We start from the raw sequence: 144,179 nt of genomic DNA on the forward strand, positions 1-144,179 counted from the left end.
TTCATAATGTGCCTCTTAATCTAGTGGAATGAGCAACTCCTCCCCAGTCCCCCACCAACCTCTCTCCATTCTTCAAAATTGACTTAGTTATTTGTGGACAGGCTTTTAATCCCTGTGTATAAATTTTAGAATAGTTTTCTTAAGTCATTTTAAAAGGCTTGATGGACTTTTGATTGGAATTGTAGTAAATTACATATTAATTTCATGAAAATTACAATCTTTACAGATCTTCACAATTTTTAGCCAATCTCCTATGACGACCATAGCATAACACCATTTATTCAGTCATTCTTTGCATCCTGAAATAAGAGTTCTAAACGTTGTCAGTAAAATTCTTCTGCGTCCTTTGTTAGTTTAATTTCTAGTTTATAGTTGTGTTGCTATGGTAAAATAAGTGATATCTTATTTTCTATTCTATTTTCTCGTTGGTTAGTGCTGGTGTAGAGGAACTCTCGTCATCCGGCACTCGCACCTTTTCTGAGCTCTGTATTAGTTCTCGCAGTTTGTAGATACCCTTCTAAGCCAGCTCTTTCCTGTCTTAGTGCAGTGGCCAGGCCCTCCAGGACTGGTCTGTTGCAGTCGTGCCAGCAGGCTTATTTGCTGGTTTCCCATCTTAAAGAGTGTTCAGTGTGCCCACCACTGATATTTGCTACACACTTTTCTTATATAATTTTGTTGAGTTATTGTGTTTCCCTTCAATTTCTAGTACTCGGTGAGTTTTTACATCATCATTTTAAATATCATAATTAATTAGTGATAGTAATTAAATATAATTAACAATATAATATTGAGAAATTTGTGTGACTTTCTACTTTATAATCTGTGTAGTAAGATATATTGTTGAATTATCCTTTCACTCGTAGATAAACCTTATGTAGTATTTTCTGTTCTCTCTCTATATATATTAAAAATTAAGAGTTCACACCAACACCACCATTTCCAATCCAATACCAGAGCTCAATCTTGTTTCTTCCATTTTCACATTTATAGCTCCCTTTCCAACGATGAGAAATCTGGCTTTCGTTGTCTTTATTTACTTATATTTAATTAACCTCTCTGCATGTAGCCAGTCTCTCGTCTCCACAGCCATCCCCTCCCCCATGTAGATGGCCCCCTCACCATCTATCTCCATCTCTGACACCCCATGCCAGGCCACCCTTCACATCTCAGCCAAACTCTGGTGCAGCCAGTGGACGTTCTTCACCTTCATTCAGTCTGCACTTATTTCCTTATTCATTGGTGTCTTATTTTCATCCTGTTTTTTATTCTTTTGTCTAGCCAATCTGCATTAATGGTTTATTTCATTAAGCTTTTTGAAGAGTAAGTTCAAAACTTTCTTAATTTTCTCTTTTTCTCATCCTCTTTTGTCCTCTATTTCATTGATTTTTAGCCTTACCTTTCTTATTGCCTTACTTCGTTGGGGTTTTGTTTGTTTGTTTTAATTCACTCTTGTGGGAATTCCCTGGTTGTCCAGTGGTTAGGACTCTGAGCTTCCACTGCAGGGGCCTGGGTTTGACCCCTTGTCAGGGAACTCTTAGTTCTGGTGCGGCATGGCCAGAAAAAAAAAAAAAAAAATCACCCTTGTTTCAGTCTTCCTGTTTGTTTTTGGATAAATGACTTAAAGCTATAAATTTTCTTTTAAGTACTACTTTATCTCCCACAATTGTTGAAAATTTTAATGTTTAAATTTTAGTTCTAAGTACTTTAAATTTCCCTTATGTTTCTTTAACTCAAAAGTCATTTAGCAGTTTGCTGTACACCTAAAACTAACACAACATTATAAATCAACTATACTCCAGTAAAAAAATAAATTTTTTTCTTAAAGTCATTTAGGAGTGAGTTATTTAGCTTTCAGCAAATGAGCAGGGGGTGGGGAGTGTTATTCTTTTTTTTTTTTTTTTTTTTTTTTTTTTGCGGTATGCGGGCCTCTCACCGTTGTGGCCTCTCCCGTCGCGGAGCACAGGCTCCGGACTCAGGCTCAGCGGCCACGGCTCACGGGCCCAGCCGCTCCGCAGCATGTGGGATCCTCCTGGACCAGGGCACGAACCCGTGTCCCCTGCATCGGCAGAAGGACCCTCAACCACTGCACCACCAGGGAAGCCTGGGAGTGTTATTCTTTTGTTTTGTATTTCAGTTATTATTACATTATGGTCAAAGAACTATGTCCTTGATGATTTGATTCTTTGAAATGCTGGCATGTTTTTGTGGCTTCATACATGGTTGAGGGACTTCCCTGGTGGCATAGTGGTTAAGAATCCGCCTGCCAATGCAGGGGACACAGGTTCGAGCCCTCGTACGGGAAGATCCCACATGCCGTGGAGCAACTAAGCCCGTACGCCCCAACTACTGAGCCTGTGCTCTAGAGCCCACGAGCCACAACTACTGAGCCTGCGTGCCACAACAACTGAAGCCCGCACACCTAGAGCCTGTGCTCCACAACAAGAGAAGCCACCACAGTGAGAAGCCCGCGCACTGCAATGAAGAGTAGCCCCCGCTCACCACAACTAGAGAAAAGCCCACATGTAGCAACAAAGACCCAACGCAGCCAAAAATAAATAAATAAAATAAATAAATAAATTTATTTTAAAAAAAGATACATGGTTGATTTTTACAAATATATATGAATAAATAAGCTACAGCTTATCAATTGTGTTCACATCTTCCTATCTTTGCTTTTTTTCATGCTTGATCTGTCAGTTTCTGAAAGGGACATATACAATTTCTGATTACAGTTGTTGATTTATTTATTTTTCCCTCTAGCCCTGTTGGTAGCTCCTTTATGTATTTGAGGCAATTTAAATAGATTTATCTTTATGATTATATCTTCTTGATATATTGCTCCTCTTCCCCAAATATAACATTCTAATATTCTGCTTGTCCATTTTGATGTTTTAAAAAGCTTTTTTGTCTGAATTAATGTTAAACATTTCTGTATCCTTTTATGTCTCCTGTAGACAGCACACTGCTAAAATATTCTTTTCACAATTTACTCTGAAAATCTCTGTCTTTGGATTGGTGACTTTAATCCATTTACATTTGTTTTACTATTATGTTGGGTCTTAATTCTGTCATCTTATTTCACGTCTAGTTTTTTTTTCTGTGATCGCATACTCGCCTGGGGATCTTGTCTCCCTTGGCTAGTGATGTGCACCTACGACAGGGGAGCTAAACCCCTGGTGGGTCAGCAGAGAGGGTGGGAGATACTCTGTGCTGCCGTTTGGACTGAACCACTCTCCACTTGCCACACCACAGCAAGTGACTCTGCTCCTCAGGGAAAATCCTCCTATCTCTATCCCCATCACATATTCTAAGTTCCGTCTGTCTGGATTGCCATCAGCTTTCCTTTGAAGCACAGGGGGATAGTTGGGGGCCCGGAGGGTTTGGGGAACGGGGAGGGGGGGGCACGTGTTAACTCCATATGGCTGGCAGATCTCCCTGCACGTATGCTATATGCACCTACCCCGGCATGGATGAATGCAGCCCTAATGTTACCCCACTGACCTGGTGGCACTGGGCTGGCACTGCTATCTTCTGTGTTCTGGTATGTGATGAAGCTGGTGATGATGCCTCCAAAGGTACTATACAGGAGAGAGAAAAGGACATGACCGCCTCCCCGCTCCCCCCCGTTTCCTGTCCCCTGGGTATGTCACCAAGCATCCATCCCTCCTCCTCACACATCTTCTGCAGCCCAAGTGTTCCTTGGGTTTTCTTTTCTTTTCTCACTTCCAGGGTTGATCATGGGGGGAAGTGAGGGGAGCCAGGACTCAGGATAAGTTTGCCATAGTATCTGCCATGAGCACTTTTCAAAAAGCCCTTCTTGGAGCCCTGAGTTGCTGCGGGGGACAGGGCATGGAAAGAGCCCCCAAACCTAGGCTCTGGTGCTTCAGCCCCACCAGCCACTTGACCTCTGCTTCATATACTGGGGATCTGGGCTAGATTTCACCCAAGGGAAAATAATAGTGCTAGTCTGTTAGGTCCTTTTTTATTCTAAAATTCTGGGTAACCTCATCTAGCTCCCTGTCTCCTGGGGACCCAGGGTCTGCCAAGGGCAATGGAGTGCTTGGCAGGAAAGGATCTGCACCCGCGTGGGCCCGTCCTGACGGCCTGCTCCCCCTCCCTCCCCATCCCCTCCCAATTCACAGCAAGGAGGCATCTGTGACTTTTAACCCAGCTGCAAATAAGTAACACTTAGGAGACAAATGAACTGCATTTTGTTCTCAGATAAGGCTTGAAGGCTGCTGACGTTAGGATTTTTTAAGGTCAGTCTGGAGATTTGTGCGAGAAAACGTCTGGGAGTGACCGCGAGGGCGACTGTGCAGAACATCCATCACAGACCTGCGTGGAGACCCTTCGAGGCCCGGGAAGCAGCAGACAAGCTTGCTATGAGCGTGTCCCCCACGAGGGGCGAGTTGGCATCACTTCCACCGTATAACAACTAGCATTGTTTTCCTGCCCCTTAAACAGAAGCTCAGACTGGCTTCGGGGAAATTTGCAAATAACTTTGCTAATGTAAAAATGTACTCCTACAGAGCTTGAAATGTCACTGGCTTTTCTCCATCATTTACCTTCCTTCTCACCGCCCCCGCCTAGTAAATGCAGGGCCAGCCACATTTGATGCCTCCAACTCAGCAGCTGAGGGTACCGGGCAGCTTGGTGACATCCACAGGACACTGACTCAGAGCTCACCGTCTATGGGTTCTCTCAGCAGCAAGGGGCTACTGGCAACCTGGCCCCAGACCACGGAGACAGATTAAGGGGGGGTCTATGGGAAATGATCTAAGACTCTGTCATCTGAGCACCAGTGGATCTATTCTGCAGCCTGTGTGAGGGTACAGGACCCAAGCCTTGCAGGCAACATCTTAGAACGAAATTAGCAATCCTGAGTTAGGAGGTCCGTGTGTGTGAGAACCTCCCTGAAGGCATGCACCATCTGGGAAGGCGTGGGGCGGTTCTGCTGATCCCACAGAGCAGCGCAGCTCTGTCTGAGCAACCTCTAGAGCGCAGAGAATCCTCGGCCCGAACCTCCCCTCTCAGAAGCCTGTGCTCACAGGAAGGGTGAGAGGAAAGAATCTAACCGTTATGGGTAAATTTACTTCATCCCAGAAGGACCAGGAATCAGACTCAGGCAGGGTCTACAAAAGCACAGTCTATTTGAGGAGGTTCAGGTGGGATTTATTTTGTTTAATGCACCTGGTGAAAAATGCAGTGGCCGTCAATCAAGCCCTTGTGTACCACCTGGGTCCCCTCTGTATATATAGATCTCTTACAGGCTCATTGCTATTTATGCAAAGTCTTCAAAAACTGGGCACACCTGGTTGTGGTTTCTAAATGCCCTTTTCCTACTAAAAAGAATCAGGTATCCTCGGAGAAATGTCTGAGTCTAGGTCAGGGACAGGGAATGTGTAAAAGATGAATCTGGAGCAAGCACCTTGTCATATCAGAAAGCAAGGGGGACTCCTGTGGTCATGTCCAAAGGACACAGGATAAAACCCAAATAGGCTCCCACTGGCCTAAGGTGGACAATAGGGGCATCACAGAGAACAAGACTGTGCTGAATTGTTACACATCACCTATGTTAAAATTCATGAGTTTATAATGATACTAAAAAAAAAAACCGGTCTTCCCTGGTGGCGCGGTGGTTGGGAGTCCGCCTACTGGTGCGGGGGACGCAGGTTCGTGCCCTGGTCCGGGAGGATCCCGCATGCCGCGGAGCAGCTGGGCCCGTGGGCCATGGCCGCTGGGCCTGCGCGTCCAGAGCCTGTGCTCCACGGCGGGAGGGACCGCAGCAGTGAGGGGCCCGCGTGCCGCAAAAAAAAAAAAAAAAAAAACCTCACTGACCACCTTTGGAGCATGCTAGAGAACCAAATCATTATTCCGATAATGGCTTTTGAAAAAGTATCTTGTATGCACTGTACCTTGGAGTATAAAGGATGAAGGAAAGTTCTTTAGAGAAGACTTGCACCTAAAAAGTGTAGAAATAATGATAGAATCTAAATGAAATCATGGATGTGTCTAATGATCATTAGCTAAAACCATTAGCTGATGGGGAACTTATGATAGAAGTCAGACCCTCAGCACCCAAACCCACAGACCGATCTTAACCTCACAAGAAAGAGAAAATGTGACACTGGGTACCTCCTGATGTGATGCCGTAGGAGGTGCACAGAAACGCTGTGAGATATTCCTGCAAAAAACTGAACCTGCGTGTGATCAAGCACTGCTGTCTATTAGTTTACAGGAGTGAGAGAGATTGATGGTTTGTTAAATGACACCAACATTTAACAGCACCAGTACTATTGACACTTTGGGGTGGATAATTCATTTAGAAAACTTTTAAAAATGTATCAACAAATATAACATATGGGCCTTGTTTGGACCCTGATTCAGAAAAACCAAATATTAAAAAAAAGAAATTATGAGACTATCAGGGAACTTTGAGCACTGGATATTTGATCATATTAAGGAATTCTTTGTTTCAGGCATGATAATAGAATGACGGCTATGTTTATAAAACGCCCTTGTCTCTTAGAGATACTTTCTGAAGAATTTATGAAGAAGTTGTGCAATATCTCAGATTCCACTGGACGGCAGAGTCAGGGAGTATGAAAGACACAAGACTGGCCGGATGTGGATCATGGTTGAAACGGGGTGATGGGTACACGGGGTTCATTATACTATTCTCTCCACTTTTATATAGGTTTAAACTTTTCCATTGTAAAACTTTATTAGAAAAAAAAAGTAGTTGGACACAACTGCCTGACACAAACTCTAAAAGGCTTCCCGGCTCGGCAGGGAGCAGTGGGCTGGAGCTGTCGCCGTAGGAGTGAGCGGCTCCGCAAGAACAGGAGAGACCAAGGATGGGCCTGAGTCAGAGGCTGTAGGGTCAAGGTTGGTCATTTCCCTTAGTGATGTTATACACGCCGAGGTCAACTACTTTGCTGTTTGCCACGCTGGAGTGAAACTCTGCCAGACGGCGCAGTGATACCCAGAGGAGGCGGCATGGGGGAGAAGCAGCCTCAGGTTCTGTGCCACGAACAATGCTTTCGGGCACAGATAGAAGGCTGACCGTCCTCGGCGCGTCTGTTTAAAAACCCCACGCCCAGCTGAGACTGGGAGGCGCCGGTGAGCTGTCACCCATCAGCCAGGCCTACGGCTGCAGAGGCCTCCACGCCCCAGAGATAGGACGCAAGCGCCCCGGAAGCCTGGCACGCGCCCAGCTGGGTTTGGAGGCTGGGGGTGGGGTTCGTGGTGAGAGAGTGATTTTCACGCGCTGGTTCTCGGCGTTCTCTCCGCATCCCCATGTCAAAGCGGGCAGTGCGGGGCTCTCCGAGGGCCCAAAGCAGGTGCAAGGGCGGGCGGGTGGGTCTGCCCCGACCCCTGCCAGGCTTCCCAGCTGGACAGAAAAGCCCAGCCCCTGTCAGGGCACATCTTATTGATCCATCCCCACCAGGGACAAGGAGGATGTGTCTGGTGGGCCCCGGGGCATAAGAGAGACTTGCCATCCAAAGGACAAAGCTTTGTGAATCGAACGCCCTCTGTGGTCCAAAATGAGTTAACAACATCTAGATAGAGGACCAAAACGGGGGTACTTCTCCTAGAGGAAAACTTAGCAGTTTAAGAAGTAATTGTGAAGCAGAAAATATGCTCCCACAGACACACACATGCGTGCACAGGTGCACATTAAAAACCCCTGTCACACAGAGAAAGACAAATATCATATGATATCACTCATATGTGGAATCTTTAGAAAATGGTACAAATGAACTTATTTACAAAACAGAAATAGAGTCACAGATGTAGAAAATAAACTTATGGTTACCGGGGGGTAAAGGGTGGGGGATGAATTGGGAGATTGGGATTGACATATACACACTGCTATATGTAATATAGATAATTAATAACCTACTGTACAGCACAGGGAACTCTACTCGGTATTCTGTAATGACCTATACGGGAAAAGAATCTAAAAAAGATATACGGCTATATGTATAACTGATTCACTTTGCTGTACACCTGAAACTAACACAACATTGTAAATCAGCTGTACTCCAATAAAAATTTAAAAAAACAAAAAAACCCTGTCTCACACACACACACACACACACACACACACACACACACACACACACCATTAAGAGAATCCTGGGACAAGCCAACTCTTTCCGTTGTCAGTATCAGTGTGTCTCAAGGGGACATCCTCCGAAGACCCCCTCCTCTCCCCCCCCCGCCCCACTCCTGAGTTCAGCACCATTCAGGGAAGAAGTGCCTGGAACACAGTGATCTGAGGAGGAAAAAGAATGAGGCAGCAGCTCTGAGAAGCAAAAGTCGACCATGGAAGACTCAAGAAAGAAGCGGCCGTATGTCCGCCCAGGTCAGGGCATTAGAGAGGAGGGGAGGACACATCTGTCTCCACAACTTCCCGGTAGCTCTTCTGACATAACAGGGGTCACAAGGCCCCAGACGGGGACAATTTCCGTGTGAGTCAATGAATGGGTAGTAAACACGTTCACAGTTCTTGCTCCTCCCCTGTATTCTTGGAACTGAACGGAGCCTCTTCAAACAACAGCCTTCCGGAATCCTGTCCATTTCCTCATTTCCCGCTGAGACAGTATGGGTGAGCGTTGACTTGTTTCCCAGTTATAACCACCCAGAGTCACTCACAGGTCAGCTCCTGCCTCCTGAGACTGTGGATGAGAACACACTGAAAACAACTTGCTGAAGAATCGCACGGCAGCCTGTGATACACCATCACAAGGCTGAGCTCATAACTGTAACTTAGGATGCATGAGCCAAGGATGACAGAAGCACGCCGACTGCCTTCCTTTATTTCATAATTCAGTGTTTCCCAACCTTCATCATGCAGTTTGGGAAAAAGCTGCCACAGACCCATAGTTACTTCTCCCAGCAACCTGGGCGGGGAGGTGGGGGAAGTCCCCCTGGCTGGTCACGTGCTGCTTTAGCAGCCAGAGCCCTTGCCCGGTGATGTAGCAACCCCTTTCCCAGCTGAAGGCTTGAATTATTTATTTAAATGAAAGCCTGAAATCAACCTACAGACACCACATCAAGGACAAGCGAGATCCTGTCTCCTCAGTTCCGAGGATCAACCACAACAAGTCGGTGCGCAGCGTGCATTCGAGGGCAGCTGGGAGGACAGCTCGGCTTCGGCAGCGCGCAGGCCCTGCGCCAGGAGAGCACTCAGAGAAGGGCGGCCAACCAGCGCGAGCCAGAAGATTTTCTCAGCGTTCGGGTCTCGGTGGAGAACCGGGAAGTGATTGCAAACACGTTCCAGAAATCCTCTCCATTTCCCATGAGCCCTGAGCACAGGGGGCCCCTTGACAGTCACGGGCATCTTTGTCAATCTGTGATGGGTTGGCCACATTGGCACCTCCGCCCCTGTTGTTTAAAACCAGAGTTCCCAAGTGCCGCCTTCCTACCTCCTCTTATGGGAGACCAGTTGCTCCTGGTCTCTTACGGGAAACCTGCTGTGTATGGTGCCTTCCTTCTAGAAGTGCACTTAGCACAGCTGTGGTTTTCCACCTTTGTATGATTATTTGATTGAGGCCCACACTGAGCTGTAAGCTCCATCAGGGTCAGGACAAGATTTCCTTTTACTCAGTGTTGCACTTGCCCGTGCCTAGTACACAGCATGGCACTTGGTAAGTGCTGAATAAATGTTTGTTGAAATTAATATTTATTCATGAGATGAATAAAATGTGGCGCTTCCGGTATTCTCAATGCCTTTCCTTGTTTAACCACTCAATTGACCAGAAGTGTTAACTCTAACACCGTCTTCACTTGTAGACTTACGTACACTAAGAACAATGAACAACCTGCCATTTCAAAACCAAAGTCTCACCTTACTTCCCAATTCCCCTAATCAAAATATTTGAAGTAATCATTAGTTTTAAATTCCTACGTATTTTAGACCTACCATATTGGTATGATCTTTCTACGTGCTCTAATATAATTCTCCCATCAACTCTCTAATAAGACTTTCTTTTTCTTTTAGTCTTAATTTACAGACAAGGAAACTGAGAAACAGGAATGTTAGCTTTTTCAGGATCACACCGTTAAGTGCCAGCAACTTAGCGTCACTGATGCCGCTCCTATCAGGGGTTTTCCATTCAGAGTTAGTTCAAAGGCAGAAACAATGCTGTTCTTTCTTCTATTTATAGCCTGTCTGTGGAGAAGGACCATCCATGTGGGAAAGTACAAATTTGGGACATAACCCATGACTACACTTGGCATGTTTTAAATAAAAGTTAATTCTCTATCATTAAAAAAACTTTTTTTTTTTAACCTCCTTTGCAATCAGAGCTGAATCACAGTGCTAGTAATTCCTGTCATTCACAGCCCCTACTGCCCACTAGGATAAATGGGGTGTGCGGTGCACACTCTCTGGGCCACTTTCAACAACTCCCAGATCTGTCACTAACATGTTGCTTCCCTGAGGCCCAGCCTGCTTTCAACTACTCATTAAGCCCTGTACCACCCCTGCTTAGCTTATACCTAACAGTGACCCCACAGGAGACTTTAAACCAGAACAATTAATCAGCTCCCTGATGTCAGGAAAAACACATCTTAAAACATAGCCAGTTCAGGAAAGGGCAGTCCACCCAGGCTGTAACCTGCCGTTTCATCGGAGAGGGTAAATGCAGTGCAGAGTAAGGAAGACAGAATGAGCACAAGCTTGAGCTCTGGAAAAAAAAGCAGAATGGCCCGCCCACTCCTGACTAAGGCACATCAGCTAACCTACATGAAAGCATTTTTTAAACAGCAGCATGCAAGTAATATTTATTTACCTTGACATTCATTTGAAGAACATCAGAAACAACAGAGATTTAACATGGGGATTTGGGAGTCACCTGACAGTTGGAATTGTTCCCATTCATTGCTGACAATGAGTAGTACCACTGTCAATGGTATACTAGCTATGTACATTATTTCCTAACAGCTGCCTGGGACAGTAGAATAGGCAGAGCTGTTGAAGTTGGTAGCCTGGGGAATCCCCTGGCGGTCCAGTGGTTAAGACTCAGCGCTTCCACTGCAGGGGGCTTGGGTTCGATCCCTAATGGGGGAACTAGGATCCCACAAGCCGAGCAGACAAAAAAAAAAAAAAAAGATGATGGTGGCCTGGGCAATCAGACTGAGTTCCCAAGAAAACCACAGGATCTCTCATCTTGGTATCCCGGGTGCTGGCAAGGCAATGCCTGGCAAAACTAAATCCCCCAGTGAACGGTCATTGAAGGAATGAATGAATGAATGACTTAGCCTCTGGGCAAGTTGACCCATCTGCAAAACAAGGATAACACTACTTGCCCAGTGTGGTACTACGAGCTTCAAGTGAGTTAATGTTTGGGGGACAACCCTGAGCAGAGTGCCTGGCTGTGTGAACATTCAACAAACGTCTAATCCTTTCGCTTTCTCCCTCCTTCCTCTTTATGGGTCTTTCCTCCTCCCGTATGAGATTGAAACTATTCCATGTGTAAGCAAGAGACCAACATGTGGTATTCTGTGCCCCCCACACAGTGCGAGAGCAGCATTGCACATCCAGGACCCTGCCCCTGCCCATTCCTCTTGGTTGGGTTCCCAAAGTTCCCCAGGTGCCCGACACGACTAAAGGCCCTGCTTCAGGTTCCTACAGGAGTTTCTGGTATGAGGCACCCTGAGTCATCCCCCCTCTGATGCCCAAACCCTTCCTTCTCCACAAAAGGATCCCGCCCAGATTTGTAAACATAAGCACTGAGTCCTGGTGATCCCATGGCCACACCTCTCAGAGTTCAGTCCAGGCTATTTCTTTCATGACGTAGAATAATGAAAACTAAGCAACAGGCGCTCAGTGAATGTTTTCAGCTCGTTTTTCCGAAGTTCAAACTTCCTAACAATTTTTCTCTTAGCAGGACAAAAACTTAAGAGAAATGGGCACCTGGGAAAATGGTTCAGAGGAAAATTCTGGCCCTAGAAAGAGCTTGGGTTCAGTCCTCTTGACACGGGTTGGAAGGCAGCATAACAAAGGAGTGGGGAGCTGGCAGCGAAGAGGGAGGCTGGGTCACGATCCCAGGCTTCAGAAGAGAATGGACCAGCTGCCAGGGCCTAAGTCAAAAAGCAGTGCTTGTTAAAGGCGGGGGTGGGCTGGGAGGCTCCCTGGCTAGAGAATGGAGAGAGAACGAGAAAGATGAGGGGAACAAGTGACCTGGGACTCAGAGTTTGGAAACCACAACAATGATCTAAGATCATTGTCTCTAAGACCGCTCTTGGCCACTAAGCTAGAAAGCTGGTTTCTGCCAGAGTGAGACCTGCTATCTGGAGACATGTCCCTCTGGTGTGGTCACACAATGGACACTTAGCTAACACTCGCAGCTAACTTACATCATAGGACACAGGATTATACGGAGGGGGTTGTGGAAATACCCAAGCGTATTTAACAGGCCAAACCAGACAGTCTGAAAATAATTATCCACATTGAGTCACAAAGCGCTGAAGAAAAAAAAAGACTAGGGAAGGTACGCGCCCCCAACTATTACAGCTGTATGGGGAGGTCTGCCGTAAGCCAGATGCATGAAGAAAGTCAGAACGCTGGCAGACCAGACGCTAGTGGCAAAGGGCATTAGGGCACACAAGCTGCAGGAAGAAGCCTTAAAAGGCAGGTGAGGATGATGTTTTAAACCACAGAAATAAACACCAATATCAAGAAAATGGTATACAAAATGCAGAGACATCATTAAGCTACACAGACTGGGGCACTCACATAATAAATCCGCATGAATATGTGTTTTATTGTTATAAGTAATCAAGCTACTGAACAAGCTGTCTCCTTAAACTGAGAGGTGCATTTTGTCTCTTGAGAAACATCAGCAGAAGACAGGATTTACTGTGCTGTTAAAGTAAAGGAAGAATACGTATCATGAAAGCGAGGATAGGAGGTAGGGAGTGAGGTGATTCCCGGCTGTCGGGTGCATGTCTCCAGGGCAAACTGGCTCCCAGGGGACTTCTGTGATCCTTGGCCCACACTCTAACCTTCCAAAACAGCAAAGCCGCATCCACTCCCAGTCCTGTCTGCATTAATTCACTGTTCTTCCCATTCAACATGTTAATGTGAAGCTCCCTCTCCAATTTGAACTGTGACCTCTGTGAGCTTTACATGTATTTTGCCTAAATATTTTCCTCGTTCCCATCAACTTTGTTCTGAACGTCCCTTTAGTAAGGTAGACAAATGGCAGAAAAACCGAATCCTAAATACCACCTCTTTCAGTGCCTTTTTTTGGTAGGAAGGGAAGGAGTCAGCCTCAATTTCAGAATTCTGGGTTTTGCCTGGTAAATATTATGGAAATTCCAGAACCTTGCTTCAGGGGCTCAAAAGTTTGAACCCTAAGAGTCATTCTCCTCTGGTGGTACCCCTAAAATTCACACCCATGCCGCTACTTCATGCAGTGGAACTAAAAAGATCTGCATTTTGTTCAGAAGCCAATGATCCAGAAGCGTGGATCAAAGCGTCTCTTCAGGGCTTCCCTGGTGGCGCAGTGGTTGAGAGTCCGCCTGCCGATGCAGGGGACGCGGTTCGTGCCCCGGTCCGGGAAGATCCCACATGCCGCGGAGCGGCTGGGCCCGTGAGCCATGGCCACTGAGCTCCGCAAACGGGAGAGGCCACAACAGTGAGAGGCCCGCGTACCGCAAAAAAAAAAAAAAAAAAAAGATTTGGTAAAAGGGATGATGATGGGTAAGAAACTGAAGCCCAAAGGAACATGATTTAGCATAACTGTATCTCTTAAAACTGCACACATATGAAAATAAATGTGCATTTATTTGTATGTGTGTGTGATGGTGGAATGAACTGGCCAAGATGACCCCTTCCTTCCACTATAAAACTGATAAACTAGAACTTATTTTGGTTTTAATCTAGGACTAAGCCTAAAAAACAAGAAATGGCCAGGTGCCATAAGGAACAAAGAACTCAAAGTCTTAAGGAGAAGCCTCGGGGGCTGGAGATGGGGACAGGAAACATGGCTTTAAGTCCATGCAAGGAAGAGGGCCCGGTGCACAAGGCACAGGACCACGCCGTGCAGCCCACAGCCCAGGCAAGCAGAACACGGACTGCCTGCCGGCCCAGACCAAAACCCAGCTCCTGCTGGGGCCGGGGGACTGCATGTGAAAGTCACCTGCAAGAACCAGCAAACACTCCGCACAACTGTCCTAGTGGACCTTCACCACCACAAGGTGAGAAAACAGCAGCAGAGGTCCAGACCACTATACCACCTCATCACTGGGGAGACAGCACAGGAAACCTCCAAGTTACTCTGTAGCAAAACCCTGGGACAGGGACAACTCACAAAATAAACAGCCCTTACTGAAGATAAGTTCACAATCCTAAAAACCCCACGAGGAAGCAAACCACCAATAATTTTTCTGCGGCTGAGAGAAAAAAAAATGGGCATACTCAAGAACACAGACTAGAGACTATAAAATAAATATGATGAAAATGACCTTTTTAAAAGATGACAACTATAGTTAAAAAAAAGAAAAAAGAAGTTGAAAAGAGGACAGGCAAATTTTGAAAAAGAATCAAGCACAATTTCAGAAATGAAAAGTACAGTTAACGAAACTAGAAACTACAACAAATGGGATAAACAGATTAGACAGGGCTGAGAACATAATTAGCGAGATAAATACTAAGTTACTGAGAATACAGCACAAAGAAACCTAAAACATATGAAAGAGAACAGGTTCAATGTAAGGCTAAAAGAAATCCCAGAAGAGAAGAACAGCGAACAGGGATGAGCTGATATTCAACAAAATACAGACATCCAGAATTCTCTTAGTTAAAAACCCTGAGGTGAGAGCTGAGCAAGAGGAAAATAAATCTGTATCTAAACATAGTGGTGAAACTAGACCACTGCAGATGAAATAAGGGGGGAAAATTTCACGCTTGTTATGAAACAGTTCAATAATGCAGATACACAGCTGTAGCCTCCACTGATGGGGAGAAGCACTTACTACAGAGAGGCAGCCGTTGAGCCTCTGCCTCCCAGATGCTCTGTGGGAACAGGTGTAGGTGCAGCTCACTTTCAGAAAATTTCTATTTAGTGTAAAGTCTGTCAGCTTAAATCGACTCAACAATCTCCTTCCACATATTCAGAGGCACCCAGCTATGTATTAACTGAGTCCTGGGTTCTTACTCTAAATTTCACTAGAGTATATAATATTCCTCTGTATTAAAACTGCCTGAGCTTCCCTGGTGGCACAGTGGTTAAGAGTCTGCCTGCCGATGCAGGGGACACAGGTTCGTGCCCCGGTCTGGGAAGATTCCACATGCCGCGGAGCGGCTGGGCCCGTGAGCCATGGCTGCTGAGCCTGCGCGTCCGGAGCCTGTGCTACGCAACGGGAGAGGCCACAACAGTGAGAGGCCCGCGTACCACAAAAAAAAGAAAAACTGCCAAATTTTCTTAATGCTTAATTAATTAAAGTGATTCCTATAACCCAATTTATCTGGCAATAAAGTACCTAGAATGAATTTTGATGGCAAGAATCCTATCTTGTGGCAACACTTTTCACAAGCAAGTTGGGCCATACCCTGCACTGCCATTCTCATTCTGAAGATAAATCTGTGTGAAGTTATCATTTTATCTGCTTCACCAGACAGAATTTCTAACCCAGCATTTATCTTGTGTCTCCGACGGCACCAGCGAATGCAGTAAATCTGCAGAGCACAGTAATTCTGGGACTTTGTGAGTTATTTTCAAGTGTAAGTTGCTAGTCTGTGCAGCTTACTGCAGGAATATTTTAAGAGAAAAGCAAACACTGACTCTGGATTAGCTTCTGAATTGTTATCAACAGTTCATTCTAGGGATGGTTTGGATATTCTACTTTCTACAAGATGAACTAACTCACTTAGCTAAAGCAATCACAAGATAAACTCTCCAAATGCGTAAAAAATGACACTCTAGTTACCACCATACATAACTACCCCACACAGCACACACATATTTTCTATCACTCATACTGTATTCCTTGTAATCAGTGTCTCTTCTGTGTTTCAAAAGACAGTAAAACTTGGGCTTCCCTGGTGGCGCAGTGGTTGAGAGTCGGCCTGCCGATGCAGGGGACACGGGTTCATGACCCGGTCCGGGAAGATCCCACGTGCCGCGGAGCGGCTGGGCCCGTGAGCCGTGGCTCCTGAGCCTGTGTGTCCAGAGTCTGTGCTCCGCAATGGGAGAGGCCACAAGAGTGACAGGCCCGCGTACCACAAAAAAAAAAAAAGTAAAACTAGATTCCAGAAATACTATCTCCATTTTTTTCCTTTAAAAGGAGTGTCTTCCCCAATTTCTCCTACTGTCCCTAATGTTCCTAAATGGCTTTCTTAAAGAGATTTTCAAAGGTCTTATTGTTAATAAGCTAAAAAATATAAAGCACTGAGCATGGTGTCTGGTTCCAAAAAATTAGCTATTATTATGGCTTTTATTAGTGCTATCATTAATGACAACAGAGTACTGAAAACAGGGGAGACCCCAAAATAGTTTGTGTGTTTATATTCCCCATTGTCAGAGCCTTAAAGAAAAATCTAGTTCAAACAAAAAGCCAAATTATTTTTATCAAAAGTAAAACTGAAACAATGCTTTTCTCCCCCAAAACAGTTCTAAAGTTAAAAGACAGCAGATTAATATTAAAAACAGCTTTTTATTTGTTAATGTCACATAAGAAATTTAAGCAAGTTACACTATCTTAAAAAACACAACTAATGCGTTTTAGGAGAAACCCTTCCCTCCCCCCTCCCCCCTCCCCCCATTCCCCTTGTGAATTAAGAATCTAAGAGAAGAAGTAACCATAAAACAAAGTTTTGTGGAATCCTTCATCCAGAGTGCTTACATGATGATTAGGTTAATATTGCCTTCTTACAAAATTTCTCTTTTCTATTTAAAAAAAATTTTTGTAGCCTTGATTGTTTATTACAAAAAAATTCAGTACAAAAGTTCAATATATTGAAAAATGCTTTTCCCCTCCCTCACAGCACCGTTATATATAGCAGAGAATAATCAAGAGCAGATTGCTAATCTAGATGGAGCAATCTTCAAATTAAAACAAATTAAAACACAGTGGTTTATTTACCCTCCCCTCCTCATAGAACTTAAAAAAAAAACCACACATACAAAAAAAATGTCAAAATTTTGAGGGACCCTTTTCAAACAGTACACAGTTCAGTGTCAATTCACATCTTGCAACAAAGTGTATGGATATGATTTCTTTTACAAAACGTTCAGTGTCAAAAAAGGAAATTAAGGCCATCAGATTCGCAGCTTAAAAATTCACATAAAGGAAATATAAAAATATTCTGTGCTTCTGAGAAGGCTCTGCACTGCATGTAGGTAAGGATTACCATACTTCTTTATTTTGAGGAAGACAGTTGATGTGAGAAGTTTACATAATTGCACAGCTTCTATTGGAACCTCTTGGGGCTCCCTGATGAGGAAAACAGAAAAAAAAATTAGTGCTAAGAAAATGGATCACGGTATTTTAAAATAAGGCAGAGATACTACAAATTCATTATTACCTAACTTCAAATGGACGTTTATTACTTCTCACTTATCCTTTTTAAACTTCTCTTATGGACTTCTCCCCTAGAATACTCCAACAAATTCCAGAACAGTGATTCTCAACTCTAGCTGCACATTGAGATCCTGAGTTCTTAAAACAAAATTCTGATCTAGGTCCCTAGATCAATTAAATGAGAATTTCTCATTTCGGACTTCCCTTGTGCCACAGTGGTGAAGAATCTGCCTGCCAATGCAGGGGACACAGGTTCAAGCCTTGGTCCGGGAAGATCCCACATGCCACGGAGCAGCTAAGTCCGTGTGCCACAACTACTGAGCCTGAGCTCTAAAGCCCATGAGCCACAACTGCTGAGCCCGCATGACACAACTACTGAAGCCCTCGCACCTAGAGCCCATGCTCCACAACGAGAAGCCACTGCAATGAGAGGCCCACACACCACAACAAAGAGCAGCCCCCGCTCGCTTTAACTAGAGAAAGCCCGCACGCAGCAACAAAGACCCAATGCAGCCAAAAATAAATAAATAAATAAATTTTTTTAAAATAAATGAGAATTTCTCATTTAACTGGGGAACAGTATCTATTTATATGTAATTTTAAAGCTCCCTAAGAAATCCTAATAAGCAGCTGAAGTTGAAACTTCCTATTCAATAACATCCTTTGGTAACTTAGGAAACAGGAGCTCAGTGGATGGCATTCTGAACAACCACATCAGGAAATATGGCTTGCTGGATCCTCAGCTTTCATATCCTGAAGCATTTGCATTGGGTTCATCTTCAAATGTGAAGTCAAAACGGCTCCCTCTATCCATTTCTTTATCACTCATTAATTCCTTAAAATCTCACAACATGACTGTGAAACACCACTTGACTACTGAAATTGGTTTCTTGAAGGTCAACCAGAAAGACTTCTAATCAACTCAAAAGGCCACTGGATTCATTCTCTAATATGAAGTCAAAATAGTTGATCCATCCTTCCATCTTCCCTCTTTTGAACTTTTTTTTTTTTGCAGTACGCAGGCCTCTCACTGTTGTGGCCTCTCCCGTTGCGGAGCACAGGCTCCAGACGCGCAGGCCCAGCGGCCATGGCTCACGAGCCTAGCCACTCCGCGGCATGTGGGATCTTCCCGGACCGGGTCACGAACCCGTGTCCCCTGCATCGGCAGGCGGACTCAACCACTGCGCCAACAGGGAAGTCCCCTCTTTAGAACTTTGATATCATTATTTCTTCTGATCACAAAAGCTAAAAACCTCGCACATCTTTGATTTTTTTTCTTCTCCCCCTCAAGTTCGGTCACTATGCCTTAATTAATGAATCTCCATTTGCATAGTCTCTCAGGGTGTCTGCAATCTCCCTTCTACAGTCATCCCTCTGATATTGTCTCAACTTCTCCTTGCTCCAAAGTGTGCAGAAGCTCCTTCCCTAGGCATTCCAGAGTATGCTGATTTAACACCAACCTCCCCACTTCACTTATCTCTCACTCACACCCTACAAACACAACTGGATGGACAGATATACTTGGTGCTCAAGTCTTGACATATACCCTGTGATGAATTAAAGATCATGATAAATTCTTTGCCACTCCTCCCATTATGAGGTGGAGACTATTTACCCTCCCCTGGAATTGAAGCTGGCCTATGACTTACTTTGACTAAAAGAATATGGGCCTTTAAGAAATCTAATGCTTTCCGTTTTCACTCTCTTGGAAGCCAGCTGCCATGCTGTAAAGAAGGTTGGACTAAACAACCAAATGATAAGAAACCACATGGAAACAGACATGGAGAACATTTGAGCCCTAGCCAAGCTTCCAGCTGAAAGCAACTGCATGACTGACTTCACTCTCCATTGGGTGGGAACAAATGAATTGCCCAGTGGAGCCCAGTCAAACCACAGAGTCATAGGAATTAAGAAATCAGTTTTAAGTCACTGAGCTTTAATTTAAGGTGGTCTCCTAATGTAGCAACAGATAATTCAAACAACCACAGAACACTACCATCTGCCTTCTAATACTCAAATAATTGCCCATCTTTCAAAATACTGGACAAGCCTATTTTCCAGAGATCTTCTCAACTGTTCTGGTGGCCTAAACAGCCTTCTCCAGCATCTGACCTGCTACAACTCATGCTCTGAACCACTAGCCTGGCACCCTGAGATATCTCTTATATTGTTATTTTACTTCCAGTCATTATAATATTTCAAATAAGGGCAGAAAATGGATCTTGTACCTGTTTCTTGTTAAAGCCAAGTATAAAACACCTGTTCTTAAATATTCCTCCAAAATGTACGAGGAAGTATCCATGCCAAAAATTCATTCTCCTATAACCCACCTCAAGTGGTTCTCAACTCTGGAGGCTGAACACATAAGAAAATGTTTATTTGGAGCAGGACTGGGGCTAATTAAGCAAAACAAACAGATTTATAAATCTGGAGACATGGTGACGACATCTTATAAGGATAAGGGTAGGAATTTTGATTAATGATAGACATGAACAGCTTGAGAATATAAACTGAAGGCTCATTACTTATTAATAATTCCAATTTAATTAATTAAAATCAAATTTGGAGTTTATTTCAAGGACTCTCAAAAGTCCAAGCATCAGCTAAAATCTATCTTGCAATTAAATAATTAAAAACTTAAGACAGCAAGAATTTTGCTTCACACTGAAGCTGAACATTACTCTTTTTTTTTTAATCAGGTAATGATTTTTTTAAATTTAATTTATTTATTTTTTGGCTGTGTTGGGTCTTTCTTGCTGCACATGGGCTTTCTCTAGTTGAAGCGAGCAGGGGCTACTTTTGGTTGCGGTGCACGGGCTCCTTATTGCGGTGGCTTCTCTTGTTGCAGAGCACGGGCTCTAGGCACGTGGCCTTCAGTAGTTGCAGCGCGCGGGCTCAGTAATTGTGGCTGGCGGGCTCTAGAGCACAGGCTCAGTAGTTGTGGCTCACAGGCTTAGTTGCTCTGCAGCATGTGGGATCTTCCCCAACCAGGGCTCGAACCCGTGTCCCCAGCATTGGCAGGCGGATTCTTAACCACTCCGCCACCAGGGAAGTCCCTACTCTTTGTTTTTCTTGAGTTTATATGCAGATACTTGCTCCAATTTAGTCATCTAAACTCAATCAAAGAACCCTTCAATAAATAATTTTTAGCATGCATTCCAATCCATATATACTTATTTATGTGGCATACATGCCCTACCATAACATATTACATACATTATAAAACAAAAGACAAAACTGAAATTTGATATGAGAAATAATTTTTAAAAAAGAAGTGCAAACATTTTCTTCCAGTACCCAAATGTACTGTATCTTGAAGATCCCCTCAGGAAAAACAAACCCCACTTGGTAGATCACTGACTTAGTTCATCAAGTAATAGGGAAAAAACAAGCTCCACTACTGGTTTTGGTTTTCATGTAATTCTGTTAATAAAATTTAAAAGACATATATTAAAGTAATACCTGCTGGTGGAAAAGTTCTTCCTCGACAGCCACTTCAGCTGTTTCTTCCTCCTCCTCTTCCTCTTCAGGTATGGTTGTTTTGAAGACTGTACTTCTTTGAGCAACCTCCTAAACACAAGAGTTTGATTTAAGTTAAAACACTGTACTTTGGGACTTCCCTGGTGGTGCAGTGGTTAAGAATCCGCCTGCCAATGCGGGCGACACGGGTTCGATCCTTGTCCCGGAAGATCCCACATGCCGTGGAACAACTAAGCCTGTGCACCACAACAAGGGAAGCCACCACAATGAGAAGCCCACGCACTGCAACGAAGAGTAGACCCCGCTCACCACGACTTGAGGAAGCCGGTGCGCAGCAACAAAGACCAACGCAGCCAAAAATAAAAAATTAATTAATTTAAAAAAAAAACCCACTATACTTAAAAATCACAAAGACTGTGGGAGGACGACATCTTTTCGTTGCGTAAATTTAAGAAACAGCATTCCTATGTCAGGGACTTTTCTTTTTTTTTTTTTAAGTGGCTCATCAGTAGCTTCAGCTACTGAACAGAAATTTTTGCATAATTAGTAGCAGTTCTTAGATTTTCAATATTCCCTGCAGGGGAGCTACTGGTATCCAATTTGAAATACCTGCTGAGAAGTTCCCACTGCTTTTTATCCCATTCTGTTACTAAGAATTCTGTAAATGATTTGGCACACTAAATTCTTTATAACACTCAACATGAATTCAGCTTAAAGATTTTGGCTCCTAGCAAAGAGAAGGTGCTAAATAAATGCTGAATAAAATGAAGTCAGAGTCTAACTGCTGTGCTCTCAGGGACCTCGGTGGCAAGAGGACCACCTGATGAGTGAGATGAAAAGGACAAACTTTCATTCCTTCAGCAGCTAGTTCCTCTTGAATGAAACAGAATCAAGACACAGGAACACTATTTACTAACAACATACCAGTGAAGTTCCAATGTACTCTGTACAAAAAAACAGAACTCCTATTATTCACTGGAGGCATAACAGAAAGTAACCATTTCCATTTTCTACTGAAAGGCGCAAATACAAATAACTATCCTGTAGAGAATGCTGACTTGCACAAATGCAGCAGTGTTTCTGTTTAAGCACAAGGCTAACCTGATGATCTAGCAGCAAGTAAATGAGTGTGTCCTAGAGTGCTGCAGAACGTCTAATTTTACTCTGTACCATGCATGTCCTAAGGTTACTCAAGAAAGATAACTCCAGATGAAGACACTAAAATCACGTCAGTAAAAGCTTACCTGAAATTTAACACAGACCAGCTAGTTTAAAATGGCAGAGGAAGAAAACCAGAGAACAGTGACAGAGAAATGAGAGTTCTCTTTACAACATGTCCACATATATATTTTATAAATGAAGTAAGGTAGTACAGTAGTATTTTGTAGGGAATTTTGATTATTGTTGCATGGCCGAGGAAGATAGACCATTTTGAGTCTGAATTAGCCAGAAACTTCAATTCTGTGAGATCAGTCCATGTTTATACACACAAATAGTCTTTTCACAAATAACACTTGCTTTAACCAAATTAGTACTAATAAAAAAGCATGTGAATCCTTAGATCAATTACAACTCTTTGAACTAAGATATCCACTAGGGGATGATGGCATACAAAACAGAAAAAAGATTCCCAAAAAGTTTTCAGAGTACCTAGCTTCCCTCAACTCATCTTAAAATGAGGAAAGAAAAGTCAAATAAAATCTGTTATAGAATTCTCACATTTCAGCTTCTAGCAACTCATGACAGTGTATACATCCCATATGGAAACACCGGCTCTTAGAGCTTGTGATGAAACACCAGACTATGAGCCTCAAATGAGAAGCTTAGAAAAGAGCAACTTGCCCAACTTCATTAATTATGAATTACTTCAGCATAATTGCCTTTAATGTAAGCCTGCTGTTAAGCACTTTTCATTTGACAACATTTAAAAATCAGTTAATTTAATGCAGAAAGCCTGTATGGAATATAAGTGAGCTAAATAAATGCTGACAAAATTAAATAGAAAAATAATAAAACAAATTTAGAACCAAAAGTTGCTGGAAGGTTTAGGCCCAGGAAATTATTAGTCAAGGTGCTAAAAGGCAAATGTCTTTACCAAAAAATTCCTCTCAGCAAGACACCCAACCCTATCAAGTGCCCTGAAAGGCACACAAAAATGGTCTCTATCAACATGCCATGGGTCTGCCTGGGTAAAGCCCTGGGCACATAAAGGTACACCCATCTCCCCAGCAGTGCTGCAGGGCCAGCTAGCGCCAGCTCACATGCTGCCTCTTCAACTCCGTGCTCAGTCACAGCGTGTGGGTATCCTGAAATCACCACAGTTCAGCAAATACTAAAAATCAAGGCAGTTTTTGTTGATGAAGGAGCTGACTGTTAAACTAGAATATCTCTGTATACATAAGTAATCATCTGCATATACAAAAATTTCAGTGATGCCTATATTCTAGAAGGTACAGAGAGACTCCTTTATTTTTTATTTCCCTCATTAAAATAACATTTTATTTCTCTATGGTGACATTTGCTGTTTTTCATCCCTAGGACCACCCCTCCCCAGCCATTTCTCAGTAAGAGCCCCCACTTTTACCTGGGTACCCTCTCTCCCATGGAGATGTGACATGTGTGTCACAAGCTGAATGTGATCTAGCCATGGAGAAGGCTCAAGCTCTAACTCTGTTCTCTTGACTCCAGGAACTGGCTCAGAGGTGGGCACATGACCCAGGCTGGTACTACGAGAGCAAAGCCCAGACGAGGACCTGACTAGGCACAATGCTCTTGCCCACGAGAAGTAAACCTAGAATGATGCACCTGAGGAAGACACCCAGGAAACAGACAACATCTCTGGATGGTTGGTTTTGTGAACTCATATATTCCCATTATTTTAAAGCCAGTTTAATTGGGTTTCCTGATATCTCCAATGTCTCAGCAAGAAAATATACGTAAAAAAATTACACTGACTTAAGCCAATTATCTAAACTCTTACAGAAAAGTGGTCTTTATGGTGGTAATTATGAATTATTATAAATATGGTCTGGGATCTATTAATAAACATGGTCTCACAAAATTAAATGAATAAATGCCAAAAGTACTTGCCTGACAATCACAGAAATAAGAACTGTATTCATAATACTTTCCTCATTTCTGACAGAGGTCACTTCATAGAGCCTAACAAGCAGAATGCAGAAGTTTATTAAAAGAACAGGAAAACAAACCAACCAAATAATCCATTATAGAGTTCAGTGGTTTGAATTATGAAGGGAAACCTGAGCTTCATTCAGCTTAATTGAAACATCACTGGTAATACTACCTCCAGACATATCCCATGTCATGGCATCTACTTTTTCACTTGTCGTATCTATTTTGTGCGCTTTTAAACCCGCTGCATTCCAAATATCCTCCTATAAGATCGTTTCTAACTTGGAACACATTTTCACACAGAAAAAGGTGCTGACTAGATTCCATGGTTCATGAAAACCTATTTCATCTACCATAGCCCCTTAAAACTGTGCTTTTCAATCTGGGCAAATCGGCACTCGTAACACTGTTTTGAAAGAGACATGTATTCTGCCAATTTTAGATGTCGAAGGAACTACCAGCATAGGAGCTGCAGTAATTTCAGCACTTGGGCAGCAGCACCAGTGACAACTGGGAAGAATTCCAAAGTGCCGAAGGCAAAAAGCGAGCAGGGCTCCACACAGAGAACAGGAGGAGATCCAGCTCCTCGAAGTTTGTGAATTCCGGAAGGCATCTGTAAACGCCCACACCCTGAGAACCAGCAAGTATTTGGAGGTGAACTGTACTGAAGTCTGCAGTGGAAATCATCAGATGACCTTTCATTTTTAGCCTCAGTCTGAGATAAAGGGCATTCTTCATTCAGCAGACAGTGAATTTCTTACTAAGAGCAGTCTAAACACCAGCAGATGTTTACAGTGAGGGATGGCTGGAAAGATGGCTGGGCAGAGGACTTCTCGTATGCAAACACCTCAGACCCCCAGAATGAATGTTATTAATTACACTTTATTTCTCTGAACTTAAGTAAAGGTCCATGTTTGATTTTCCTAAAATTTTATCCAGTAATTTCTCACTAAGTGCCTATTATGTGCCAGGAAAAATCAGAACAGGTCCTTGCCCTTGACATGCTTATTACTCTAGTGAGAGAGGACAACGTGACAAGCTAGACAAGGTCTGTGCCTGGGCACTATGGGAGCAGAGAAGAAACCCCTAAGGGGATACTGTACTTTGACCTGAAACCACGCCATCCTTGAAGACATTTTCATCTCTTGGTATGTGTGCGTGGCTGGGGGAATTTGGGAGTGTCTTTATGTGACAGTGGGGGTAGGTAAGGTTCTTTGACAAGAGTTCTAGGACTGACGTGTTGAAAACATACACATCAAGCAAATGTACACTCCACAATCCTTAAACTCAGTTTCACGAGCATGTTGAAAGTCAGTAACAAGGTTAATAACCTAAGCATTTACCAGTGGCCAGATACTATTCTGACCATTTCCCAAGGATTGTCTCATTTATATTATTCTCATTATATTATCTTATTTATATTAGTTATCTTGTTATTACTATCTCCATTTTAAAATGATAAAACTAAGAGAGGTGAAGGAACTTACCCAAAGTCACAAAGTCACTGGGCAGTGAAGACAGAAACTGGACACAAACTGACTCTGGAACCTGTACTAACAATCATATTTCATTCCTAAAACCTGGAGTTAGCATCTCTTTCATTGACTCAGCAGCCTTGGTCTGATTTAAGCAATCAGTTACTTCACATTTAAATTTGATTTTTGAAAAGAAATCACACTTGCATGATGAACTCTCAGGTGAAACTGACACTGTGGTACGAACATAGAGAAGAGTCTGGTGGTTGCCAAGGGGGCAGGGGTTGGGGCAGGGATGGGAGTGGGAGGTTGGGATGAGCAGATGCAAACTATTATATATAAAACGGACAAACAACAAGGTCCTATTGCATAGCACAGGGAACTATATTCAATATCCTATGATAAACCATAATGGAAAAGTATTTTAAAAAAAGAATGTACACAGGAATTCCCTGGCAGGCCAGTGGTTAGGACTCCACATTCTCACTGCCAGTGGCCGGGTTCAATCCCTGGTTAGGGAACTAAGATCCCACAGGCTGCGTGGCGTGGCCAAAAAAAAAAAAAATGTACATATATGTATAACTGAATCACTCTGCCGTACAGCAGTAATTAACACAGCATTGTAAGTCAACTATACTTCAATGAAGAAAAAAAAATTGACACTGTGGTGGTACCGATAAAATGACCATACCTCTCCCTGAGAATTTTTCAATATAACCTTCACATCTTCGCCAGTGCCCCAAGAGTTCTGGTTCTTCCAGATGAGGTCGGTGGGAGGACTGGCTGTGACACCGGCATTTGCAGCCCAGATCTAGAAAGAAAAAAGGAAATCATTCTACACAGAGCCCAGCTTTCCCACGTGCCAATAACAACATAATGATGAGACTTTAACACCTTGTAAGAGGACTGATTCTAAAAGTTCCAGAACTATGGCCTAGCTTTAGACTTGCTATATTAACTAGCTGTATATCCCATAGAGCTTAGCTAGGCCTCAGCTTCCCAGTCTGATAAATAAAAATGTTGACACACGGGACTCTGAAGTGAAGTTGCCTAGATTCACATCCTAGCTCGCCTACATGCCAGCTCACCTTGAGCAAGCTACCTTACTTACCCTCCAATGGTACAGAAATGGTACTGATAATACACGGGACTGTTGTGAAGAAAAATGATTACCCACATGGAGTAGATGGCTGACTCAATGAATATAAGCTCTCACTGTTAGCATTCTATTATTCTACGGGTTTCATGAGCCATCCCTTCCGTGTTAGAGCCTTCTACCCCTTCCAATGGTATCCTCCAGCTGCCTATAGCAGGAATTGAGGAGATGACCAACTTCTCTCAAAAGCTCTGCAGCAGACAGCCTATCTAGAATATTCTAATGGAAGGTGGTATATATCCAACCAGAGACAGTGTCATAATACCCCAGTGTCTGAGTCTGAATTCCAAAAAGAATTCAGGAAACAAATAACCCATTATTCAATGGAAAATATGACTGCTACAGAAATAGGCAAAAGAAACAGAAAGATTTCCCTTTTCATAAGCAGGGAAATTCTGCAACATTTTTTATGTATTTACTGGCAGAAGAGCATTGGTAGAATAGAGAACACTTGAGAGTTAGAAAACCTGGGTTTGTATCATGGACATAACACTACACCTCTACAAACCTCTATGTCCTCACTTGTAGGGACACTACTACCAGTCCTGATCTTTCTAAAAGACCATATGAAAAGAGACAGGAAAGTTTTGTACTCCATAAATTGTCTTGCAATATAAAGGGCCATATGATGGCAGAATGAAGACTGGAGATAGTATAAGCAGGTATTCTTTTAAATGGGGAGAAGACCTTATCAATTACTAATTAGGAGAGACCCCTTCCTCTTAAAGTGCTCACTTGAAGCTTCCAGATCTTCCATCACCATTATAAATGGAAAGGGGCAAGGAGCATTACTAGGATAAAACTGAAAAGAGAACTGGATCTGGGCTGACTTTCAGGTTATGTGGAATGTTAATCTAACCTCAAGCTATACTTTTCACTAGTCCATATGGAATCATACAGTTGGTTTAGTGTTTAATAATAATTGTAACACGTCAGTAACCTTACTGGGTAATTTAACCTAAAACTAGTATGTCCTAGAGCTGTGTCGTTCAATATGGTAGCCATATGTGGCTTGTGAGCACTTGAAACATGGCTAGTCCCAACTGAGGTGTGCTGTAAGGGTATCTCGAAGTGTCAAGATTTAGTTTTTTTTTTTTTTTTAAAAAAAGGGACTTCCCTGGTTGTCCAGTGGTTTAGACTCCACGCTCCCAAAACAGGGGGCCCGGGTTCGATCCCTGGTCAGGGAACTAGATCCCACATGCCGCAACTAAGATCCTGCATGCCACAACTAAAGATCCCACATGCTACAACAAAGATCCTGTGGGCTGCAACTAAGACCCAGTGCAGCCAAATAAATAAATAAATAGATATTTTTTAAAGTGATCTAATAACTTTTATATTCATCAGATGTTGAAATGATAATATTTTAGATATATTGGGTTAAATTTAAAACATAGTTCTAAAGTTAATTTCACATCTTTCTTTTTCACTTGTTTTTAATGCGGCTACAAGAAAATTTAAAATTACATAGTAGTTCCCTTACTTCTGTTCTGGAGGGGGTTTTTTGCTTTTTTTGTTTTTTTTTTTTGCGGTACACGGGCCTCTCACTGTTATGGCCTCTCCCGTTGCGGAGCACAGGCTCCAGACGCGCAGGCTCAGCGGCCATGGCTCATGGGCCCAGCCGCTCCGCGGCATGTGGGATCCTCCCAGACCGGGGCACGAACCCGTGTCCCCTGCATTGGCAGGTGGACTCTCAACCACTGTGCCACCAGGGAAGCCCCTGTTCTGGAGTTTTAAACTGATCTTTGCTATTGCCCTGCCTTGTACAATTTTACAGAAATATCACTTATGATTACCACATTCCAAAGAGCTTCTTAACACATTTATGCCAGCTACCAAAGGAAAAAAAAATGCCTTACATTTTTTTATGTGAAAATTGAGTTCTCCACTAGACCTATAGAATATATATATCTATTTAGTCACTGAGGAACTGTATCCAGTGGAAAAAGCAGATGATTGGCAGAGTGGTTTTATACTTTTAAAGAGATAAAGGGCACGCTCAAATCTGAATCTTCTGAATTAAAAATGTCAGACTCTTTCCATCACATTATGCAGCTTCCGTAAGACACATAACAGGGCTGAGAAATTTCCTCTCATTACAATAATTACTAAAGAAAAGAAAAGATAGCGTGGTTAGGATATCTTTTCCAATTTTTACCCATTATTACAAAATTAGCATCTGATATTTTCACAATGTGGTGGCAAGTTCTATGAATACACTTTTTAAAAGAGAAGTTCTAACCTGTTTGAGCTTTTGATCTTAAACACTCAGTAAGGTCTGTATCAATCATAAAATCTTAAACATGTATTTAATATTTTTACAAAGGAATTGATAAAAGGAGACAGTCACCTCAACTTCTTTAGGGGTGAAAGGGGGGTGTCAGCTGCTAATTTCTACTGGAGTAGAGAAAATAAAAATAATTCAAAGATCAATTCTTTCACTTTTAATAGTCACTTACCACTCTCAATAACAAAGAATTTTAAAAATCTTTAATAGCACTTGTAATTCCCTAATAATGTCAAAAACATTTTAATGCCCATTTCTAAAATGCTTCTCTTTAAGCTAAAATGGTTTTAATTACTTCAACTATTGGTTAAGACAATGAAGTTAAATTAAATGATAACTAAATTAACTTACTGTAACAGTCTGGCCTGCCTTCAGCACATATCTTGAGGTATATTTGTAACTGACTGATGTGTCTCCAATTTTTCTGATCATCTCCCAGCCTCCCATTGGTTGATCCTATTGAAAGAACAAAATAAAACAAGGTCACTTCAAATATACAGAAAGTTATGGAATAATCAAATAAATCAATCCATAGGCAGTTAAACTAAGACAACTTTATGACTGTCTTCCTATGGTTCATATTTTCCTACTATGAAAAGAAAACATGGTTTTGTCATTCAGAAAAACAGAAACTTTGACAATGCTGCAGTTTTAATTATTAAAGTGTTTAATTTTAAAGAGGACAAAACTGCAAGAAAAGGGATGTGTACCAAATTAAATGGTGATATTCAATGCTAGAACAGGTATATAATTTAAATTTACAACACAATCTAGCTTCATAACCACCATTATAAACATCTAATTTTTGATGCTTTAAGCTTTTAAAATATACATACATAAAGCTTGGAAAGAGAAGGAAGAAAATATGTCCTTTTTCTTCTTCATCTGTACCACTTCTGCCCATATTTAACTCTTACCTTAAAGCATAAGGGGCTCAATGACATAATGAGCCAGTCCCAAGCACCGGCTATCAACGCTAGCCCGCAGGCTGCCCAGAGCTGCCTGACTCTCCTGAGGAACGGTGCAGGGTATTAAAGCAATTAGCTGAATTAATTTATTTATATCCATCTCTAACTCAAAGACAGGAGTAAACAAGGCTGAGAGCCAGCTCCAGAATAGCTCCACAAAGCACAGCAATGCCATTTGAAAAACAGCCAAACTACTACAATGGAGTAGCAGTACTCTGTTACAGTACAGAGTAAAGTACTCTGTTCTTTAATTTCTGAAGTCGTGACTAAGAGGGCTTAGAACCTATGCTCTTCCATATCAGGACTGCTAAAGCTCCTTTGCCCATCCAAAGTATTTATTCATCCACATGCAAGATAGTTTCAATAGCTTTGGTGAGAAAAGGAGTGATTTTACAAACATTTTACAAATCCTGAACATGCTTCTGGAAGTGACATCCATCCCATTGCATCCCCACTACACCCCAGACCTGCCTTCCTCTGGCATCACCTGATACCCCTTCACGACCCCAGCTCAATGATGCCTAGCCAGGGTCTTCCCAAGATCTCCACTACTGAGCTCTCAAAAGCCCCAGCGCAAAAGTTCAGAATTCCCTGCTATGAATATTTTATGTTTACTTTTAAACAAATAATTTCAAGATAGGGCTTCATACTAGTCTTGATATAAATTAAATCAGTACTATTCATTCATTTATTTAGAGAGAAAAACACTCCCTACACGTGTCCGAGTCTGGGCTCATATTTCCTTCCTTCCATAAAATTAACAGCTGGGAAAGAATATCTACCATCTATATCCATAATCTAACTTCTTCACAAATCTGGCTAGGTAGGACAGGGAATATTAATAATTCATCCTTAGGAAGGCCACGGTGACAAAATGACCAGATGTGAAAAAGAGCCCTGGCTCTCTAAAGAAGAGCTAAAGAATAAAATCTTTAAACTACTAAGCGCACCATCCCTCTTCCTCCTCCTATTTAAATTTATACTACATTTCATGAATTTAGGTTAAAAAGGAGAAGGAAACTCTTATTCCACAGACTGAATCCAAATAAAGGCTGAGAAGTTATTACAATTGCAAGACACCAATCAGCAAAGCCACGCTGGACAAAAAGGGGTCTGTGTTTCCACCTGTTCGGAAGTGTTCTTCAAGCGGATAAATTTCCCATCAACATCTATCTCTTCAATGCAGACATTCCCAGTGGCTGAGGCAGAATGAGAGATGCTGACACTACTGCTGGCCTCGGATTCTTCCACGTCCACTCTCTTCCGCTTCCCTCTGGTTGTACGCACGCTGCGACTCGAGGATGCGCGTGATACTGTCACACGGGAAGAAGGGCTCGGAGAGAGCTTCAATCTACATGGAGGAATAAAACATTCCAATTATGAAACACATATGCCCTTCCTACCTTAAAAAAAAGGATATTAATATCCTGTACATGCATTACTAAAGCAAAACATTAATGACAATCTGTTAGACAAAGCCAACATACTTTTTTTTTTTTTTTTTTTTTTGCAGTACGCAGGCCTCTCACTGTTGTGGCCTCTCCCGTTGCGGAGCACAGGCTCCAGATGCGCAGGCTCAGCGGCCATGGCTCACGGGCCCAGCCACTGCGGGGCATGTGGGATCTTCCCAGACCAGGGCATGAACCCGTGTCCCCTGCATCGGCAGGTGGACTGTCAACCACTGCACCACCAGGGAAGCCCCAACATATATCTTAACGAAGAGAAACTTATTTGTGCTACAATGCCCACTGTCATACTTTTTTTTCTTTTTAAAAAAGTATTATTTGAATGTTTTAGGTAGGAATAGACTATAACCATAATGCAGGAAGTTTGGAAAACCAGGGGGTGGGGAGATGAGGGGAGGACATTGGGGTGAACATGTCATCTACCACCACCCTACCACAACCCCTGTTACACTTAGTACACTTTCCTTAAGTTTTTCATACCTGCATTTTCTTTTTACAAAATTACAGTCACAGTGTATACAATACTGAAATTAAATGGCTTTTACTCTAAATCAGACACTTTCCCTTTGGAACTTTTTTCTCAGAAAAGGTATAAAAGGATTAATACACTAACCAGATTTGAAAAATAAGTATAAAGTCTCTTTCAGCAAATCTGATACTTTGTAACATATTAAATTATCAAAACATTTTAACTCTCAAAGGAAAGACTCTATCCTGACAGAGTTCAGCATTTAAAATAATAAGACTGCTTGAACAACTTCTAATGTTGAGGTAAAAGTATGATCTATTACTACCTATCTCTACAGCTAGGTATTAAAAGAAACAAGAAAATATTTAAAGTTGCCTTAATTGTTAAAAAAAAAAAAAAACCTATTTACTTTTCTTTAAATAGAAAGGGTGGGGGCAAAAAGCAGACTATGAGGTAGGGTGACAACTAAGTTACTCACCTCTCTTCTTCGCCTTCTAAGAGCTTCCTGTACGCACTGATTTCCATGTCCAGGGCTAACTTTACATCAAGAAGTTGTTCATAATCGTTCAGCTGTTGCTGCATCTGATCCCATATTTCCGCCATCTCTCTCTCTTTGTCAGACAGCATGCGGCGAGAGTTGTCTCTTTCTTTAGCAAGCAAGTCCTCCAACTCTTGAATCCTCTCCAAACATGCTCTAGACTTAAGATTCAAGGGAACACATTTACTTTCTAGGAACATTCCAACAGTAGCACAAGGCAGCTATTCTAAACTATTTCCTAGACTGGAACAAATCCAATCTCTGACACCAGAATCCAAGAAAATTTTTATTTTAAGAAATTAAAACCCAAAAATTTCTCCAATACAAAATACAGCCCTCAGGACAGTTTTATCTTATAAAAAGGCTAGAAAAAGATATATTCCTCAAATGTGTCATAAATGTACATATAATTTTTCTTTACTTGACCAAATAAAACAAAATTGTAAGCTGTGGTTTTAGTAAAAGTCAAGTCTGGCTCCCCTACAAACCAGTGAGCTCAAAAGAATAAAGTAACAAAAGTAAAGAATTAAAAGACAGAAAACTCATTGACAAAAGAAACCTAGTATCTTTTGGAGAAATGCTGGAACTGTTCAGAAACTGAAGAAAAGCGATTCCAGTTACCACTTTAGAACTGTTGTTCTTTCCCACGCTCAATCAGCATGCAAAGACTATATGATATATGGTAGTCTGGAAATATTATTGTAAACATAGAAACTTCATATTTGGTATTAAAAAAATGAAAAATCACACATCCTATACCAGAAGGTTCATCTTAGAAACCCTGTAGTTCACTAGGTAATTATTCATCTGTATTTCTCCAAGACAGAATTCATCTCCATAACCTCAGAAAATAACAAAGGTAATCAACTCAGAAAGACTGATGTATAGCTTAGGCCCTTAAATCACAAGTACCTGCGCATCAAAGCAGGAGAGAAAGGGCACATACTGTGCAAAAGTTAAATCTAGAAGGCTAAAGATAAAAAGGAGCTCTATGTTATGCAGAAACACTACACTCCAGGTTAGTGAATTTATTTCTCACAGGGGTACAGATTAAAAAATCTGAAATTACTTTGCATGTATACTGGGGCTGGATAAATAAGTAAATGGGATGGCAGAAGCCAGGTTTCTTACTCTCAGAGAGCAGTTACAGGTAAGCAAGGAAGGAAGCCTAAAGTGAACCCAGTGGTACAGGGTTAGAGTCAGAGACATATGTATAAACTCTTGGTTACCTTAATATAAACACAAGTGGACAGAGATACAATTACAGATAAATGTGTAAACATAGGTTAGCATATACACATTTATTACATAGCTCTGCCCACAAGCAGGCCTAGAAGCAATGACACCCCAATACCAATGAGCATACTCAGTGCCCAGATCTTAATTCTAGATGCCACTCTCCAATAAAAAGAACCAGGGCTACTTGCAGAAATAGCTGATTCTAGAGCTGGGGCAAGGAAAATACAAGATGACCCTAGAGCATCTTATAGAACCAGAAAGTAAAGAAGTGCTCAAAAAAAGGAGGAGCATGGTAGCCAATCTGACAGAACTCCTTATAGCCAAAGCTAGAACAATCTGAGCCAGTAAAACAATGTAGTATTCGATATTATATTAAAAAACATTTTATAAAAACATTTCCATGAGTCCATACTGATATAAACAAATGAATGAATAAATAAATATACAAATAGGGGGAAAAAAGATGAATCTTTACAAAAGAATTCCATTTAATAAAGGTAAATACTTTCTTCAGGATGTGGAGCTAAATTCCTGCCCTTTACCCTTGAGAGTGGGATGGACTCAGTGACTTGCTTCCCAAGAACAGAGTATGGAAAGGCAAAAATAGTAACTTAACAGTGGAGAAACCTGGCAAACACTGTCTTATTCAATGGTAAGGGTTAACATCACCAGTGATGTTGTGTGTATGTCACATAATCCCTGATATGATGTAACAAGAAGGGCACTTAAAATCCATAACCCCAGGCTGATCATGAGAAAAGCACCAGACAAACTTAGATTGGGGGACAGTCTACAGGACACCTGGCCAGTTCTTCTCAAGACTTTCAAGGTCATGAAAAACAAAGAAAGCCTAAGAAACTGTCACAGACCAGAGGAGACTTACAGAGACCTGTGGTATCCTAAAACACAAAAACTACAGTACAGCCTAGAGTATAGTTGATAGTAATGTACCAATGTCAGTGTCTTAGTTTTGACAAATGAAACACAGTCACCTAAGATGCTAACAATGGGGGGAAAACTCAGGGAGGGAAATAAGGGAACTGTCTGTACCAGCTTTCTAACTTTTCTGTAAAGCTACAATTATGCCAAAATAAAAAGGTTATCTAAAAAATAATCAACCAGGGACTTCCCTGGTGGCGCAGTGGTAAAAAATCCACCTGCCAACGCAGGGGACTTCAATCCCTGGTCGGGGAAGATCCCACATGCCACGGAGCAGCTAAGCCCGTGCACCACAACTACTGAGCCTGTGCTCTAGAGCCCATGCACTACAACTACTGAAGCCGGTGCACCCTAGAACCCACGCGCCACAACTACTGAGCCCACGCGCCGCAACTACTGAGCCCACACACTGCAACTACTGAAGACAGCACGCTCTAGGGTCCTCACGCTGCAACTACTGAAGCCCACGTGCCTAGAAACCATGCTCGGCATGGTTCCCACCACGTTGGGAAGCCTGCACACTGCAACGAAGAGTAGCCGCTGCTCACTGCAACTAGAGAAAGCCCATGCGCAGCAATGAAGACCCAACACAGCCAAAAAAATTTTTTTAATTAAAAAAAAATCAACTAATCAATTTATTAAAAAAAAATCAACTAATCAATTTATTAAAATCCAGAGACATTCTATATCAGAAGCAGGCATTCATCTCAAGAGTGATACTAAATAAAATCCTGCCTCAGAGAATTTGCATTTAACTGCATTTGCAAAAAACCAGGCTATAAACTGAGAAATCCATTTCTTCTCCCTCTCAGGCTTATGATTTTTTTTGGAGGAAGAAAATATAAGAAGTGTAAAATGTGTCCTCTTTGGGAACTCCCTGGCGGTCCAGTGGTTAGGATTCCTCACTTCCACTGCAGGGGGCACGGGTTCAATCCCTGGTCGGGGAACTAACATCCCGCAGGCCACGCAGTGTGGCCAAAAAAAATAAATAAAACGTCTCCTCTTCAATCAATCTCTTCACTTTTATCTCCCATGTGGGAGAAACAGATGGGCAACAAGGTGGAATCTAAAGGGACATAAATCACCCAAGATTCAGACTTAATTTCTGAGCCTCAATTTGTAAACACCAAAATGTCTCTATTTGGCCGCCTCTGATGTTATAGAGTTCTTTAAGAGGGAAAAATCACAATCTAGGTATAAATAAGTTTTAAAGTTACTCTGAGTCATTTTGTATTTTAAATAGAAATAGTTAAATGTAGTTTAAATAGCTGCTCTACACCTGCTTTGTAGTGAAATACAACAAAGAACACAACACGAGAGATAGACCTAGATTCTTCTTCCTGATTCTGCCATTAACTGTAACATACCTCACTAAACTGGTATCCACATTAGGAAAACGAAGAGGTCTAACTAAGCTATCTGTTAAGATTCTGCCTGTAACTCTACAGGCAGATAGAGTTAATATTTTACTAACTGGTTTCTAATGGTCTTCGGTTTTCTTTGTTTTAAAGTATGTAACATAATTGTACCAGTTTATTATGATCTAGCTGCAACAGAAGTTTCCAGAGTTCGGGTGTTAGAAAAACAAAAAGTAGAGGTAATCTCAAAGTGCCACTGTAGACTCTTTTGCCATCAAACAGTCTCTGACCAATCAATTAATTTGGCCAAAGTCAAACATCTAGATAGAAATGAAAGAAATGCTATAAGCAATGTATGAAACTCCTAATTCCAAAACATAAAAACACTATTTTATATATATATATATATATATATATATATATATATATATATAAAAAAAAATATTTTCTAAGTCAGCATTTTTTTTTTTTTTTTTGCGGTACGCAGGGCTCTCACTGTTGTGGCCTCTCCCGTTGCAGAGCACAGGCTCCGGACGCGCAGGCTCAGCGGCCATGGCCCACGGGCCCAGTCGCTCCGCGGCATGTGGGATCTTCCCGGACCGGGGCACGAACCCGTGTCCCCTGCATGGGCAGGCGGACTCTCAACCACTGTGCCACCAGGGAAGCCCCTCTAAGTCAGCATTTTAAACGCTATGTCAGGAAGATCTTCAAGATGGCAGAGGAGTAAGACATGGAGATCACCTTCCTCCCCACAAATACATCAGAAATACATCTACATGTGGAACAACTCCTACAGAACACCTACTGAACACTGGCAGAAGACCTCAGACTTCCCAAAAGGCAAGAAACTCCCCACATACCTGGGTAGGGCAAAAGAAAACAGAAAAAACAGAGACAAAAGAATAGGGATGGGACCTGCACCTCTGGGAGGGAGCTGTGAAGGAGGAAAAGTTTCCACACACTAGGAAGCCCCTTCACTGGGGGGGTCGGGGGGGTGGGTCAGGGGGGAAGCTTTGGAGCCACGGAGGAGAGCTCAGCAACAGTGGTGCAGAGGGCAAAGTGGAGAGATTCCCACATAGAGGATCAGTGCCGACCAGCACTCACCAGCCTGAGAGGCTTGTCTGCTCACCCGCCGGGGCAGGCAGGGTCTGGGAGCTGAGGCTCGGGCTTCGGAGGTCAGATCCCAGGGAGAGAACTGGGGTTGGCTGCATGAACACAGCCTGAAGGGGGCTAGTGCGCCACGCTAGCCAGGAGGGAGTCCGGGGAAAAGGCTGGACCTGCCGAAGAGGCAAGGGACCATTGTTTCGGGGTGCATGAGGAGAGGGGATTCAGGGCACCACCTAAACGAGCTCCAGAAATGGGCGCAAGCCACGGCTATCAGCGTGGATACCACAGACGGGCATGAAACGCTAAGGCTGCTGCTGTAGCCATCAAGAAGCCTGTGTGCAAGCGCAGGTCACTATCCACACCTCCCCTCCTGAGAGCCTGTGCAGCCCGCCACTGCCAGGGTCCCGAGATCCAGGGACAGCTTCCCGGGGAGAACATATGGCATGCCTCAGGCTGTTGCAATGTCATGTTGGCCTCTGCCGCCGCAGGCACGCCCCGCATTCTGTACCCCTCCCTCCCCCAGGCCTGAGTGAACCAGAGCCCCCTAATCAGCTGCTCCTATAACCCTGTCCTGTCTGAGCAAAGAACAGATGCCCTCAGGCAACCTACACGCAGAGGTGGGGCCAAATCCAAAGCTGAACCCCAGGAGCTGTGCTAACAAAGAAGAGAAAGGGAAATTTCCCCCAGAAGCGTCATGAGCAGTGGATTAAATCTCCACAATCAACTTGTTGTACCCTGTATCTTGGAATACCTGAATAGACAACGAATCATCCAAAATTGAGGCGATGGACATCAGGAGCAACTGTAGACTTCGGGTTTGCTTTCTGCATCTAATTTTTTTTCCGGTTTTACATTTATCTTAGTTTACTATTTAGAGTTTATTATCATTGGTAGATTTGTTTATTGATTTGGTTGCTCTCTTCTTTTTTATATATATATAGATAGATATATACAATTATTTCCTTCTTCTCTTTTTCTGACTGTGTATGCTTCTTTGTGAGATTTTGTACAGCTTTGCTTTTACCATTTGTCCTAGGGTTCTGTCTGTTTTTTCTGTTTTTTGTTTTTTTATTAGTATAGTTTTTAACATCTGTTATCATTAGTGGATTTGTTTTTTGGTCTGGTTGCTCTCTTCTTTCTTTCTATTTTTTTATTACTTTTAAATTTTATTTTATTTTTAATAATTTTTTTATTTTAATAACTTTATTTTATTTTTTTTCTTTTGTTTGTTTTTTTTCTTTTGTGGTACGTGGGCCTCTCACTGTTGTGGCCTCTCCCGTTGCGGAGCACAGGCTCCGGACACGCAGGCTCAGCGGCCACGGCTCACAGGCCCAGCTGCTCCGCGGCATGTGGGATCTTCCCGGACCAGGGCACGAACCCGCGTTCCCTGCATCAGCAGGCGGACTCTCAACCACTGCGCCACCAGGGAAGCCCTTTTCTTTCTTTTTTTGAATTTTATTTTATTTTACTTTTATACAGCAGGTTCTTCTTAGTTATCCATTTTATACATATTAGTGTATATATGTCAATCCCAATCTCCCAGTTCATCATACCACCACCACCACCCCCTGCCACTTTCTCTTTCTTTCCTTTTTTCTCCCTTTCCCTCTGAGCCATGTGGCTGACAGGGTCTTGGTGCCCCAGCCAGGTGTCAGGCCTTTGCCTGTAAGGTGGGAGAGCCAAGTTCAGGACATTGGTCCACCAAAGACCTCCCGGCTCCACATAATATCAAACAGCAAAAGCTCTCCCAGAGATCACCATCTCAACGCTAAGACCCAACTCCACTCAACGACCAGCAAGCTCCAGTGATGGACACCCTAAGCCAAACAACTAGCAAGACAGGAACACAACCCCACCCATTAGCAGAGAGGCTGCCTAAAATCAGAAGTTCACAGACACCCCAAAACACACCACTGGATATGGTCCTGCCCACCAGAAAGACAAAATCCAGCCTCATCCACCAGAATATAGGCACTAATCTCCTCCACCAGGAAGCCTACACAACCCACTGAACCAACTTTAGCCACTGGGAGCAGACACCAAAAACAACAGGAACTATGAGCCTGCAGCCTGTGAAAAGGAGACCCCAAACACAGTGAGTTAAGCAAAATGAGAAGACAGAGAAATAATGCAGCAGATGAAGGAGCAAGGTGAAAACCCACCAGACCAAACAAATGAAGAGGAAACAGGCAGTATACCTGAAAAAGAATTCAGACGAATGATAGTAAAGATGATCCAAAATCTTAGAAATAGAATGGAGAAAACACAAAAAATGTTTAACAAAGACCTAGAAAAACTAAAGAGCAAAACAAACAATGATGAACAACACAATAAATGAAATTAAAACTTCTCTAAAAGGAATCAATAGCAGAATAACTGAGGCAGAAGAACGGATAAGGGACCTGGAAGATAAAATAGTGGAAATAACTACCGCAGAGCAGAATAAAGAAAAAAGAATGAAAAGAATTGAAGATGGTCTTAGAGACCTCTGGGACAACATTAAATGCACCAACACACGAATTACAGGGGTCCCAGTAAGAAGAGAAAAAGAAAGGGACTGAGAAAATATTTGAAGAGATTATAGTTGAAAATTTCCCTAACATGGGAAAGGAAATAGTGAATCAAGTCCAGGAAGTGAAGAGAGTCCCATACAGGATAAATCCAAGGAGAAACACGCCAAGACACATATTAATCAAATTATCAAAAATTAAATACCAAGAAAACATATTAAAAGCAGCAAGGGGAAAGCAACAAATAACATACAAGGGAATCCCCATAAGGTTAACAGCTGATCTTTCAGCAGAAACTCTGCAAGCCAGAAGGGAATGGCAGGACATATTTAAAGAGATGAAAGGGAAAAACCTACAACCAAGATTACTCTACCCAGCAAGGATCTCATTCAGATTCGACAGAGAAATTAAAATCTTTACAGACAAGCAAAAGCTAAGAGAATTCAGCACCACCAAACCAGCTTTACAGCAAATGCTAAAGGAACTACTCTAGGCAGGAAATACAAGAGAAGGAAAAGACCTACAATAACAAACCCAAAACAATTAAGAAAATGGTAATAGGAACATACATATCAATAATTACCTTAAATGTAAATGGATTAAATGCTCCAACTGGGCCTCCCTGGTGGCGCAGTGATTCAGAGTCCGCCTGCTGATGCAGGGGACACGGGTTCATGCCCCGGTCCGGGAAGATCCCACATGCCACGGAGCGGCTAGGCCCGTGAGCCATGGCCGCTGAGCCTGCGCGTCCGGAGCCTCAACGGGAGAGGCCACAACAGTGAGAGGCCTGTGTACCGCCAAAAAAAAAAAACAGCTCCAACCAAAAGACATAGACTAGCTGAACGGATACAAAACCAAGACCTGTATATACGCTGTCTACAAGAGACCCACTTCAGACCTAGTGACACATGCAGACTGAAAGTGAGGGGATGGAAAAAGATATTCCATGCAAATGGAAATCAAAAGAAAGCTGGAGTAGCAATTCCCATATCAGACAAATTAGACTTTAAAAAGAGACAAAGAAGGACACTACATAATGATCAAGGGATAGATCCAAGAAGAAGATATAACAATTGTAAATATTTATGCACTCAACATAGGAGCACCTCAGTACATAAGGCAAATGCTAACAGTCATAAAAGGGGAAATCGACAATAACACCATCATAGTAGGGGACTTCAACACCCCACTTTCACCAATGGACAGATCATCCAAAATGAAAATAAATAAGGAAACACAAGCTTTAAATGATACGTTAAACAAGATGGACTTAACTGATATTTATAGGACATGCCATCCAAAAACAACAGAATGTATTTTCTTCTCAAGTGTCCACGGAACATTCTCCAGGATATATCATATCTTGGGTCACAAATCAAGCCTTGGTAAATTTAAGAAAATTGAAATCAAGTATCTTTTCCGACCACAACGTTATGAGACTAGATATCAATTACAGGAAAAAAATCTGTAAAAAATACAAACACATGGAGGCTAAACAATACACTACTACCTAACCAAGAGATCACTGAAGAAATCAAAGAGGAAATCAAAAAATACCTATAAACGAATGACAATGAAAACACAACGACCCAAAACCTATGGGATGCAGCAAAAGCAGTTCTAAGAGGGAAGTTTACAGCAATACAATCCTACGTCAAGACACAACAAACATTTCAAATACACAACCTAACCTTACACCTAAAGCAATTAGAGAAAGAAGAACAAAAAACCACCAAAGTTAGCAGAAGGAAAGAAATCATAAAGATCAGATCAGAAATAAATGAAAAAGAAATGAAGGACACAATAGCAAAGATCAATAAAACTAAAGCTGGTTCTTTGAGAAGATAAACAAAATTGATAAATCATTAGTCAGATTCATGAAGAAAAATATGGAGAAGACTCAAATCAATACAATTAGAAATGAAAAAGGAGAAGTAACAACTGACACTGCAGAAATACAAAAGATCATGAGAGATTACTACAAGGAACTCTATGCCAATAAAATGGACAACCTGGAAGAAATGGACAAATTCTTAGAAAAGCACAACCTTCCGAGACTGAACCAGGAAGAAATAGAAAAATTTAAATAGACCAATCACAGGCACTGAAATTGAGACTGTGATTTACAATCTTCCAACAAACAAAAGCCCAGGACCAGATAGCTTCACAGGCAAATTCTACCAAACATGTAGAGAAGAGCTAACACCTATCCATCTCAAACTCTTCCAAAATACAGCAGAGGGAGGAACACTCCCAAATTCATTCTATGAGGCCACCTTCACCCTAATACCAAAACCAGACAAAGATGTCACAAAGAAAGAAAACTACAGGCCAATATCACTGATGAACATAGATGCAAAAATCCTCAACAAAGTACTAGCAAACAGAATCCAACAGCACATTAAAAGGATCATACACCCTGATCAAGTGTGGTTTACCCCAGGAATGCAAGGATTCTTCAATATATGCAAATCAATCGATGTGATACACCATATTAACAAACTGAAGGAGAAAAACCATATGGTCATCTCAATAGATGCAGAGAAAGCTTTCGACAAAATTCGACACCCATTTATGATAAAAACCCTCCAAAAAGTAGGCATAGAGGGAACTTACCTCAACATAATAAAGGCCATGTATGACAAACCCACAGTCAACATCGTTCTCAATGGTGAAAAACTGAAAGCATTTCCTCTAAGATCAGGAACAAGACAAGGTTGTCCACTCTCACCACTGTTATTCAACATAGTTTTGGAAGTTTTACCGACAGCAATCAGAGAAGAAAAAGAAATAAAAGGAATCCAAATCGGAAAAGAAGAAGGAAAACTGTCACTGTTTGCAGATGACATAATACTATACATAGAGAAGAATCCTAAAGACACTACCAGAAAACTACTAGAGCTAACCAATGAATTTGGTAAAGTAGCAGGATACAAAATTAATGCACAGAAATCTCTGGCATGCCTATACACTAATGATGAAAAATCTGAAAGAGAAATTAAGGAAACACCCCCATTTACCACTGCAACAAAAAGAATAAAATACCTAGGAATTTACCTACCTAAGGAGACAAAAGACCTGTATGTAGAAAATTATAAGACACTGATGAAAGAAGTTAAAGATGATACAAATAGATGGCGAGATATATACCATGTTCTTGGATTGGAAGAATCAACATTGTGAAAATGAGTATACTACCCAAAGAAATCTACAGATTCAATGCAATCCCTATCAAACTACCAATGGCATTTTTCACAGAACTAGGACAAAAAATTTCTCAATTTGTTTGGAAACATAAAAGACCCCAAATAGCCAAAGCAATCTTGAGAAAGAAAAACGGAGCTGGAGGAATCAGGCTCCTGGACTTCACACTATACTACAAAGCTACAGTAATCAAGACAGTATGGTACTGGCACAAAAACAGAAAGATAGATCAATGGAACAGGATAGAAAGCCCAGAGATAAACCGACACACCTATGGTCACCTTATTTTTGATAAAGGAGGCAAGAATATACAAAGGAGAAAAGACAGCCTGTTCAATAAGTGGTGCTGGGAAAACTCAACAGCTACATGTAAAAGAATGAAATTAGAACACTCCCTAACACCATACACAAAAATAAACTCAAAATGGATTAAAGACCTAAATGTAAGGCCAGACACTATCAAACTCTTAGAGGAAAACATAGGCAGAACACTCTATGACATAAATCACAGCAAGATCCCTTTTGACCCACCTCCTAGAGAAATGGAAATTAAAAAATAAACAAATGGGACCTAATGAAACTTCAAAGCTTTTGCACAGCAAAGGAAACCATAAACAAGACGAAGAGACAACCCTCAGAATGGGCGAAAATATTTGCAAATGAAGCAACTGACAAAGGATTAATCTCCAAAATTTACAAGCAGCTCATGCAGGTCAATATCAAAAAAACAAACAACCCAATCCAAAAATGGGCAGAAGACCTCAATAGACATTTCTCCAAAGAAGATATACAGACTGCCAACAAACACATGAAAGGATGCTCAACATCACTAATCATTAGAGAAATGCAAATCAAAGCTACAATGAGATATCATGTCATACCAGTGAGAATGTCCGTCATCAAAAAATCTACAAACAATATATGCTGGAGAGGGTGTGGAGAAAAGGGAACCCTCCTGCACTGTTGGTGGAATGTAAAATGATACAGCCACTATTGAGAACAGTATGGAGGTTCCTTAAAAAACTAAAAATAGAATTACCATAGGACCCAGCACTGCCACTACTGGGCATATACCCAGAGAAAACCATAATTCAAAAAGAGTCAGGTACCACAATGTTCATTGCAGCTGTATTTACAATAGCCAGGACATGGAAGCAACCTAAGTGTCCATCAAGAGGTGAATGGATAAAGAAGATGTGGCACATATGTACAATGGAATATTACTCAGCCATAAAAAGAAACAAAACTGAGTTATTTGTAGTGAGGTGGATGGACACAGAGTCTGTCATACAGAGTGAAGTAAGCCAGAAAGAGAAAAGCAAATACCGTATGCTAACACATATATGGAATCTAAAAAGAAAAAATAGTTCTGAAGAACCTAGGGGCAGGACAGGAACAAAGACTCAGACATGGTGAATGGACTTGAGGATATGGGGAGGGGGAAGGGTAAGCTGGGACAAAGTGAGAGAGTGGCATGGACTTATGTATACTACCAAATGTAAAATAGAAAACTAGTGGGAAGCGGCTGCATAGCATAGGGAGATCAGCTCGGTGCTTTGTGACCACCCAGAGGGGTGGGATAGGGAGGGTGGGAGGGAGAAGCAAGAGGGAGGAGATATGGGGATATATGTATATGTATAGCTTATTCACTTTGTTATAAAGCAGAAACTAACACACCATTGTAAATCAATTATACTCCAATAAAGATGTTAAAAAATTTTTTTAAATAAAAAATAAAGGCTATGTCAATTTTAAGTAAAACTAAGGAAGTACTTCACTAACATGAGTCACTTAACCAAAAAGGAAGTTCTATGGCCTAACATGCAGCATGATGAAACTAAGACTCCACAACAAATACAATTAAGATATACAGTATGAAAAATATATGGTTCTTTTCTTTTTGGTGATCTTTTTAAGGTTAAAATTTATCAACCAAAGAAGATATCCCTTAAGATATATTATTTATCATAAAATCTGATACCAGTAATGAATAGATGAAAGGATCATTCCCCATCCCCCTGAAATTTAGAGAGAAATTTTAAACTATTCTGGCTGAAGGAGGTGCTTCTCTCCTATTTCCTAAGGAGTGAGCTCCTCAAAACCCCCAGGGTCCTGCCTGCCATTTTTTAAAAACCACTAACATGAAGTTAACCAAAAAACTTGCAAAGATGCAAACATAACTACCAGGCAAACAGGGAAACAGCCCTGGACCTGAGTCCTACCGTAGCTACCAAATTTCAGAGCCTACCACTGTTTAACCACAGGCAAGTCTTAGTCTTTTCATCTGTAAAACATCCATACCTAGCATAATCAAGTGGATTAAGCACCAGCCACATCCTACACCCCCCAAAAGACAGGGAATTGTAAAGTTGAGGAAGAGGGGATAATTAGAATACGATTTATTAGATGGATAAAAGTAGTAAATGTCAACTCAGAGTAAAAACAGACAGGACTATTTTTGGAAAGGTACCTATTAAATGGTGTAATGGAAAAGAGATTGTTAAATTCTTTTCTTTTTTTTCTAGAATGCACTTATTCTCACAGGCCTTTCTCTGAAAGGCCAAATTCTTTTTTTTTTAATCTTTATTGGAGTATAATTGCTTTACAATGGTGTGTTAGTTTCTGCTTTATAACAAAGTGAATCAGCTATACATATACATATATCCCCACATCTCCTCCCTCTTGCGTCTCCCTCCCACCCTCCCTATCCCACCCCTCTAGGTGGTGAGATTGTTAAATTCTTAAAAGAAAATCTTTGAAGAGAGTGAGGTGTAAAGGGAAAAACTGGGAACTATGAAAGAAACCCATTTATCAGCCTACATTCTCTGGGCCGGTCATTAAACTCACCCAGGTCTGTGGTCAGACTGAATGAACTCAAAGGTCCTTGTCCTTCCAGCTCTACTGTTACATGAAAACTTCAAAATACTATCAGGACAAAATAGGTCCAAAATAATTTTTAAGTTTATGTTGTGAGTAATAAAGTAAGTACACATGATAAGCATTGTAAAAACTTCTGGTTTTTAATTAACTTTTTTTACACCACCCTGTTTTACATAACTCATTGCTTTCTAAATTCCTACAATAAATGTCTTCAGTTTTACAATCAGAAAAGGATATTACTAAAAACAAAAGAAAAAGAAAGCTCAATCAAGAATAAAAAAGTTTATTCATGTGGAAAATTTAAAACAACAAAATTTCCTCCCTTAAGGAAAATAGAAGCTGAAGTTACTTCCCAAGTAATTAAGGTGAGTAGATTATCAAAACATTCTGCATACTTATATGGTTGTATATGTACTTTGTGTGCACATTGACATCACCCTTAGACTTAAAAACCAGATTTCAGGCAGTGTCCACACCTGCTTACGCTGTACTCAGAGTGCACCATCACATACTGACAGGCACCCATCAACACAACCAGTAACAGTCATGCGACAGTTAGGCGTGCCAATGAATCAATGAGTCACTAAATTCTTAACTAAGACGCAAATTGATGCTACTTCCCAAGATACTAACTATTGGGTATTCTAAGCACGGAAAAAATTTGTCTAGAAACACAAAGCATTTACCACCCACACAGAATTTCTGCAGGTTTTTCTTCATTATGGTTTCTAAATGTGATGAAAAAGAGTATGTTGGAAAGAGCACTATGTGGAGATCAGGCTGCTGGATGGGTCAGAAAACCTGGGCCCTGGGGTAAATCCAAGGAATAAGCCAGCAGGTTGCACCCTCAAGGGCAGCTCTGAGTAATCTATTAGGTCAGGAACAACAGTCTCTGCTCAGAGGATGCTTATGAAATGACGAATAGAAAAATATCTGGACAGCACTGTGAAACCAGAATTCAGGAAAATACTATCCTCTCTGAAAAGTGATTTCAGGCAGAGCTGAGCAGGTAGACTACCGTGGTGGAGGTGGCCTTCAAGTACAACTGCCATGCTTACTTACCTCTTTCTGTAGATTAGAAAGCTGAGATGAGAGACTCTCAATTCTCACACGACTTTCCATCAGTTCTTCCCTGGCACTATTGACAGTAGATGTATTCATCTCTGACGACAGTCTGGCATTCTCAAGCTAAATAAAGAAGCAGACCATAGTCAGTTTCATCTAGTGAATTAGAACAAACGAGGAACCATGATTCATCTCAAGGCATCTCATTTCAAACCTAAACCCTGCCAGTAACTAGTTGATGAAACAGGAAAAGCATCATGAAGTTTGCTGATGTGCTATGAATTACCTTAAAAGTCTTTCTGCCTTTTCGGCTCAATTCCCAATATAGGAGCTTAACAATGCTGATATACCTGGGTCTTTACCCAAAATTTAGTGCTTCAATATTTCATCCATTATATATCTAATGTCTCAGATAACACTGCTAATAAGGAGACTGGACAGGAACAATTTAACTGTGGTGGCATTTGTAGGAAAACAAGCATCATATACCCCTAACCCACCAAATCTGATACAGAATATAAAGCAATAAGCAGAAAGTACTAATTTAGAGATTATTTCAAACCAAACAGACACACTTCTTTTCAGAAGCAAAAAACAGCTCCTCTGGTAGAAACAATATCCCACTCCTCCAAATGCCCACAGCATTCTGTTCTGCATGTGTCTCAGGCACGTTTTTTATGTAGGTCTCCTCCCTGGCTCCCTTTGAGGCCAGAGTCTCTTTGACTGACTAATCCTTACTTAAGCTCTGTCACTGCCCAGCACAATGCCAGCACTGAGTAAGTGCAGAACAACTAAACGTAGGGATTAAAAGATCTCTCCCTCTCACCAGGCAATTACTACCTCATAACGTGGATTAAAAGCAACATGAACAATTTGAGGCCATGCAATGGAAATTATTTTCAACACCTCTATGACCCTAATTTTCTAAGTCTTCCACTAATAACTCTTTTTAATCAAATCATGTAACATTTAACACATTGGGGTAAAATTATTTACTACGAAAGCCCGTACTCAGGGAGTTAATAAATTTTTGCATGGTCTCCTAATACAAGAGAGAAGTTTCTATAGTCTTTTTTTAATGAATAATTAGTGGCAGAGGAAACTGCAGACACTGTCCATTTGGACTTTGTTCAAAAAAGCCCAAAGTGTGGTGGTCATAACCTATGTACAATGATGACATGGAAGTCAGAACTAGATGCAGTCCAACAAGATTAGTACTTGTTACTGAAGGAGAAGCAATTTTCAGATGGCTGGAGTTTAACTAATATGACTTGACATGAATGATCAGTTGGACAAAGAGAAAAACCTTACCTTTGATAAAAGTTGAATAACCCTACTTTCTTTGAATAATCTCTAATAACATTTACTTTATAAAAAACTGCTTTCTTTAAAAAAAATCCATTTTTTATATCCATGGAGACTAAGGGAATTCATTTAAGAAAACTAAAACAAACCAAACATCAAGTCATGTTCTCAGGGAGACTATGAAACAAAGGCTTCAAGTGTGTAAAGCCATCCCTGGAAGAGTCTGCTCACTTTGGCGTGGTAAGTCTGCTCCATCTCTTCCTTGTACAGCTTGACTTGGGCATCGTGTTGCTCTCTCATCTCATGAAGGGCTTGAGCCAGCTTGTACTCATACTCAATCTGACGCCCAGAATCCACCTCTACCAAGCGAGTTTCATGCTTCCTTCTGGTCTCATTAATCTCCTGCGGGGAGCGGGGAATGACATAAAACCAAGTTACTTACCATAGCTGCACTAGTACAAGTCTGAGTGACATCAAGGCCATCTGAGGTATTACACACCAAGCTCCTCATGTTTTGCCCTAGGGCAAGTATGTGAATAGATACTTTTTTGCCTTCATTTTCAAGTAAGAAGATTTTTTGAGCTGGAACTAATGACAGAAATGGTAGCATCTCAAGCCCTAGGAATTTTATGTTTCTTTTTAGTAGCATACCTATTTATTTCTCTAAAGGCAAGGAATGGCTGGAAGACTTACTAAAGTACCAGGCAATCGTGGATAACTAGGTACACTGAATAGCATGTAATTATTTTTCTAAATTGTACTGATGATACTAAGGACAACTCTGAAAAAAATCTAAAAGATAAGTTAGAAACTTATCAGCAAAACTTCAACTAGAAGATTTATACATAATAAAACTTTTCTTAGGCATACTAAGATGCAATAGACAGAGCAAGCTAATTTACATACTTATCCTAACAGCTGGTAGTGTGCTAAGGTACCAACATCAATTGATACAGAATCTTACTGACAATATTACATTGCTATCTCAAGTACATATGACAATTCACTATTAAAGAATAGAAATAATAGGCATAATCCTTCACATTATGTTTTAAGGAACTATCCAAACTCGAATGGCTAGGAACACAAGTCTAAGAATAAAATTTTCATTCTAGCTTCTAGCTCTGAAAACACAACAGATCTGTCTTTAATGGCAATAATTAAAGAGGCCACAAGAGGGGGATATAAGAAGAACATGTTTCTATATCATCTTACAGCATGCAGTTTTTCTTTGCATTTCCTCATTTTTCTCTTAACCAGAGGAAGATGCACTCGATAGAATCAGAAACCCAGGGTTCAAATTCCAGTTCTGCCATTAATCTCCCAAGGCTCACATCTATATGATGACGCGAATGATACTTAAATCATAAAAATATGCAAATAAAAGGTTTAGTTCAACAAATATTGAGTACCTACTAATCATTTTGCCCTTTGTCTGCCTCCTTTCCTCTTCTTCCTGTTTTTCTCCTTCCTCTTTCTTACCCCTAAACTGTTCATAATAAGGAATTTACGTATATTTATTGCATAGAATTTTATTCTCCATGTTAAAAAAAAGAAATGAGGAATATTTTAAATTCATTCTCAAAAAGGCAAAACCCCAAAATTCAAAGTTGCTACCCAAACATTCTAAAAATACTAAATTACTTTTTACTGATGCCGTTTTTCACTTAACATTTTATGTAGAATCAGTGACTTACAAAGAAAAAAATACTCAACTCCTGGTTTAAAGATGCAGGAGTACACACAGTGTCAAAAGTAAGAAATAATAGATCACGGACAATTTTAACAAAACAAAACAAAAATGTAGGTCAACTTAATATAAAGATACTTCAATTTATAAGCAGAACTGTAGTTAATAATTATATGACAGGGACTTCCCTGGTGGTGCTGTGGTTAAGAATTCACCTGCCAATGCAGGGGGACACGGGTTCAAGCCCTGGTCCAGGAAGATCCCACATGCCGCGGAGCAGCTAAGCCTGTGCGCCACAACTACTGAAGCCCGAGTGCCTAGAGCCCGTGCTTGGCAACAAGAGAAGCCACTGCAATGAGAAGCCCGCGCACCACAACAAAGAGTAGCCCCCGCTCGCCGCAACTAGAGAAAGCCCGCGTGCGGCAACGAAGACCCAATGCAACCAAAAATAAATAATAAATAAATTTATTGAAAATAATGATAATAATTATTATTATATGACAGCATTCACTGTAGTTTACAAGAAGCTATCACACACAATATTCCACTTTGATCCTCACCACACCTTGAAGAAAAAATAGCAGGTACTGATATTTCATTTTTAAATAGGAAACTGACGCAAGAACTGTCCAAAGTCTGGCTGCTTATCCAGTGAGTGCACTTTGCCCCCACAATACCTAGTTTAATATTATATTGTCACAAAAATGGTCAGATTTTTATTATATTATTTTTTCTCCAAATAAAAAATATTATTTAACTTCTACAATAAATTTCTATTTTAAAAGCATTGTTAGTCACCGTTTTCAAAATTACATTACTTTTAAAAACATTATGTATTTAACTGCATGTTCTCTAACCTGGGTGAATTCCAACCGTCTTCAATTTTGAGAAAATATATATTCCCCTTTCTTCAACTGTATTACAGTATACTTCTTTTTTGGCCAATGTTGCTACCTTCACCCCTCAAGGCTTAACCAGAAGTTACGGCTTATAAATGATACTGTTAGATATACATATATAACTATAAGTGCTCTGGGTAACCAGCCCCCAGTGGTTGCTGCCTCCCGGTATTCACCCGCTGTGTGATCCCCCTTCCATAGTGCATCTTGGTTGGTCTGTGTGATGGGGAGTGAGGGTATATCACTTTGGGATTAGTTAATAGAAGTTAATGTGGCTTGTCTTGCTCTCTCTCTCTCATCACTCACTCGAAGAGTCCTATCGTGAGCAGCCCTATAGAGAAGCCCATGCTGAACTGATACCTCTGGCCAAAAACCTACGAATGAACTCCAAACCGGTTCCTGCAGCCCAGGCTGAAAGCCTGACTACAACCTCATGAGAGACCCTGAAACAACAATCCAGTTAAGCAGCTCTCAGATCCCTGACCTTCCGAAACTGTGAGATAATAAAAGTCTGTGGTTTAAGTTACTAAGTTTTTGAAGTAATTTGTTAATTTGAAGTAATTTGTTAGGCAAAACATATAACTAATACAAATGCAGAGGTTGATAGTAATTAACAGCTGTAGCCAAGCCTTTTTAAGTTAGGTGGAAGTAAAAGCTTTTAAGTTTACCATAGCACCCTGAGTTCTTCCTCGCAGTCCTTTAGCATCAGTGCCTTAAATAATTTGCCTACAAAATTCTTCCTATTTTTCATACGTATAGCTTATAACAAAGCCTTTTGGGATCCCTCCATTCCTTAAAAAAAATAAAATTATATATAATTACCTCCTCATACATGTTTTTACGAAACTCCAAGTCCTCAGTAAGGCTCTGACAGCGATTCTCCAAATCCACTTTAAGTAAAGTTTCATCTGCTAACTGTTTTTTCGCAGCAGCTAAAGAGGCTTCCAACTAATATAAGGAAAAAGAATTAATGAAAATTATACAGCAACCATTTAGCAATGAATTTAATAGATACCTACGGATTGAATCAAATCAAGTATTACAATTTCTATATATTTGTTAATGTGTGAGAGTCCCTCATGATAACATTTATCACAGAACTGTGGGTTCAACTGCTGGTCCCACCCACAGAGTGTCACATCAAAACACCTCTCAAATTTGGTAAACGGCAACAGGGAATGAACAGAAACCTATGACTTACATTTGAAAACTCAAACTAACGATTTTAGCTACCACTTTCATTTTTTCCTGTGTGCAGAGCACCATTATGACACCTTCTCTCTTCTTACCTCGCATTTTGGTACAATAATGAAATAGGCTGTGAGAGCAAGAAACAGAATGAGCATAAGCACAACAGAGAGGACGGAGAGCAGCAACAAGATCTGCATAATCCAGACACAAGGACTGAGAGGTGAGGGTGCTTTACATGTTAGCTAGTTCAAGGCTATCCTTGCAGGTTAACCACCCACCAAAATAACTTAATAAATTTTTAAAAGTAAAAAGCATAAAATAAATTTTACAATCAATCAATCAAAACAAATGGGGCAATTAACCTGCCAAATACGGCTCAAGAGCAGAGTTTACCTTACCTGGGCAATCTGATCCTTCAGATCCTCCAAATCGCTCTCTAAACTTTTTTTATCACCAAGAGCAGTAGCCAGAGCTGCATCTTTCGAATTCAGCGCTGCTTCGTATTCTCGAAGCTTGATCTGGGCTCCATTAAGATCAGATTCTTTCTTAGCATAACTGCAAGACATTTGAAAAAGTGCAAGAAATCAAATTATACCTCTGACTTGAAGCCTTCTCCCTCCCTGCTTAAGGGGGAAATAAAAGAAGAGGCAATTTAAATAAAGGCTGCCATAACCTACTAAAATTACAGGAGCAATTCAGGAACACTAGATCTAGAGTTTTTGTTGAATAATAACTTTCTCTTTCAATGATTTCCCTTCCCTGATTAGGAATGACTCTAGGTCTAAAATGTCCATAGGCCCAACGTACAAGAATCCTGGTTGTCTCTGAGGGAGAACACAAGTCCTCCTTTTTCTATAAAGAGGCATCTATATGCTTCACTAAAACATTTTTGAAGAAATGGAAATTTACTATTTTTAAATACAATGAATATTATAAAAAAGATGTACAGGAGACATAAATCAAGATAAACGATGAGATTAAGTAAGTGAAAATGAACTGTTACTTTAAAAAATAATTTTATGACTTGATGATATATAGAAGCTCCTTTGACATTACCTAAGAATTAACTGACCCTAAGCTTGCAAGTAGTTTCCATTTCTTACATAAGAGGTGATTTTAAAATTTCCTTAACTACAAATAAGGGGCTTCCTAGTATTTTGAAGAAAAGTTAATTTTTCCTGTTTATACTATTAACTACCCAAGAATGAAACTCAAATTAAGGTTTCTTTTACTTCTAAATATCACTTTTTATTAAATGGAATTCTACATTATAAAATTAAGGTTCCTTAGGATACATTTTGTCAAATAATTATATTTTAAAGATCAGTATTTTTTAATCCAAATAAGTCCATTATCATTAATTAGTCATATGGGCAAAGCCTTAATAACATAAAAATTTTTGATAGCCATTCTTAATTAAAACTGATATTACAGAAAAGTATTTCTACTACTGATGTGTGAGAGTGGGCTTAACAGAGGAATCTTTAGTTAACAGAACTTTTTAAAAATATTGTAATATTATAATAAAATGAAGAAAACAGCTATCCAAAGGATAAGCAAAGGTAGTTTGAAGAGAAGATTTAATAGTACTCATTTCTTACTCATTTTGGTATTATACAACAACTACGTACACACATAAAATCTCAGCAGTCATATCACAATAATTTTTTTCTTAAATCCTGTATTTTTAAAAACCACAAGATGGCAGCCTTTCCCTGAAGACTTTGTTTAGAAAGGTGGTGCGGGGGGACGGACTGTTGGGGAAAAAAAATTCCATACAGTCACTACTTTGTAACAAAAATGCCTAGTTCATACAAGTGCTGAGTCTGAAAGCTAGGAACACCATAGAAAAGAATCAGTGCTTGTAGAGGAGCTATTACTTTACCTCACTATATAAATGACCAGAGCTGACAGGGAAAAATACCATGATAGAGAATTGCACAATATTTACAAAAGCTACTTACTCAAAATTACTTACTTAACAGTTACAAAAATTCTACTGCACCACTGTCTAATATTTAAGTCTCAGATCATAATGTGGTGCTTCTGAACATGGTGCCTCAAGGCAGGAGAGTGAACCTGTGCTTCCCAGAAACCAAAATGGCCCACCAAGAAGGATACTGAATTAAAAAAAAAAAAAATTCACACCAATTTTACTGGCTACTGCATGTTCTGTCTGTTTGATTTCATTGGCTTAATAGATAATAATACATGTCATGATTCCAAATTCAGAATGTTGTAGCACAAGTGAAATTACTGCGCAATGGTCTTGTGGAGTGTAGGAAATTCGAGAAGCCAAAAATTAGGACACTACACCTAAACGGCTAGAATATGGTGATTTCTTCAACAAAAATCAAGACCAGGTAAGACAAGGAGTGGTGGACTAAGGGGATGAGTAGGATATGCTATTATCTTATTGTGATAGGTACCCTCTAGCCCTGCAATGGTACCAGCTGAAATCTGATGTCACGTTCTCAGTCACTTATACCACCGTTACTCTGTAAAAATATAAATTGTTTCATTATAAATTCTTTCTTAAAGTTGTAACTTTTACATTACTGAACAAATTAAGCAGATATACATCAGAAGTTGGAAATGTGCTTAAAATTACAAATAAAAGCTAACCCCATACATGCCCTGGCTTGAGGGAAGAGAGTCGAAAACTGCTTCTGCACGTGGCACATACTTATATTACACTTACCGTACTGATCCTATCTATTTGTGGATATACTTAGCTACCTTGAGAGACAGAACTCTTTGAGGGCAATGGCCATGACTTATTATTCTTCTATCTTCTGTATAGACAACCTGTAGACAATGAGTGTTTTGGTAATTGTTAAATGAAAATCCCCCATACACTCCCCCCAAAAACTCACTCTGCTTTTTTTATGCGATGTAAAATATCACGTCCTTTCCTACAAGAAAAAATAACTGTGATACTTCTGTAATCTCTAAAATTCACATTCCTAGATGTCCTCCCTATTACCTTGCCAATTTCCGAGGCTAGATGGGTCATGAAAGAAATTTTTGCTTACACTCAAGTCTCCATCTGCTAAGAAGCCACAAATCAGTAAGTTTTATATGCCATACAAGCACAACAAGGACAAACGTGGGCCAAGCAGCAAGTTAACATCTTGAACATAACTGATGTCATAGTTTTCTAGTTGTATTATTTTTCATTCATTAAAAATGATGCAGGTAAAAAAAAAAAATGATGCAGGTAGATTGGTTCAAAACGGTGGAATAGAAGGACGTGCTCCCACTACCTCTTGCAAGAGCACCAGAATCACAACTAACTGCTGAAAAATCATCGACAGGAAGACACTGGAACTCACAAAAAATGATACCCCACATCCAAAGACAAAGGAGACACCACAATGAGACAGTAGGAGGGGTGCAATCACAATACAATCAGATCCCACAACTGCTGGGTGGGTGACTCACAAACTGGAGAACACTTATACCACAGAAGTCCACCCACTGGAGTGAAGGTTCTGAGCCCCATGTCAGGCTTCCCAACCTGGGGGTCCGGCAACAGGAGGAGGAATTCCTAGAGAATCAGACTTTGAAGGCTAGTGGGATTTGATTGCAGGACTTTGACAGGACTGGGGGAAACAGAGACTCCATTCTTGGAGGGCACACACAAAGTAGTGTGTGCATCGGGACCCAGGGGAAGGAGCAGTGACCCCAGGGGAGACTGAATCAGACCTACCTGCTAGTGTGGGAGGGTCTCCTGCAGAGGCGGGGGCGGGGGGGGGGGTGGCTGTGTCTCACCATGAGGGCAAGGACACTGGCAGTAGAAGTTCTGGGAAGTACTCCTTGGCGTGAGCCCTCCCAGAGTCTGCCACTAGCCCCACCAAAGAGCCCGAGGAGGCTCCAGTGTTGGGTCATCACAGGCCAAACAACCAACAGGGAGGGAACCCAGCCCCACCAATCAGCAGACAAGCAGATTAAAGTTTTTACTGAGCTCCGCCCACCAGAGCAAGAGCCAGCTCTACCCACCACCAGTCCCTCCCATCAGGAAACTTCCACAAGCCTCTTAGATAGCCTCATCCACCAGAGGGCAGACAGCAGAAGCAAGGAGAACTACAATCCTGCAGCCTGTAGAACAAAAACCATATTCACAAAAAGACAGACAAGGTGAAAAGGCAGAGGGCTATGTACCAGATGAAGGAACAAGATAAAACCCCAGAAAAACAACTAAATGAAGTGGAGATAGGCAACATTCCAGAAAATGAATTCAGAATAATGATAGTGAAGGAGATCCTTCAAGGAGAAGGACCTTGAAAAAAGAATGGAAGCAAAGATCGAGAAGATGCAAGAAATGTTTAACAAAGACCTAGAAGAATTAAAGAAGAAACAGAGATGAACAATACAATAACTGAAATGAAAACGACACCAGAAGAAATCAATAGCAGAATAACTGAGGCAGAAGAATGGATAAGTGACCTGGAAGACAGAATGGTGGAATTCACTGCTGCAGAACAGAATGAAGAAAACAGAATGAAAAGAAATGAAGTCAGCCTAAGAGACCTCTGGGACAACATTAAACACAAAAACATTTGCATTATGGGGTCCCAGAAGGAGAAGAGAGAGAGAAAGGACCCAAGAAAATATTTGGAGATTATAGTTGAAAACTTCCCTAACCTGGGAAAGGAAATAGCCACCCAAGTCCAGGAGGCACAGTGTCCCATACAGGATAAACCCAAGGAGAAACATGCAGAGACACATAGTAATCAAGCTGGCAAAAATTAAAGACAAAGAAAAATTACTGAAAGCAGCAAGGGAAAAACGACAAATAACATACAAGGGAACTCCCATAAGGTTAACAGCTGATTTCTCAGCAGAAACTCTACAAGCCAGAAAGGAGTGGCATTACATATTTAAAGTGATGAAAGGGAAGAACCTACAACCAAGTTTACTCTACCCGACAAGGATCTCATTCAGATTTGATGGAGAAATCAAAAGCTTTACAGACAAGCAAAAGCTAAGAGAACTCAGCACCACCAAACCAGCTCTACAACAAATGCTAAAGGAACTTCTCTAAGTGGGAAACACAAGAGAAGAAAAGGACCTACAAAAACAAACCCAAAACAATTAAGAAAATAATAGGAACATACATATCAATAATTACCTTAAACATGAATGGATTAAATGCTCCAACCAAAAGACACAGGCTTGCTGAATGGATACAAAAACAAGACCCATATATATGCTGTCCATAAGAGACCTAGGGACACATACAGACTGAAAGTGAGGGAATGGAAAAAGATATTCCATGCAAATGGAAATCAAAAGAAAGATATTCCATGAAAATGGAAATCAAAAGAAAGCTGGAGTAGCAATACTCGTATCAGATAAAATAGACTTTAAAATAAAGAATGTTACAAAGGACACTATATAATGATCAAGGGATCAATCCAAGAAGATATAACAATTATAAATATATATGCACCCAACGTAGGAACACCTCAATACATAAGGCAACTGCTAACAACTATAAAAGAAGAAATCGACAGAAACACAATTAATAGTGGGGGACTTTAACACCTCACTTACACCAATGGACAGATCATCCAAGCAGAAAATTAATAAGGAAACACAAGCTTTAAATGACACAATAAACCAGATAGATTTAATTGAGATTAATAGCACATTCCATCCAAAAACAAAAGATTACACTTTCTTCTCAAGTGTGCATGGAACATTCTCCAGGATAGATCACATCTTGGATCACAAATCAAGCCTCAGTAAATTTAAGAAAATTGAAATCTTATCAAGCATCTTTTCTGACCACAATGCTATGACATTAGAAATCAATTACAGGGGAAAAAAAACATTAAAAAAAAAAACACATGGAGGCTAAACAAAACGTTACTAAATAACCAAGAGATCACTGAAGAAATCAAAGAGGAAATCAAAAAATACCTAGAGACAAATGACAATGAAAATACGACGATCCAAAACCTATGGGATGCAGCAAAAGCAGTTCTAAGAAGGAAGTTTATAGCAATACAATCCTACCTCAAGAAACAACAACTATCTCAAATAAACAACCTAACCTTACACCTAAAGGAGCTAGAGAAAGAAGAACAAACAAAACCCCAAAGTTAGCAGAAGGAAAGAAATCATAAAGATCAGACCAGAAATAAATGAAATAGAAACAAAGAAAGCAATAGCAAAGATCAATAAAACTAAAAGCTGGTTCCTTGAGAAGATAAACAAATTGATAAGCCATTAGCCAGACTCATCAAGAAAAAGAGGGAGAGGACTCAAATCAATACAATTAGAAATGAAAAAGGAGAAGTTACAACAGACACTGCAGAAATACAAAGCATCCTAAGAGACTATTACAAGCAGTTCTATGCCAATAAAATGGACACCCTGGAAGAAATGGACAAATTCTTAGAAAGGTATAATCTTCCAAGACTGAACCAGGAAGAAACAGAAAATATGAACAGACCAATCACAAGTAATGAAATTGAAACAGTAATTAAAAATCTTTCAACAAACAAAAGTCCAGGACCAGATGGCTTCACAAGTGAATTCTACCAAATATTTAGAGAAAAGCTAACACCCATCCCTCTCAAACTCTTCCAAAAAATTACAGAGGAAGAAACACTCCCAAACTCATTCTATAAGGCCACCACCACCCTGATACCAAAACCAGACAAAGATACTACAAATAAAGAAAACTACAGACCAATGTCACTGACGAACATACATGCAAAAATCCTCAACAAATTACTAGCAAATAGAATCCAGCAGCACATTAGAAGTATCATACACCATGATCAAGTGGGATTTATCACAGTGATGCAAGGATTCTTCAACATATGCAAATCGATCAATGTGATACACCATATTAACAAACTGAAGAATAAAAACCATATGATCATCTCAATAGATGCAGAAAAAGCTTTAGACAAAATTCAACACCGATTTATGATAAAAACTCTCCAGAAAGTGGGCATAGGGGGAACCTACCTCAACATAATAAAGGCCATATACGACAAACCCACAGCAAACATCATTCACAATGGTGAAAAACTGAAACCATTTCCTCTAAGATCAGGAACAAGACAAGGATGTCCACTCTCACCACTATTATTCAACATAGTTTTAGAAGTCCTAGCCACAGCAATCAGAGAAGAAAAAGAAATAAAAGGAATACAAATTGGAAAAGAAGAAGTAAAGCTCACTGTTTGCAGATGACATGATACTACACATAGACAATCCTGAAGATGTCACCAGAAAACTACTAGAGCTAATCAATGAATTTGGTAAAGTTGCAGGATACAAACTTAATGCACAGAAATCTCTTGCATTCCTATTCACTAATGATGAAAAATCTGAAAGTGAAATTAAGGAAACACTCCCATTTACCACTGCAACATAAAGAATAAAATACCTAGGAAAAAACCTACCTAGGGAGACAAAAGACCTGTATGCAGAAAACGATAAGACACTGATGAAAGAAATTATAGATGATACAAACAGATGGCAAGATATACCATGTTCTTGGATTGGAAGAATCAATATTGTCAAAATGACTATACTACCCAAAGCAATCTACAGATTCAATGCAATCCCTATCAAAATACCAATGGCAGTTTTCACAGAACTAGAACAAAAAATCGTAAAATTTGTATGGAGACACCCAAGACCCCGAAGAGCCAAAGCAGTCTTGAGGGGAAAAAATGGAGCTGGAAGAATCAGGCTCCCTGACTTCAGACTATACTACAAAGCTACAGTAATCAAGACAATGTGGTACTGGCACAAAAACAGTAATATAGATCAATGAAACAGGATAGAAAGCCCAGAGATCAACCCATGCACCTATGGTCAACTAATCTATGACAAAGGAAGCAAGGATATACAATGGAGGAAAGAGTCTCTTCAATAAGTGATGCTGGGAAAACTGGACAGCTACATGTAAAAGAATGAAATTAGAACACTCCCTAACACCATACACAAAAATAAACTCAAACTGGATTAGAGACCTAAATGTAAGACCGGACACTATAAAACTCTTAGAGGAAAACATAGGAAGAACCCTCTTTGACATAAATCACAATAAGATCTTTTTTGATCCATCTCCTAGAGTAATGGAAATAAAAACAAAGATAAACAAATGGGACCTAATGAAACTTAAAAGCTTTTGCACAGCAAAGGAAACTACGATGAAAAGACAACCCTCAGAATGGGAGAAAATATTTGCAAACTAATCAACGGACAAATGATTAATCTCCAAAATATATAAACAGCTCATGGAGCTCAATATTAAAAAAGCAAACAACCCAATCCAAAAATGGGCAGAAGACCTAAATAGACATTTCTCCAAAGAAGACATACAGATGGCCAAGAAGCACATGAAAAGATGCTCAACATCACTAATTATTAGAGAAATGCAAATCAAAATTACAATGAGGTATCACTTCACACCAGTTAGAATGGGCATCATCAGAAAATCTGTAAACAACAAATGCTGGAGAGGGTGTGGAGAAAAGGGAACACTCTTGCACTGTTCGTGGGAATGTAAATTGATACAGCTACTATGGAGAACAGTATGGAGGTTCCTTAAAAAACTAAAAGTAGAATTACCATATGACCCAGCAATCCCACTACTGGGCATATACCCAGAGAAAACCATAATTCAAAAAGACACATGCACCCCAATGTTCACTGCAGCACTATTTACAATAGCCAGGACATGGAAGCAACCTAAATGCCCACTGACAGACAAATGAATAAAGAAGATGTGGTACACGTATACAACGGAATATTACTCAGCCATAAAAAGGAACGAAATTGGGTCATTTGTAGAGACGTGGATGGAGCAAGAGACTGTCATACAGAGTAAAGTAAGTCAGAAAGAGAAAAACAACTATCATATATTAACGCATATATGTGGAACCTAGAAAAATGGTATAGGTGAACTGGTTTGCAGGGCAGAAATTAAGACACAGATGTAGAGAACAAACATGGACACCAAGGGGGGGAAGTGGTGGGGTGGTGGTGGTGGTGTGATGAATTGGGAGATTGGAATTGCCATATGTATACTAATATGTGTAAAATGGATAACTAATAAGAACCTGCTGCATAAAAAAATAAATGAAATAAAATTCAAAAATAAATATACTTACAAAAAAATAAATAAATAAAAGCCTGCCCTGCTGAACTCCAGAGTAGCTATGGGCTCACTTGGCCAATGAAAAGTGGACAGAAGTGACACTAAGAACATAGTTTCCCATCTTTCTTTCCCTCTGTCTCAATGACAGGAAATGTTCCCAGGAGAGGCTACTCCATCAGCTTGGCTTCAGTATGGAGATATGGAACAGAGTGGCAGCTGAGCCTTTATAGGACATAGGAGTGAGAAATAAACCCTTATTATCATTTAAAAAAAAAAAAAAGATGCAGGAGGGCTTCGCTGGTGGTGTAGTGGTTAAGAATCCGCCTGCCAACACACGGGACACGGGTTCGAGCCCTGGTCCGAGAAGATCCCACATGCCGCGGAGCAACTAAGCCCGTGCACCACAACTACTAAGGCTGCACTCTAGAGCCCACGAGCCACAACTACTGAGCCCGCATGCCACAACTACTGAAGCCCACGCGCCTAGAGCCCATGCTCCGCAAGAAGAGAAGCCACTGCAATGAGAAGCCCGCACACTGCAACGAAGAGTAGCCCCCGCTCGCCGCAACTAGAGAAAGCCCACACGGAGCAACGAAGTCCCAATGTAGTCAAAAATAAATGAATAAATTTGTTTTTAAAAAAATGATGCAGGAAGTCTTGAGCTAATTACCAGCACATGGTCAAAGTGCAGAAACCTGCAAAACTGACATCATAAAACATTCGCACATGAATAGAAAAATACACATTACCTAAGCACAGAGTAACATCTGCCAATGCTCCAGAACAAAGAGTAATTTAGACAGGAATCCAAAGTTATCAGAAAGTATCACTGAAGAGATTGGCATTTTTCTTTGACTATATTTCCTAACTGGATTTGTTCACTTACTGACCTGCCTATTCCTACCTCCAGATAAGGAGACATTCTCAAGTATGCACACTGCTGAGTGTAAGTCAGAAAACATACCGATTTACTGTAAATGTTCACGTGAGAACCTAAACTTTAATTGCAGCTAAGAAAAAAGTTTTATAAAGGGCTTCCCTGGTGGCGCAGTGGTTGAGAGTCCACCTGCCGATCCGGGGGACATGGGTTCGTGCCCCGGGCCGGGAAGATCCCACGTGCCACGGAGCGGCTGCGCCCATGAGCCATGGCCGCTGAGCCTGCGCGTCTGGAGCCTGTACTCCGCAACGGGAGAGGCCACAGCAGTGAGAGGTCCGCGTACCGCAAAAAAAAAAAAAAAAAAGTTTTATAAAATGTAATTAACACTCTATTCTAATTAAGAATTTCCTACCTTAATAAACAAAATTAGGGCTTCCCTGGTGGCGCAGCGGTTAAGAATCTGCCTGTCAATGCAGGGGACACGGGTTCAAGCCCTGGTCCGGGAAGATCCCACATGCCACGGAGCAATTAAGCCCGTGTGCCACAACTACTGAGCCTGCACTCTAGAATCCGCGAGCCACAACTACTGAAGTCCACGTGCCTAGCGCCCATGCTCCGCAACAAGAGAAGCCACTGCAATGAGAAGCCCGCATACCCCAATGAAGAGTAGCCCCCGCTCGCCACAAATAGAGAAAGCCCGCGCGCAGCAACGAAGACCCAACGCTGCCAAAAATAAATGATAATAAAATAAATATTTAAAAACTCTTATCTATAAATAAAAATAAATAAAATTAGCTTTCATTTCAAGTAAGCTTGACTGTCAGTCATAGCAAGCAACCAGGTCTAATCGAATATCTGACCATTAAAAAAAATAATCAACTGGAAAGGATACATTTACATTCCTGTTAACATTCTACAGCAGTGAGTCAAGAGTTAAGACATAGCCTCAGTGATGTACTTCTCCAACAGAACCTGCTTCTAATTAACAATCTGAGACCTGTCCTTATAATCTCCTGAGGCCTGTAGGACTAATCTAAATGCAACTCGTTACTTGCTACTTTCTGAATTACTCCTGACCACCTCTGACTACCAGCAATACCACTGTACTTCACTGCTTTAATCATCTTGGCTTTTCAACTTACCAACTCTTTGAACTTGACTTGTTTTCAGATCAGCATTTCAACCCTGGCTTCTGCACTGAACTACCTGGCTCTGGAACTCAGTGTCTGCTCGCTTAGGACTCTGTACTACCCTTTCTGTTTGGATGACTCAAGTATCCCACTCCCTCAGGGGTATCCTTTATTTGTCTAAGGGTACCCCATTCCAGACTACTCCCACCAATAAGGAAGTAGAGATTAGAAAATGCAACCAGGACTTCCCTGGCGGTCCAGTGGGTAGGACTTCGCACTCCCAATGCAGGGGGCCCAGGTTCAATCCCTGGTTGGGGAACTAGATCCCACATGCATGCCATAACTTAGAAGCCTGCATGCTGCAACTAAGAAGTCCACGTGCCACGACTAAAGATCCTGCATGCCGGAATGAAGATCCCATGTGCCGCAACTAAGACCCAGCACAGCCAAAATAAATAAATATTAAAAAAAAAAAAGAAAGAAAGAAAATACAACCAATTACAGAATTGCTGGAAAATGAATGAAGGTAAATGCATCATTGCTAGGTAGTAATTGTAGAGCATTTAAATAAAGTCATATCACATATATATGACACAGAAAATAACTTAAGACCTAGTAAGATATAATAACTACTTGAATCATATTGTAATTTTAACACTCGAAAAATTAGACTGACCACTTAAACAGGGAACAAAGAATTAGTGTGAAAAATTAAGAAGCAGAACTGGAGGGACAAACACATACTTAGGACATAATCTGAAACTCATTACAGAACAGTTTTTAAATTAAAAACTATTAATTAAAAATTACAGTTTTAATCAAGCATTGGCAAATTATTGCCTTTCTGTTAACATTTCACTGGTCAGTTTATACCATACAAGTCAGTATATATCACAGACGCTCAGCTGAATGCATTTTCTAGTTTGACTAGTAACACAGCCACAAAAGTCCCTGAACTCAGCTTCTCTAAATCACCTATTATGTACCCGTGAACAAAGAATCCATGTTCATTTTCAGTATGGGATCTATACACATGCTTGGGTTTGGATTCCTTCTTTTACAAGCGCCATTAATTTTCACTTTTTTCGCAAGTACTTTTGTCCTTGTTCATTGATTCTCATATACAGAAATATAAGAACAAAGTGTTACATAAAGCAATTGAAAATGAGACCTAAATTATTAGATGGTCTCTTAGAGATAGAATAATTGCATATCTAGAAAAAGGTATACAAAATTAGTTTTTGGATATTAAATGGCATTTCCATGAAACCCACCAAAGATTATTACACTGCATATATACAAGAATAGATAAGGGCAAGAATTTGTGTTCACCAAATGCTTGCTAAATGCATAAAATCTGTTGGAGATGTGTATTCTTACGGAAAAATTCACCCAAACTATAATATTGATAGACTTAAGAATACAGCCTTTTAAAAGCTACACATCTGAAAAAAACAGACAAGAAACATTCATGTTTCTAAAGATAAAAAATAGAAATTCAAACATCTGGATTTTTTAAATGACTGCCTTCACATGTCAGATAAAACAACAGCTTACGGAAACCAAAACTGACTCTGAGGTCAGTTTTAAGTCCCATTCATAATATTCTATAGCAAAATACTAGGCAACTCTCTGGTTGCTTAGATCACTTCTTAGCAATTTTGAGAAGCTACTATAGATTGTCAGGTTCACCTTATGTAAGAGTAGCTGGGCTTCCCTGGTGGCGCAGTGGTTGAGAGTTCACCTGCCGATGCAGGGGACACGGGTTTGTGCCCCGGTCCGGGAAGATCCCATGTGTCGCGGAGCGGCTGGGCCCGTGCGCCATGGCCGCTGAGCCTGAGCATCCAGAGCCTGTGCTCCGCAACCGGAGAGGCCACAACAGTGAGAGGCCCGCGTACCACAAAAAAAAAAAAAAAAAAAAAAAATCAGGCAATCCCTAATTGCAATCAGATTAAAATTAGGAAAAATATTAAATAAGACCAACACTGGACCACAGAACCATTTCTCTGAACAAAAGAAATCCACTGACATAATAGACACAGGAGTGGGGAGTGGACACATACAGTTTAAGTCCTAACAAAAAATGACTTATTGGGGAAAAAAAACAACCAACAATCACAACTTCGTTATATACGCCAGGCCACTGATCTGGGTGTGTGGAAATCAGCAACGAACAAAATATACCATCCCGGGGCTTCCCTGGTGGCGCAGTGGTTGAGAGTCCGCCTGCCGATGCAGGGGACACGGGTTTGTGCCACGGTCCAGGAAGTTCCCACGTGCCGCGAAGCAGCTAGGCCCGTGGGCCATGGCCGCTGAGCCTGCGCGTCCGGAGCCTGTGCTCCACAATGGGAGAGGCCACAACAGTGGGAGGCCCACGTATGGCAAAAAAAAAAAAAAATATATATATATATATATATACCATCTGATCTTATGGAAGGTACTCTATACTGGGGAGAAGCAAACAATAAACAAATACCTATACAGTCGGGGTAATCAGTATTTTGAAGAAAAATAAATCAGAATAAAGAGTTACAGAGGGACTTCCCTGGTGGCGCAGCAGTTAAGAATCCACCTGCCAATGCAGGAGACACGGGTTCAACCCCTGGTCCACGGAGATCCCACAGGCTGTGGAGCAACTAAGCCCATGCGCCACAACTATCGAGCCTGCACTCTAGAGCCCGCAAGCTACAACTACTGAGCCCGCGTGCTACAACTACTGAAGCCCACACACCTAGAGCCCGTGCTCTGCAACAGAAGCCCACACACCGCAACGAAGAGTAGCCCCGCTTGCCGCAACTACAGAAAGCCCACGCACAGCAACGAAGACCCAACACAGCCAAAAATAAATAAATAAATAAATAAATAAATAAATAAATAAAATTTATTTTTAAAAAAGAGAGAAGAGGGGAGGGTGATCATTTTATATAGTGTGGTCAGAAAGAGACTGATTTTATGCCAATAGCCATTTTTCACATCAGAAAATCACTTTTCAAACCCAGATTTTATCCAACAATACAGTTACTAGTATCATTAGTTATTTCATTGCTCCTCTATGGGTTATATGCAACCCAATCTTATAGGAAAATAGTCTCCTAAAAAAATGGTTATTACTAAGTCAATAATTATTTTGGGGGAGCCTAGAGAGTGCTAGGAAATGTGCTGATACAAGAAGCAAAATCAGACACTAGCCCTGTCCACAGAGAGATTCCACTCTAATAAGGGAATCAGTCAATCACACAAAATTGTCTTAACAAATCAAACTTGTCAGCAACTTTCTTGTCTAAGACAAAAAAGTACACAGTGCTGCAAGAACACCTGATGTAACTTCTGGGTAAAAATGGCACATTAGACATTACTCCACTATTACCCCTTACAGAAACACAACTAAACAACTGAGGAACAAATTCACAATGAAAACAACTGAGAGGAAAGAACAAAATTTTAGAAGCTGAAATTAGATGAGTGAAAACGAGCTTAGTCCACCCAAGAGTGCTGAATCCCAAAGCCAGACACAGGGCTATGTGAGAAGTAACCTAATTTATACTGCAGATACTGCTGATAGCAAGAGATACCCTGGTACTCTGAAGTAGGACTAGATGAAAATCTATCTAAGAAGCAAAGCAGATCGCACTCCATGCTCCTGGGCCAATGGCCCCTCATTCACCAGGATAAAAGAGGAAAGGTTTACTCTCTAAGGAATAAAAAAGAATCTCAGACCTGGTGTCACCTGGTACAGCCAAAGGCAGCACTACCATACTGAAAAGGCAGGAGAATTCCAGTGGACTTTTACAGATGCTGATGTTGCCTCTCAATCTCCCTCAGCTTAAAGAACGCTGTGCAGCCAAAGCCCAAGAGAGAAGACCTGAAGACACTGATACTGGGTGTTCCCAGTGAAATGATTCCACTGTTACACAATGAAGCTTAGTCAAGAAGCCCCACTCATGCGTAGAGCTTCCCATCAGATTTTTAGAGCCCTACTTCTGAATACAGAGGACATACAATAGTCATCAGACCTCAGAGAAAAATTCTGTGAATTGACTCACCCAATGGCCATACCACCCTCCCAGTTGTGCTTTCTTAAACTAGAAAACTAAAACCTACATTTGCCAGAATCTCTTGCAGCTAGGCTTCTGGATGCAAATTAGGTACTCTAATACATCCATAAGCAATGAAAGAAGGAAGTATCACGGGGCCACCGTCCTGGTCTTTGTGGCAATTTTGCTGCTGACAAGCAGGGTCATTAAAACCTGAAATTCTGGGCTTCCCTGGTGGCGCAGTGGCTGAGAGTCTGCCTGCCAATGCAGGGGACACGGGTTTGTGCCCCGGTCCAGGAGGATCCCACATGCGGAGCGGCTGCTGGGCCCGTGGGCCATGGCCACTGAGCCTGCGCATCCGGAGCCTGCGCGTCCGAAGCCTGTGCCCCGCAACGGGAGAGGCCACAACAGTGAGAGGCCCATGTACCGCAAAGGGGGAAAAAAAAAAAACCTGAAATTCTTTTGTCCTATATCAATACCACACACATTACTGTAGTAAACTTTGAAACCAAGAACTGACTCCTCCAATTTTTGAGATTGTTTTGGCTATTCTGGATACCATGCATTTCCATTTAAATTTTAGGCTCAGCTTCTCAATTTACAAACGAGGCAGCTGTGATTCTGATAGAAACTGCACTGAATCTGTAGGTCAATTTGGGGAGAACTGCCATCTTAACAATATTAAGGTGTCTAGACATGGCTGTGGGCTCAGGAAGTCTTAGGGCAGCCTGTCTGCTGATGGGTGGGGCTGTGTTCCCACCTGGTTGGCGGCTTGGCCTGTGGCATCCCAGCACTGGAGCCTACAGACTGTTGGGTGGGGCCAGGTCTCAGTCTGGTTACCTGGGCAAGATGTCCACCTCGAGGAGAGTTCATGCAGATGGATACTCTCCAAAATGTCTGCCACCAGCTTTCATGGTCCCAGAAGAACCACAGCCAACGCCCACCTCCCCAGGAGACCCTCCAAGACCAGCAGCCCCAGATCCAAGATGTCCAGTCCCCTGAAGCAGGTTCTGGCTGTGATGGTCACCACCTTCCACAAGTACTCCAACCAAGAGGGCAACAAGTTCAAGCTGACTAAGGGGGAGATGAAGGAATTCTGCACAGGGAGCTGCCCAACTTTGTGGCGGAGAAGGTGGATGAGGAGGGCCTGAAGAAGCTGATGGGTGATCTGGACGAGGACAGCAACCAGTAGGTGGACTTCCAGGAGTACACTGTTTTTCTACCCCTCATCACTACCGTGTGCGATGACTTCTTCCAGGGCTCCCCAGAGCAGCGCTGATGCAGAACTCTTGGCTCCCTGCCATGGGTCTCTTGGGCCCAGGAGGACTCTGTCTTTTTTAGTTTTATATTCAGTAGATGTTTTTGCTTCTTGACACCGCCCCCGCCAAAAATACATATATATATGCCAATATTAAGTCTTCTAATCCATCAATATAGGATGTCTTTCCACTTATTTAGGTCTTAATTTCTTTCAACAATGTTTTGTGATTCTCAGTATACAAGTCTTGTACTTCTTCTGTTCAATTTATTCCTAAGTACTTCATCTCTTTGATGCTACGGAAAATGAAGTTTTCTTAATTTCATTTTTGAAAGTGTTCACTGCTAGTTTACAGAAATACAGCTGAGTTTTGTACATTGCTTTCATACCCTGAAATCTTGCTGAGCTTGTTTATTAGCTTTCAAGAGTTTTTAGTTTTTGTTTTTTACAGATTCCTTAGGATTTTCTTAGAATCATTTCATCTGCAAATAGAGACACCGGTTACCCTTGAACATCAAAGGTTTTAACTACAAGGGTCCACTTATGTGAAGATTTTTTTCAATACTAAAAACTATATTACTACATGATCTGCAGTTGTTTGGCTACAGAGGGTTGACTATAAGTTATACATGGATTTTTGCCTTGCAAAAGTCGGCCCCCCCAACCCCCATGCTGTTCAAGCGTCAACTGTGTAGCTGTTTTACTACTTCTTTTCTGATCTGAATTTCTTTTTTCTGAATTTCTGATCTGAATTTCTTTTTCTTCCTTAACTGCCCTGGCTAGAACCTCCAATACAATGTTGTATATAAGTGGTAAGAGTGGGCAACCCTGTCTTATTCCTGACCTTAGGGAGAAAGCAGTCAGTCCTTACCATTAAATATGATGTTAGCTACAGGTTTTTCACAGATACCTTTTACCAAGTTAAGAAGTTCCCTTTTATCCCTCATTTGAATATTTTTATCATGAAAGACTGGTACATTTTGTCAAATGCTTTTTCTTCCTTTATTGGGATGATCATATGGTTTTGGTCCTTCGTTCTATTAATAAGGTATATTACACTGTTTACTTTCACAAACTGAACCAACCTTGCATTCCCAGGATAAATCCCACTTGGTGATGGTGTATAATCCTTTTACATGTTGGTGGGTTTGGTTTGCCAGTATTTTTGCACCTATATTCATAAGGGATATTGGTCTGTAAAGTTTTTCTGAAATAATGTCCATTCTAAGTCCATTCTCCAGTTTGCTTGGTGTCTTGAGGCAGTTATTCTTACAGCAACAGCAGTGACAGCTTCCTGGTCCTGAAGTATAGCTATACACTGTTTTTCAATTCAGTGGTTTCAGTGGTGACCTCAAACATAAAAGCTCCCAAAGAAGATCAGTTCTACAGTGTTTGAGGTATTGTTACTGTTTCTCTGACCCTTCTAATAATTTTTTATAAGCATCTACTTTCCATATTGTTTTCCTTTCTGATTAAGATATCTATTGGTTTCCTGACAGATACAAAGACCTAAACAATTAGAAAAAGAAATTAACTTGGAACAATCAGGAACTATGAAGGAAAACGGAGACTTCTGAAAAGAGCAACCATTGCATCCATGAAACTGAAATGAGATCAGTATGCTCTAAAGAACCATTGAGAATAAAAAGAAGCTACTGGAAATTTTGAATATGACAGCAAAAATTGGAAGATAAAATTGAGAACATCTAGCAGAGAAAAAGAGATTTTTTAAGATAAGAAAACTAAAGGATCAATTTAAGAGGTCCAACATTTGAATAACAGGAGTCTCCAAAAGTAATAAGAGGAAGAAATCATCAATAAAATAACTTAAGAATGTTTCCAAGAACTGAAGACATGAATTTCCAGACTGAAGAATTCTCACCAAATGACCAGCACAGTGGATGAAAAAAGATCCACACCAAGGAACATCCTTGTGAAATTTAAGAATTAGACCACAAAGATGATACAAGCTTTTTAACTTTTCACTCATTAGTACTTCTTAGCAACAACAAAAGCTAGAAAACTGTAGAGCATGCTTTCAAAATCCTGAGGAAATATTCTTTACAACTTAGAATTCTATACCAAAACTATCAATGCTTATGAAATGCAACTAGACTAGAAAAGAGCACAGACTCCAAATGCTACTTCTTTAATAAGATAAAACTGGGACTTCCCTCGTGGTCCCGTGGTTAAGAATCCACCTTCCAAAGCAGGGGACGCAGGTTTGATTCCTGGTCGGGGAGCTAAGATCCCACATGCCGCAGGGCACCTAAGCCCACACTCCACAACTACTAAGCCCGTGTGCTCTGGAGCCTGTGCGCCACAACTAGAGAGCCCACGTGCTACAACTAGAGAGCCCGCGTGCTGCAACTACTGAGCTCACGTGCCACAGCTAGAGAGAAGCCCACACACAATGAAAAACCCCACATGCCACAATGAAGATCCCACGTGCCACAACTAAGACCCAACGCAGCCCAATAATAAATAAATATTTTCTTTTAAATAAGATAAAACTAATAGAAAGCCTCCTGATTCTGAATGACTTGGTGTTTTAACAACTGGTATCATCTTTCTTTATAGTTAGACAAAACTAAGTAAGTAGGAAAAATACTATTTTCACAGGCAATCAAAAGGTGGTATAGGGAAGGGAAACTAAGTATAGTACACTGTTGAATTCTGCTGGGGGTTATGTTCATAGAGTATAGGTATTTTTGCTATAACACAATATATGTGTTCCTGAAAACTCTTACATTCTGCACATATTAAAATTAACAAGGAATGGGAAAAATAAGGTTGGAACAAACCACTAAAAACCTATGCAACCTTGTAACCAGAGTACTAGCAGTAACATAATTAGTACCCCAGGGACTTCCCTGGTGGTTCAGTGATTAGGAATCCACCTGCCAGTGCAGGGTACACGTGTTTGAGCCCTGGTCCGGGAAGATCCCACATGCCGTAGAACAACTGAGCCCGTGTGCCACACTATTGAGCCTACGCTCTAGAGCTCACGAGCCAGAACTACTGAGGCTGCATGCCACAACTACTGAAGCCCGACCGCCTAGAGCCCATGCTCCGCAAGAGAAGCCACCAGTGAGAAGCCCATGCACCACAACGAAGAGTAGCCCCCACTCACCGTAACTAGAGAAAGCCCACGTGCAGCAACAAAGACCCAACACAGCCAAAAACAAATTTTAAAAATAAAAATAAATTTTAAAAAATAATAATGATGATAATTAGTACTCCAGGAGATGACTTGGACAATGCAAGCAGTCAGTTTAGTGTGTCTAGAGCTGCCTCAAGAGATGCTCAGAGATGCACAACAACATCAGAGTGGCCATGCTGGCTTGCAGAAACTGAGACATTAGAGATAGAAATAGACTCTGAACACAACCCCGGCTACAAGAACAAAGGTGGTGCACACCTCTCTGGGGGAGGGAATCCTGGGTGCAGGCACTCCTTTAACTTTCTTAAAATAGAGTTGAAATCAGAGCTTTCTTTCCCTCTGAACTCTACTCTTGATATTCTGACTCTCCTTTACTAGGAAAAGTCATATATAAGTCAATACAACCTCTAATTACAATATCATTTCTCTATTTACCAGTCACATATGAGCGAATTGGTGCTACAGACGCATTTGCAGCAGAACACAGTGAAATAATACTTTACATACCAAAACTGATCTAAACTAATCTCAACTAAAATGTAATGTATGACTATTGGGAGGATAAGAGGAAGAAAAATTTGTTATGAAGAACAAAATGCAAAAGTCAATTCCTCATCTTCCATGGCACAAAGTCAATAATGCCATTTAGATATCAAGATAAATATCAAAGGAGCAGTTAAAATAGTTGAAGGTAATTTTTTCATAAGAAGTCTTGGAGATCTCTGAATCCTTAAATTATGTTCACACATACGCATTTGTTGGATAGTCACAGGTTTTGAGGGTTTTTTTGTAAAAGCTCACATTTACAAAACCGGATAGGGAAGATTTCCCTAAGAAATGAATTAGAGATCTGAGGTTTAAGGAGGAGTTAACCCAATGATGACAGAAGTCCAGACAAAGGAAACTGCATATGCAAAGGCCCTATTAAGAGACAGCACGGTAAACAGGACTGAATAAAAAATTTCATGGTTGGAGAGGAGAGAGCAAGACCAAGTATGGTGTGAGTTGAAGCCACAGTCATTCAGGAGCCAGCTCATGAAGAGAAGAACTTTTAGGTATGTCCAAGTTTGTCTAGGGTAATTTCCATTGATGCCAGTGTCCCAGCATAATTATCAATAGCTCCCTCTCTCACACCAAGAAGGAAGTAACCCTGTTTGAATGCTAAATTATACGGCCACCCTAGTATTAGGTAATACTGAGGATTTTACTCTTCATCCTAGAAGCTACTATCCTGGAAGCCACTTAAAGTGTTTTAAGCAAAGGCAGTGAAGCAATCATTTTTTTAGTGCAGAATGTTAGAGGGATAAGTGTTCTGGTACCCTATCCAATGTTTTGTTATATAAACATTGAGTAAGAATCTACTTTAAATCGACCTTTAAGAATGTCTTCTTCCTTTCACATCAAATACTCTTTATGACCTAAACTCATGACCTTTATTCCCATTTCTTCCTTAATTATGGTCAGTGGCTTTGACCCTACTGCTCTTCTCTACCATTAGATGCTCCTCACAGTCAACAATAAGTTCCCACGAACCAAAGTCAATGGATACTTTCTAGGCCTTATCACACCAAAACTGTACTACCATTCCTTTGTAAATCTCCTTGCCTTTCAGGACAACACCTCTACTAATGTTTTCCATTAGAAGCCAACCCTACTTATCTCTCAACACTCAGATTTCACTGCCTCCCCAATTCCTCTGGGATGTCTCTCAAAACTTTACAAAGCTCCTACTCTGCTTTACGTGGTATGGAGAAAGGGGTAGCCCCTTTCTCCATAGCAAGATGTGGATACTGCTATCACAGCATTTGTTACATTGTACTAGCATATTGCAGTTACAGTATCACAATACTGTAGTGCATTTTATGTCTTCCTCACTACATTGTAAGCAACTTGTTAACAGGCACTAAGTGTCCCATCTCCCTGTTACCAGCATCTGATTCAAGGCCTGGCATGTAGTACTTGTAATAGGGAAGAACCTGACTCCATATTGATCTGTTTCTTCTACTTTAACCTTTGTATTCTATTGCTTTTGCTATAAGTTAATCATTAAATGGATGTTGCCTACAGCTTAAAGTATACATAATGAGCATCTCCAGGAACCCTGTCTCCCAGTTAAGCTAAAATACCTTCGTTTAGTTCACTAGGAATACCCTAACCAGGCCCACCTGGGAATGGATGCAGGTAAGAAGAAATGAACATATCCCCTCCCGTTCTGGCCTGAACCAGGAAATATTAGCAACAACGTATCACCTTTTTTACTTTACCCCTCACCTCCCCTTCTTTGTTCTGAAAGAAACTAGCACCCAAACCCAGGCAAGATGGTTCTTTGGGAAACTAGTCCACCATCTTCTTGGTGTGCTAGCCTTCCAAATAAAGTCACTATTCTTTGCCCCAACAACTCGTTTCTCAATTTACTGGCCTTCTGTGTGGGGAGCAGTACAAGCCTGCACTTCGTAACAGTACCTGTTCCACAAATGTGTGCTGAATAAAAAATGAAAACAATATTTCTGCCATGAGTATTCAAGACTTATTTAGAGATTTTAGTTTATTTTAAAGTTATTATTAAGGCACGGAGTAAAGTAGGAAGTTCTTCAACAAGGAAGAAAAGACAAAAGAGGTCTCTTTCAGTAATTCATTTTTAGCCTTTCCTTATTAGCAAATGAAGCCCTCAGTATTTCAAGCAGCTGCCTCAGTTACTGCACCCTCCTGACAAATCCAAGATTATCTCAAATATCACTGTGAAAAACTCACATCTAGTACCATTTCCAAAAGTAGCACCCAAACCTGAAAGTCAACTGTCTTATGTAAGACTTCAAGTCCAAGGACAGATGACAGCGCTCCATGGGCCTGCTTCAGGTCGGTATTAAATGACATGATCCACGTAAAAACCCTGTTAACAATGCTAGAAGACAGAGCTAGGATCTATTCTAGCTCTGCCATTGATCTGCTAAGTTATCCCAGGCAAAATATTTAACCTCTCTGAGCCTCAAGTTTCCTCACCCACCAAACAGGGTTATCATAACACTTAAAAGACAGTGTCTGGGCTTCCCTGGTGGCGCAGTGGTTGACAGTCCGCCTGCCGATGCAGGGGACGCGGGTTTGAGCCCTGGTCTGGGAAGATCCCACATGCCGCGGAGCTGCTGGGCCGTGAGCCATGGCCGCTGAGCCTGCGCGTCCGGAGCCTGTGCTCCGCAACGGGAGAGGCCACAGCAGTGAGAGGCCCGCGTACCGCAAAAAAAAAAAAAAAAAAAAGACAGTGTCTGTAAAGCACCTAGCATAGTACCTGGCAAACACAATAAGCAGAAGATAAATGTTAGCTCTTTTCGTCCCGCATCTTGTACCAGTATTCTTCTCTCTAGGTCTCAATTTCTGAACCTACACAGTGGGCTGGATAGATCAGATGATCCAAGTCCCCTCCTAGCTATAAAAGTGCTATAATCCTATGATCAATAAACACAAATGCGGGGCTTCCCTGGTGGCGCAGTGGTTGAGAGTACGCCTGCCGATGCTGGGGACACGGGTTCGTGCTCCGGTCCGGGAAGATCCCACATGCCGCGGAGTGGCTGGGCCCGTGAGCCATGGCCGCTGAGCCTGCGCCTAAGGAGCCTGTGTTCCGCAACGGGAGAGGTCACAACAGTGAGAGGCCCGCGTATCGCATGCATAAATAAATACATACATACATACATACAAATGCAATAAAGGCAAAAAATTAAATTTAAAAAGGACCAAGTAGGGCTTCCCTGGTGGCGCAGTGTTTGAGAGTCCGCCTGCCGATGCAGGGGATGCGGGTTCGTGCCCCGGTCCGGGAGGATCCCACATGCCGCGGAGCGGCTGGTCCCATGAGCCATGGCCGCTGAGCCTGCGCGTCTGGAGCCTGTGCTCCGCAACGGAAGAGGCCACGACAGTGAGAGGCTCGTGTACCATAAAAAAAAAAAGGACCAAGTAAACATATTAGCTAGGGAAAGTCTCACTTATCATCTAGGTATACAGCAAAGATATCAGCAGAAACATAAGATTATGACCCAAATGTGGATCTTTTTACTCCTTTATGTTTGCAACATGAGCACAACAATAAAAATGATCGAGAACTAAAAAGAACCTGCAGAAATTAAAAATAAATTCCCCCAAATGGACACCCATATGCTGTTACTGGCATCAAAAACTGGCCAAGTTGTAATTACTTTATCCAATGGTTAACATTTCACCAGTAAATTAGTTTAACATTTAACCATTTTTATCAATATGTTAACCAGGAGAAAAAATTTGATATTGTCAGAAAGCGGGAAGAGGATAATCATGGCCCTCTATGGCCTCTGAGAAATTAGGTAGTCACTGCAAAGCTGACATCTCTGGTCACGGTAAACTAACCCTACCCATTAAAGGCTGTTGACGTATCTTCAAAATGACGATATAGCACATTTACTGACATGTAAAGAAGTTCACAAAGCAGTGTAGCATGAAAGAAGGTTATGCATCAATATTTATCATGAACCCATTTTTCGTTAATAATATGGATATAAAAAGAAAAACTTAGAGCTCTTATTTATGGAACTAAGGGTGACTTTTATTTTCTTCTTGGTGTTTATCTGTATTTTCTAATTTTCCATAATGAATATATAACTTTTGTGTAACAAAAAAATTAGTTTTTTAAAATTTCCCAAATATAACAGCCAAAACACAATCCCTTTTATCAGAAAGATATATTGGAAAAAAAAAAAAAAAGAAGTTAAAAACTCTGATTAGGAAACTTCCCTGGATCCCAGAAATAATTGGGAACTTCAGTTAGACAGGGTGTCATCACCCAATTAACACTTAAGGCTCATTCTCACTATTTGTGCATGAAATAGACCTACAGTGATGATGCAATAGTCTAAAGATCTCTAACTCAGAAATACCTGAGGTGAAGTCATCTGGACAAATGAAAAGAACAAGCATAATGGAGTATATGGAGAAAAAAAAAAAAACATTCAGCAGCATATTTTTACAGTGCTTTATCTTTCATTCTGTGTGTTTACTTCCTTGAGCCTGGGTACACCAAAAGATTACCTAGTCTAACCTCCTAGTTTAAATAAACAACTCCAAAAGATACGCTCTACCAAACATCCTTTGAAAGCATGGGAAGGAAGCATCATGATGGTTTCATTACTTAGGACCTGTCACCTAGACTTTAACACCAATTCTAGGCGTCTATCCTTCCTGTTCTTCCCTTGAAAATTAAAGTAATATTTACCATGAAGTTTTATACCTCTCATATTAAGGCAAGGGTGTTACTGGCAACTTGCTTCTACCAGGGCAAAATAAGGACATAAACAAAAGACCAAGTAATATATGGGATCAAATTTTTGTTTTTCAATTAATTATTCTACCTACAAAGGAAAGTCCCTAGAGCAGATTAGCATTTATTACTTTAGGTTTGAAAACTGAAAAATATTAATGTTAAAACAACCCTGAAGATACTGTTTAGCCCTGCACCTAAATTTCATTCTGTGTGACCAAAATATGTAGAAAGTCAACACAGTAAACATATACAATAAGTCCAAATATACAGTAAATCCCCAGCACCCCCTTCTCCCCAAAGAAAGAGAAAAAAAATAGTTTATCTGATTTACTTTCACTTCCATATACTTCCTAATTTATTCAAATAGCCAATTCTGATAAAAATCCACCCGTTATTATGAGACAAGTAAATGACAGGCTAGAAAAAGATCTGGGTTTCTTAATTCTTCCTGAGATTCAGAAAACTACTAGTTATGCCTCATCCCAATTACACAGATGAGGCATGAAAACTCAAAGAATTAAAGTATTAATACCTGCCCCAAGTCACAAAATGTAGGAAGGTGCAACTTCATGTAGTGCTCTTGCTTAACACTACTGTATCTCAAGCTACTGTGACTGACAAGTGTCCCAATTATACATGCGAGTAGCACGTGAACATCTGTACGTATTTTTTAACGAAAACACACAAATCCAAATTTCCCAACAGAAGTTTCCTTACTAACGTACTGACAAAGCAAAATCAGAGGAATGTCGTTTTCCCAAAGGAATATACTATGTAGGCTTGATCCCCTCAACCTCAAACCTATCCTATTCAAAACTTGCTTGGGGACGAAGGTAGGAAGCCTACAAATCTTCAGGTGCATATATACTGTGAAAAAAATACAAGCAACATTACACTTTATTCTATTTTGAGAAAAACTTTTCTTTTCATGAAATTATATTTAAAAAGAAGCACCATCTGTTTTGAAAAGATATGAAATTCTGCTTTAAATAACAAATTTTTTGTCCAGTATCTCAAAGACTAATTTGAAAACACTGGCTTTGAGGCCCAATACCTATAATACACTAAACTATGTTTCTTGGGACATCCTTTTTATTTTTTTTTAAGATTTAGTTTTATATTTTTGGCTGCACTGGGTCTTTGTTGCTGCGCGCAGGCTTTCTCTAGTGGTGAGCAGAGGCTACTCTTTGTTGCGGTGCATGTGCTTCTCATTACATTGCGGTAGCTTCTCTTGTTGTGGAGCACGGGCTCCAGGCACACGGGCTTCAGTAGTTGCAGGATGTGGGTTCAGTAGTTGTGGCGCACAGGCTTAGCCGCTCCATGGCATATGGGATCCTCCCAGACCAGGGATCAAACCTGTGGCACCTGCATTGGCAGGTGGATTCTTTTTTTTGTTTTGTTCGTTTGTTTGTTTGTTTTGCGATACCCGGGCCTCTCACTGTTGTGGCCTCTCCCGCCGCAGAGCACAGGCTCCAGACGCGCAGGCCCAGTGGCCACGGCTCACGGGCCCAGCCGCTCCGCGGCATGCGGGATCCTCCCAGACCGGGGCACGAACCCACGTCCCCTATATCGGCAGGCAGACTCCCAACCACTGCGCCACCAGGGAAGCCTGGCAGGTGGATTCTTATCCACTATGCCACCAGGGAAGTCCCGGGACATCCTTTTAAAAATATTTTTTTTAATGAAGGGACAGTAAATTGACTTGCTCAGCATCTCAAACAATGCTATAGCATCCATTATATTAGTTATATTCCAGTGAGCCCCCATCTCCAGTTTCCTAATTAATTCATAATTCTCAAAAGAGAAAATGACTTTAGAGTCAATTTTGTATCCTTTCAAGCTTGAATATCTACTGTGAACCAATCAATCAATCAAATTTATTTGTGTTTGAGGAATAAAGCACAACTTCTAGAACCTGATGAGTCAAGCGAAGTTACTAAGAAGTAGTCAATTAAAAAACATGAATCATTACTCTTATATGTAATCCCAGAGCTCTAAAACTTAAATTTTCATTAATTCATTTGGTGACAAAACTTGACCTGAATGGACATGAGGCTATTTTTAGTTGTCTTTCTCCATTTACTGTGACTATTAATCTTTCCCTGCATAAATACCTGTTTCACATAGAGTGCTACCCCAGACCCCACTGGGGTGTCATATACAGTATACGCATCATACTACCTTCTTAAAGTTGGAATTGCTTTTAATTCCAAACACTTGTGGCTATAAGGGTTTTACATAAAAGACTATGGATCTGTACCACTGAAGAAAAAAAAAATGTATGCATCCACAAAATTAGTTACTGAACAACTGTTAAACATAACTTTCTCTTACATTTAGTTTTCCTGCAGAATTAGTTAATTCTGAAATTCTCAATTAAGTCAATTTTTCTTTGCTTTTTTGTTTAAAGTGTTGACTGATGGTATTCATCATCATTCTTGGCAAGTATTCAAAAAAGCTTCCAATGAAATATAATTAGGCTTGGAATGAACTGGAGTAGCTATATCTTAGATCTAAGATCAGTTTCCCTGTAAGAGACCACCTGCACAGAAGCCGTTGTCAAATTCTTTCTAGCAGGACAAGTGTCTCCAAGAATTCTTCTGTCTTTGAGGTATGCTGTATGCTAAAGAACCAAAAAGGGACTAAGTAATTTTGGAATCTATAATTCTCTCAAGACTTGCTTTCTTTTTTTTCTTTCTTTTTAAATGAAAGCTTATTTATTTATTTATTTTTGGCTGTGTTGGGTCTTCGTTTCTGTGCGAGGGCTTTCTCTAGTTGCGGCGAGCGGGGCCCACTCTTCATCGCGGTGCACGGGCCTCTCACTGTCGCGGACTCTCTTGTTGCAGAGCACAAGCTCCAGACGCGCAGGCTCAGTAGTTGTGGTTCAAAGGCCTAGTTGCTCCGCGGCATGTGGCATCTTCCCAGACCAGGGCTCGAACCCGTGTCGCCTGAATTGGCAGGTGGATTCTCAACCACTGCGCCACCAGGGAAGCCCCAAGACTTGCTTTCTTAATCTAAATCCACCTAACAGACTAATTACAAAGACTCTAACTCCAAATAAGTTACAGAAAATTATTCTTAAACGAAAGAGCTCAATGGACCCAAACAGATAATAAAACATTTCTTCCTTTTCATCTTACAAACTACTTCAATTATTGTTCAAAATTAAAATATTTCCAAGATTTCCAAGGATTACTATGCACAGGCACTGACCTCCCCACTAGACCCTAATAAAAAAGCAGTAGGGACTTCCCTGGTGGCGCAGTGGTTAAGAATCCGCCTGCCAACACAGGTGACACGGGTTCGATCCCTGGTCTGAGAAGATCCCACATGCCACAGAGCAACTAAGCCCGTGCACCACAACTACTGAGCCTGCTCTCTAGAGCCCGCGAGCCACAAATACTGAGCCCACATGCCGCAACTACTAAAGCCTGTGCGCCTAGAGCCCGTGCTCAGCAACAAGAGAAGCCACCACAAATGAGAAGCCCACGCACCGCAATCAAGAGTAGCCCCTGCTCGCCACAACTAGAGAGAGCCCGCATGCAGGAACGGAGACCCAACGCAGCCCAAAATAAACAAATAAATATTAAGAAAAAAAAGCAGTAAACAACGAATAAACCCATAGCAAGAAAGTGAACAGAAAAAGGATCATTAGCAAACATTTCAACAAATTTCTAGTAGATAAAATGTAGAGGACATCCCTGGTGACACAGTGGTTAAGAATCTGCTTGCCAATGCAGGGGACATGGGTTTGAGCCCCGGTCCGGGAAGATCCCACATGCCCCGGAGCAACTAAGCCCGTACGCTACAACTACTGAAGCCTGCGTGCCTAGGGCCCATGCTCTGCAACAAGAGAAGCCACTGCAATGAGAAGCCTGCGCACCACAACGAAGAGTAGTCCCCACTCGCTGCAACTAGAGAAAGCCTGTGTGCAGCAACAAAGACCCAACACAGCCAAAGATAAATAAATTAATTAATTAAAAAAAAATAAAAACTTAGTGGCTTAAAAAAAAATGTAGATAAAAGTACCTACCACAGAACGTGCACACAGGGGCTACAGGAGAAAGTAAGGCAGACTTAAAATGAGGGATTAACTCATGAAACAGCTTTGCACCTCACCCTCCTGGGCACCCTTTAACATAACTGCAGGCTTTCCAACAAGTTGGCCAAGAATACATCCCATTCCTACATAAAGAGATCCTAATTTGCTCTTACACTCAGAAAAGTGGGAAGGAGCTACCTAAATAACCCGGCAGTAATATTCAAGCATTACCTAGTTCTTCATTTGAAAATGTAGACAACCAAGGATCAGCAATTGACAAAAATGAGTAGGAAGATAAAAAGCAAACCAAACAAAAAGAACAAGTGACCAGGGAGGGAAAAGAGATAATCCAATTAACAGAAGAGAATTTAAAAAGAAAACCCTAAATATTACTCTCAGACAGATTAAAGAAAATAATGCATCCTTAAAAATAAACACAAGCTGAAAAAAAGAGAAATACCTGTACAAAAAGATTTCTTGGAATTAAAAGTATGACTTGTGCCTTTAAATGTCACTATTGAGCTGGAGAAGAGCAAAGTAATTTCCCAGGATGAAAAAAAGTATAAGGAAACAAGAAACCCAAGAGTTCAACATTCCAACAAGAGAGAACAAAGAAAATGGAGCACAGAAAACATACAGAAAAAAGTAAATTTCCCAGAGCTAAACAAAGACCAAGACTTTAAATGGAAAGGACCTGCTTATAACAACTACAATGCATAAGAGAATATCCATACCTAGACCTATCACCATGCTATCCCAGAAAACCAGGAGAAAAGAAAATTCCAAAGCTTCCCGAGAGGCAAAGCAATTACCAAAAGAAAGTAACTGTGACTGGCATTAGGTAGACATGAACAACAACTGGCTACTAGAAGACAACGGGGCAATATGATACTTTCCAAGCTGTAAGGAAAAATGTTGAACCAGTATTCTATACCTAGCCCAACTATTCATCAAGCATGAGACAAAAATCAAAATTATTTTCAGATACACGAGACTTGGAAAGTCTACCTCCTGCCATCTTTTCTGAATAAGTAACTTAAGGATGTTCTCCAATAAAATGAAGGAAGAAACCAAGGAACTGAAAATATATGATACAGGAGGAAACCGGGGCTAAATCAGGTAAATTCCTAGGACGTCAACTGCACATCATGTCTTAAGAGCAGAGAGCTTAAGGGAAGAAAGTAGCCTCATATAATAGATATTATGATTAGATATCTTTTAAAAGTTTGAAGATATGCTAAAGGCAAAATTTTCTTTAATCAGCAAGAAAAATGGAAGGCTATTTAGGAACAAAATTGTACAAAGAAAGTCAGGATTGAAATATGAAAGTAAAATGTGGTATGTTTTGAGGAATTGATGGCACATCAGAAAATAAAATACATCTAATCCTAATAGATATATATGTTCAGGCTCTCTCTATATAGTTATATATAGACATTTATCTATCTATAAAATCCCAGTACACTACCTGACATCTCAAAGAAAATTGTTTTCAATTGTCAAGCCCTCAGACAGGCCTTCCTTAACTATACCATCCCTTCACCCTGCTCTATTTTTATTCCCCTAGTATCTGTTATCCTAACATTATATCACATTCACTGATTTCATTGATTCTAACACATATATTCTTCACTTTTTAATCTTGATGAAACCAGCATGCATTTTACAATCCATGCAGAGCATTTTACAACTACAGTCAGCCAGGTGGCAGTCTTGTTACTGTGTGAAAAACCTTCAGTGGATACCTTCTGAAAAGATTATAAAAGCACCAGCATCAAAATGTTTCAGATTAGCTGAAATACAATTTTTATTCGCTTGCTGGGTATCTCCCCTATCATCAACATAAGGGCAGTAACTTATTTTTTTCAAATCTCTGTATCCTCTACATAAAACAGTGACTGGCAGGTAACATACTTAATCTGTGTCACACTTTAACATCTCTGAAAACAGGGTGGGTCCAACAGGACGGATCCTGCATAGTTGGCCCTTAAGTTTTTCTTCTTAGTGGTACATGTGATAATGGTGAATCATATAAGCAATGGCATCCAAGATATGAAGAAATTCAGTAATGAAAAGTTTGGAGGAAGATGGAGACAGTAGTGAGTGAACTGACCCATTTCAAAAGACGACTCCAAAGATTAGAAAATCCAGGAAACAGAAACATAAGCTTATTATTATTTTTATTTTGTGGAACTAAATACTCAAAGAAATAAAAACAAAAAAGGCTAAATGTGATTGTCTCCTGGAAGGAGGCAAGAGACATCGTTTTTCACTATAAGCCTGTCTATACAGTTTTTTTTTTTTTACCAAGTGCACATATTCTTTATGAACCGTTTTTCAAGTATTTAACAAGATGGGGAAGTTGAGATTCACATACTGAAAATCACAGAGACTGAGACAGGAACATTTACACGGAGACAGAGAGACATTCAGGGGAACACAAAGTCAAAGTCAGAATCAGGTATCTCCAGAGATTTCAACTGGCAAGAGGGGATGAAGACCACCGGAATTCTGGAGGCAAACCGAGCAATATTCTAAAGCGTGACATCAACACTAGCTGCCTACTGAGGATAACTATGCCATTTTGCTCATCAGAAAGGCAAGGTAGGATCGGCAAAGGCTTGCTAGTTTACCCGTGTGCCCTGAACTGAAAAATTCAGACCCTCTGATGTGAAAAAATTACAAGCTCTCCCTCGCCACAACTCTCCACGTTTACACAACACCCTTTCACCTGCCCTGGCCTGTCAACGTAAGGACAGATGCGGGGACTGAGCTGGGTCTCCCCTACACCCGAAAAAGCAAATGACTATGTCTGGGCGATACAAAAGCTAGGGGAGAGGACTGCTGCGGGAGGGCAGGCGGTTCGTCCATCCGAGAACGGTGGCCAAGAGGTGAAAAAACCCAGCTTGCGGAGTCCGGTGCAGAGAAACACCCAAAGACCGCGGCCTGTCTCGGCATAAAGAAAGGACACCTTTCCCCAGAGAAAGCTAACCAGCTTGAACACCCAACTTGCCCAGAGTCGACAGTGGCGCGCAGTTCAGACTCCGCCCCTCCCTCTTCGCCCAAGGCAGGCGCAGAAAGATCGCAAAATGTCACAGGGCCAAGACTGAGCGCGCCAAAGCGGGACCCACCCCCGGGAGACCGGGACGCCGGAGGCAGGTCCCTCCCCTTCCTCTCTCCGCCCGCGCAGAGCTCATTCATTCTCCAGGCGGGCAGCCGGTCCTCCCCGGCCGGGCATTCCTGCACCGCAAACCCAACAGATGCTTTGTCTCGGGCCTGGCCGGAAACCGGGGCGCGCATTCGAGCGCGCGCCCAGACGCCACCTCCCCGCACCTGGCGCCCGCCCGATCTCCGCGCGTTTAAAGCCTTCTGGATCCCGGGGTCCGAGGCCCGAAACCGGTCGCCTGTCGCTGGCGGCCCCAGGCGCGCACTTCGCCGAGTCCCACTGGGTATCCAGGATCGGGAAATGTGCATCCCGGTCCCACCATCACTACAGCTTGAGACCCCCGCGCGACCCCCGCCCCCGCTGAAATACACTAGATTCTTTCTCCTTCTTAGAGACCGAGACCCTGCCCCTTCCGAAGGACGTGAGCACCCCGGCCCTCGCCCTCCCGCCCGAGCTGCGCCCCCGGCACTCACTTGAGGAGCAGCTGGTCGTGCTCGGCCTTGAACTTGCCCAGCTCGATCTGCAGCTTGGCGCGCTCGCGGGCCGTGTCGTCGAGCGCGCGTCGCGCGTCGGCCAGCTCGGTCTCGTAGAGTGCCTTGAGGCCGGTGAGCTCGCGGCCGCGCACCTCCTCACGCTCCGTCACCTGCAGCTGCAGCGCGCTGTTCTCCGTCTCCAGGCTGCGCACCTTGTCGATGTACACGGCCAGCCGGTCGTTGAGCTCGCGCAGCTCCTCCTTCTCTTGCAGCCGCGACAGCCGCGTGGGGCTCAGTGGCGTGGCGGGGCCGCCGGCGCGGCTGCCCGTCCGCTGCTGCACGGGGGTCGCTGTCGCCATGGCGATCGGCGAGGAGAGCTGAGCGCTGAGGCCGCGGGCAGCGCCGGAACACGGAGGGGGCGTCAGGCGGAGAAGCGTGAGGGAAGGCACGAACCGACGATCCGCGCTCGCGGAGAGGCAGACGTCGGGGGGAAGGACGAAGCACCTGGGATGGCGGGAGAGGGGTTACAAGCACAAAGGGCAAAGGGGGAGGACTACGAATCAATTAAACGTAAAACGTCCTTTGTAAGAAAACATGCACACACTCACACACGCGCGCACACACGCTCAGGAAATACAGGGTGAGGGTGGCAGGGAGAGCCGAGCAGAGTCCGCGCGCCGCCGCCGCCGCCGCCGCCGCCGCCGCCGCCGCCGCCGAGTCTCCCGCCCGCAGCACTTTGTTTCCTCTCAGGCGGCGCTGAGCCGCGGGCGGGGTGAGGAGGGCGGAGGGGCGGGCTGGCTGCGAGCCGCTGGGGGCGGAGGTGGCGCGGGCCGCGGCGCCGCGCTCCCCAAGATGGCCGGCGCGCTCCGGCGTATCCACGTGACCGTCGCTGGCCAATGGAGGGCCGGCAACTCGGGGGCCGGGCCTGTAAATTCAAAATCTGGCCATCAGGCAACCGTCGGCTCGGCGCGCCCGGCTGGGCGTGGCTGGGGGCGGAAGGACTGAGGGCTGTGGGGAGGGGTGCCGGGGACTGCTCGAGCGGCGGCTTTGGGCTCCGCGCCGGCCGTGCTTTCCCACCAGCGCGCGGGGACCGCTTATCGGGTCGGGTCGGCGGATGGCGGGAAGGTGCCCAGAGGCTTCCGGGGCGGGTCCGTGCCGCCGCCCACACCCGGCGGTTCAGGGAAATTCAAATGTAAACGTCTCTAACTGACACACGCACAACTCGTAGAGCCCGGGACGACCGCGGGCGTTGTAACCTTATACCCGCCCCGCGGTGAGGGTTCGGAAAACGGCCTGGAGGCCCGGCCGCTGTGGAGTTACGTAATGAGCGCTGGTGTCCGAGGTTCAAGACCAACTGCGTGCGGGTTCCAAGTGCAAACCTTTATTTTTCTCTCAGGTGGAAAACGGTGTAGCAAAACACCTCCTCCCATCAAATTGACGCACGCGTGTCTTGAAGCAGATGGATAAAGACCACAGAAAAGCCAGTGCTGATGGGCGGTCCCCGATCCGTGTATTTCTTAACAACTTAGGGCTTTATAAAATCAAAACCATCTCACAAGTGATATGATTAACATGTTACTAAGTAAATAGCACAAGCTCTTCATGGTCATGCTTCACTAAAATCCCATGTATCAAAATCGAAACTTGTGAAAACTTAAGTAGAAATGCTTTTTGCTTTGAAAAGGGATTCCCCTGAAATGTAATTGACCACAGTTCTAATAGAATGTCCATCAATCCCTTTGAAAACTTTTAAAACTTTTAAACTTTTAGACTTAACATTTATTGAAGTTTACTATGTGCCCTGCCCTGGGCTTTTCGTGGATTATCCATCCACACATTCTGGGAACCAGATTCCTTCCATTTGAAAATGTATCCACGTAATAGATGAATTTCCTTACAGCCGCCCGGCAGGCGACAAGACTGCCTTTGAACCCAGGCGGTTTCAATCGCCTCCAGAGCCTCGCCCTCAACTATAACCTGGAAGGCCAACTCAACCCTTTAGGGACGCATCGGTAGAGTAATTACAGGTTAGTTACCTTAATAATGGCAGAAATGAAGACTAGAATGTTTTCTTTCTTTCTTTCTTTCTTTTCCGGTACGCGGGCCTCTCACTGTTGCGGCCTCTCCCGTTGCGGAGCACAGGCTCCGGATGCGCAGGCTCAGTGGCCATGGCTCACGGGCCCTGCTGTTCCGCAGCATGTGGGATCTTCCCGGACCAGGGCACGAGCCCGCGTCCCCTGCATCGGCAGGCGGACTCTGAACCCCTGCGCCACCAGGGAAGCCCTAGAATGTTCTTTAAATATTAATCATGCACATAATTAGTGAAGGGCACCGGTTGAATATCATCCTCCTTGAATTTCCGGTCTCTCTATTAGTGATGATACTCTTCTTGTTAACGGTTCTATTTCCTACCCTGTTTGTTATCTAAAATACCTCCTTCCTTAACGCCCTTGACAATTAAAAAGTTGAAAAGGGGGCTTCCCTGGTGGCTCAGTGGTTGAGAGTCCGCCTGCCGATGCGGGGGACACGGGTTCGTGCCCCGGTCCGGGAAGATCCCACATGCCGCGGGGCGGCTGGGCCCGTGAGCCATGGCCGCTGAGCCTGCGCGTCCGGAGCCTGTGCTCCGCAACGGGAGAGGCCGCAACAGTGGGAGGCCCGCGTTCCGCAAAAAAAAAAAAAAGTTGAAAAGGTTCTTTTATGAAGTTGGTGTTAGGAGTTTATAAGTATTCAAGTAAAGTTTTAATAACTTAAAAGGACCTTGAAAATCTAAATTACTTATAAAGAAATGAGGCCTAAAGAAGGTGAGTGCTGTGTCCAAGGTGGTAGAATCCGGATTGCAATGTAATTCCAGTCTTCTTGAGGCCCTTTCCACTACACTGACAGCTTGGCTTTCACTCCATACCCTCCTTTTACCTCAGACGTTAAAAAAATATATTTGGAAATATTTGAAAATTATTTTCTCTCCATTTTTGAAGACTGTATGTGAAATGATTTCAGGCATGATTTCTACTGCTCTCAACCCCACTAAGCTTTCCCTTGAAAGCTTGAGAATCCCTCAATCTCATTGTTTTAGGAAACTCAGATTATATCCTATTAGCTGAAACAACAAATACACTGGAGTCAGACGGTTGGGGATTTGCTGTTGATAGAAATGTAACTTTATGGAAGTTACTCCTCAGTTTCCTCATAGGAAATGGGGATGATTCCTACCTTGCAGACGTTTGCAATAATTAAAGTAATATGTGTAGTGTTTAGACATAATATGGGAAGGCTAAATAGTAATCCTTACTAATAGTAATCCTGTGTCTCCTACCAAAAGCAATGAAAAAAGATGGAAAACCTCTTAGCCTTAGAATTAGGTACTTGCGCAAACATTTGGTCAGGCACTTTACTAAATGTAAACTTCTCTTATTCTCTTGGCTTTTCTCAAGCCTAACTCCGTACCTGGAATAAGGCCTATTTCATCCCTGCTCTTTCATACTAAATGTGCCCAGCCCTCTTCATTTAAAGAATTCCTGCAATCCCATTACCACCACTGTTTTCCCCAATAAATGAGAAGTAGCAAATACTATATGAGTATGGTGACAATGCTCCTGCATTTACAAAGACAATCATGATTTCAAATATTCTGTCTGATTTTTTTCTATAAACCTTCACTTACTTGTCAGCGCACGTATTCTGATTAGTGGTTAGGCCATATATATTGCCACCAAGCTTCAACTTCCCACGGCATCACTTACCTCTTTGAAACTCCTCCCAAAACACACAGCTGCCTCGCTACATGCAGCGAATTTATTTGACATTTGCCCTACTTTCTGTATGTCTTATGGATCTGGGACAAAAAAACACAGGATACCTATCAGGTCTGGGCAGAAGGGACCCAGACTAGGATGGGGGTAGGTAGGAAGGGAGAAGAGAAGGAGAGACTGAAAGCTAGCAAGTAACCCAATTTTGTCCCAGGAGAGGGGGGAGACAGCTGGCAGTTAGCTGAGTATACAGTGTAAACAAATGGGGAAGCTAGGGATGCGGTCCAAAATGAAGAAAAGTATTGCTAAGCAGTGTCTCTCTTTTTAACTGGTATCTCTTCAGTATATGTTTTCTGAATATTTGAATGACGAAATAAATTAATACATGGTCTTCCACTAGACCAGATTGTTTCTATTTAATATACTTTGCAAAGTTAATACTTTTTCTAGGTATCGTAAAAACATAAGAATAAATCATGTTTTAGAAGGTTCAGTGACTATCCAGAATCCACTCCAACTCTGATAAAATATTTGTGTTTTAAAAAGAGCTTAAGAGTTTTAAAGGGTATTTATCACCTTCAATAGCGTTCTCTGAGCGTAGCCCCATGAAGTTTATACACTGCTCAAAATTGTTTTCCAAATTGCTTGTTAAAATCTGGATACACGGCAAGAGTAGGACTGGCAGGATTATTTTAACTCAGTGGTTCCATCTGACTGATCGCTTGTGATTTACTCAAAAAGAAAAACCAATTTGCACTTTTGTATTTTAGTTTTATTTTATGCCAAAATATGCTCATAAACCTACATTTTATTGAAATTATTTTTAAAAGATACCTTTCAAGCATTTGTTAAACTAAACTATGCATCTGATTTTTAACAGCTTTTTTTTAGTCGTACAAAAGTATGCCCCTTCACCCTGTATTCTGCATCTTTGCCTTTAGAATGGTAAAAATAACAAAAAAGACTGGAGTCTAAGTGTAGAGTTTACATGTAATTCAGCTGTTTCTGCTCTGATTGGAACTGACCCCACTCAAAGAGTTTTTCATGAAAAAACAAAGTCTTTAGTCACTTTATCTGGATGTATGGTTTATCCCTCCCAATAACACTTTAATTTATTCATTTAGTTCATAGATTATTGAGGTAAGACTTTCCTTGCCTAAAATATCTTCCCCACCAGTCTTCCTCTGTCGCTTTGCCTGAAATTTCCCCATAAAACTTAGTCTTTTAGGTCAATCTAGAAAAGTAAGGGCACTGTTTCCAGACCCCACAGCTGAGTTCAGGAATGCAGAGGAAAAAGGAAGTTACAGTATTTGCACAGTTGATATGGTAAAGTAGAAGAATGAAGTTTCAACCAGCTGTCAGGATGTTCTTTTCTTCTTCCTCATTACCACAATTTTGGGGTGCCATTCTTCCCAGAACGGCATGGTTAAACCAGAACTAAAGATAATCACACCATTCTCGGCTTTTAAGTTCAATAGCGTTGACATTGGTATAAGAAAAGATTTGAAAAGAAGTGTAATCTGGCTAAACCAGTCCCCTCCACCCCATTTCCCATCCCTATCACCCCAACCCCAGTGAATGCCTCCTGGCTGGGAAAGGAAGGAGAGTTTGAAGCCAGATGCACTGTGGGAGTCATGGCCCTTGTCCCATTCCTGAGCTGAGTTGAGGATAGGGGTGAAGGATCCAAGAGTAGAGATGGTTTGTGCCTCACAACAAAGTCTCTTGTTTCCTTCTGTCTTGAGGCAACAGAACAGAAGCCAAGAGCAGCCTTCCTTAGAACGATTGTAGACAGCAGCCTCAAAACAATGGCAACAAGGGGTATGAAGAGCAACAAGGGGAGTGCAGAACAGCCTAACCTTCTGTGATTGTTAATGTTATGTGTTAATTTAGCTGGACCACAGTGCCCAGATATGTGGTCAAGTATTATCTGGACATTTCTGTGAGGGTGTTTTAGATGAAATTAACATTTGAATCAGTGGACTTTGAGTAAAGCAGATTGACCTCTATGCTGTGGGTGGGCCTCATCCAATCAGTTGAAGGCCTGAAAAGAACAAAAGACTGATATCCCCAAGCAAGACAAAATTTTAACAGCGGACAGCCTTCAGACTTGAATTGCAACATTGGCTCCTCCTGTATCTCCAGCCTTCCAGCCTATCCTGTAGATTTTGGACTTGCTAACCTCCCTAATCACACAATCCAATTCCTTAAAATAAATCTGTCTATATATACACCTCCTACTGGATCTGTTTCTTTGGAGAACCCTTATGTACACCTTTCCTATGCCCATAAGAAGAATGTGGAGGAGCTAAGGAAAGCCAACAGATTGAATTGAGTGAATTGCACAGGGACGCTGCAGACTGAGCTGGGTGAACTGGCCACTCAAGGCATGGTGGAACTGCAGACAATTCAGCAGAAGCATTGAAGACAGACGTGACAGAGGCCAATGTACTCAGGAACTAAAAGAAGTCACATATAGAAAAGGCCAGCACAGAATGGAGACAGAGCAAAACCAAGAGGCAGATGGCTCTCCCTATGGTTGGTAAGAATCTCCTTGGACTTAAAATCAATCTAAGGACAGAAAGGATGAGATGAAAAATCTTTGGAATATTAAACTCGAATATAATTAATATATAAACCTCAACTGGTCCATGCCACTGGGAGATTGCAATCCCATCATCAGAATGGTCTCCTAGATCTCTTCACACTGCTTTTCCTCCCAAGTAGGCTTTATTCTAACATGAGCTCTCACCACAAGGTTGAAAACCTGGCTTATAAACACTGAAGCCAAAGTTCTACTAACTCACAATATAACAAATCTCAGGAAAACTGATTTGCCTCTTTGGGTCACATGCCCAGCCTTGAATGGACTGCTGTGTCCAGAGCTAGGATGTACTCTGGTTAACCAAGTCCAAGCCCAAAATCACCTGTTTGACAGTCAGGGGTGGGAGAGTCAGGAGTCAAGGCTGGCCTCACCAGACCATATAGGATGGGATTCCATCAGCAATGAAGAGTTCATCCTAAACAGGAATGAAGGGATGCTAGACAAAATAACCCAGCATATATCTACCTCATGGAAGGACAGTAAGAGAAATAACATAAATAGTGCCCTTCTGGCCTAAAATTCTCCATAAATTTGCATATTAAAAAACATTAAAGTAGAAACTCTTAAAGGTTCAGGATACCTAAAAAGTCGTGCCCATTTTCTCACTCATTAATCCATGCATTTATTCATCAAACATTTGTGGAGGACTTACTACATTCAGAGCAAGGATGACTGAAGTCCATGCATGATCCCTGCTTTGAGGAGCTTGCCAGTCCAGTGGTGGACAGGCAAACATTCATGTAAATAAATTCTGCCTCACAGTGCCTGGTACTAAAAATAAGGCATGAACAAGGTAGTGTAGGTTCAACAAGGACCAGACAGGCCTCTAAGTTGGGAGGAGGAAACCACTCACAGACAGATGATCCCTGAGCTGGGCTGCTAAGAATGTCAGTCTTCAGGGACTGGCAAATGGATTGGGTACTTAATGGAGACCTGTAAATGGCAACCCACATCTCCAGGGAGAATTAGAGGGAAACCCCAGATGGAATCCTTAACCTCCTTGTGGTGTGCTTTTTATTTCAAACCACACTGTGTAGGGGGTGCTTCAAACTAGGAATTAGTAAGGTGGTAAGGGAAGCAGATTTTAGTCAACAATCTTAACTTTTTCGTTTGTTTTTATTTTTATTATTTATTAAATTTATTTTTTATTTATTTTTGGCTGTTTTGGGTCTTCGCTGCTGCATGCGGGCTTTCTCTAGTTGTGGCGAGCAGAACTACTCTTCATTGTGGTGTGCAGGCTTCTCGTTGCGGTAGCTTCTCTCGTTGCAGAGCACTGGCTCTAGGCAGACTTCAGTAGTTGTGGCACACAGGCTCAGTAGTTGTGGCTCACGGGCTCTAGAGCACAGGCTCCGTAGTTGTGGTGCACAGGCTTAGTTGCTCCGCGGCATGTGGGATCTTCCCGGATCGGGGCTTGAACTCGTGTCCCCTGTATTGGCAGGTGAGTTCTTAACCACTGCGCCACCAGGGAAGTCCCAACAATCTTAACTTTAAACATGGCTTACATTAGTCAAGAAAATGGAAAACTGAGGAAATTACCATATAATTAAAACATTACTGAAGCTGAGTCGTAAAATAACAGTTATGCCTTTTGCCTAAAGCAAAACAAAAATAGAAAACCAACTGAGCAGGAAATTTTATTGAGTAACTCCTGTGTGCAAAGTGCAGCACCACATGCTATCAAAGAAACTTTTTAAAGTATGAAATGTGGTTCATTTCCTCCATAAAGGTATCGTATTGTGTGTGTGGAAATGAGATGTATACATGCGAATAATTAGGTTAGGAAACTAAGCCATGAGTGACAAAGGCCCAAAGGAATGACATCGATGACAGGTGTCAAATCTCTGGGGCTGCTAAAATTTAGAGAATGAAGAAATTAGAGAATGAGAGGACAATGTGAAAAAAGAGGATTTAACTAGACATTGAAGTAGAGAAAGTCTTATCCAGTAAGTGATTTGATTTATAAAAAATTGTCTTTACAGGGTCTTCCCCAGCAGTACAGGGGTTAAACCTCCACGCTTGTGCTGCAGGGGGTGCGGATTCAATCCCTGGTCAGGCAACTAAGATCCCACGTGCCACATGCTGTGGCCCCCCCCAAAAAAAATCTTTACACACAGTTTTTCAGAATAGCACTATCCCATAAAGTGAAATGATTTTATATTTTTCATGAAATATTTGTATTTGTCTATGTTTAGTACATATATTAGAAACTGGGCAAGACTTATCCAGAATTTGGATACCCACGTGCTTGGGATTTAACAATATCAAAAATATTCTGTTAAAGTCACTGAAAAGAGATGACATTGAAAAGCACTTAGTGACCTCTCTGATTTACATGTATAGTGCGTAAAGTAGGAACTGAAACTTTCGCATATTGCTGATGGGAGTGTAAAATAGTACAACCACTTCAGAAAACTGTTAAACTGCTCCTTATAAAGTTAAAAATGCTCCTACCCTGCATTCCAGCAGTTCTATTTCCAAGACAAATGAAAGCACATGTCTACTGAAAGACTTGCACGAGAAGTTTGTAGTACCTTTATTCAAAATAGCCCAAACCGGAAACAATCCAAATGCCCATCAACAGAATAGACAAATAAATCATGGTATAAGTACTACTGAGCAATTAAAAGGAATGAGCTACAGTTACATGTAACAACATGGATGAATCACACAAGCAATACAAAGCACATTTTATGTGACTGGTTTATATGAAATTCAAGAACCGTAAGTGTAATCTACGTGAAAGAAGTCAGAACACTGGTTGTCTACTGTGGTGAGGATTGATTGGAAGGGGACATTGAGGAACTTTCTGGAATGATAGGGTCATAGGTACATGGACAAATACAGTAATCAAATCTCATTAAATTGTACACTTCAGATCTGTGCATTTCACTATATGTAAATTTTACCATGATGAAAACATAACCTGGTCTCTTACAGATTAGATTTAAAAATTCATAAGGTATACTTGGAAGCTTTTTTTATTCCTTTTTTTTTTTTTTTTGGTAAGTGGATACCATTTCCACCTTATTTGTGGCTTGAATTTTAAATTTTCTGTGGACTCTTCATTTTTTATACCTATGCTATAAACCTGTGTGATTTCTTCAGGAGTCAGAAATTGTATAAAACCTTTTTTTTTAAGCCTATGACTTAATCAGATTTAAAAGATGTATTTGAGTGGCTTCCCTGGTGGTGCAGTGGTTAAGAATCCACCTGCCAATGCAGGGGACATGGGTTCAATCCCTGGTCCAGGAAAGATCCTACATGCCACGAGCAGCTAAGCCTGTGCACCACAACTACTGAGACTGCACTCTAGAGCCCGTGAGCCACAACTACTGAGCCTGCAAGCTACAAATACTGAAGCCCGCACGCCTAGAGCCCGTGCTCTGCAACGAGAAGCCCGTGCACCACGATGAAGAGCAGACCCCGCTTGCCACAACTAGAGAAAGCCCGTGCACAGCAACGAAGACCCAACGCAGCCGAAAATTTTTAAAAAATAAATAAATAAAACATGTATTTGAGTAATGAAGCCAGGTGTTAAGGGTGAAACTGGTGACTTGAAGAGAGCTACTGCCATTTTTGTCTTAAAAAGGTTGGAATATGAATACTAAAAAACTGAGAACTTAATAAATTTCTAAAGAAAGAAATAAACCTAAAACAGTAGTTTCTACCTATGAAATTCTGTTTTTTACTACTATGTTTGTTTTATAAGTTGACATATTTGGACACTGATCATCCTATTGATCAGATACAAATACTTGTTTCTAGTAATCCAAGGACCTAAATTTTTTTATTAATGTAACAACTTTCTAAACAAAAAAGACACACCACAAGTTTAATTAAATAAGGATAGAGAAGAAATTTTCAAAGGGGATGAGGATAAGGGAAGAAAAAAGGGAGTTATCAAAATCTAGGATAGCAAAAAATATTACCTATTGTTTTAATAAACATATTTAAAAGTTTGACTAAATCTTCTTGGCCAGACAGGCTTTGTAAAAGCTGTGATTCTCAACTGAAGGTGGGGAAGGACATAAGGCACCCTGTTTATAAGGGGCTTTCTCAGGTTTGGGGGGGCAGATGAGATTTTTATCCTTATCAAAAGAGATCGTGGGATGATAAAGTTATGAGACACTGCAGTGGAGAACGTAGAGGAAGCAAAGCACATAGCTCCTGCCATTGGTCTCACTGGGGCTCTTGAGTTACATCCAGAACCATACAAGCCTGTATACCGTTACATAGCTGAAGTAACTAAGTCAGACAACCCACCATGACAACCATGACTGCAGAAAAGTTCCGTCACTGTGACTTTCATTTGGAAAAGTCACCCTGTGATAACTTGAATCAACTCCTTCACAAGGTTTTCAGAAATGTATTGTCATTTAAAAGAAATTTCTCTAATCTTAACTTCTGAGTTCTTTTCATTTACTATATACTTCCTTTAAGGGATTTAAGTTGGGTTGATCTCAAAGTGAGGGATGTAGAAACAAGATCTCAACCGTCATAGGGAAAAGAGAAGTTACAGCGATGAGCCCAGCATCGTTATTTTTAAAAGTAAAGTGAATCCAAAATGTCTGTTTCACCCCAAAATAATTTAAATGTCATTCCTCCTATGAACCCCCATGGCACGATCATCTATAGCAGTCACTCGGAACCAAGCATATTGCTTTTTGGTCCATTATTTTGACCAAATCATAAGATTCTTTAAGGTAGGAGAATTTCCCTGGGGGACAGTGCAAATGATGAAATGTTGTCACTCTTGTGTCCACAACTCCCAAATGGGAGTAGAGCAATATACAACAATGGATAATCTAAGTATCCTGGCCTTTCACCAATCTCTCATTTCTCATAATGGGTCTACCTCATCTAAGAGGAAGTGAGCAAAGAACTCTAATAAGCATGAGTCAAGAGACACTCGTAAAACTTCCCAAAACAATTATTTAAAGACTTTGTAAGAATTCCATTTGGAAAACTTCTTATTTTCTATAACTTTTGCCTGAAAATAAGAGTCTGATCCATAATGTTTATTTCTGTGATTATCTATTATGGATAAAATAGTACCAAATATAGTAAATAACAATATGTAATATAAGACTTTTTCTCCTTAAATATGAACAGCCTATTTCAGTTTCAGGTTTACTATGTCATCTCAAATGCTTCCAGCAAACTTCGTCATGAAGAAATTGGAGGAAAACAACGACTTGACCACTTGATTTTTTTTTTTTTTTTTTTGCCACACTGCCCAGCTTGTGGTATCTTAGTTCCCCAACCAGGAATTGAACCTGGGACCTCAGTAGTGAAAGCACGGAGTCCTAACCACTGGACAGCCAGGGAATTCCCTAAAATGCATATTTTAAAAATTGATGCTAAGCAATGAGAAAGAGAACGAAAGATGTATCACCTGCCCCAAATGGAATCTAGCTAACATCCAACACGTTGCTAGATCTAAAACATGTTCAGCCCATAGGATAAATATCAAATACAAGAATAAGATACATGTGTCACATATTAGCAAGTACAAGGTGAATGTGAAGGTTGAAAATTTGGTAGAAGGGAATTGCAGAACTGTACATTAGGATCAAATTAATGCTCTGTTCTGGATTACCAGCAATATACTATTTCACTTCCCATTTGTCTTTTAAAGCCCTGAAAATGATTTAGTGTGAGAGAGTTAAGCAGTTGAAGACCTGGATGCCAGATCTCTGTCTGCCATTGGGATGGGGGAAAGAAAGAACGTGGAGACTACTTTAGAGGTAGAGTAGGCTGACTCAACCAATCACTGGACAAATAGAATATTGGGGGGACCAATGGAGATACTGGGGTTCAGGTAGAATAAAGGCAGGACAGTAGAGTCAGGCATACCCAAGTGTGTATTCTGCTTAGTCACTATGTGACCTCTAGCAATTAACATCTGTGAACTTCCATTTCCTCATCTGTAAAAAGCAGAGAAAGAACTACCATGTAGGGATGTTGAAAAAATTGAATATGTTAATGTATGTAAATTATATTTTACATAGTCAGTACTTAGTAAATATTTATTCCTTTCCCTTCCTCAAAAACAGGTATCAGGATCTTTACTTCCCAATTTTGAAAGCTATTTAATTTAGCATATAAAGCCCTATACCAGCACAGAGAAAAATCCATGCCTGTTACAACACCACATTTTCAAAATGTTAACTGTTTAACTTTGTCATGCTCACTAATATTTATCTTGCATAAAGTCAATAATTATACAAATATTGAATAGTACATATAGTGGTTGACTTACTATAACTTCATTCCATTTAATGAACTTTCAGTGAATATCATTATGGCCAGCTCCAGAGAAATTGCAAAATGATCAAGCCACAATCCCTGCCATACAGAAACTGCTGGTGTCCAAGGAGCGAAGTCAATGCTAGTACCTCTGACACGTGCCCTGCTGAATCTTCTTACAGTTGTCTATAAGCCAACCTCTCTCCAAACACAAGGTGCTATGGTATTCAGTTTGAACTTCATAGCCGGTTTTATCATTTTATCGATTATCTTTTAGATATCCAGACACAGTTTGATTAGTTTGGATTTATTTTTTTTAATATTTATTTATTTGGCTGTGCTGGGTCTTAGTTGCAGCATGTGGGACCTAGTTCCCTGACCAGGGATCGAAGCCAGGCCCCCTGCATTGGGAGCATGCAGTCTTAGCCACTGGACCACCACCAGGGAAGTCCCTTGGACTGATTTTTGTAATAGAAGGAACAAATCACTTTCAATTGTTGTCAAAATATGAATGCACATATACTTATTGCAAAAGATGGAAGGAGATACGATCTATTTTTCTTAGATACATATAACATTTAAATCTAGATTTTTCCTTTGTATGCTTCTCCGCCACTTCCACATTTTGAAGAGAAAAAAAAGTGCACGCTTTTTGGGGCTTCCCTGGTGGCGCAGTGGTTGAGAGTTCGCCTGCCGATGCAGGTGACGCGGGTTCGTGCCCCGGTCCGGGAAGATCCCACATGCCGCGGAGCGGCTGGGCCCGTGAGCCATGGCCGCTGAGCCTGCACGTCCGGAGCCTGTGCTCCGCAACGGGAGAGGCTACAACAGTGAGAGGCCCGCGTACAGCAAAAAAAAAAAAAAGGGGGGCATGCTTTCTGCCTGACCACAAAGTTCAACCACTACTGCCTGCTGGACAAAAAAAAAAGGGTGCTATTAAGGGTGCAGCCATCTGCTTGACACTGGCTCTGGGTGAGCCAAGGAAAGCTAATTAACGCCTCTACCCTCCCTCCTCTCCTCCCCCCTACCCTTCTCTCCATGCCTCCACCGTCTGGCTGACCTTCCCTTCTCTCTCACACCAGCTTCTTTCTGCATCATATGGCTTGGGTAGGTTAGAGACATTTGCCCGTCCCAGGAAGAGACAAGAATGGACTTCAGCAGCATCCTGGGCCATGAATTTCTAAAATTTGAAAGGAAATTACACAAGTTACCTCCCCCACTCCCACCAACGGTGCTCTCTTTCACTGATGAAATCTTACCTGAAACATCTTTTCTTCCCTGTTCAAGGAAATTGGTAGGTCTGGAATCCAATCCACTTTGTAATGGACAATAGTCTGATAGGCAAGTACCTAATTCATACACTGAGTCTCTCTCGTCAGTTTCTTTAGGGGCAATTAGTTTTAGGGGCAGAGATGGAATATGAAATCACAAAGTAAATATAGTATCTTTCACCATAAAGCCACAGGAAGTGATGCGAGGGTACATTCAATGTGAAATGGCAGGGACAGCTCAAACGTCGTTACTCATTAAAAAGATATCAGGTAAATAGGACATCAATGAAGCAGACTAAGATTTTGAGACTTTAAAGAATAGTCTTTGAACTAGTAAACAAACACAGACTAGCTATTAACACACAAGAATATGATTCTGTTTACCTGAGAAATAATGCAGTCTGGATAAACTGATGTTTCACTAACAAAAATCCTTGTTAACCTTGGATTTGGTTACAAAAATAACTATTTTTTTTCCTGTACTTCGCTCTTGTTCTGCCTTATTTTTTCTCTTTTTCTACCTTGTAGTAATACAAGCTACGTACTTTTTTTTTTAAAGAAAATCTAACGGTTCCAGTTTAAAAGAAGAAAGACAATAGAAAACAAACTCTGAAAATTACAAAACTGTAAATATTGGGTCAGAATAAGAACCTGATTAGAATCTTGAAGGTAAGCTATAGTTAAGTTTACTATAAAAAGACTTGCTCCATAGTTATATTTCAACACAATAATGTAAACTTGAAAAAGACAAAAATACTGTGAGGTTTTGATGTCAGAATTTTTACATTTCTAAAAGAACTTGCTAAAATTAATTGCCCAAGTGTATCTTTTTAAGAACAGAAAGGGAGGCCAACAAACCAGTTTAGAGGATTTTTCAAACACAGATAAAATTAAGCTGTGACTCAGATCTGTACAGAACACCAGATGCTTCCTACCTGTAGAGGACATCTGTAACTTTTTTGGTTGCTCACTCTGAACTGTCTTCCTATGTTTGGGGAATTCCTTACCATTTGAGTCTTAGCAAGAGACAGGGTCTGCCTCCCACTCTAGATGCTAAAAAAGCCAGCCAGCCAGCCGTTTCTTTTTCAGGCCTAGGTTTAGCCAATCAGATGCAGCAGGTCCAGAATCTGACCCAAAGCAATGCAAGACTGGCGAATCCATTCTGGTATCGACCTTCAATTTCCCAAAGGCACTGGGGACAGAGTACCATCCTACCTGCAGGGTTTGTGGATAGCAGCTACAGAACCTACTTTTACTTGGAACACTAACGACCTTCCCAGACAAGTTCTGGGCCCCTGATATGAAGCCTCCTTTGACCTAGGACCTCTAGCCTTCCCACCATTCTGTGAGTTACACAATATGTTTTCAGTACTTTCCTTTTCTGCTTAAGTCAGAATTAGCTTCTGTTGCTTATAGTCAAGAACCTTAAGGCACACAGAGCCTCTGGGATACTGACATAGAATTTAAAAGAGAGGAACCAGGGAATGGATAACAATTTCTCACAGAAGCTATATATGACTCATAAAAGAGTTGAAGGTAAGCTCATTAGTGATGGGATATGTGCATATTTTCCCTTATTGTAAGTCAGGAGTGTGTGTCCAGGATATATGGGGAAAGGCTGGTTTCAGTGATAGTCTAGAAACAAAGATGGGAAGCCTTACCCCTTTATCTAGGTCCAGGCCTAGATAACTTACACAGGTTAAAAATGCAGGAGAAAAAAAAAAAATGCAGGAGTACAAAACTGTACACATTTTACGAAAACATAAAACAAAATAATGTACGTTAAACACATGAAAATGGTTGCCTATGGGAGTTGGAAATAGGAGTGGGGAGTGGAGTTAAAAGGGAATGGTTGAATAAACTCATGCAAAACGCAGGGCTTCTATCTGAAAGCATCTGGCGCACATGCCTGGTGCCATTTCTTCTGCCTCTGAGATCTCCAGGAGAGAAAGAAACTCCAGCTGCCCATCCTTTGGGCTTGGAGAGGAGCAGGTATTGATGGGATTCACCATGAGGCTGGTGCTCCCAGCTCAGGTACCAACAGGAAGCAGGGGGTTGTAAGAACACCTGCGGTGGGGAACCATGGCAGAGGATGATGATATTAAACACCCTCTTTTATAAACAAAACTCTTTCGGTCTAGACCTAATTATACCATTGCAATATTGTGAGCAGTTTTGTTTAGGGTGATGAAAAAGTTTGGAATAGACTGTGGTTATGATTATACAACATCATGAATGTAATTAACGGCACTGAATTGTACACTTAAAATGGTGAATGTGGGGCTTCCCTGGTGGCGCAGTGATTGAGAGTCCGCCTGCCGATGCAGGGGACACAGGTTCGTGCCCCGGTCCGCGAAGATCCCACATGCCACGGAGCGGCTGGGCCCGTGAGCCATGGCCGCTGAGCCTGCGCGTCCGGAGCCTGTGCTCCGCAACGGGAGAGGCCACAACGGTGGGAGGCCCGCGTACGGCAAAAAAAAAAAAAAAAAAAAAAAAAATGGTGAATGTGGCAAATTTCTTTAGATTTACTTTAACACAATTTTAAAATATTAATAATGTAATATACCAAAAACCATTGAATTGTACACTTTAAATGGGTGAATTGTATCATATGTGAATTATATCTCAAAAAAAGCAGTTAAAAAATTATTCTAAGTGTTTAGGGATCTTCACTTTTAAACATTTGACACTTGGTGCTGAACACTGGTTTTTTGAACAAAAGGTTTTTTGGGAACTGAGAAATTGTTCCTCCTGTCTAATGGATAACCAGTCACTTCCCTTTCACAGCACGTTAGAGGGATATATCTGGGACAATAGTAACACAAACATCCCAAGATTTGGAATACGTCAGGGGTTTATCATTGAAAAGAAATAAAATGTAACAAATCACAAGAATCTAGCAGAGATGGACAGCTCACCTAGAAACTGGCAGCACTGCTGGAGGGAAGTTGAGAATATTCAAGAGAAAATGAAAACCACACTTGGCAGTAATTGGCTGCTTTTTTTTTTTTTTTTTAAATCTGTGAGGTTTAAAGGAGAAGCTGCTGGCTCCAGGCCCACAAAATGTAACACAGCCCACTTGAAAGCTCCCAGGACTGGATCAACCGCAGCTGGAAGGGTCTGAGCTGCGGCGGGAGCCCAGGCCTGCCAAACATCGCAGCTGCTGAGTAGTTTTCCAGACCCGTCCCTGTATCTGCCCTGGACGTTCCTATGTCTGTGCCATCACTCATGCTGTTCCCTACACCTGGAATGTCCTTTCCACTTATCAGCAGACTTCCCAATCCTACTGATCACTCAAGGTTCAGCCAGAATAGCATTCTCTCCTTTCCTAGGGCCCAGCAGGAGGGATGCTGCTGAGAAAAACCAAATTGATTTCAAAGGGATGATTGCAGACACATCTCTCAGATATTTTTGACCAGGCAGGGCGTAGGGAATGGAGATCAGAAGTGTAACATGACTCTCATCGCTGGCAGCGGGGAGACCAGCAAAATTGTATTAAGAGAAAATACTATCCCTACTGCTCCCTACCATTCTACAAGTTTAGACTTCCTAGATCACCTGATGATCTTTCAATATCAAAGAAGGCATTTTTAAATAATTACTTATGTAATGTAGCTAGTGGTTTTAACATCTTCATTCAAAGTAATGGCCTCTCGGGGCTTCCCTGGTGGCACAGTGGTTGAGAGTCCGCCTGCCAATGCAGGGGACACGGGTTCGTGCCTCGATTCGGGAAGATCCCACATGCCACATGGAGCAGCTGGGCCCGTGAGCCATGGGCGCTGAGCCTGCGTGTCCGGAGCCTGCGTGTCCGGAGCCTGTGCTCCGCAACAGGAGAGGCCACAACAGTGAGAGGCCACAACAGTGAGAGGCCTGCGTACAGCAAAAAAAAAACAAAATAATGGCCTCTCTTTACAAATTATTCTTCTATAATTAAATATTATGGGAAAAACACCTTGTATGCACATTGTTTTCTCTCCTGGTTTGACATTTAACTTTTGTTGAATTGCTACTAATTGCTACTTTTGGTGGCTTCCAAGGAAATGTTTGCATTACCTAGAACAGCTGCTTCCCAGTCTTTTAAAAGTCATACCAATAAAAATAATTTTTTATTTAGGAATACAGAAGCAAAAGGCTGAGTCAACCATATCCCCAATCCCTCAGCACAGGGAGCGTATTTATTTATTCATTCATCCGTCCATCCATCCATCCCTCTATCCCTTTTTATCTCCACTCCCCACTCCTATTTCCAGTTCCCATAGGCAACCATTTTGACATGTTTAATGTATATTATTTTGTTTTCTGTTTTACTGTAAATGTAGGGTTATTTTGTACTCCTGCATTTTTAATTTATGTAAGTGATGTCAGGATGCAGATCTCATTCTGTTTCTTTCTTCATTTCCTCAGCACAGCTTTGGAGACCCACAGTGTTGCTGTGTGCGCATCTAGTCTGTTACTCAGGACTTCTTGGAGGACATCTCCTACATTAGCACCCATCCCCAGAGACACACACCTTGATTGCACGGCTCCCTGTCTCTAAACACCTGATCATGGTAAATACTCTCGTACATGCCCCTTGAGAGGGAACTGACGGGTCATAGGGTACCTAGACATTCATCACAATGACGTACCCTCTACTGCTCTCTAGACTGCCTACGTTCATCTAGAAGCTGTACATAAGGTTTCCTAGACGCCTACAGTGCCACCAGCACTTGGCATGAAAATGTGAGTATTTGTACAGCACACTGGGGTGAAACAATGACGCTGCTCCTTGGAAGAAAACGGGTCCCTGGACTCTTGCAGCCTCATCCATGCAGCCTCCCTCAGGGCAGAAGCATCAATACTTCTGGTATTGATCTATTTGCCTGTAACCCCTTTCAAAGCATTTCTCTGCGGCACAACACAAATGAAGAAATGCCAGAGCAGGAGGCCTTCCCTCCCCATCTCCCACTGTCTTCTTAAAAGTTAAGTCTCAGGAGTCTATGGAATGAGGAACAAGTGTTAAATTTCTCAGGGTGGCACTTAATGTACCCGCACCCCCCAGGTGTGAAGGTGTCTACAGGGAGAACCCAGGGTTACCACTGGCAGCCACCATCACTTCCAGCATTCCTTCCCGGTGCCACTGACACTATTGCTTACCATCCTGCCACAGTCCTGGACCAAATATTGCTATTTCCAGTTTAAGGAAGAAGCGAATACTAAGGACAGAACAGTCAGAGCCTCACATCAGGGGGTGTGAGGGGCAATTGGAATCCAGGCCTGCTTGACTGAAAACCCCAGTTTCTTTGTAGGCCCTCCTGGAAAATACTGCAAGAACAAAGGGCAGAAATAAGGCCTGCGGGAGAAATTAACCTTGCTTCCCTGGGGAACCTGGGAGCTATACGTAGGAGCTAAAGACTCCAAGACTGAGCTTTCCCGTGAACATCCCAGATTCCAATGAGAGCATGGGTCACTTTCTTTTGCTTTGTTACCCCAGATTTCTGGGATTTCAGTCTGGCGGTTGAGGTACAAACATGTCAACTTTGTTTGAAAAATCTGATGATCTAAGAATCATTGAATTTGCTTTGATAGATTTTTCTTTTTTCTATTTGGTGTTTTGTTTTCCTTCAGAGGTGTAAATTGCATGACTAATGTGTTTTCACCATCTGTGGGTTGAGGTTGACAGAGGGAATAAAATAGGTACCTTTTCTATTACTAAATAATGGAAGAAAAAGGAAAAAACCCCAAAGTTAATTTTTCTAGAGAACTATAAAAAAAAAATCCCAGCCAATGCAATGATGAGATAAATAGTTCAAGAAACGACAACTTCATTTATCTATGTGAAATATAGTCTTTGTTGCCGTCTGGAGTGAGGATTTCCAGGAATCCCATGTATATTAAGTTCTGGGAGAGGGAGAAACATTTTCTTATATGTGTCTCTAGAAATGAAGACAACTTATTAACCAAGCAGGAAGTTATATTTGCATTCTTGGCCTCCTTCACAGTTTCTAATGGCACCAGGAACTGGGGATGGAGCGGGGCTGACACAATCCCGTTCCTAGTAATGAAGTGTTCAAATCTGGGGTCATTGCAGGCATGCTGAGCCGTTCTCTGGATTTCCAGAAAAACATTTTGACAGTCTTTACACCTCAGGACTTGCATTAGGTGTATCATGTCCAATGTATCATATAGCTATGGGAAACCGACTTAGGACATTTGTGTGAGACAAAAAAAAAATGAGCCTTTAAACAAGCACAGGCTACCAAACTAGTGACTCCAACAGCTACATTTACATGTACATAATATAGGCATTGTTAACTATGGTTTTCCATCTGTATATTTAAAAAGACTGTAATAGCATAATTTTTGTGTGTTTTTTTTTATAAATTTATTTTTTTTAATTTATTTATTTTTGCCTATGTTGGGTCTTCATTGCTGCGCACAGGCTTTCTCTAGTTGCGGCGAGCAGGGACTACTCCTCCTTGCGGTGAGTGGGCTTCTCATTGCGGTGGCTTCTCTTGTTGCGGAGCGTGGGTTCTAGGTTTGTGGGCTTCAGTAATTGTGGCACGTGGGCTCAGTAGTTGTGGCTCACAGACTCTAGAGAGCAGGCTCAGTAGTTGTGGCTCACGGGCTTAGTTGCTCCGCGGCATGTGGGATCTTCCCCGACCAGGGCCCGAACCCGTATCCCCTGAACTGGCAGGCGGATTCTTAACCTCTGCACCACCAGGGAAGCCCATAGCATAATTTTTGGATGTGATGAAGGACAGTGATGTTAAAATATATGTACATGTGTCTATATGTATATATACATATTCAAGAATAGAAGCCAATTAACATCTGTGGCATAGAACAATAATGATACATTTTAGACGTTTAAAAATTTTTTAAATTCTATTTTAAAAGCTAATTAGGGACTTCCCGGTGGTCCAGTGGTTAAGAATCTGCCTTCCAATGCAGGGGACGCAGGTTCCATCCCTGGTCGGGGAAGATCCCACATGCCACGGGGCAACTAAGCTCATGCACCACAACTACTGAGCCCACGCACTCTAGAACCCCTGCACCACAACTAGAGAGAAGCCCATGCCGCAGTTAGAGAAGCCCACGTGCCGCAATGAAGAACCCACGTGGTGCAGTGAAAGATCCCCGCCCCCCGCATGCCACAGCGAAGATCCCACGTGCCGCAACTAAGACCCGAAGCAGCCAAATAATAATACAATTTTTTTAAAAAAGCTAATTAAATAAGAGATCTGTTTTTGATTGTATGTTTATAGTAATAACTGCAAGCTGTTTACCTCTCACATATCTTCCACTGCATATCAAGATGCCAGACTCATCCTCTATTTTCCATTGGTCACGCCTCTGACTCACATCACTGTGAGCCTTAATTTTGTAAAGTCTTGAAAATAGAGTATTAGGAAAGAACAGATCATTTAATGTGTTCATCCCTCTGCTATGGAAAATAAACAAAGCTTGCTTTTAATTGTAATACATGGTTATTGTATTAAACTCCATGTGTGGGGGGCAGTGGACTGCTCCCCACCCCTCCCTACTCTCCGTCCCTGCCTCCCTCACCACCATTCTCCTTAAGAACTTCCCACTTGGGCTTCCCTGGTGGCGCAGTGGTTAAGAATCCGCCTGCCAATGCAGGGGACATGGGTTCGAGCCCTGGTCTGGGAAGATCCCACATGCCATGGAACAACTAAGCCCGTGCGCCACAACTACTGAGCCTGCGCTCTAGAGCCCGTGAGCCACAACTACTGAAGCCCGTGCGCCACAACTACTGAAGCCTGCATGACTAGAGCCTGTGCTCTGCAACAAGAGAAGCCACCGGAAAGAGAAACCCGTGCACCGCAACGAAGAGTAGCCCCCACTCGCTGCAACTAGAGAAAGCCCACGCAAAGCAATGAAGACCCAACGCAGCCAAAATAAATAAAATAAACAATTAAAAAAAAAAAGAACTTCCCACTGTCTCCAGATGAGTGGGTTATCCTAAGTCTTGTTTCTGCTGTGTGGTTCTGTCCTACGAGAATAGTTGACCAGTCCAGAGCAGAACCCTGAGCAAAGAGGGACAATCAGCTTCTGTTCTCCAGGAAGTACATTTTGACCAAGAAGTGTTTGAAGCAGCAAGACCTTTAAGGAGAAAGTCTCTGACTGTGTCTGGGTTCACCGAGGTCCCCAGAGATGCCCTGGTTATGCTTCTACCCACTCTTCCCTGCATTCAAGGCCATGCTCGAGTATTCTCCCACAAGGGCCTCCACCCTTCAGGACTTTTTTGCTCAAGTTCTCTTTGTTTTTGCTCACTTGTAAACAGAGGAAATTCAATTTAACACAACACAACACACATACGTAATATGACATTATTTCAGTGCTAACCTGGAATTTATGGTTTATGGTAGAATGAAGATCATAGACTCATCTTCCATCTGACACTGACACTACCTGACACTGTCCTTTCTGAAGAACCCCAAATTATTTGAAGTAGGTTAAAACAGTATGAGAGAAAATGATTTAAGGAATTTGTGGGGAAATGTGGGGCTTGTTAACTTGAACACTAACTTTAAAAAAATAAAAAGGTCTGTTAGACTTCCTTTCAGAATCCCAGCATCACACAGAAGACTATTTGTGGACTATCACTAAAAGCTATTCAATTTCCTATAACCAAAGAGGGTCTTTGTTTTGGCTTAAGCACCAGATATAAATGTCCTTGCTCACCTACTCAGGATTTAAAAATCTTAAGTCATTACATGGCAGTGACGTTTCAAAAAAATTTTAAAAAGCAGGAAATAGAGCAGAACTCTTACCAACACATGCAGACTACAGTAGCAGCCACAAAATACATAGTATCCTGTTCTGCCACATTCACTGGGCTGGATTATATTGTTTCATAGGCCCAGTTAACTCTGGGAGAATTAATAGGTGCATATTGTTTAGTGTGGGTGTGGGCAGTGTAATTAAACCCAGAGCCTTTAATTCTTCTCAAGGTCAGATGAAAGAACCATTTTGGTTTTGTCTAACATTCAGGGTGTGTTTCCAGTTAAACTACAATCAGAGCAAGCAGCTCTGGGTTCTTCTTCAGGATCTCTCTCATGAAAACTAATTGCACGGTTCTGCTCCTCCCAGGCCCACCCCTTTCTTCTGGAAGCAGCACTATCTTTCTGTACCTGAAAAATCTCCACTGAGGGCACAAGTAGGCCTCATAGAATTTATCTGATCTCTTTGTTTGCCCAAAAATAAATGGCCTAAAACTGGGGGCAGTGTTTTGTTTTTTGTGTGTGGTACGCGGGCCTCTCACTGTTGTGGCCTCTCCCGTTGCAGAGCACAGGCTCCGGACGCGCAGGCCCAGCGGCCATGGCTCACGGGCCCAGCCGCTCCGCGGCATGTGGGATCTTCCCGGACCGGGGCACGAACCCGTGTCCCCTCCATCGGCAGGCGGACTCTCAACCACTGCGCCACCAGGGAAGCCCTGCGGGCAGTGTTGGATAAGATTAGACATGATGATTTGAGTTAGAGTTCTAATCTGTCCCTAACTAGAACATCCTTTTATTGACCCTGACCCCTCCCACCAGTTCATTAAGGTTCTTTATCACTCAAGTAATTGTTTATAAGAGAAGATATTAAAATAATTCTTAGGCCTACCTTTTTGTGAAGATGTCTTATAAGACTACACCTTCCCTGGTCTAAATGAGAAATTCAAACATGTCCTAGGGGTCCCCTGGTTAAGTTCAGGAGTGAACTTATTGTCAGCCCAAACTGCCAATTCTCATCACGCTGTGAATGAGTCCTTGAGTGCCATTCAATTCATCTTTGCATCCCTGGCACCTGCCATCATGTGGGCTATTAGGAAGGAAGCTCAATAAATATTTGTCAAATGAACATATCTTATTCATCTTTCCTATTAGAATTTAGTTCTCAAAAGGAGTAAGAACCATGTGGACTTATACTTTAGATTCCATGCAATACAGACAAATTTCATGCCCAGGGAAAGAACTTAAGACATATCGCAACACATATTTATCAAATTAAAGAAAACCTAGGACTTCCCTGGTGGTGCAGTGGTTAAGAATCCACCTGCCAATGCAGGGGACATGGGTTCGATCCCTGGTCCGCGAAGATCCCACATGCTCAGAGCAACTAAGCCCATGCGTCACAACTACTGAGCCTGTGCTCTAGAGCCCACGAACCATAACTACCGAGCCTGCGTGCCGCAACTACTGAAGCCCGCACGCCTAGATCTTGTGCTCCGCAACGAGAGAAGTCACTGCAATGAGAAGCCCGCACACTGCAACAAAGAGTAGCCCCTGCTCGCAGCAACTAGAGAAAGTCCGCATGCAGCAACGAAGACCCAACGCAGCCAAAAATAAATAAAATTTTTTTAAAAAAGGAAAAGTAGTAAGTTTGGCAAATACAAAGAGATTTCAAAAATAGAGTCTTCAGTCAAACTGCAGCACCTGAACAAGGTATATAAAAAGACCACTCAAAAACTCAGAGCTCTGCACTTGGAACCAGATGGGTAGTCCCCAGAGAAGGGGTGGTGGGGCTGGAGATTTCGAGGAAAGCCTCACGTGAGAGGTGGAACCCACTGGAACTGCAGTGACTGGATGAGAGTCAGACCACTCCCACCTCCACAGAGCTTCATAAATAGTCACCACCCCACTCTCGTCTGTTGGATGATGAGTCAAACCAAAACTGTCATCAAAGCTGCTAGGATTTTTCCCTCTGTTCTTTTTGCACCTAAGGCATAACAGGGAGAATAAAAAGACAAAAAACAAAAACAAAAAAACAAAACCCAAACCCTTCATAATAAACCAGTGCGCTCGAAGGAGTGACATTTATTGTCTTTGGCAAGTGTCTACTGAAGGGTTTAACTCAGCGTCTCTCCCGCCCTGTAGTTTGTGTGAGAGGAGGGGGGCAGCAGGAGTACTGACTTCATTCCTTCTCTACACAAGCTTTCACTAATCTGCCTCTGAAAATAACTCTATCTGAAGTTTAAGTGGGACCAGGTCTAATGGGATCTCACATGTGATATTTTTTAAGTAAGAAAACAAGAAACAAAAACCTAATACAGCAAATGCCACTGAACTGTACACTTTAAAATCGTTAATAATTAAGTTTATGTTATGTGAATTTTACCCCAATTTTTAAAAAAAAGGTGTGGGGGGGTACTTCCCTGGCTCTCCAGTGGTTAAGATTCTGCACTTCCACTGCAGGGGTCACGGGTTCGATCCTTGGTCTGGGAAATAAGATCCCACACGTGGGGCGGTGTGGCCAAAAAAAAAAAAAAGAGTGGAGCAACCTTAATTTGCTGTTAAAATCTTTCCAGGGTCATGAAATTTGTCCATCCTACTTTGTGTCTGTAAAGGGCTGGACAAGACCAAAAGGAATTTAGCACTGTGAGGAAGCCCTGGACTCGGAATCTTGAGTTTATAGTGCCAGCTGTGCTTCATCTTGGGGATCCTTTAACCTCTCTACGCCTTTGTAAAAAAAAAAAAAATACTCCGGGATTGGAATATCTGGTCACCTAGGTCTTTACAAGAAGTAAATTGTTTAATTTAAAAGCAAGAGTCATTTACATCTTTATTGTTATCTTTCAAAAGAACTGCTTTCACATTTCACTATTCAGTAAGTCTAGAAGCCCAGTGACATGACACGAGCATTCAAAGCCAAGCAAATCACTTTTCCTGGGTCTCTCCCTACCTAAACACTCATTCATTGAAAAAAGCAACAAATTAACGCATTCCAAGACACAAAAATAAATAAAACCCAATCCTGCCCCCAAGAAGTGAGCAGTCTACTGACCGTTATGCAACCATTTACAGAAGGACAAATGACAGCACAGGCCGGGCAGCGTGGAGAAGCAGAGCGCCTTTAAAGCTAAGCAAGGTGGTGGACCCTGAGGGCGTAGCCGCGGGGGAAGGGCCGGCGGGGCTGAGACCTGCTGGCGCAGGCTGGGTGGGGCACAGAAGCAGGTGAACTGCGGGAGCGGCCCCCTATGCACCCTTACGCTTCCCACCTGGCCCAAGACGAGCTTGGGCTTGGCGGTTGAGACACGTAGGTCCCTACAATATGCTTCTTAATTACTAAGAGAAAAATTAGTTACCTTACAGTGGAGAAAACTGGCAAACAGCTTCTTATCCAGGGATAAAAGTTAAAATCATTAGGTAGAGAACAAATTGACATCATGTGCTTCCTGATATAGTGCACTGAGAAATCTGTGGAATTTCTGCCCAAAGTACCTAGTCTGATTTTTTTTTTTTTGCGGTACGCGGGCCCCGCGGGCCTCTCCCGTTGCGGAGCACAGGCTCCGGACGCGCAGGCTCAGCGGCCGTGGCTCACGGGCCCAGCCACTCCGCGGCACATGGGATCTTCCCGGACCGGAGCACGAACCCGTGTCCCCTGCATCAGCAGGCGGACTCTCAACCACTGCGCCACCAGAGAAGCCCTATCTTACTTTTTAAAAGGTCAGGTCTGAGTTATTCACTCACAAAGAGCCTGACAGTGTTCATTAGAAACAGCTAAGAGCAAAGGCGGAGCACCCAATAGAGCTGGGCAGGGCTGATCTGCTGAAACTTCTGGTCCTGCTGGTCTCAGGGTCAGGTTGGGGATGAGCACTTTTCACCCCCAGCTACAGTGTATGGATCCAGTCCCTCCAAGAGAGCACCATCCGGGAAGGTGTGTCTAAAATGAATTATCAGAGCGAGCAAGTGGCCCGAGACAGGAACTGGGAGAGGTGCAGAGCCAGGGAAGTCAGATGCCAGAGAAGGTAAGAATAAGGAACGCATCCAATACAGCAGAGGAATGAGAAACTTCTGGAGCAATTTCAGAGGCTTTAGTAATTGCCTAAAGCAGAGCTTTACATTCTACTAATAGAATGTTGCTTGGTCAGGCTGAATGCTTTGGAATGTTCCAGAATAGAACACATAGGAAGAATAAGAAAGTTTAAAAGAGGTTTTGAGGTCAATGTCACAAAACATAGGGTAGAATGGAGCAGAGGCAAGTGGCTCTGACAAACCAAAAAAGAATTAGATTCAATTATTTGAGAGAGCTGATTGAGTCAGTAACTTCTAATAAGTTTGGAAAAATAGTGTTTATGTAGGTTTAAAGCTCTTGAACTCAACTTGACAGCTAGTATACATAATTAAAGAAGTGCGTCTATTGGATATTTGTATTTGAAGTAAAATTTTTTTCTTAAAAACCTTTTAACTTTGTCATCATCCTTGGTATTATGTGACAAAGTTTTAAAAAGGAACTGACTTCTATTTTGTAATAGTACATATCTATGTAAAATACTCTGTAAGAAGAGGTGTTGTTTTTGTTTTCTTAGTTTATGTTCCCAAAGCTTTCCATGCCCAAAAGGGAGTGCCTGTGACATGGTTCAGAAGACACCCATGATCATATGGTTTTGGGCATGCCAAAACCTCCCTGGTATGTGTCAGACACTTTATTTTGGCAAATTAGAGCTTGTATATTTCCATGATAAATAATGTGATTCTGTTTGTTTCTCAACTACTTAAAGAAAGGTGAAATTGTCTACTCCCCAAAATCAAACAAAATCCAATCTGCAGAAACAGATATACAGGATTATTTTTTAATATCTTAACAAAAGATAAATGTCATCAGAGAGCTGTATCAATTTGGTTGTGTTGAGGTGGGATTTACAGAAAATCCCTCAAACATAGCCACTTGTATAATCTGCTTGAGTCAAGAATTTGGACTTCCCTGGTGGCACAATGGTTAAGAATCCGCCTGCTAATGCAGGGGACACGGGTTTGAGCCCTGGTCCGGGAAGATCCTACATGCCGTGGAGCAACTAAGCCTGTGCGCCACAACTACTGAGCCTGCGCTCTAGAGCCCTTGAGCCACAACTACTGAGCCCACGTGCCACAGCTACTGAAGCCCAGGCACCTAGAGCCTATGCTCTGCAACAAGGGAAGCCACCCAATGAGAAGCCCACACACCGCATCAAAGGGTAGCCCCCGCTCGCTGCAACTAGAGAAAGCCCGCGCACAGCAACAAAGACCCAACACAGCCATAAATAAATAAATGTATTTAAAAAAAAAGAAATTGGACCGACTCTGCAAATATTAAGGGTCTACTATATGGACCATTACAGTTATGATATCCAATGAAAACTCTAGAATAATATTGGCTAGGTTTCACGTTTTAAATATTTGGAATCTTTCAGTTAATTAAATCCATTTAGAATCAAAACCTTAGGATATTTAAAGGAATAACCCAAAGGAAACATCAAAAGCAGACTAAAGTGTTGATTTAGTGGCAGCATCAATTCATCAAAATTTTTAAAAAACAGACTGATTCAAAACATGAGGCATATTCTTTTCTTTTCTATGAATGTCCAGAATGCCCAGAAAGGATTAGCAAATTACAGCTGGGATAAATAAAAGTTTCAGTTACGGATTTTTTCAAAGGGCTCTTTTTTTTTCCTTTTTTTTTTTGCGGTACGTGGGCCTCTCACTGTTGTGGCCTCTCCCGTTGCGGAGCACAGGCTCCGGACGTGCAGGCTCAGCGGCCATGGCTCACGGGCCCAGCCGCTCCACGGCATGTGGGATCTCCCCGACCGGGGCACGAACCCGTGTCCCCTGCATCGGCAGGCGGACTCTCAACCACCGCGCCACCAGGGAAGCCCAAAGGGCTCATTTCTTAAAGCATCTACTTTTTAGACTCAGGTAGCCAAAGGATACTCATATTTGGAGGTTAAATAAATTTGCTTTTAGGAAAAAAACAAATGAATTTGCCAGGAGACTTAATTGTTAACAAGGCCAATTTTCAAAAATGCCAGAAACCCAAAGAAAACCACAACTGTGAAGGGAATCTTTCTAGTACTCCAATGGGAATGAATAGCTCTCCCTGAGCTTCCTTTTCACTGGAATGTATATCCCATTAGGAATGATATCTCAGCGGAGTAAATGCTTAGCACCACTCAGGCTGGAATCTCACCAGCTATAAAGATTTCAAAAATACACATCTAAGCCAGCCTCGGCTAGGAGCCAAGACAATACAGTAATCCACTTGGACAGCTGTGAGGGTGAAGTTGGGTCAGAGATAAGCAGCTCCCGCTGAATGTTTATAGTTCACCTCCCACCTGACAAGCCCAGACACCGGGCTGTGAAGTGCAGGTGTCCTGGTTGTTCCTGTCTAAGGCTTCAAGACACCATGATCCAATCTCTGTTACTGTAACTACACTCACCCCTGATACTTAACATTTGCCGAAGTGAATAAATTTCCTAAATTCATGCATGGATACTAAATTTAGCTGCAGTGTTTTTCATTTTAAATTGTTAAGTTTCTACCGGGTTCTATTTCATGTATTCAATAAATATTTATTGAGCGCTTCCTATGTGTTAGGGTTTCTTTTTGGTTAAGCCAAACAGAGGAAAGAGAGCTGCCAAGATTTGCCCTGTTCAGTTTTCTTCCAAGTGAACAAACTCCCAAAGGAGTCCACAGTTTAGACTTGATGTTTTCTGTAGCAGCTGCCAGCTGCAGGGAAATAAAGTGTCATAGCTCACTGGTGACAGATGGCAGTAATGGCTTGGGTTCAAAAAAAATTGCAAGTTTATGGACCAACAATATACAAAAAGCAAATTACCTTAGTTACACAATGCTTAAGGTAGGAAGTAGCATAAAAGCATAATTTAGATAAGCCCTTTGGTGTTACTAAAATACTAGTAGATTTGAAAATTAAAATATTGTGATTATGAAATACGTTTACACCCTCCATACACTCCCTGCCTCTAGTGTACTAAGCAGAATGCTTTCCCTTGCAAGTGACAGAAACCCAATGTAAAATTGTCTGAGCATAAGAGAGTTTACTGGTAATTTCTGGTATTACCAGTAAATAAAAAAACTTACTGGTAAGTTTACTGTAACTGGTAATTTCGGGTTATGGCTGGCTTCAGGATGACAGATCCAAGATCTCGGATGAACTTGTTAGGTCTCTCAACTATGCTTTTTCACTGTTCTCGACCTATTCTCTTCTGTGCAGGTGGGCTTTTTCCACATGGCAGGCAAATTATCAGACAATGTCCCCCAGTTAACATCTGCCCCCACCTCCACAATGCGAAAAGCAAAGCACTTTCCCCTCCAACTCTAAATGTAAAATCCCGGAGGGATTTTCATTGGCCTGACTTGGGTTGCATGCCTTTGCCTACTAAAGCCAGGTAAGCAGGATATCAGGAATGTTCTGTGCCCACTGTGGAAAAGGGTCCTGGTTTTAGCAGCCCCACCAAAATCACACGATTGTATTGCTGTGGGAGAGAACGAGTTCCGCAAAGGAAGAGCTTTTTACATAGACAAAACCAAAAGACATTCCTGAAGATTCCAAATTCAGATCTGCCCTTACCTTTTGGTTCAGCCATGTTCCACTGAACATTTGACTAATATGGTTATATTTCTGGCTCATCGGTTCTTAAACTTTAACATGTATCAGAAACATCTGGAGAGCTTGTTAAAACACAGATTGCTGGGGACCACCCCAGTGTTCCTGATTCAGCAGATCTCTTTCTAAGTGACGTTGATGCTGCTGGTCTGAAGACCACACTGTGAGACCCCCTGTTTTGGAATTTATTTTTTAAATTTTAAAAGAGCTCCTTATCCAAGTAAATACCGTTCCTGGATATATCTTACAGGTAAAATCTTTCTAATTTTCAATGAACATGTCATCCTGATGCTGATTACCATTGTGGCCTTGGGCAAGTTACTAAATCACTCTCCCAATTTTTCCTTGTGTAAAATGGAAATAACAGTACTTACTTCATATGGTTGTTGCAGAGATTAAATTAATTAATACATGTAACACACTTAGAAGTACATGGTATGTAATATATAAGTGTTTGCAAGTACTTAAACTGTTCCAGAGGATAGAGAGGGAAATCATGCAAAGTACTTTATAATGGAATCAAAACATGAATATCAAATCCTGAAAAGGATTATGCACACCAACCTCACCTATGAATTAACCATGAAATACTAAAGGAAATATTAGCAAATAGAATCCAGCTGTATATTAAAAGAATACAATATCACAACTAAGTGGGCTTTATTCCAAAATTGGAAAGATAGTTCAGTGAAATCTATTAATATATTTACTATAGTAATAGGTCTGAAGCAAAAACATCATATGGTCATTTCAAATGCTGGAAAGGTAATCAGTATTGAGTCCTGGTGAAATTTTTTAGTAAAGTCAGAATAGATGAGTGGTAGACACATGTCATTTATATTTTTAGCTAACCAGCATCAGCTTCCTATTCTGGGTTATGGAGTTTGTGTGAATCTTGGTGGGACACGGGGTCCCACTAGAAAAGCCAGGCACTTGCTTTTCCTGACCCTGGGAGACACAGTGCAAGCACCAACCCAAACCTGGTCAACCAGAGACCCTCACCTGGTACTGAGTCAGAAGTGGGTAATGCAAAGAAGTACAGGTGGCAGGAGGCAGTCTCAACCTGACTCCTCTTGGGGCCTAATTTTGTCTGCAGTCTGGCTTCCCAGCATTTTTTTTTTCTTTTAGAACAGATATAATTTTATTTTACATTTAAAAGATCAGTATTATTGTTTCTTTTGAAGGTGGGAAAAAAGCATTCTTGGTAGAGGGAACAGAATGCATTGGGTTTGTTCCGATAACCCAAGACATAAAACTAGTAACGAGGGCTTCCCTGGTGGCACAGTGGTTGAGAGTCCGCCTGCCGATGCAGGGGTCACAGGTTCGTGCCCCGGTCCAGGAAGATCCCACATGCCACGGAGCGGCTGGGCCTGTGAGCCATGGCCGCTGAGCCTGTGCGTCCGGAGCCTGTGCTCCGCAACGGGAGAAACCACAACAGTGAGAGGTCCGCGTACTGCAAAAAAAAAAAAAAAAAAACTAGTAACGATGGGTAAATGCTATAGGAAGTCTAAAAAATTTGGCAAGACAATTATTGGCATTTAGACAGAGGCTAATTGATCTTCCCTTGATAGGAATGTTGCAGTGAAGAGTCAAATATCATATGGATACTTGGACCAGACGAACTCATATTTGCAAACTGGAAATTTATTACTGGATATTTCTCAGTCCAGAAATAAACAAAACCCAAAATTTCAAAAGAACCCCCAGTTTTATAATTCTTAATCTTTCTTGTTCTTATGAGCCAAGTTTGGAACTTCAGCTGTCCCAGAGATTCCATGGGCTGTCAAATAGGCTTCCAAAATTTTCTTCCCATAAGTTACCCAGATTCTATTTGGGATTTTGAAACCAAGAATTTTGACTAGTCCAAGATGAATATATTCTTGACCTGACTTAAAAAGTGTATACCTCGGGCTTCCCTGGTGGCACAGTGGTTGAGAGTCCACCTGCCGATGCAGGGGACACGGGTTCATGCCCCGGTCCGGGAAGATCCCACATGCTGTGGAGCGGCTGGGCCCATCAGCCATGGCCGCTGAGCCTGCGCCTCCGGAGCCTGTGCTCCTCAACGGGAGAGGCCACAACAGTGAGAGGCCCGCGTACCACAGGGAAAAAAAAAAAAGTGTATATCTCAAACCAAAAGTCAACATTCTATTTAATGGTAAAACATCAGAAAACAATCCCATTAAGGCCAGCAATACAGCAAGGTGATCTCTATGCTCATCTACCACAGGAGTCTCTAGATTGTTTTAGGGAGAAGGTGTCAGGGAACAGCTTTTATCTCACGAAAGTCTTGTGAACAGGGCACGGGCAAGGCAAGCTGAGTGGCCAGTAGAAGGCCTGAATCAAGTCTAGGAGAGAGTACCACATACCAGGTCACAGGAGCCGCAGCGGGAGAACTTGATAATATATCTTTTATCTTAAAAGGCTTAACAAATGTTCTTACCCTTGTCTCAGCAGTTTACTTCTGGGGATTTGGCCTAAGAAAATAACCAGGGCTGAAAACAAAGACTTGTGTGTGTAAAGGGAAGAAAATAGACAAGAGAATAGACAATAGACCTGGCCCCAATAGATAACAAGTAGCCTGTCTTTTAAGTAGGAAAGTACTTTCTCTTTCTTCTCCTTTTGCCCCTACTCCTCTTTTCTCCATCTTCCTCCTCCTTTTCCTCCTCTCCCCAGCTTAGAGAAAGAGGAAGAGCCAGTCCAGCCCCAGCTCTGGGCCCTGCATGGCCCATCTACTTTCCCTCCCTCCTCCCAGCTCTATTCTGGCCATAGGGGGTTGTATGCACCTGTGGGAACGTGTCATCCTCATGTCCAAGCTCTTTCCACATGCTTGCCCACCCCTCCGGGCTAAGAGCAAGCACACCAGTGGTGTGGCCCATTCTTGGGAGAATGGACCAAAGATGGGGCCGAGTCAGTCAGGTCTCAGAAAATGAGCTTCTTGAGGCAATTTGGCCAGGGAATTCCAGGGTACACAGATTACACTTGAAGGGGGAATTGGGACAGGGAGGGACCTATCAGGAGAGGTCTGGTTCAAGTACTGGATCAAATCCAAAAAAGCTTTTCAAAGATGATCTATCTTAAGCTTTGTTTCCCCTGTGAGTTCAGCAGTCTTGTTATGGGTACAAGGATATCTGAGTACAGGTATACTAAAGATAAGTCTAAGGAAGAAGTACAGTCCAAAAGATGTTAGTAAGAAAAAGGAAATAACTAGATAATGTAGAAAATGACTCCCTAAATTACTAATTTAAGTTTTTAGCAGAGAGACTTCTGTTCAAGTATTCCCAGGTTGTACCTGGGAATCTTAGGATTCTCAGCACAGCGAATCTTCTCGAGAAACATTTGGGGTTTTTGTTTTCTTTTTAATTAATTAATTAACTTATTTTTGGCTGCACTGGGTCTTCGTTGCTGTGCATGGGCTTTCTCTAGTTGCGGCGAGCTGGGGCTACTCTTCATTGTGGTGTGCGGGCTTCTCCTGGTGATGGCTTCTCTTGTTGTGGAGCACGGGCTCTAGGTGCATGGGCTTCAGGAGTTGTGGCTCAATAGTTGTGGGTCACAGGCTTAGTTGCTCTGTGTCATGTGGTATCTTCCCAGACCAGGGCTTGAACCCGTGTCTCCTGCACATGCAGGCGGATTCTTAACCACTGCGCCACCAGGGAAGCCCCCTCCTCGCTCTTTAAAACACCTTGCAGAGGGCTTCCCTGGTGGCGCAGTGGTTGACAGTCCACCTGCGGATGCAGGGGACACGGGTTCGTGCCCCGGTCCGGGAAGATCCCACATGCCGCGGAGCGGCTGGGCCCGTGAGCCATGGCCACTGAGCCTGCGTGTCCGGAGCCTGTTGCTCCGCAACGGGAGAGGCCGCAACAGTGAGAGGCCCGCGTACCGCAAAAAAAAAAAAAAAAAAAAAACACACTTTTCAGAACTGCCAAGAGTGTGAGAAGGGTCTGTGTTAGTGAGCCACAGTTTCAGCCATGTTGCTTTGGACATGATTGGCAATGGCATGTGATGGCAACAGATGTAAGTAGAGAGCTCTTTGATTACCTAGGTTTCAGCTGGGACACCACTTCCCTCTGGCTACGGCAACAGCAGCATGAAGGCTCCTTCTACTCTAGAGCAACTGTCTTCAGATATGGAAGTCTCCAAGGCTCACAAGAGGGGAGTGGAGGGCGGGCATCTGAGTTTTGACTCCAGCAGTGATACATGAGCAAGGAGGACTGCCCCGTGAAATGAAGAAGCACTGAAACCCTGCGTCAAGTCCGTTTCACCTGCCTTCACTAATCAAGGTCGTTTTAAGACTTGCGTGTCCTCCAAGCAGCACATAGCCTAAAGATGTTTGCCCGAGTTGTTTTCCAGGAATTTGGAGTCAGCTGTGTCTAGTTCCAGCTGAGCTGGGTAAGGGGCTAGGACTGCCTCTTAGCACTGAGCATGCGCAGGTGTCCGCTCAGTGACCTTTTGACATCAGAGGGCCAAAACTCCACCCTCAAAGCGTGCTAAGTGCCTCCATTTTTAACATGCAGAGACCTGGAGATGAATTACCCCTATTCAGAACGACGATTACACACCTTTTCCCAATCACCTTTTGCTATACTCCTCTGCTTTTGCCTCAGACCACCCTGCTGCTGTATTTTTTGTCCCATAAGTACCCCAGCCCCTTGGCTTTGGAGAGGCAGATCTGAGACTTGTTTTCCCCTCTCCTTGTTTGGCTGCCTTGTGAATAAACCCTCTATTTGCTTCAAACTTTGGTGTCGCAGCATTTGGCTTGCTGGGCGCCAGGCAAAACAAACTCGTTTCAGTAACAGCACTTTGAGAGGCTCCCAAACATAATGGGGTTGGGGGCATGGGGGCCGAGGGATAGAAATTGAGCTTACAGTTGTACACCTGAAACTAACACAACACTGTAAATCAACTATACGCCAATAAAAATTAAAAAAAAAAGAAATTGACCTTGCTGATAATCTGAGGATATATGCAAGTGGGAAGCATTGCTTGCACCCCCAAATCATCATATGTAATCTCAGTTCCATTTTTATTTATTTATTTATTTGTTTTTTGGCTGCGTTGGGTCTTCGTTGCTGCATGGGGCTTTCTCTAGTGGTGAGCGGGGGCTACTCTTTGTTGTGGTGCACGGGCTTCTCATTGCAATGGCTTCTCTTGTTGACGGCCATGGGCTCTAGGAGCACAGGCCTCAGTAGTCGTGGCTCGGGCTCTAGAGTGCAGGCTCAGTAGTTGTGACGCATGGGCTTCGTTGCTTCACGGGATGTGGGATCTTCCCAGACCAGGGATCAAACCCATGTCCCCTGCATTGGCAGGTGGATTCCTAAACACTGTGCCACCAGGGAAGCCCCCTCAGTTACATTTTGAAGAGAACTGGGCATTTATACTGTTGTGCTGAGGTCCTGGAATCTACACTTTGGACTTTGGAGATGACTTTAAAGATTGGCTTATTAACGATACACCCAGTATTTAAATCTTCTTGCCAGGAGTTGTCCAACCTATTTCAACAGAGCTCAAGACTGGGATTCACTCTTTTCTGAAGCACCTCATTCTATGTTTGGAAACATTAATAAAATAGTATCTTGAAGATTAAGCCTGAATTTGTCTCCGTGTAATGTTCACTCTTTGGTTCTACAACCTGAGGCAGTAAGGGTTAGACTTATCTAATCCATCCCCCACAAAATACCTGTCAAAAATTTAAAGGCAGTCAGCCTGATACATCACTTTTCAAGGCTAAACACGCTAAGGTTGTTTGTGCAACTGTTCTTTGTGTAACGTGTCAGGGCCCTTTGTGCTCCTGATTTCTCTGAGAACTTTGCAGTTGTTTCTTTTCCTTATGAGACGCGACATCCAGAACTGAATGTCATGTTTCTGGGGTAGAGAGAGAGCAACTGTCACCACTGCTTTTCTCTTAATGCAGACCAAGATCATAGTCGCTTTTTTGGTGGAAACTTCAAAATGGGTGTATACTGATATAAATGCTGCCTGCATTCCCTAAATCATTTTCACATGAGCTACTGCTAAACCCTGCTTTTGCTTTGCTTTGCTCAAGGCAGCTGCTGTACTCTTGTGAGACTCAAATGCCCTTAGGGGTAAGTTCTAGCAACAGAGGAAATAGTCCACCCAATATTATTAAATCTGTGTCTCCAGATTCAAAACAATCTAACGTTTTCAGTCACGAGTTGTATCCTTTCACAAAAGAATGATTAAGTACCTTTTAAAATGACAGGGAGAATGGCAGTTTCTCTACTGTTTTAGCAATTATTACGCCTTGCTGTGCAAATGTGGAAACAGCATAAGAGTTATAGCCATTTTTTGGTTTTCACATAAAATTTAGGTTCAATTTATTTTTAAAAATATATTTATTTATGTATTCATTTATTATTTATTTGGGCTGCACCAGGTCTTAGTTGCAGCACATGGGATCTTCGTTGCAGCATGCAGGATCTTTAGTTGCGGCATGCATGTGGGATCTAGTTCCCCAACCAGGAATCGAACCCAGGCCCCCTGAATTGGGAGCATGGAGTCTTACCCACTGGACCACTGGGAAAATCCCCAATTTAGATTCAATTTAGAAATATCTTTACTATTTCAGTTCTGAGAACAATAGATTTTTAGGAGAATATAGTAGAATATTTGTATTAAGCTTAAAGACTAATATTTGAGATCCTGTAAGGGAAATAGCTACTTTTCTGATTACAAAGTCTAACTCAAAATATGAAATTATAGTTCAGCTTTTAGGGTTTTTTATTTAGTTAGTTAGTTAGTTAGTTACTTTTGGATGCGTTGGGTCTTCGTTGCTGTGCACGGGCTTTCTCTAGTTGCAGAGAGCGTGGGCTACTCTTCATTGTGGTGCACGGGCTTCTCTTTGTGGTGGCTTCTCTTGTTGTGGAGCACCGGCTCTGGACATACAGTCTTCAGTAGTTGTGGCACGTGGGCTCAGTAGTTGTGGCTCGTGGGCTCTAGAGTGCAGGCTCAGTAGTTGTGGCACACGGGCTTCATTGCTTCACAGCTTGTACGATCTTCCCAGACCAGGGCTCAAACCCGTGTCTCCTGCATTGGGAGGCAGATTCTTAGCCACTGCACCACCAGGGAAGCCCCCAGTTTTTAGTCTTTAAGGGATTGAAAAAGATTAAAATTAAAGTAAGAGTCAGCAATGTGTAAGAAACCTTATCGGATTTTTCAAAGCACTAAATTGTTGCCCTTTTAAGTTTAGCTTCGATAAGTGTTTAAAACCTCAGAAATCAATGTTACACGAGCAAAGTGTCAGTGCTGAGATTACGGTGCTCAGAACTGCCAGTGCTTGCATATCTGTCTAGCACAGGAAGTGGAATTTGTCAAGTTCTAACAAGTATGCGAGTTTCTAGGTTTTTTAAAAGCCTATTTGGGTCATTAAAAAAAAAAAAATCTTACTACTAATTCAGCTGAAACTAGTTTATTAGTTCAAAACAAATTACTTCATCATTCTTTGGTATTTTAAATCACATTTGGCCTCAAGCTAATCATAACCTTATCCAACATGTAATGCCATAAAGGGAATATTACAGAATTTGGGGGGTCAACTTTGGTGTTTTTATACTTGAAATATTTCATTTTGCTCAAAGTAGAGAAAGGCAAAGGGTTTCATTTGAAAACTTCTTTAAAAATTACTGAATAATAGAACAAAACTATTGATGTTAAATTAGCCACCCTACAAGAAGACAACTGTTTTACTCACTGACATGCAGATAGACAGGGTATATCCAGCACTGGCCATTCCTCCACCTTACCTGGAGAGCAGGGTCCTGGGTGGCATCTCTGGAGGTAGAGTTTGCAAAGTTAGCTGGTGGTCTTTGAAATGTGGGCTGAGAAGTAAATGCAGACCCCCTCCATCCTTCCCTGTCCTTAAGTTCTGCCCCCTCCAGATGGCCCAACCCCAGTTAGGGATGCAATGGGGAGTGTTTCCCCAACACCCCACTCAGTTGGAGAAAGCTCCTGCCTTGTATCTGGTCCAGTCTTGCTTAGATGAGGGCTGTCAATGATGGCCACAGAAAGGCCAGCTGAACGCATGGAGCCCGTGGGGTGGGAGGTGGCAAAGCCTCTGTTGGGAAAGAGGCTGGTCATTGCTGACAGACAAGCAGTGTGTGGCATGCTGACTGCTCTGGGTGTCAGAGAGGGGAAGGAGAGTGACAAGACGAGGATAATTAACACGGCAACACAGCAGAGCAATGAACCATCCTCACGTGTCTAGAGACTGGATGGCCTCTGGGAGCTGACCGGCCACTGACACTGGGCCTCCTTGTTCAGGCTGAACACTGATGCCTTTCTCCATCCACCTCTTCCTGTGTGGTCTCTCCCCTCTTTCTCTTCTTTCCTCCAGTGGAATCTTAACTTGGTCAGAAGGTCAGAAGGGGTGGGTGGGGAGAGGTGGGTAGGGAACTGTAAATGTGTATCTGAATTTTTCAGTCTTCACCTCAACGAGTGGCTTTATAACTTTAACATGCCAATAATGGAACCCATGCCCCGAAGCAAGAATGACTCACATCTAGCTGATGGGAGAGGCCCTCAAGGTACAGGTGAAGAATTTCAGTGAGAGCCCCTTGGGTGGGAAGGGATGGAGATTACACATTATTTATCCTTTGAAGTTTCCTACAACCAAATGATTTTAGAGAAAATGGCAATGGATAACCTGTAATTCATAATGAACTAAAAATATTTATATGGGTAGTTCCTCTAGGTTCTATACAGAAATAAAATGAGGGAAAGCACATAAAAAAGAAGATAACAAAACATATGCAATTCTTAGGAAAAAAGATAAAACATATGCAATTCTTAGGAAAATTAATGTTGGCAAGTGTTATTAATATCTATTTTTTTAATTCCTGTTAGTGAATCTGTGTGTGTGTGTTTGTTTGTTTTTGGTGACATTCAACACAGTTGACTGTACATTCTTTTTTTTTTTTTGGCTGTGTTGGGTCTTCGTTGCTGCACCGCGGGCTTTCTCTAGTTTCTGCGAGCAGGGGCTACTCTTTGTTACCATGCATGGGCTTCTCATTGCGGTGGCTTCTCTTGTTGTGGAGCACGGGCTCTAGGTGCGCAGGCTTCAGTAATTGTGGCACTTGGGCTCCAGTAGTTGTGGCTCGCAGGCTCTAGAGCGCAGGCCCAGTAGTTGTACCACCCGGGCTTAGTTGCTCCACAGCATGTGAGATCTTCCCAGACCAGGGCTCGAACCCATGTCCCCTGCACGGGCAGGTAGATTCTTAACCACTGCGCCACCAGGGAAGTCTCCATACATTCTTATTTTACAAAAAGTTATATGTATACAGTGTAGAGTCAAATATTTTTATAAGGTTTATTATTTTAAAAATCCCAGCTATTCCCCACCCCGCAACGTGTCATCCCTGCAACATCCCACTTCTGTTTCCCATTTCCCAGAGTAATGTTTTTTAACTATTTTTGCTCATTCTTTTGATAGTTAACCTCTGTGTCTCTAAATAATGTGCTTATAATATCACTTCTTGAATTCCCAATTTTAGGCATTATCTATTGATTTCACACCGTGAGGAGATAAGGGATTGACATGACTTCTAGTTCTGTCTCTGTATATCTATCTCTGTATCTCTCTCTCTCTCACAGACACACACACACACACAATTTCTCATCCCCCTTGTCTCCAGAGTTATACTGTAAGATCGCTTATATAAATAATCAGAATTTCATTATAATGACTATGTAAACACTATTCACAGCTGAGCTAGGTGATATACAATGAATGAATGAATGTTCTCCCTTTCCTGTATAGCATTCCTCCCTGCCCCACCTCCATTCCACTACCCTAGCTTTATTCATTACCTTTTTTCCCCATTTCCTTAATTTTCTCTGAATACTACAATTGACCTTTGAACAATGCAGGTGTTAGGGGGTGCAGCGCCACCCCTCCCAGTCAAAAATCTGCATGTACCTTATAGTCAGCGCTTTGTATCCGCCTTTCCTCCATACCCCTGGTTCCACATCCACAGGCTCTATTTCCACATTTAGACACATGGGCGTTAGAGCTTAAACATGAATTTTGGTAGGGTAGAAACATTCGGTCCATAACATAGGGAATATAAAGTAGTATCTCTGTGGATTTGATTTGCATTTCCCTAATACTAATGATACCAAGCATCTTTTCATGTGTTTATCTTCTTTGGGGAAATATCTGTTCAAATACTTTGTCCATTTTAAAATTGAGTTTTTGTCTATTATTATTGCTTTGTAAGAGTCTTTAATATATTCTGGATACAATTCCTTTATCAGATACATTATTTGCAAAAGCATATATTTTCTTGAGTAACAATTTTAAATTATAAAGGCCACAAAGCCATGAACTTCTCCAAATATCAGATTATCAAAAAAACAAAGAAAACTGATTACATCATGAAAGAATTTAAAACTTATTAAAAAAACAGAAAAAAGGCAAATATGTCAAATTTTTAAAAATGTGCTTATTTATCTTTTAGAAATATGCAGACTTTCAGACTAGAGCACAAGGCAAGAACCCAAACTTTATAGTATGTAAAAGAAACACACCTAGAACAAAGTGATTCACAAGGTTGAAAATAGAGGATTAGCAAAACTAAACCAGGCAAATGCAAATAAAAAGAAAGCAGGATTTGCAACCTTAATATCCGGCAATAGAAATTCATACCAAAAAACCATAAAATGAGACCAAGTAGGGCAACTTATAATATGAACTTAGAAGATTTAAATGATAATGATGATATAACAGTTGTGATATACATGCAATTAAAGCATGGTAGCAATATTCAAAGAGCAAAAATTACAGGATATAACAAGGGGAAATAGATAACACTTATATTCGGAGACTTTCATTTGCATCTCTTGGTCCAAGGCAGACTACAGACATTTTTAAAATGATGTGAGGATATAGACAACATAAGCAACATGATAAGGTAGAACTGGTCAATATATCACATTTCACTGAATGTAAGATGCAGTCAACTGTAAAACATGTCATTTTTTAATAGAGCACCAAGAAAATAAATGCTATCAGTTAAACTTTGACACATGCCTATGGTCTGCAAAATGCATGAAGTCTCACTGTTCTCTGCTTGTTATGAAACTTATTTCATCTATTTTGACAGATTTGGCAATTTCTCCTAAACTCAGTTGATTTACTTGGTGTGCAATAGGTTTCCTCTCGTGCTTGCCTCAGGAACAAAATGCCCCACAGATTCATCTACTCATGGTTATTGTCCTTTATTGTTTCAAGGTTCTGTATAGTCTTTGGTTGCTTTTGCAAGAAAATGTGGAATTATAGTAATACTTCCATCAATAATATTTGCTTTACTAATATCAAATTTATACCTTTCCAAACCTTTCTGTGTACCCAATAACTTTTAGTTTCAATGCCAAAATACACTGTAATCTTTTGAACAATTTTCAATGGTAATTAAACCCAACATGTATAGATCCAGCAATGTAAACATAACTCAGTTGAAGTGTCAATGATGTAAATAGCGGTGACCAAGTTTATGACAGTGCCAGCAATAAGAACTGCATTATAAATGCCATCTGGCCAAAAGTAATTATAAGGTGCCAGAATGGAAAGATGAATCTCATGCAGGGATTTTAAAATGTAAAAGAAAGAAATTGTGACTAGATTCAACAAAACATGGTATACTGTGTTTCCTTAAGATAGATAATACACTTCATTTTCAAGTGTCCATTGAAAATTGACCATACATTGGTCCACAAAAAAAACCTGAACAAATTTTGAACAGTAATAATACAGGCCACATTCCCTAATCACAATATAGTAAAACTAGACTTACTAACATTATCACAAAATAAGGGCCCTTCTACACAAAAATAGAGAAAACAAATTCTCTCATGTAACTCTTAGATCAAGAGCCACATACTAAAATACTAGGCAACCAAAAGAAGTAAAGGTGAGAGTGGTGCTCTCAAAGTTAAAGTACACTGAAATTCTTGAATTGTTCAAGGAGAGAACAAAATCATCAGTTTTTTACTTTGTCAAATAATATATTTAAATTTTAGGAATTACCAATGAGAAGAATAAATTGCATGTATATTTTCTAAACCAGTAGAAGAGAAAGGTGCAATATAAACCAGTGTCAAGGAACTTACCCCCGTGTTTGCTTCTAGGAGTTTTATAGTTTCAAGTCTTATATTCAAGTCTTTAATCCATTTTGAGTTGATTTTTGTGTATGGTATAAGATAGGGGTACAGTTTCATCTTTTGCATATAGCTGTCCAGTTTTCCCAACACTATTTATTAAAGAGACTATCTTTCCCCTTTGTATATTCTTGGCTCCTTTGTCATAAATTAATTTACCATATATGCGTGAGTTTACTTCTAGGGCTTCTTTCTGCTCCACTGATCAATGTGTCTGTTTTTATGCCAGTACCATACTGTTTTGATCTCATTCAGATTGAATTAAGTCCCATGCTAAGGGCCTCATTCTAACTTAATCACCTCTGTAAAGGCTCTGTCTCCAAATACAGTCACATTCTGAGGGGGAATTTTAAGGGGACACAATTCAGCCTATAACATAATTTATAATAAAATATTATGCAATTTTTCGCTATTTCAATAAGTGAACCATCGGGCGTGGCTACACTCTCACAGTGCTTCTCAAACTTTAGTCATGCATACGATTGCCCTGGAGATCTTGTAAAAAAAACACAGATCCTGATTCAGTAGTTCTGGAAGGACCTGAGATTCTGCAATTCCAACAAGCTCCCAGGTGAGGCTGATGCTGCTTGTCCTTGGACCGTACTTTTGAGTAGTGGTGAAGCACCGAAAGACATGAAATAGTCAGATCCTTGCAACTCCTTGTAATCGATAGGACTGCATTTAAGAGAAGGAAGAGGATCAGAAGATATTCCATAAAAGAAAAGCCGAAAATGAAAGAGCAGGGGAACAAACGTGGTCTATATTTGTAGATGATCAGAGAAGGAAATTTAAGGATCATGTGCCAACACAACATACAATCTTAGTGGAGACAATGAGGAGGTTGGTTACTCCCACAAATGGTATTAATATTCACACCCCACCAGGGCTATCAGACTTTTAAATCTACAGATTTGCTAAACAGCTTTTTATGCCATTACATAATTTCAACACTACTACAAGCGACACATTGGGATGCCTACCAAGTTTTCAAAATGTCTTTAAAAAGGGAAATTATTCCCTTTCCAGTTTATTTACTGTCAATTCTTTTTAGAACTATAATCATGCATCACGTAGAAAGGAAGATTAGAGTTGGTAAATTATTCAAAGACTATGTCTTTCATCCGTTCATGTTTCCTTCTTCACACCAACTTCCCCTAAATTACAGGGTATTTTTTGTAACTTCTTGTAAAAGTAACAATAACAGCAACAAGCTCTTCATTATTAAAATCTACCAAATTACCATTGATTTATATTTGTAGTGGGTTTAGTCTGGTGGGACACTGGACAGTTGTGCAAAACAAGGATAATTCTTTGTTGTGGGAGATACTCCCACACTGCAGGTGGTTTAGCATTCCTGGTCCCCACTCTTTAAATGCTAGTGTTGCATCCTCCAATCATTGTGAGGGATAAAAATAGCCCCACAAATTTCCAAAACACATTTTAGGATAGGGGTTTAGACCTGTTAACCATCACTGTATAGATCATCCACTAGACTGGACTAAACTTTACATCTTGAAGATTTCATACAATTTCCAAATGTCTGAATTAAAACCAGACATTTAATATACCAAAGCAAAAAATACTTGATAACTGTCCTGTAATTCAAAAGTTTCATGCAGAAAGATCAAGCCCCAGAAAAACCTGACATATTCACTTGGGATTTACCACTAAAAACCTCAGGGAGTTGGATAGCCAGTGAGCTCTGAGAGTTCTTCCCTTACTAACTGGAAATACCTGAACAACAGCTTCTATTCTTCTTGTAACCTGTTTTACCCAAGTATGGGCCTTCTTCACTCTCTGTTCTAAGCACAGCACCTGAAGATGCTTTGTTTAAATCCACCCCGTCTGCAGGATTTTGTAGCATTTTCTGTGGAAAACGGGACTATACTTCGTATCATAATTTTCATGCTTAATTACCCTATTCTGAATGAGGTAACTTCTGGGGACCATCTGTTCAGGAAATAACTGGATGAACACCTCAGAGTAAATATATGAAAAGGGTAATTAACGTGGTAAGCGAAACAACAGTGAGACATACAAGAACATATTTGGTTAATTCGGAAGGTCTCATCAGATGCTTCTTTTACTGAAGCATCTGTGTAAAATTCTGTGATGTTCTATCAGGCCCCATAATTTACAAAATTACAGTCTTACCAACAAATTGCTGAACTCTGGCTTATCTGTCCATAAGGAAGAATATGATCTTGAGACCAAAATCTAGATAGATTAGTAACATCAATAAATGAACTCTTCCTAGCCTTAGTAAATTACGAAAAATATATTCCGGCACTAAGTGCCTAGATTCAGGGGCTTCCCTGGTGGCGCAGTGGTTGAGAGTCCGCCTGCTGATGCAGGGGACACGGGTTCGTGCCCTGGTCTGGGAGGATACCACATGCCGCGGTAGCGGCTGGGCCTGTGAACCATGGCCGCTGAGCCTGCGCGTCCGGAGCCTGTGCTCCGCAGCGGGACTAAGTGCCTAGATTCACAAGATGCTCTTTTAGTATAAACGAAAGCCCTGTATTTTTGCAGTCTGTCACCATCATTGTTCAATTTACGCCACACATTAAAGCAAATGGGCCACATTTTAATTGTTTGCTACATCTGATTTTCAGACATCTATGTACTGTGATGACAAATTGATGTGATGTATAGAATAAAATCTGGAGGACTAGACCACAAAGTATTGTCAGTAGTTGTCTCTGGAAGCTGGGATTATATGTGATCTTTATTTTGCACTTTATATTTTTCTGTTCTTTTTCTTTTTCTAAATTTTTTTCAATGAGTATGTTTTACTTTTATAATTAGAAATAAATAAAGTTACTTAAAAAATATAATGCATTAGTAGTGGAATGTTGACCAAAGCTGCCTGTTTAAACATGTCTTACTGAATGGAAACAAATACCATCCCATAATAAGAAGTGCAGAAAAAATAATGCATTGGAAAGATTAATACCACAAACTATGCCAAGCATTACCTGGGAAAATAAAAGTTTTAGATGTTGGACAAATAAAATATATGACAATAAAAGTCATAAATGGGGGCTTCCCTGGTGGCGCAGTGGTTGAGAGTCCGCCTGCTGATGCAGGGGACACGGGTTCGAGCCCCGGTCCGGGAAGATCCCACATGCCGCGGAACAGCTAAGCCCGCGAGCCGTGGCTGCTGAGCTTGCGCGTCCAGAGCCTGTGCTCCACAATGGGAAAGACCACAACAGTGAGAGGCCCGCGTACCGCAAAAAAAAAAAAAAAAAAAAAAAAAAAAGTCATAAATGGAGCCTTAAACAAAAACTTTACTATTAAATATTGTTTAAATTTCCAAAAGACTCTGTGTCATGAGAGCACATTAAATCTCTGTTTTAAAACCTTTTAAAACTTCAGGTAGAATATTTTTTTAGGTAAGGTCTATAGACTGAATGTTTGTGTCCCCCAGCCCCAATGGATGTGCTAAATGTGAATTAACCAATGTGGAAGGCATTTGGCCGGGGGGGGGGGGGGGGCAGGTTTGGGGAGGTGATTAGGCCTTGGTGGGGAGCCCTCATGAGTGAGATTAGTGCCTTTATAAAAGAGACCCCAGAGAGCTCCCTACCCCTTTCTCAGTGTGAGGACACAGGGAAAAGACTTCTGACGTGAAGCAGGAAGCAGGCTCTCACCAGATACCAAATCTGCCGGTGCCTTGATCTTGGTCTTCTCAGCCTCCAGAACTGTGGGAAATAAATTTCTCTTGTTTCTAACTCACCCAATCAATGGAATTCTGTTAGAGCAGCCTGAACAGACTAAGATGGCAAGGGTAAAATTTTTCTCTTTAGATCAGTTTCTGAGGAACCCTTTCTGGGGTAGTTGTAAACTTTGTGGGTTGTAGTACTGGCCAGTTGCCTGAGGTCGCTGCGTCTCCATGCGTCTGAGTCAGGTGGGTCCACTCTCTCACTTTCACATGTGGGCAAGCTTTCCCAAATACACACACATTATCCGGCAGCCGTTCTCAAAGTGGGATCCTGGGCCACCTGAGGCTCCCTAAGACCTTTTGGGGAGGATGTAGGAAGTCAAATCTATTTGCATAATAATAAGACATTCTTTGACTTTTTCCTTCTCATTTTTGCACTAGTGTACCATTGAGTTTTCTGAAGGCTGCGTGTTAGGAGATATGGTAACAGTGTCAATGCAGAAGTAATGAGACTCCAGCTGCCTTCAATTAAACAAGACATTAACAAGATGTGCAGATTTGGTCCCTATCTCATATTTAAGAAAAATAGTTATTTTTCTTAAAAACATTATGTTAACATATGAGTTTATTATTATTTAATTAATTTTTCATTTTGGTTCCAATGTCTAACATAGTAAATATCAATAGATAAAACCCACATAAACAAAAACTCTTTTGAGGTCCTCAATAATTTTTAAGGGACTTCCCTGGTGGCGCAGTGGTTAAGAATCCGCCTGCAAATGCAGGGGACACAGGTTCGATCCCTGGTCTGGGAAGATCCCACATGCCACGGAGCAACTAAGCCCATGTGCCACAACCACTGAGCCTGCACTCTAGATCCTGCGAGCCACAACTACTGAGCCTGTGAGCCACAACTACTGAAGCCCGCATGCCTAGAGCCCGTGCTCTGCAACAAGAGAAGCCACTGCAATGAGAAGCCTGCACTGCAACGATGAATAGCCCCCACTTGCCGCAACTAGGGAAAAGCCCACGTGCAGCAACAAAGACCAAATGCAGCCAAAAAATATATATAATAATAAACTAAAAAATAAAATAAATTTTAAAATAAAATTAAAAAATAATTTTTAAGAATGTAAAGGGTTCCAAAAGACAAACAGTTTGAGAAGCACCATTTAATAGTATAACTGACCTGAAGTCAGAAACCACAGAGGACTTAATACCTGAACATAATTATTGTTAGAAATAATTTAGCAATGAGCTTCAAGCAATGTTTTGTTTTGTTCATGGAAAATACAGACCAGTAGAGAATGGGCACACATTCCTGCAGCTGAAACTCGCCCAAATTAATTAATAAATTAATTCAGTGGGACAAATTTATATGTCAGTACATGGGACTCTGCCATAGAATAAAAAGCATATGATGTGGCTTCACTCTGACAAGTACTGGGAAACACTAACCTATCTTTTGTCTTGTTTTTCACAGCTACAATCATTAGACTAGACTGTCATCTATGTAATGCTTGTGTGCAGGAAATTACAATGGTGGAATGGTCAGGTTATAGCCTAATACAGCCAGTGACGTGTGAACAATTAAAGGCCTGATGATTCCACCAATTACATCAAACCAAAGGAGAATTATCATTTTTATAGGTGTTGGTTTCCTTTTTTTAAATGATACAGTTTAGGGAGATGACACAGTTCATATGTGTATTTAGATACATGAATTTTTGTCATTTTCATTATGGAAATCGTCAAATAAAACAAAAGTAAAAAGTGTAGCACATTAAACCCCAGGTGCCCATGCTTGGTTTCAACAATTACTAATGTTCTACCAATATTTTTTCATCTATCCCATCACCTTTCTGCCCCTCGTTTTAGCTGCAGTATTTAAAACAAATCCCAGACATTATTTCACTCACAAATAATTCAACATGAATTGATAAAAAAGACTCTTAAAATTATACCCAATTGTCAATAATTTCTTGGTATAATCTAATATCCAGTCCATGTACAACTTGCCCTGACTGTCTCAAAACTATTCATTTGCACTGGTCTTTTTTTTATCTCCCTCAAGATTGAAATAAGTTCCACTGATTTTATCTCTTAAGTCTCTTTCAATCTCTCTTTTTTTTTTGACAAACTTAGGTAATATATGAATATTTTAATTTCATAATAAAGAGGCACAAGAAAAAGATAAGGATGCCAAACCTACTTTTAATTTTCTGGCCATGCCACAGGGCATGTAGGATCTTAGTTCCCCGACCAGGCATCGAACCTGTGCCCCTTTGCATGGGAAGTGTGGAATCTTAACCACTGGACCACCAGGGAAGTCCGATGCCAAACCTATTTTAAAATGTAATGGTTTCAAATTAGATGTAGCTAAGAATCTCTGTCTAAAATTAGACAGGGAGATAAAATATGGCATTTTTCATTTAAAATAGAGTTGTAAATTACTTTCTCAAGTCACGATTACTTTGCTTATTTCTCTTTCCTCCGCTGTCACCTGAAGGAGGATGCGTGCACTAAAGGAACATAAGGACCCTCTTGGATGAGATGGGAGGATTAGGAGGTCAAACAGATGTCAGAGTCATCAATTTAAAAAGAGTGCTGCCGGGCTTCCCTGGTGGCGCAGTGGTTGAGAGTCCACCTGCCGATGCAGGGGACACGGGTTTGTGTCCCTGTCCGGGAAGATCCCACATGCCGCGGAGCGGCTGGGCCCGTGAGCCACGGCCGCTGAGCCTGCACGTCCGGAACCTGTGCTCCGCAACAGGAGAGGCCACAACAGTGAGAGGCCCGCATACCGCAAAAAAATAAATAAATAAAATAAAAATAAATAAATAAAAAATAAAAAGAGTGCTGCCAGCCTCCAAAGACAGTTTCAGTGGGGGACTTGCAGTGCTAGCCTCCTATAATTTCAGAGTAGAGTACTGGCTCCTTGCTTGCCCCACCCAAGCTATTCTATCTAGTTATTTTGGAAGAAATTCAAATATACTTTACCCCAATCCTGTCGTCAAGGCTCAGGAACCCATGGTTCTGCTGCTGGCAATATTGGTGGGAACTGGCACAAGCTGCTGGGAGCTGCTTTCCCAAGACTCCATCCCTCCCAGAGGGCAGCCCTAGGCCAACGACTGGCTGAGGCAGGGGTGCAAAGTCCTGGTTTCCTTGCTTCGGTTTGGGACAATGAGTAAGGACCATCCGGCTCCAGAGTTCACCCCAAGACTGTAGGACGGGCAGAGATCCCCGCTGCAACTGCATTGTGGGTCAATGTCCCCCTTGCCGGTGTAACTCTTGAGCTCACTCCCCAATAAACCTTCTCTGCTCATTGTTGTCTATGTCTGTTTCCAAAAAACTTGATCTAAAACAGCTGGTTAAAAAAGTAACTTTCTTCCCACCTTTATTGTCCAGCCCCCCAGTTGCTTTCCAGGAGCAATCATATTTATCAGTTTGCCATATATACGTGCAGAGATATTCCATGCCGTTATAAACATACATGTGTACATTCTGTCCCCCTCGTATTTTTGAAAACCTATGGTAGCTTACTACACAAACCATTCTTCACTTTGCTCTTTTCTTTTAATTGTATATTTATCTCTTAATAATATGTTTTGCAAAGCTGCCTTATTATTTTTAATGGATGTTTACAATGGATATATCACAGTTTATTTAACCATTACTCTATTATTATTATATATGTAAGTTGTGTTGAATCTTTTAAAATTACGTACCATGTTGTAATTCATAACCTCGTGTGTGTATATTTTCAGAAATATGTGACTACACCTCTATCATGCCTAGCTAGAAGTCAGATTGCTTAGTCGGAGTATATGCATTTAAAAAATTGACAGATGTTGCCAAATTGTCCTCCATAGAAGCTGATATACGAGAACGCTTATTTGCTTATACACTAACCAATATCTTGAGTTATTAACCTTTTTGATCTTTATCAATCTTATAGGGAAGAAGTTATCTAATTATAGCTTTAAATGAGTGACATTGAGTGTCTTATGCTTAAAAGGCATTTTTTTCCATGAACTATCTGTTCATATCCATTGTCCATTTTTCCTTTGGGGTTGTTATTGTTGTTTCTTATATACTTGTAGGAGTTCTTTATATATTAGGAAACCTAGGATTATAATATGAGCTACAAATATTGTTTCATGGTTTGTCATTTTTATGTAGACTTTGCTTTTGGTAGTTTTTGCCATACTAACTTTTAAAACGTAATTTAATTTGTCAGTCAACTATGGTTTTTGGAATTTGTGTTATAAGAGTACTAGGAAAAAAAGGTTTTGAGATAAAATTCAGGGTGTGCTAGAAAGGAACATTCTAATTAAAACTTTGGATAAGACCAGAACTACCTTAAATTATCACTGATAAACTAAGAAAAATCTTGATCTGCCCTCCATCTTACTCTAAAATTTGTTCCTTTCGTAGTTTATTCCATATCGATAATGCCAACTTCCTTCTACTTACTCAGGGATAATGTTGGAATTATCCTTGGTTCTCTCTTTCTCTCACGTCCCATATTCAAACCATCAGCAGTTCTTATCAGCTCTATTTTAAAAATACCTCTAGAATCTGACCTCCTTTCAAACCCTTCACCACCACCCTAGTCCAAGCCACCATCTTAGCTTATCATAGATGCTCCTAAGTGGTTTTTCTGCTTCTACCCTGGCCTATCAGTTTAGATCAGGGAACTCCTCTGCTCAGTGCCCAGCAAAGTCTCTGCATTTGACTTAGGGTAAAAGTCAAAGTCTTCATAATAACTTACGGTCCACTGAGACCCTCACCCTCATCTACCACACGCTTCCGGGCTCACTCCGCTCTCCTTGCTACCTATTACTAGAACACCAAAAGTTCCTGCCTCAAGGCCTCTGCCTGTCTTGTGTCTATCTTTAGAATGCTTTTTTCCCTCAGTAGCCACGAGTTCCTACCCTTTAAGTATTTTGTTCAAATGTCACTTTCTCAGAAAGACCCTCTGTGATCACCATCATTTAAAATTTCTCCCCCCAACCCAGCTACTTCTGGTACTTCCCATCGCCCCCCCAACTCCACTTTTCTCTATAGCTCACATTTCACATGACATTTTAAGCATGTTGCTTATTTATTTGTTTAATGTCTTCATTTCCTACCCCTGCTTCCCCCATTTGAGCTTCATGAGTGCATAAATTTACTCCCGTTGTTGTGTTCAGTTTTTTTATCCCTAGCCCTAGAACAATACCTGACGCATAACTATGAGAGAATGGATCTTGGATTGTACCTGAAGAACTTCATTTTCTAATTCAGTTCCACAAAAGTGTACGGAAAACTAGCTATGTAAATGGCTCTGCACTTGGAGTAGTGGAGGTTGTGAAGGAAAACAAAACCAGCTCCTACTCACATGGAGAAAGTTTCAAAGGAGAACTGAGGCATAATATGAAAAACGGTGCATATGTAAGAAAGTTTCAGCTTTTCCGGGTAGTTACGTTAGAGTTGGATGTGTGAAATAGGTACTAGGAAATTAAGGCTGGAAAATGCAAATTTGAGCTTAATTTTAAGAGATGCCGGGCTGAGGTTACCCATAATTATATATACAACAGGAAACCACTGAGACAGATTGAGCAGAAATTAACATGATGGGAATCGGGTTTCAAATGCTTAGTCTGCTAGCATGTCTAAGATGCATTGGGGCTGGAAATGCAGTTTAGAATTTAATATTACAGTGTCAGTGAGAGGGCCTGAAGTAAGTGAGAGTAGCCCTAGAAAGGAATGAAAAACCTTGTGTATGTTGAATAAACATAAATTGGCAAATGATTAGCTATAGAAGGTAAAAGGCGGTCACGGGGTGGGGACTGACGGTGCTCAGATTTTAAGTCTGGGTGGTCCTTACAGCATGTCCGAGACACCTTATGGATCCTTCAATATGTCCTCTCGTGGTCTGATGTATTTGTATGTAAGGAGACATCAGACTTGTCCACAGATCCTCAGCAGTGAAAGCCAGCAATGCCTTAGCTCTCAGTGCTTAAGGAAATAGCCATCCTCTTTACACTAATATTAGAAGTGCAAGGACAGCCCAACACTGGGAGCCAGGCTTGTGGCGGAGCTGAACAGAGCCAGATGCTTGGTGAAGCGGCTGAGGAGATCATCTGCCTTTTCTGTCCCTTGAGGTACTTTACCAGATATCACTGCTGGAGCTGCGTCTTACCCCTAGAAGTTGACAAAAATGTGCATGGCCATTCAGGGAGATATAATCCAACAACCTACATTAAATGCAGCAGCTCTTTCAACCTCTGAGAATTGCTCATCATCCTCACGTGTGAGGAAATCAGCATATTCTACAGTGGGTAAGACGCAAGGCAGCCCAGAAAAAGGTCAGAGAAAGCCCCAGATATTTTCCAATCCCTTCCTTATCTACAGTTGGCCCAGGCTCCTTATGCAAACACCAAGAGATTAGTTAAATGCTCTGTCCAGTACAAACAAAACAAAACTATGTGGTTCAGAGACACAGAATGTCAGAAGACTTGATATTTACTAAGGAAACAGATTTATCTGTAGTAGCTTCCAGAACTTTTTCTTTAATAATTTTGTGCCTTCTAAATCAGTGGTCCCGGGACTTCCCTGGTGGAGCAGTGGTTAAGAATCCACCCGCCAATGCAGGGGACACGGGTTTGAGCCCTGGTCCGGGAAGATCCCACATGCCATGGAGCAACTAAGCCTGTGTGCCACAACTACTGAGTCTGCGCTCTAGAGCCCACGAGCCACAACTACTGAAGCCCGTGTGCTTAGAGCCTGTGCTCTGCAACAAGAGAAGCCACTGCAATGAGAAGCCTGCACACCGCAATGAAGGGTAGCCCCCGCTCTCTGCAACTAGAGAAAGCCCATGTGCAGCAATGAAGACCCAACGCAGCCAGAAGTAAAATAAATAAATTTTTAAAAAATTTTTTAAAAATTAAAATAAATAAATTTTAAAAAATAAATTTAAAAAAAATTTTTTTTAATTTAAATAAATAAATAAATAAATCAGTGGTCCCCAACCTTTTTGGCACCAGGGACCAGTTTCGTGGAAGACAATTTTTCCACGGATGGGGGTTGGGGGGCAGATGGTTCAGGTGGTAATGCCAGTGATGGAGAGGGATGGGGAGCGGCAGATGAAGCTTTACTTGCTCGCCTGCCGCTCACCTCCTGCTGTGTGTGCAGCCCAGTGCCTAACAGGCTGCGGACTGGTACCGGTCCGCCCCCCGGGGGTTGGGGACCCCTGTTCTAAATGACTTCTTTATGTTTGTTAATTAAAAAATAATAATAACCGAAACCAGTAAACAATGTTTTATTGGAACACAGCCACGCCTATTTGTTTATAAAGGAAACAAAACTTCAATCAGCTTACGGTTTACTGTTGGATTCATTGTCAGTGTGGGCTATGTGTCACTGACATGGTCATGGCCCAGTGCCCTGGAGTGTTTCCTTGGCATTGCCAAACAGCCATTTCCCACTGGACTCACTTGGCCCTATTTCCTACTTCTGATACAAATCATCCCCAATTACTGCCTCAATTGAATGGAGTATTTGAGCTGTTCGAGACAATTTGACTATACCTAGAGCCAAAAGCAAAGAACCCAGTGTCTTTGACTCACCTCCAAATTTTGAAGTCCAATAATAAAAGATAACTCTGTGATGAAAGGATTTATTATAGGTTAAGTTTAGTGCAATATATAATGCACTAAAGTTCGGTGCTCCCACTTCTCCCAGGCTATAAAGAGCTGTTGCTGTACATTCTTTGAAGAGATTTATTTTAATACTATACAGAGAAGCAAGGACTACAAGAGCTAGAAAGGACCTTAGAGGTCATATTGTCCTCATTCACATTGCATTTTATTTGCATTTTACAGTTGATGAAACTGAGGCTCAGAGAGGTAAGGTTATATTTTCCAGACTCTATAACAGGCTGGTAGAGGAGCCAGAGCTGGAATCCAGTTCTTCTGACTCAGTGGTTTTAAACTTTACTATGTTTACTATAGGATAGTTAAATGATACTATTTAACAACATAACCTTCAAGTACAATAATTCATAAATTTCAGAAGAAATGTATCAGAGAATCTGTATCAGAAGGGGCCTTCAGAAGCATCCAGTCCCACTTCATAGTATGTCAGGAATCCCGTTAGTGTTCACAGGTAGAGGATATTAGAGTAATGCAGCTGCTGTAACAAAAGAACCCACAGTCATTTAACAATACATGTGTTCCTGATTGGTGGCAGCTTCCACATGGTGACTCAGGAACCCAGGCTCCTTTTATCTTGTGGCCTCCTCTTGCCAGGGTTTTCATGCCCTTTGCATGCAGGAGGAGGAAGGGGAAAGAACAAATGGAGAAAGCTTCTCAATCTTGGCCTTGAGAGAATTCACCTCAATAGTTCTCAGCGAGAACTATTCACATGTCCCCATCTAGTTGCAAGAGAAGCTGGGAAATGTAGTCATGGCTAGACAGATGTCTCTGTACACTGTGGAAGGAAGAGTCATCTCTGACTTAGGCACCTCCCTTCAGCCAAATGCAAGCCCCTGGGGCAGAGCGCAGGTGTGAGCCATTAGCAGCCAACACTGGCACACCAGCCTGTAAGGGGGATTTAGGAAGGCACCAGCTGCATCTGCTACAGTCTACACTTTGTACCACTCAGAGCCACTTGTTTTTCATGGTAATGTCACTCCATCTGGTCGCAGGTCCTCCAACATTCTGGTTGGTGCAATTTCTGGTATTTATAAGAGAAGGGTTACTGGAACAAATTACAACTCTGACTGTTGCAGGTGGTCCTCAGGGTATGATAATACCACCATGAATTGTTGTTCTTTCCCAGCATGAAGGGTGTCTGATATAGCTAGCTGGCTTTCTCAAGAGGTTGGGCTGTCTGGGGGACTCGGCATTGCTCTTCGTTACTGGTGGTTGGATATGCAGCAGCAGCAGTAGCTAGATCAGCTTTGTGGAGCAAGAGCCCATGCTGGTGAACTCATGCATAACCCACATCGATGCCTGTTCTGTTCATAAGCCAACTGTGAAAGGACTGGTGGGGCTGAGGATAGAAGCTGGCTGACGTCTGCTGGGTGGCTCTTCCTGTGCCTTGGTTGGCTAGTGCCTCACCTGCAGCCGACACTCCCTGGTGGACATTAACCAGGGCTTCTTGCTCCCTCCCACTGATCCACTCACAAGTTCTCTCCACACTTGCTCTATGATTTTCCAGTCTTGCTCTTTCCCAGCCACTGACTGACCAGCCAGGCCATTTGCTAGTGCCCATGAATCTGTGAATAACTTTTCTGGGGGCCCGTTTTCTCTCCACACAAAGTAGATAACCAGGAGAACCATCTGAAACTCTACCCACTGAGATAATTTTCCTCCACCACCGTCTTTCAGCACGAGTGGGCTGTAGCGTATGAGTAGTCTATTTTCAACGTGTATTCATATACCAAGAAGAAGCCTTTCCCCCCTCTATCAGCTGGTCCTAGGAAAACTTTAAGAGGCTACAGCTATGAGCTGAAGGAAAAGTGTTTATGTAAGAGCAATGAAAGTAGTAGCTGTTCTGATCTACTTGTTTGCACAGCTTTATTATGCTTTGGGGATCTGCTTGAGCCCAGTTTCAGATATACCGTTTCCAGCTTATGATGGATGTTGCTGGTGTACCCAATCTTATGACTTGGTAGGTCTGACCAAACCCAGCTTGTGGCGAGCAACTCTAGTTTCGTAGTCATTTGATGTCTCGTAATCAGATAGTCTCTTCCAGGTCCCAATAGTGTGTCAGAAGCTGTTTTGTGAATGGTGTATAGTTCTCTCCTACAAGTAACAAGGCCTTGCCCAAGAACCCTAGACATCTGCCCTGCAATTCTCATATTTGGGCTTCCCAAGTATTTCACACAGCATCTTTATCTACCAGAGATACATCGAGTACCCTAGAATCTTTGGGGTCATGTGGCCCAAGAGGCAGTGTTTCTTATACCATAACCTAGATCCACTACAGAGCCCTTTTCTACTCTGAGTCCCACTTAAACTGGTAAACTTCCTCATCACCCACTAAATAGCTTGGAGCAGTGTTCCCAAATGTCATAAATACTGTCTCCAAAATGCCTACCATGCTCTGTGCTTTTCTCTTGGTGGCAGGAGTCACAAGGTGCAGTGACTTGTCCTTTACCAGAGGAGAGATGTCCTAGGATGTACCAGAACACTGTAACCTTAGAAACCTTGCCAATGTGGTAGTCTCCTTTATTTTTTTTAGGATTATTTTTCCACCTTCTGAAGTGTACTTCAGCATCCCAGAGCACTTGCCATTTCCTCTTATCAGGTTCACTTAACATCATGCTATCAATATAGTTGACCAACGTAAAATTCTGTGGAATGTCCACATGATCCAGATCCCTTTGGACTACATTATGACAGAGAGTAGGAGAGTTAAAGTAGCCCTAAGGCAAAGTTGTGACTGTATATACTATTATCCATTCCTTGTGAATGCAAACTTTTACTGATTCACCTTTCTGATGGGTATAGAAAAGGATATAGATGTCAGTTAGGGCTTTACACCACATACCAAAGTCTATGTTAATCTATTCTAATAAAGGTACCACATTCAATGAAGTGGCGTCAGTTGGGGTTATTTGGTTGAGTTTCAGGTAGTCCATGTCATCTGCCACAATTAATTTGGTTTTTGAAGAGGTCAAGCTATTGAATCAAATGGGGATATATGGGAACCATTGTCTCCGTATCCCTGAAGTCCTTAATGATGGTACTAATGTTTACCATTCCACCTAGGATATAATATTATTTTTACATTATTGCTGTTTGTTGGTTTTCATTTTTAACTTTTTGTTTTGAAATAACTACAGACTCCCAAGAAGTGGCAAAAATAGTCCAAGCATTCCTGTGTACCAAGCTTTCCCCTGTTTTCCTGATACATGTTAAATACCAGAGCCATTGCACAATTTAATGCAGCTTCTTCTACCTATATTTTGTCCTAGTCCTCTGCAGGTGAAAATCTTAGCAACTGCACCCCTACAGCAAGTCAAGCACTAACAATAGTTCACTCACTACCAATGACAGGGTTCTCATTGCCATCTAGTGGATGAGTTATCCAACGCCAAATCTAGATCCAGTTGGCTTCCTAGGACCACTTCTCTCACCAGCTGTCTTTCTTGTGAACAGAACCTAAGATAGGAATTCCTGCTTAAATGATCTTAAAGAGAAACCTATTAGGTGAAAAAAGTAGGGGACAGCAGGGGATGAAGTTCAGCAAAGATATGGCTTTAGGAAGAGTCTAGTCTCAGCCTGATCCCATGGGAAGCCCTGAATCGTGAATTGCACCACAGAAGTTGTGCCACCCAGAGGTGAGGAGGCTGCTACATCCTTTCATCACTTAGCCTTCGTCCACCGCCCTCCCCTGGGTGGGGGAGGTAACTTACCGCCATTATCTCTGGGACCACTGCCAGGTGAGGAGGCTCCTGCCGGCCAAGAGCAATTCCCCATAAAAGGACAAAGGCCTGAGTCATGAGCAGCCAATACCCACAGCATCTGGGGGATGAATGCACAGCCTGTGAAGAGCCTATGGGCAGGGCTCCCAACAGCATCTGCTATCCCTCCCTGAGGAGAAGATACCGTTTAAAAACTGAATGATGGGGCTTCCCTGGTGGTGTAGTGGTTAAGAATCTGCCTGCCAATGCCCTGGTCCGGGAAGATCCCACATGCCGCGGAGCAGCTAAGCCCATGTGCCACAACTACTGAGCCTGCGTTCTAGAGCCTGTGAGCCACGACTACTGAGCCCACGACCCACAACTACTGAGCCCACGCGCCTAGAGCCTGTGCCCCGCAACAAGAGAAGCCACCGCAATGAGAAGCCCATGCACCGCAACCAAGAGTAGCCCCCGCTCTCCGCAACTAGGGAGAAGCCCATGCGCAGCAACGAAGACCCAACGCAGCCAAAAATAAATAAATGTATTTAAAAAAACAAACAAAACTGAACGATGAGAAGGAGGCAGCCACGGGAAAATCTTGGGAGGAACACTGCAGGTAGTTCTGAGATGGGGACTAACTTAGCATGAAGGAAGGCCATTGCCAGGGGAATGGGGTGAAGGAGGAGAGGAAGGGAGAAACTGAGCTTGTGAATCTGACAGAGCAGCATGACACAGGCAGCAGCTGGCTTTTACTCTACCACTTCCTCAAGACACTGTACATCTTCAAAGCATGTTAATGTTGTTTTTGCACTGAGAAAATTTGAGTTGGTGGCATGATTAGAAATGTTATTCCTTACTACTTAGTCATAAAAAAGAATGAAATGCCATTTTCAGCAATATGGATGGACCTAGAGATTATCATACTAAGCAGTCAGGAAAAGAAAGACAAATACCATATGATATCACTTATACATGGAATCTAAAGTATGACACAAATGAACTTATTTACAAAACAGGAACAGACTCACAGACATAGTGAACAGACTTGTGGTTGCCAAGGAGGAGCGGGGAGGGAGTGGGATGGATTGGGAACTTGGGGTTAGCAGATGCAAACTATTGTATAGAGGATGGATAAACAACAAGGCCCTACTGTATAACACAGGGAACTGTATTCAATATCCTGTGATAAACCATAATGCAAAAGAATATGAAAAAGGATGTGTATATATGTATAACTGAATCACTTTGCTGTATAGCAGAAATTAACACAACATTGTAAATCAACTATACTTCAATAAAATAAAATTTTTTAAAAATGTCATTTCAGCTTTTGTTAAAAATATACAGCCCCACATCAGCTCATAGCTCATTCCGAATGTATCAGATCTCAGATATGAATGTATGAGCTCTTAGATATTACTGCTTTCTTGAATTTTTATAAGTTAACAAAGCAGGTCCAATCTTGACCTCGGGTGCCTTATTTATTCCTTCCTAATTAGGCTATACTGAAATGAACTACCTTTGAAAGGGAAAACAGATTAGTTACACTAAATGGCTTTCTTAAAATACTTCACGATAAAAAAAACACTGCACCTCTTGCTACTTCTATACCACACATTGATTTTTCCCCCTCTGCATTATCATCTGTCTTTCTAGTAGAAAGTGTTTTATACCTTTTCTTGGAGGTTAAAATGGCTCTAATAGGTAATTCCCTGGCTGTCCAGTGGTTAGGACTCTGTGCTTTCACTGCCGAGGGTCGGGGTTCAATCCCTGGTCAGGGAACTAAGATCCCACAAGCAGCCTCAGCAAAAAAAAAAAAAAAAAAAAAAAAGGCTCTATAGTGCCTTACTGACCTCATTTATAAAGGTAACTTACCAAGTGCAACTAAACTCCTCTCCAGGATAGGTTGACCTTATTTCCATGTGCTCAAGCCTTGCTTGTGTGCTTCATTCACCCCAATATAAACTGTCTCGAGGGAGCCCTCTGTTCCCCATCCACATATCTTTGATCCTAATCGGGGCTTCTCACCTGGGTTTATTTTCAAACAAGTTTATTCATCGCTTAATCTCCAATCCATCCTTTGAAGTGTTGCCAGATTAATTTTTCTCAAACTCTGTCATGATCATTAACATAACTCTCTATATAGTAATCTCTTTCGATCACTAATTTGGGGATTGAAAGTCCTCGATAAGCTGGATCCCTTTTCCTAAGATTACCTTCTTTTATTTCCCACCAGGAAACTTTTCTCTGCCCAGGATATCCTCACCATTCTGG

General features: G+C 41.7%; 1 protein-coding gene and 1 pseudogene across 2 annotated transcripts; one reads left to right on the forward strand and one right to left on the reverse strand.

The window, feature by feature from the left end:
- Positions 1-16,418: 16,418 nt before the first annotated feature.
- LMNB1 (lamin B1) lies at positions 16,419-85,207 on the reverse strand. Of its 2 annotated transcripts, none has more exons than XM_004279860.4 (12): positions 85,059-85,207; positions 84,451-84,954; positions 52,295-52,451; positions 51,528-51,653; positions 48,348-48,518; positions 46,809-46,934; positions 32,450-32,670; positions 31,162-31,387; positions 29,420-29,524; positions 26,317-26,436; positions 21,001-21,108; positions 16,419-17,451 (listed from the first exon to the last, which is right to left on the reverse strand). In XM_004279860.4, the coding sequence occupies exons 2-12, from the start codon at positions 84,807-84,809 to the stop codon at positions 17,410-17,412; spliced, it is 1,761 nt and encodes a 586-aa protein (XP_004279908.1). In that variant the 5' UTR covers positions 84,810-84,954; positions 85,059-85,207; the 3' UTR covers positions 16,419-17,409. The 2 variants fall into 2 exon arrangements, with proteins under 2 accessions (XP_004279908.1, XP_049563203.1); XM_049707246.1 differs by lacking the exon at positions 16,419-17,451 and adding an exon at positions 17,458-19,893.
- Positions 68,057-68,445, forward strand: LOC125963808 (protein S100-A2-like; annotated as a pseudogene).
- Positions 85,208-144,179: the final 58,972 nt, after the last annotated feature.

This window comes from Orcinus orca, chromosome 3 (assembly GCF_937001465.1).
Source record: "Orcinus orca chromosome 3, mOrcOrc1.1, whole genome shotgun sequence".
Classification (NCBI taxonomy): Eukaryota; Metazoa; Chordata; class Mammalia; order Artiodactyla; family Delphinidae; genus Orcinus; species Orcinus orca.

What these genes read in the sequence shown, in the direction of transcription:
- LMNB1 (XM_004279860.4), bottom strand. Translation starts at nt 84,809, where the DNA reads ATGGCGACAGCGACCCCCGTGCAGCAGCGGACGGGCAGCCGCGCCGGC. An exon ending in TGAAGAACACTTCCGAACAG is followed by an intron (nt 29,525 to 31,161) that starts GTGGAAACACAG and finishes TTCTTTCAATAG; the next exon opens with GATCAACCAATGGGAGGCTG. An exon ending in AGGCAGGCCAGACTGTTACA is followed by an intron (nt 26,437 to 29,419) that starts GTAAGTTAATTT and finishes TTTTCTTTCTAG; the next exon opens with ATCTGGGCTGCAAATGCCGG.